The 118,947-nt window shown below is 38.9% G+C and overlaps 8 protein-coding genes across 10 annotated transcripts in view; 4 read left to right on the forward strand and 4 right to left on the reverse strand.

Moving 5' to 3' along the window:
* The first annotated feature begins 2,678 nt into the window (after positions 1 to 2,678).
* On the forward strand, positions 2,679 to 37,829 carry pcsk6 (proprotein convertase subtilisin/kexin type 6). Its single transcript, XM_042415301.1, has 23 exons — positions 2,679 to 2,746; positions 2,870 to 2,931; positions 5,766 to 6,125; positions 8,229 to 8,333; positions 11,074 to 11,184; positions 11,389 to 11,532; positions 11,802 to 11,878; positions 14,691 to 14,779; positions 17,112 to 17,284; positions 17,362 to 17,574; positions 18,985 to 19,085; positions 20,838 to 20,941; positions 21,150 to 21,267; positions 21,902 to 22,090; positions 28,504 to 28,640; positions 28,733 to 28,900; positions 29,415 to 29,517; positions 32,853 to 33,049; positions 34,908 to 34,995; positions 35,083 to 35,186; positions 35,483 to 35,612; positions 37,058 to 37,170; positions 37,600 to 37,829. Exons 3-23 carry the CDS (start codon positions 5,961 to 5,963, stop codon positions 37,695 to 37,697), a joined length of 2,727 nt encoding a protein of 908 aa, XP_042271235.1. The 5' UTR covers positions 2,679 to 2,746; positions 2,870 to 2,931; positions 5,766 to 5,960; the 3' UTR covers positions 37,698 to 37,829.
* An 8,826-nt stretch (positions 37,830 to 46,655) lies between these two features.
* rwdd3 (RWD domain containing 3) lies at positions 46,656 to 50,143 on the reverse strand. The gene is made up of 5 exons (XM_042410608.1): positions 49,956 to 50,143; positions 48,821 to 49,053; positions 48,387 to 48,608; positions 47,916 to 48,034; positions 46,656 to 47,809 (listed from the first exon to the last, which is right to left on the reverse strand). Exons 1-5 carry the CDS (start codon positions 50,038 to 50,040, stop codon positions 47,695 to 47,697), a joined length of 774 nt encoding a protein of 257 aa, XP_042266542.1. The 5' UTR covers positions 50,041 to 50,143; the 3' UTR covers positions 46,656 to 47,694.
* A 3,062-nt stretch (positions 50,144 to 53,205) lies between these two features.
* Positions 53,206 to 78,657, forward strand: plekho2 (pleckstrin homology domain containing, family O member 2). Its single transcript, XM_042417432.1, has 7 exons — positions 53,206 to 53,814; positions 65,011 to 65,160; positions 65,484 to 65,606; positions 71,742 to 71,846; positions 71,998 to 72,096; positions 75,187 to 75,507; positions 75,613 to 78,657. Exons 1-7 carry the CDS (start codon positions 53,806 to 53,808, stop codon positions 76,963 to 76,965), a joined length of 2,160 nt encoding a protein of 719 aa, XP_042273366.1. The 5' UTR covers positions 53,206 to 53,805; the 3' UTR covers positions 76,966 to 78,657.
* Positions 78,658 to 79,152: 495 nt separating this feature from the next.
* Positions 79,153 to 92,119, forward strand: ankdd1a (ankyrin repeat and death domain containing 1A). Of its 2 annotated transcripts, none has more exons than XM_042419716.1 (15): positions 79,153 to 79,379; positions 80,027 to 80,130; positions 81,649 to 81,747; positions 84,314 to 84,412; positions 84,504 to 84,608; positions 84,787 to 84,885; positions 85,211 to 85,309; positions 85,920 to 86,018; positions 86,126 to 86,224; positions 86,983 to 87,081; positions 87,265 to 87,363; positions 87,596 to 87,691; positions 87,888 to 88,089; positions 88,295 to 88,426; positions 88,558 to 92,119. In XM_042419716.1, exons 1-15 carry the CDS (start codon positions 79,346 to 79,348, stop codon positions 88,617 to 88,619), a joined length of 1,527 nt encoding a protein of 508 aa, XP_042275650.1. In that variant the 5' UTR covers positions 79,153 to 79,345; the 3' UTR covers positions 88,620 to 92,119. The 2 variants fall into 2 exon arrangements, with proteins under 2 accessions (XP_042275650.1, XP_042275658.1); XM_042419724.1 differs by lacking the exon at positions 79,153 to 79,379 and adding an exon at positions 80,754 to 80,821 and having other exon boundaries at positions 80,046 to 80,130.
* Positions 92,120 to 93,900: 1,781 nt separating this feature from the next.
* Positions 93,901 to 98,198, forward strand: znf414 (zinc finger protein 414). Its single transcript, XM_042411599.1, has 5 exons — positions 93,901 to 94,083; positions 94,289 to 94,405; positions 95,750 to 95,855; positions 95,935 to 96,410; positions 97,289 to 98,198. Exons 1-5 carry the CDS (start codon positions 94,035 to 94,037, stop codon positions 97,456 to 97,458), a joined length of 918 nt encoding a protein of 305 aa, XP_042267533.1. The 5' UTR covers positions 93,901 to 94,034; the 3' UTR covers positions 97,459 to 98,198.
* A 681-nt stretch (positions 98,199 to 98,879) lies between these two features.
* Positions 98,880 to 109,980, reverse strand: mtch2 (mitochondrial carrier homolog 2). Its single transcript, XM_042419351.1, has 13 exons — positions 109,849 to 109,980; positions 108,916 to 109,000; positions 107,456 to 107,562; positions 105,749 to 105,775; positions 104,191 to 104,247; positions 103,582 to 103,639; positions 103,369 to 103,420; positions 103,217 to 103,276; positions 101,825 to 101,918; positions 101,254 to 101,301; positions 101,090 to 101,157; positions 100,934 to 101,009; positions 98,880 to 99,715 (listed from the first exon to the last, which is right to left on the reverse strand). The coding sequence occupies exons 1-13, from the start codon at positions 109,933 to 109,935 to the stop codon at positions 99,629 to 99,631; spliced, it is 906 nt and encodes a 301-aa protein (XP_042275285.1). The 5' UTR covers positions 109,936 to 109,980; the 3' UTR covers positions 98,880 to 99,628.
* A 1,509-nt stretch (positions 109,981 to 111,489) lies between these two features.
* On the reverse strand, positions 111,490 to 116,375 carry LOC121895764 (hatching enzyme 1.2-like). Its single transcript, XM_042409190.1, has 11 exons — positions 116,298 to 116,375; positions 115,168 to 115,251; positions 114,915 to 115,002; positions 114,321 to 114,324; positions 114,155 to 114,226; positions 113,899 to 114,054; positions 113,009 to 113,129; positions 112,751 to 112,929; positions 111,977 to 112,058; positions 111,734 to 111,858; positions 111,490 to 111,597 (listed from the first exon to the last, which is right to left on the reverse strand). Coding segments are annotated over exons 3-11 (819 nt in total). The 5' UTR covers positions 114,993 to 115,002; positions 115,168 to 115,251; positions 116,298 to 116,375; the 3' UTR covers positions 111,490 to 111,595.
* Positions 116,376 to 117,600: 1,225 nt separating this feature from the next.
* Positions 117,601 to 118,947, reverse strand: part of LOC121895748 (low choriolytic enzyme-like) — a 4,920-nt gene continuing 3,573 nt past the window's right edge. The window contains exons 8-10 of one of the 2 annotated variants that reach the window (XM_042409174.1): positions 118,438 to 118,562; positions 118,079 to 118,136; positions 117,601 to 117,846 (exon numbers count right to left, since the gene is read on the reverse strand). In XM_042409174.1, coding sequence (XP_042265108.1) covers positions 118,087 to 118,136; positions 118,438 to 118,562 — 175 coding nt within the window. In that variant the 3' untranslated portion in view covers positions 117,601 to 117,846; positions 118,079 to 118,086. Of the gene's footprint in view, positions 117,847 to 118,078; positions 118,137 to 118,433; positions 118,563 to 118,947 lie in introns of both variants that reach the window. The other variant, XM_042409180.1, reaches the window with a different exon arrangement.

The following is a 118,947-nucleotide window of genomic DNA, read 5'->3' on the forward strand; positions in this document are numbered from 1 at the left end:
CAGCTAAAAATAAATCTGATAAAGTCAGGTATAGAACAAGTCAAGAAATGTGTATGTCAGTCAGTCAGTCAGTCAATACTTCCTTTTATTTTAACAACAGTGGAGAGAGCTCTTACACACAGGAGTGGACATAGAGCACTAAACTGCTTTCACATAATTTGAGTACCTGAAGTGGCTCCATCATACCAGCTACCTGCAAGAAGCTGGGCTGCTACTATAACGCACTCCATGTACTGTATGTTTTTAAGGTTATCATATAAAGACAGCAACGAACATTGTGTTGTTTTGAATCTAATGTCTAAGATCAGATTATCTTTTCTATTTAGATCAGTTCCAACACAAATTATATGAGTGTCCACATCATCAGTAAGATGACTGAGATCATAGGCCTTGAGCTAGCTGAGGAGCTAGTGGCAGAAGTGTCCAAGTCTCCAGCCTGGGGACTTATGGTTCTCAAGACAACCGACATCTCTGTCACCAAACAGTTTGTGAGGTTCAGTTTTGGTTTCAGATTTGTTTAGTGTGAGTTACAGCACATTTTTACTCTGTTTTCTTTGTCTTCTTATACGGCATTATTCACGTCATTGTTTTATACTTCAGGTACATTGGGCCTGATGGTCAAGTGAAGACCAAGGTGCTGACCATGAGGAGTTTTCAAGCAGGGGACTCCACTATTACAGAGGCTATTCTGGAGGCCACAGCACTGCTGCCTATTGGACAGATTCACCTCTTTTGCCAGTGACATGCCTCAACAGTCATTGGTATACTTTAAGGATTCTATTTATAGAATAAATGTAAGTATATAAGAAATCAAATTTTCTACAGTGAGAATAGGTAGTTTACAGTACAGTTGAGAGGAGTTTTGTTACAGATTAATAATCTGACCTTTTAAAAAAAAAAAAAATTCTTTGAAGGTTGCAGAGCAGGAGTTGGCAAGCAACTTAAGGACCTTTACCCTGGCCTTATCATTGTTCGTTGTGTTGCCCACCACCTCAGTAAGACCCTAGCAGACTGCAAGAAGCAGAAATGTGTGCTGTACCTGGTGAAGTACGAGCAAATTGTCAATTCAACTTTCTGGTTCTATCAAGGCTGAAACAACAGGACCGCCAGCCTCATGTTTTCCAGGGAGGAAACCATACACTGTGGGAGAGCAGCAGAGAGGCCACTGATGTCATGAGGACGATCGTGCCTAATGTCCTAGCAGATTTATTGAGACAAGCAAGATCAGGGCCCACTGTGGAGAGCCTGCATAGTTCTACAATCATGAGTTTTTTCCACCAACCCTCTGCCTCATGCAAGAGGTGCATGATAAACTGCACAGGCAGTTTCAAGTATTTCAGAGGAGGAACTTATTCTTCTTTCAGGTTGTCCAGGAGATGACGAAAATGTCAAATCAGTGGAAAAAGGTGAGCAGTGCAACACAAAGACAACATTACAAATAAGATGAAGTACTTACAAATATCATATATCTCAGGTGACTGCACTGATCTCCTTGTTGAGAAACCCAGGGACACAGGCTCAGATGAAGGAGAAGTACTACTGTATCCAGTACTAATCGGTATCCTGGAGGACTTCAAGGTCCTTTCTCCTAGGAAAATCTAGAAGGGATGCTCAGATCTGAGCTACGGATAGCCAAAAATGCAGTCACTAGCTACAGTAGATCCATTCCCCAGACTAAAAGAGCAGGACTTTCTGGTTGAGTGGGAAGTGTTCCAAGATCGAGCGATGCTTTCAGACTTTAAGATTTGTCTGAGCCTTCCAGAAGAGAGGGAATGTCAGAAGGGAGATTTTATTAACCAGCACCTGAGGTGGTAGCCATTGTCACTTAAAATATCCCTCTTCATCCAGCTGCGAAAGCCTGGAGAATCTGGAGATCTGCCATGGACTACAAATTACTTTTCCTCATTTTTTTTAGTGGTGCCCTCAAGGACTGTCAAAAGGGGGTCTCCCATAACACTCCGTCTGCCATGTTGTTTTCTCATTAGCAATAGGGAGAAGCAGGCACTAAAATATCTGTATATTTGTAAGAAAACTAGTTTCATGATATGATGTTGCAATGTTGCGAGATGTGGTGCTACTGTTACGAGGCTGAATATCACACTGTGGAATCGAACACAACAGAGTATGGAGGAGGAAGCGACAAGGAAACAAGGAACCTATAAAAGGTTCCATGTTTCTGATCATGTTTTAGGTCATATTTATACAGAAATAGAGCAAATTCTAAAGGGTTCACAAACTTTCAAGCAGCACTGTATATTGATTACCAGAGCAGACTAAAGTAATTGTTCATATTAATAGTGGAGGAAATATGACCTTTTTGGCTAACCTTATGATTGGATGCTAACTAGCTATGAAGGCGAGCGATGCCAAGTTCGCACAAAATCCCTCTGAGGTAAACACAGAAACCTTGTAGCTGGTGTTTGACAACTTAGCTTAGAGACAAGAGCCTGTATCCTCAGAGAAACCTGCTGTTACTTAATGAAGTAGATAACACCAGTATGGAGACCAAAACATAGCCTAAATGTCATATTACATTTTTGACACATTACACATTTAAGACTTATTGTCAAGGTTTGTCCACATGATTTGAAATATTCTGCTAGCTATCTAAAATAATAATAATAAAATATAGAGTTCAGGTCAGTCCACCTGTCTTAACTTGTTTTTATTTATAATGCAGACCAACATGATGCACATCAGAAAGTGGTGGTTGGTGCGCTGTACTGATGGACAATTTCCACACAGAGTGAGTTTTTCTCTTTTATTAAACCATATTGTAACTACAATTTGAGTAAGTCTGCTAGTGTGCTACAATCTAGTCATTCTGATACAAGCATGTGTAATCACTTTGTTGGGTGCTGTCTTTTAGACCAGCACTGACTGACCAGCCCTCTCGTAAGAGGAAGAGGAGCAACACAGATAACGCAGACGGTAACTGTTTGCTCATCTTTGTAATGGGTGTCACATTAGTTTAGGTTATTCTTTATTGTCAGGTATGATCTAAAATGTGATTTATGTCACTTTGCCACTCAGTCACAGTTTGTAAAACAGGGCATGTACATAACACATAATTTTACACGATAATTACAAGTAATAATATGAGACTTTTGGCAAAAGGACACACAATAGACTGTACAATCCAAACAGTATTTGCTGTTTGCAAGAATATGTCTGCATTGTAACATGTCTGCTGATTCCCTCACTCGTGTTTTAAGAGCCTGCGGTCGTTAAGGACATGCACACTGCCATGCAGTATATTGAGAACAACAAGTCGACTTTCCTGAGTGGTGTGAAACAGCCGAAATTGCTCATTCTGAAGGAGGAAGACCGGCAAAGAATATTGACGTCAACCAGGGAGGAGGATCCGGAGCCCACGGAATTCCTCTTTTCCTTTGATCTACAGTAGAATATGCAGTATTTCATGAAGCTCTGCACTGATCAGCAAGGCCCTCAGCTCAGTGCAGAGTTTCTCAACTGACCACATGCACACAGAAGCTTGGATGCAGGGTACAGCAGACCTCTCCACTCACTGGTTCTCAGTGATGGCTGGTGTAGTGTCCGTGACAGATGCCCTACAATAGAAACAGAACTGAAAACCGCAAACTTTATGGTGCTTTGGTAAACCTGACTGTTTTCTCACAGAATATTATATTGGACTTTGTCAACTCTGAATTCAGTACAGCACATCGACTGTGCGTTACTTGTAACTTACACAGCTGCATTCAGTTTGAGGTCCCGGTTCCTTGTCGTCCATAGCGATAAAAGAAACAGTGTTGGATTGAAGTTTTCACTCTGTCCTCCAACAATGTTTCCCAAACCAAGCTGAAATGGAGACTGCAGACTCTGAGGTTTTTTGACTATCCACCGATGTGCTCTGGCAGCATTCTGGCTTGTGTGCAGCTAAGTTTGCAATGATCCACATAACACTAGCTCCAGAGTGCCGTTTTTTTAATGATCCTTGCACAGTGGTATAATATAATGCTGCTCACCGCTAACTATGTCTCTGCTAACCGGCCGCTCTGCTAGAAAATGAATACGCCACCTACATTCAGTAAATACACCATCAGTGGGCTTGTACGGGACTTTACACAATGCATTCTGGTTGTTGTAGGATTTTTCCCTTTAGAGTAATAGGGGAATCTACAGCATTTTTCTGAGTTTTCTCTAGTAATTTCAAAAATTATTGCACATTTCTGCTATCAAATATTTCTCGTATTTGCAGTGGTGAAATTCCTCTTTAATGTAATTAATTGCACCAGTGCTTTTCCTGCTTTGACAAGTCAAAATGTCTGCTGAAAAAAAGGTCTATATTTTGATGGTACTCCCACTACTTCCTGTGAGACGTGGAGCTCCTCTAGAGCCAAAGGGTTTTTTAAAAAATAAACCTGAGTACTGCTGGACTATTCCCTCGCTGCGTCTCTCAGTGTTTTCCTCACTAGATGTCAGTGAGGTTATGACAACCCAATGGATTTTCTGTTATCCACTGGATTTTTGTTATCCACTGAATTGTGATCCTGTCACTGAGATGTCTCAGTCATGAACTCTGAGACTTTTCTTCTTCCGTTCATTCTGTCAAATAGCTGATGGACAGAATGTGATACATTGTTTAAAATTTAACCCTATACGTCAACATCAAATCAGCTGTGGTGGTGTATGAATGGATCCATGGACAACATATTTGTTCACACTGGCCCAGCAGTCCCTCAAAACCTCTGTGTGTTTGTAGAAACAGATGATTCATTGGTCAGTGACACATACCCCACCTCAGAACTTCAAACACAACCCTGCCAGTCTGCCAGCATAACGTGGCCTCGGCCAGGGCAAAGATCTGCCAAATAGTATGTGTGTGTACAAACCTCTCAGAAATAAAATCACACACACAGAGACTACATACAAAATGAAAATAAATTTTCCCCTCTGATTTATATCTCTGAAGTATAAAGAAAAACTATTTTCAATACTTAATCAAAGTTTTTTGCAAATTCTTAAAGCAGGTGGCTGCCCTGGATGATACAGGGGACTCATGCCTGGTGCTTTTACCGCTATTTTTTTTCCTCCAAACTTTTACCACATCCAAAAGTTTATAATAATACAAGTAGAGCAAAGCTGAACCAGAATCATCAGTTCCCTAAAATTCCCAAAAAACATCATTGTTGATATGAGCCTTTAAAAACTTGGGTCAGTTGAATCCCATGATAATAACAAACTGGGACCCAAGCAATCTAAGTAGCAGTTTAGGGCCACATGGCCAGCAGGAGGCCCCAAATGACGCAAAATACAAATATGACTTTTCACCGCAGTGTTTAGTCATTTGTTGTTGTAATTTTTAAACATGCACTCAAATAGTATTTTTAGACAGTTTCTTTTCTATATTTTTTACTCAAGGAGGAAACTGTACTTCAAATTATTAAGATCCTTTTTTTTTTTTGTTTCTGTTAGTGTTTTGTGGTTAGTTGTTTGTGCATTGTGCACTTTGCAAATTGAAATCTGTGAACCAGTTGTTTTGGGGGGAATTATTCAAATTTACACCTTGGTTTAATGCTGTAATATAGTCTGAAAAAAAAACAAACAACAACAACAAAAAGCATTTATGTACATCATAGCTGAAGAGATGTTTTCAATATTCACATGTGTCATGCAAGTCATTGTTTAGGTTTTGTGAAATGAAATAAAAAGCTCTACAGTATTTGTAATGAGGTCCAGTCACTCCTGCAGTAGCATCCACTGATTTGATCCTCTGTGTCTCCTGCATGTGCGGACTCCAGCCTCTCTGCGCCACTGGCTGCTCTGAGTTCATATGGCACAGTTCCTCCGCGGCATGGATACGTGATTTTCACCGGTGGTGACGACAACATGATGGACTCATGACACAGACTTTACGCAGAGCTGCGCTACTGACTGTACCAAGGATTTCAACACTTTCCCCGTAAACTGACTGATTTTTCAACTTTGAAGACAGGATGACTTTATTTTTGCTTTTCGTTTTATTAAGTATTCAATCCAGTCGGTCGGTGGTCACAGGACAAGGGAACATTTATACAAACCACTGGGCAGTGCGGATTACAGGTGGTCCGGAACAGGCTGACAGAATCGCAGCAAAGTATGGATATTTAAACCTGGGTCAGGTAATGATCGAGCTGTTACTCCTCTTATCACTGCTGTTCATGGAGGCCTTTATGTTTACTTTGTAAGAAAGTATCATGACGTTATGTTGGTCACTGTTTGTGACTGTGCTGTTATTCCCAGTTTGAAAGATATTGTCATGAAAACAGCCTCATGAAATTTTAAAAGTATAAATATTTCCTGGAATTTTAATAGAATTCATGTAAGTAAATTAACTAGAATAAATGGCATCACATGAATTTACTGTACTTGCTTGTAGTTTTTGCTTTAGAGGCTGAACCATTAAAAAGGAAGGGTAACAATTTACTTAAGTCCCCTTATTTAGCATTTACAAGCAGTATACAAACATTTAATAAATAGTTTATAGCACACTTCAGTGTAATTATAAGCAAATGTAAGGACATTTTAACTGTTTATTAATGTACAGTATTTGTCAACAATCATACCGTCCCCTATGAAGACATATTTTATATAACAACTGTATTTTATTATATTGTCATTCATCATCTGTTTATATATCAGCTTCCTCTTATGGGTGTCCAAAGGAGGAGTTATAGTTGCTGACAAATACATTAATAAACAAATGTATCTGCTGACACCTACACTGTAGTGTGTTAAAAAACCATGTATGACATGTTTGTATACTTATAAATGCTAAAAATGGGGACTTAAAGTGTTAGAAAATAAGGTGAATTTTCTTGACACAGGGAAATGATGTTTACTATTGATATACAGCTAAACAAATGAGATATAAAAAATCACCACCACTTTCTCATATCTGAAGCCTTTAGAAATATTTTATAAATTGTAACTAATGCTAATAACTGTATGTCATTTCATAAGAATGTGTTTTTGGGTTGCCTGGTTTGTGAAAAATCCCTCTAGCTGTGTTTATCGCTTTACCGCAGAACACTTGATTTGTCCTGTTAGCTCTTCAGTTCATCTGGCTAATAGACTACTTACCCTGTGGGAAAAACCTGCTTTTGTATCTGGACATCCAGTATCTGGACCACACTCCATTTAATAACCACTTATTAAAATGTATAACTGGAGACTCCATGGCTTATTAGAGAATATAAAACCCACAATCATTCATGAATGGATTATCAAAGGGATAAAAACCAGCCAGAAGTATTTTTCACAACCTGGGAACCCCAAACTCTCTCTCACTCTTATATTGGCCTATAAATGATGACAAAAAACAGACTATATCATATTTACAGACAAAAAATAAGGAATTCCAACATTATAAAAGTGCAAAAATGTGTAACACACATGTCCTGTGTAGGCTACAGTCCTTTTTTAGGACATTTTGTGGTTTTTGTGTGCTTAGTACACTGTATGGTTTTGTATCATGTGATCTCCTAATTATAGGTAGAGCTGTCATTCTTTTTTCTGTATACATAGCATGTTGTTTTTCACATGGAAGTTTGCCAGAGTAAGACCTTGTAGATTGAAAAATTGCATCATTCAATTTTTTGGGAGCTTGCAAACATGCGCACTACTTTTCCTTGTATTCTGCTTTTGTCCTGTACCTGTAGCCTGATCTATAAAACATCAGCAAATTAATTATGAACATAAATAATGCTTTTAGTTATAACTTTAAACCCTTTATAAAGGGTGCCTTATTAGAAAGTGGTACCAAAACCTTCTTCTTTAAGGTACTAGTGTGTAAAAGAGAATCACACAAGATATGAGTGGTTGAGGGAGGTAAAGAGCAGCAAAGGGATGAAGACAGATGTAGTGAGGGATGGTTTGAGTAGACTGTAGTCTGAAGAATACCGCAGTGTGCCAGCTGTGCACATGTGCTGAGATTCCTGCTCACATTCTTGTTGCAAAGTCAAGAGAGAACATGCATATTTATTACGTGACATCATATACCATATACAGATGGCCAAAATGTGCTTTGAATGTGGAGAACTTTGTAGAAGCAGGTTTAAGTTTTCTACTTTAAAAAGTCAGACCACATCAGTGTAAAGGCCATTAAGAAAACAATGGATTAGTGGTAGACTAAACACATGTGACGAAATGCGAATTCTTTTATAGTTCAATGGAAGTCTTTTAATGTTCTTGTCTTGATGATGCTGTTGGATGTCTGTGGTCAGATAGGAAGCCTGGAGGATCATTACCATTTCCACCACAGCAGAGTGGTCCGCAGAGCTGCAAACGCTTTGAAAGGCCCCCATAGCTTCATCCATATGGATCCTCAGGTGAATCAAAATGTACAACACACACAAGATACATGGTCAGAGTAACACATTTTTCCCTCTGGGCTAAAACCTAGCAGCCAAGCAGACATAGCTTTGGAGTACCACAATGGCAACAGTTCACATATTTCTGTCATAATTGTATGTTTATACAGTGGTGTAAAAATGTTGTGCTGCTGTTTCCAGTGCTGCAAAAGTAATTTAAACAGATTTTCCAATGTTTTCTTTTCCATGGAAATCGTTAAATTTCATAATTTTGTGAGGTTATTGCAACATTCAAATAAAAATTGGCTAACAACTTTATAAGAGGAAACAGGTTAGTCTTCAGTCTTGGACTGAGTTTCAGTTGGGTGGAAAAAAATAATTGCTGTGTGGTTGTTTCCCCCAAAACACATCCACTCGACTCCGGTGCCAATTAAACAAAGTGAAAGAGACATGCCATGTGATGGTAATTTCGGCGAATATTATTTGCAGCTAACGGACCAATGTGTTTCCATGTGAAACCATCAGTAGAGCATACAGTATAACACAGCAGTGAGTGAGAAAAGGTTACATCCCAAGACCTAACATGTCACAGTAGGAAAAACACTTGAATAGAACTGAGCCATCGTTAATGTAATTAACCTGTGCTTTTCCTACTGTGACAAGTCAAAATGTCCACTGTGAGAAAGGTCTATTGGCACATGTCATGTGGTGCATAGCAAACAATCCGACAAGCAGAAATTAACAAGCAGAATCTTAAATCTCAGCACGAACTTGACCACATTATAATATTCTGTCACTTATTGGCGCCCTGCTAGTCTACCTGGTTAAGACACATGCCACATAACCACAACATCTTCTGGTTGGTTCCAGACGCAGACCTTTGTTGCATGTCATACCCCTCTTTCTACCCATATTTCCTGTCTCAGCTGTTGGATAAAGGAAAAATGCCCAACATAAATCTTTAAAAAAAGAGTTGTCTATATCAGTGGTTCTCAACCTTTTTTTGACTAGCGCCCCCCTATTCATTATCCAGGTCCCTTATTGTCCCCTTCAATTAAAATGTAGGCTAATTGTCTTCCATCAATATTAATTTTGATTATGATTCTGTGTTATATAATTAAAAAAGCATGTCAATGAAGCCAAATAATAGATTTGTTTAACTGGACAGTTGGAATATCATTATCATGAATTTCTCGGGGAGCAAAAAAGCCATGTGAATAGAAATTATATTCATGAGTGGTAAACAAATGCAACAGTTAGAAATTTGACATTCAAACTTTAATCAGGTCTTGTTATTGATCATGAACAGCAGCTAATCAGAAAGCGGTTATTTGATGCTGGTGCCAAATAAGAAGCATTCTTATTAATTGTTCCAACGGAAAACAAGAGCAGCCTACCAAGAAAAAAGTCTGAGACTACTGGACAAAAAGCACAAGGATATGTACCCCTAGCTAAGGAATTCAATTTAATACTGGCAGTAGTTTTTCTTGTTCTGTGCCATTTTGCTGATTGTTGTTGTTTTATGATGCTATCCTGTTGATTAAATAATCATACCTGCAGTGGTCAAATAAAATAACCAGGTCAAAGGTTAGGCCCACAGGGGTTGGGCGTCCTCCCCCAAGAAAATTTGATGTTATGACCAAAAAACAATGCATTTTCACATAACTTTGGATTATTATCATTACAATATTTGTTAAAAAACATGTGCCACAAAACATTGGTAAAATGGGCTTATAGTGAATGGCGGATATGGTTAAAATTTTATCTTTATCTTATCCATAGGCCTACACTTATTGGTCCGGTTCTTTATCAAAACTCTTTTTTTTCATTACTAAAGAATTATATATATATTTTTTAAATTATCTTTTTAAAAAAGAATAAATTCAGAACAGGATTAGAATAGATTTCTATTTTGAATATGACAAAATATTGTTTCTACAGCAGCAACAGTAACGTTTCCATCAACAAAGTCAATAAAGTCAAATAAATTCAATAATATCTCACTGGAAAGAAATCAAAAATGTCAATAAAATAAATAATATTCCAGACATTTAAATACTGAGTGAAGTTTAGAAAGAATGAAGAACTCAGACATCAGTCACTATCAGTCCTTCCTCCTGTCCTCCTCCCTCTGCTGTTGGTTGAGAGGATGGGCAGATTTGCGCCAGTAGCTAAGTTTACAAGAATTTGCCAAATTTTAATTTGTTACAAACTAAGCTAAACACAAACACTGACAAATAGAGTAGATGCGAGGACAGAGAAGCCAGCGCAACCATAAATGACAGCAAAACACGGGAGAGACTCAGCATAGTTTCCCCGTGTGGCAGAAAGCAGAGCACATTTAGCAGAGCAGCATCAGCGAGAGCTCCCTGTGTCTATGCAGGAGGCATTCAGCGACAGTGTTAAGTGTAGGTCACCAGCATTTTGGAAGCTCTCAGAGCCCAATACACAAATTTAACTGTATTTATGCGCTTAAAATGGAATAAAATAGACTCGACAGTGGTGTGAAAAAACATAGGAAAACCCTGAAAACTAATGGTAAAATTGTGAAAATACGCATTTGAATGTAGTACTACACTGGCATGAAAAACAGACACACACAAACGCTCCCCAAGAACACCTCAACTCCCCCCTTTCAAAAATAGTTCTTCCAGGACCCCCCCAGTATTTTTAAAGAATTTATATATAAAACAGCCTGGTTCATTTTGCACTTGAAAGTGAATCATCATGTTCTTTCTATCTTCATTTCTATCCTCAGGTGGAGTGGGCCCAGCAGCAACTGGTAAAGCCAAGAGTAAAGAGGTACACCCAAAGTGACCCAAACTTCATTCACTTCAATGACCCAAAATGGTCCAACATGTGGTACATTGTAAGTACAGTGCACTGAATTGTCTATCCTTCATGTATTATTCTGTTCACAAGAAACCAAAGCAGACAAACACATATACACATACAGTGTTGCTGCACCAGTGAAGGTCTGTCTAAGGACCGCCTGAAAGACTGAGCCTATATTGCTGCATCTCAGCTGTATCTTCAGTAGTACATGGTGTTTGTCTTTTTTTTTTCTTGTAAGCACTGCAATGATAAGAGCAGCCGCTGCCGCTCAGAGATGAACATTCTGGCAGCCTGGCAGAGGGGCTACACTGGCAAAAATGTGGTGGTCACCATATTAGATGATGGCATCGAGAGGAACCATCCTGATCTCGCTCAGAACTACGTATGTGCCACCCACCTGTTAACGTTGGAACATTGAACCGAGACTATTTAGAGATTTGATATAAAATGTAACATCACGAGTTATTGACAAAAGTTTTGTACCCCAGTATTTGGCTCCAATTTGTTGCTAGTTCTCCTACAACACAAAATGAGCAATGACATAAAAGGCACAGGAGGATGTACAGTATCTCCTTTTTATTAACTGGAGTAGATGTGAGCTGTTTTCTCTGTCCCAGTCTCTCATATTTGTTGCCTTTTTCATTCCTGCAGGACCACCTGGCAAGCTATGACGTCAACGGGAATGACCATGACCCCACACCACGTTATGACTCTCGCAATGAAAACATGTAAGAAAGAACTCCACACTGTCACATTCAACTTCAATCTAATCTGCTGTCCTTCATTGGTCCTTCTGTGCTATTAATATTGTGTCTGTATTCTTGTAGTCAAGTGCCCGCTATACAGCAAGACTCTTGATATCCATGATGAGAAGTAATTTGTTTTATTTAAGACTTATACAGACTTTGACTCATATATCATGTACAACTGTCAAGATGTGATTAATGCAATGTGCCCCCATAATGTGCTTCTTTTGCTTAACAAAATAAGTTAATCCAATATTGTAATCATGTCATGAATCATGTCATGTTTTATTTGTTTAAAGGTGCAGTGTGTAGAATTTAGTGGCATCTAGTGGAACAGACTTGGCAGAAATGGAATATAATACTCATTAATTATAAGTATTTTTTAATTGATCACCTGAAAATCAGAATCATTGTGTTTTTGTTACCTTAGAATGAGCCCTTTATATCTACATAGGGAGCAGGTCCCCTTCTATGGAGCCCACCATGTTACGCTGCCATGTATCTACAGTAGCCCAGAATGGACAAACCAAACACTGGTTCTAGAGAGGGCATTTCGCGTTTTCATGAGTTTTGCGGCCATCGTAGGTTCTCCTACACGCTTGGAAGGGGAGGGGGAGGGGTATTCAATTGGTTGCAAACTGCAACCTCACTGCTAGATGCTACTAAATCCTACATGCTGCACCTTTAATGTACATTCATCTCTTACTGTGGCATTTCTCAAGAGCGCTTCCATTTCCCATACATGCAAACATTCTTTTTTCAAAGTTTCCCCATGTGAGGAAGATAATTGTGACAGGTGACAGTTCTGAAACTGAAACTGCACTTGAGAACAACTGTCAGAGAAATCCTAACGACCTCATCACGCCCATACCACACCCATAACACACGTCGGAAGAACAGACAGAAGAAGTAGTCAAGACAGAGTAGCTGACGTGTTGAACCTCTGAGTTAATGTGTCACAATTATTGCTTTTCTGGAGAGCTAACGTGACAAGATGCTGCCGGTGTGCAGGATTTTACACAGAAAACAGTAGGTGTAGATGTTCTGATGCATGCTGTCAGCTACAATGCCTTGACAAGCATATTACTCAAATGGGCCAAACAAAGATAAAGTAAGCTCACTTTGGACAAGTTAACGTTACTGTAGCTCACTTACAGCAACAATTCAAGTAACAGCAACTGAAAACAGCTTAATTACAAACCATCAACACCAACTGATGACACAACTGACAAACTCTTCACATCTATATGAATCACAAGGGTGCCATATTTGTCATTTAAAACAGCAAATTTCACAGTAAGGCTGTGTCGGCCTTAATCAGGATCAATATCCAAAGAGATCAATTAAGGACAACGGCCCCTGGCAATGAATGACCTGGCCTTGAAGAGATAACTTAATTGCACCTGGTTTGGGGTTGGATTAAGTCTGTTAGTATTCAAGGTATTTCCCTCCTCCCACTCTGTTATTCCATGATGCTGCGCCCAAAGCCTGGCCACATATTAACTGTAGCAGTCCAACTGCACAGCATGGAGGGAAAGGTGCACTGTTCTTCTGCCATCAGGGTTGAAGATGAAGTATCACGCTTTGTAGTGTTTTTCTTACCCTGATGTTTCCTGAAGCAAACCCATTGCAGGGAGCAGAGCCCAGGCTGGCTTATATTAAACTGGTATTATAGTTCTTAATGTAAAACAGGAAGTTGACTGATTAGACATGACAGGACAGGATGACCACTCTGTTACACACATCGTATGAGCATATAGGCTACATTCTATCTTTTTATATGGTAAAACGTGTTCATCGTTTGGTATATTTCTAGTAAGGATCTGTTTGAACAAAGCATAAAAGATAATTCAACAAAGCAAAAAATAAAGTTGCTTGCGAAAAAGCTAAAGGGGACAACTGGAAGAAATACACAACATTTTAAAATGTTATGCTATTTTGAAGGACAAGGCTATAAGCTTTAAAAAAACTACAACAATCAGCTAATACCTACACTTTAGATGTGTCTTTTCTATTTCCAGCAAACGTGAGCTCTAATACCCGCAGTAAATGTCAGATTTTGATGTCGGTCTCAAGGAATCAAATGATCGAAAGCTTCTTTCTACACTTATCTTTTTTTTTACCATATGAGGAGAAATCCATAACAGGAGAAGCATAGAAACCAACTTTTCCATGAACCCACCTTTGAATGGCAGTTAAATATTTATGTTGCTTCTCTGGTTCTTATCAAATGGCATTCTGGGGAACTAAATCAAACTAAAGTGAACATAGACAGATCCTGGAACACACTGAATGTTGAAAATTGATGGCATGAGTTTCAGGACTCTCACCAGTTTCTCTTTCTTCTATACACTGGCTTTGTAGAGGGTGGTAAAATTCATTATAGTGTTGTTGCCTGAGGCTTGTGAGAGTTGAACGGCTGTAGGAAGTAAAGGCAATCAATTTTAGTTTTTGTTGTTTTCCACTATGTTTCCATTATCTGTAGGCACTGGCAGGTATCCTTAAGGAAATGATCTATTCTTGGGTGTATTAAGTTTCTATAAAAGGAGGTCTGGTAAAGAAAGGGAGCGTGTCAGCCTCTGAATAATGATTACTCTGCTGAACCTGTTAAAGCTCTCTCCATAGGTGGTGTGATGGTTGATAAATTCAACATTTTCTATGCTCAGGAGCTCTGTCACAGGTTCTTTTCTTTCAGATATTCCTCCTAGAAATTATATAGCAGTCAGCCTTTGAACTTCAAACAGAACTGGGCTAAGGTTGTTGTAATGTCTGTTTTCTTTTTGTTCACATCTAGACATGGCACTCGGTGTGCAGGTGAAGTTGCAGCTGTGGCCAATAACTCCCATTGCATGGTTGGGATTGCCTACAACGCTCACATTGGAGGTAGTGTTTTCTGTCTTATTCTCCAAACTTGCAACATGTTTTTTCCCACTCATTACTTTATTGCTTGTCACATTTGTCACATGTGATTTTTAGCCAAGCTAGCAGCCGTTGGTCGATTCATCACTTTGGTGAAAGAAACATACCAGTTTTTCAGTCTATGTATCCTAATGATTTAGGTAATCCCCTGATTTTTAATCTAGTGCCATCATCAGGTAAAAATTTCAGTTTGTCCAATAATTTGGTTTATGACCAAATACCTGTAAAACTCATGACATTCCCAAAAAAATCAGATGTAGGTGTTTGGTGCCAATCATGGATCTTATAATATTATAACCCTGAATCCTGGACCCTAGAATGGCACCCTATCATTTGAATGAAAACTGCTCACCCAACACCCAATAGTCCAAAACAGTTCGAGAGCTTCCAGGTTTGTTTCTGCATTGTGTAGCATTACATGTGCATACTATTAGCATAAAATTGCTTTGGGGATGTTTTGCAAATATGGAACCTTCATGGTTTGAAACTTCATAATGCACAGAGCAATAATTCACTTCATTTGCAGTTCCAGGTGTCCTGTCAACAGTTTTACTGACATCTGTTTTATTTTACTGGTGTATGTGGAAGATGCTTTTTGTTGCAGCGAGTGGCCACTGGGACAAATTGGCAGCAGGAGTAGCTCTTTATCCATGGTGCTAATTTGTATGTTAGCAAGTTTTAGCACACTAACATGCGAAATTAAAATGGTGAGCACAGTAAACATGACATGAGCATGGCACAAAACAGTAGTAGATGGATTTTCTTTTATTGGTTTTCTGAAGTTTCGGTTAAAATTTGCTCTGCATTTGGATGGAAACCTGACTATTGGGAGCATGTTAGTATGCTAACATTGGCATTTAGCTTAAAGCACAGCTGTGTCTAAGTATATCTCAGGGAATCAGTTTGATATGGTTACTGGTTGAGCATTGCAGCATTACAGAGCTGCCAGCATGGCTGTAGACTCTTTTTGTGTCAGCACACAATAGGATATAAGGTGCACTGGTATTTTCCTGGGGCACACTGAGGTTATTTCCTTTCCTTGCTATGTGCCTCAGTGTGAGGAGAGGTGCAGGAGAGGATGTGCTGTTACCAATCCAGCTACACACTGCAATCTTGGTGCCAGTAATGCGTCTCATGCAGTTCGTTGTCTGTCTGTTCAGAGCAGGGGCCTGTTTCACCAAAGCAATTTGCGAGTACTGCTTACACATAGATCACAAATTGTGCTAATTGCTCCATTTCACAAACAACTGTCACTAGCAAATTGCAGATACATTTAGGAGTTTTGCAGTCCTCTTGCATGCTAATGCATGGGTCACAAGTATGGTGTTTCTTTTGATAAGTTAAACCTGCAGTGTGGAACGTTTAAGTCTTTTACTTTTACTTGAATGGGGATAAAATAATTTAATTGTGCAGCTCTTCAAGACTTTCCAAAAGTTACTGAACTGAATGGATCAAATTCTGACAGTGATTTTCGTGGGGGTTGTGTGACGCTCAAAACAATTTATCCACTGTTTTACAGCTGCAACTTAGCGATGGAATAGGCTACAGCAGAGCCTATGACGTAAGCATGTGTAGACAAGTATTTTGTAATTACTCTCACTGTCAGAAGGGAGAAACAAAAGTCCCACACTCACACAAATGATCTCAAGTGGAAATTATCTCATGTAGCTCACATAGCTTGCAGGTTGCAACTTTGGCGAAACAGGTCATTGGATTACATTTACAGTGGTATACCCTGAAACAAAATATTACTATTTTAAGAATCCTAACTTATTTGTGGATTATTATGGTAAAAGTGCCAGTTTATGTCTTTTACATAAAACAGTCAAATCTAACTAAACTAGTATTCAGTAATTTAAAATTAATAATTTCACAACTTTTGTAATGTCAGTTGTTGAGGATTTTTAATCACTGAAACATTAAATTTGAGTTTTTCTCCATGTTGGCACTTTTGTTGTTTCCCCGTAGCTGAAATCAACTTTCACCAAACAGACTGTATTATTTCTGTACTGGCAGCTCAGATAACAAATAGCTGCATTATTGGATGGTTAAATTTATATAGGTTCATCATAAACAATTAATACTGTAATTATTATTGCATAGGCTTTCTAATGAAGTAAAGACCCTCAGAGCTCTTATTCTCTTGATCTGTGTACTGTAGAGGCAAGCAAGGCTAATGATAATTTGTTATTGTGTAGTTTATTTGGCATTCCCTTACATTTCATCCTTTCCATTTGAAGTGAGTTTGGTGTATTTTAGGCCACACATTCAGCTCACCGTGTTGTTTGGGACAAAGGTATTCGTATGCTGGATGGTGATGTGACTGATATAGTAGAGGCCAAGTCCTTGGGAATCAGACCTGACTACATCGACATCTACAGTGCCAGCTGGGGGCCAAAGGATGATGGCAAGACAGTGGATGGCCCGGGGCCACTAACCAAACAGGCTTTTGAGCAAGGCATCAAGAAGGTATGAAAAAACTTCCTCTGAGCTGACTGAGATCTGTAGGATTGATCTTTGAGTTCTGCATCAATTGTGTCACACAGGGTCGCAAAGGCCTGGGGTCCATTTTTGTCTGGGCATCAGGTAACGGTGGTCGGCAGGGTGATCACTGTTCATGTGATGGTTACACCAGCAGTATCTACACCATCTCCATCTCCAGCACCACAGAGAACGGAAATAAGCCCTGGTACCTGGAGGTCTGCAGTTCCATCATGGCCACAACCTACAGCAGTGGAGAGTTTAACGAGAGGAAGATTGTGAGTACTGAATACATGGCTATTTTGTCTGTTGTAGCTCTGTATTGAGAAATACTTCATAAAAGATGTGCACATAACCTTGTTTCCAGGTAGCTGTTTTCAGTATTTTAAAAAAAAGCGCCAATAAACCCACTGTACACTACCAGCCAGATCCAAAGAGCAGACAGGCACAGTTAGCCACTAGCTAGTGAACATAGTGGAGCATTTAGCAGCTAAAGAGCCAGATATTTTTCTCAGGAGTTGGTGGACACCAAAATAGAGCTAAAACAGAGCACAAGCTAGACACAGATAATACTGTGGCCTAAAATAAATAATAACTACTACTGTATTACTGTATAGGTAGGTAAAATCTTTATATCCACAGTAAACCACCAGACAAACATGTATTGATGCAGTGCTCCGCTATAGTTAACAACTAACTATGAGAAGTCGGAGCTGGGTCCTGTCTTGGCTCTGCCTCCCAGCCTTGTCTCTCTGTTCTACACTGTGATCGTCAGTGTAAATATTATGCTTTGGCTTCTGTTCAACTTATCTGAGTGATGAGAGAACCAGCCTCCCAGTGCAGTGTCTAGGGTGGAGGTTAGCTTGTGGAGACGATACCACACAGAGAGTGTTTTTAGAGAGTATTTTCTATGTGTCAGCTAAACTCTGAACACTAATATTTGTCTCTCTGATCACTCATATTGATCTACTCCTAAATTGGCTTCTTAGAGCATTATTAAGTCTTTTGAAGGAGTTGGTTGCAAACCAGGACGATAATAAATTATTCATTTAACCAGTTCAGACTGTAGTAAAAAGTTAATGTTATTCACTCTCAAAGAAGAACTTTTCCTTGCCATCTCTTTGTCTCTCTCTCTCTCTCTCTCTCTCTCTCTCTCTCTCTCTCTCTCTCTCTCACACACACACACACACACACACACTGAAAACTCCAAAGTCTTACTCTAAAATGGGAGGATGTTTCAGCTCTAATTTAACTTTCAACCCAATTTCTGAGATTCTTGATAAATATGAACTATTTCATTTCTATTTTAAGATATTAAGATTAGACACTGCTATGTCTCATGAATTTTAATCATGGATAACATAATACAAATGCAAATGTAGAGTCTTATCAAAATGTTGTCAAGTTAAGGGCTTTCTGCGGCCAATCAATATAGCATTAATCAATCATTTACAATAAGCAACTCTGTGAGACTGTACTTAAGCGACAGTGGCAGAGCCAAATGTTGAGCATGCTAACATGCTAACACTGACAATGAGGGGCAAGATATTTCAGTCTAGACCAAAGTGATGGGCAGGCTGACCGACATTGACATCCCTAGAGCCACACAGCAAGCATGGCTAAACATTAGATAAATAAACAGAGCCTCAAATTAAATCAAAACCTTGTGTATGCTCCTTACCTTGCAGGTAACCACTGACCTCCGGCATCGCTGCACTGATAGTCATACTGGCACCTCTGTCTCTGCTCCCATCGTGGCGGGGATCATAGCTCTTGCTCTGGAGGCCAAGTCAGTTGCCTTTTTATTTTTTGTCTTGTTTACTCTGTCATAATAATCTCATAACTTTTTTATCCTCTTCTCCTTCACTCTGTCTTCTATCTCTCCTTATGTCTGTTTAGGTCTTCTGCTGACATCTAACCTCTTGGCACTGTGTCAAGATACCCTTATCTAGACACTACATAAACAACCAAATACATCATTATTTCTCTAAATTAGCCTAATAAGTAAAGAGCAATGTTTGCGATGTTTCTGTTGAAAGTAAGTGTCAAAGGTAGGGTTGTTTGACAGGTATTTCTCCATTAATGAGCGTAAATGAGCAATTTAGTTCCACATTTGGAGTGTGAAATGGCACAGAAAGTTTAAATTAGATGCATTTTGTTATTTGAGACAGCAGCATATTTCCGAAATGTCTCTCTGACCTTGTATCATTTTTGTCCTGAATGTTACTTTATGTTCGTTTTATCTTTAGACACCTCTCATTAATGCCAAGCAGATATTAATCTAGTAAGCAGAGACTGTCCACAGCCAACAACATGTTCTAAAATAATAAGTAGGCTAAAATAAATAAGTAATGTATTTTGCCCTAGAACAGGCATACTTATTGCACTAGAATGACTGTAATTATGGCACTAGTATGAATGAAATTATGCACTAGAACATAATTTCACTACATTATTACCGACAGGTATGCATCACTTTATTAATAGTAAAAGTTAAAAGTGTTTTCCTGCGGGACAGGAGAAGACAAAATCAGTGCAACTCTGTTGTGCAGGCATGAATGGTCAGAATGTCTGCAGGTGTGGGTGGGAGTGGACACACACAGTGTGAGAACGGGCAGGAGTGTAACACACACATTGCAGGAGCAAGTGGTAATGGTCAGAAATCCAGCAGGAGCTGGCGGGACTAATCTCCTTTAGACAATTCTGTAAAATGGACAGATTTGAAAGTTCACCAGGTTTCACAATCTGTGCTGCTGTATCAGCGGTGTGTGAGTGTGTGTGTGTGAAGATTACATCCTGATGTGCATGTTGGCACCTTGCATGGCAGCCTCTGCCATTAGCGTATGAACGTGTGTGTGTGAATGGATGAATGTTGTCATGTATTGTAAGTAGTCGGACGACTAGAAAGGAGATATTTAAGTGCAGTCCATTTACCATTTCAGTCATCAATCCAAAACTTTGCTCCTAGATCTTAATCTGAGACTCATCTACCAACAAGAGATTTGGAACTTTGGCGACTAGAGACAGGCTGAGGCAAAATTCTGACAATGTCAGAAATTTTAAGAGAATTAAAGACAAAATGAAATGAATGCACTGGCCACTGTGATATTTCATGAGTGACATTGCTGAATAAAATTTAAAGGAAGAAACTCTTATTATGTCCATTGCGCACACAAACCAAAACAATGGAGGCAAAATGGAAAAGAAGTGTCATACTTTTTTCTATTTTTACTGAAGGGTTATGATTCACCACTCATTCAGCGCACAATCTGACAACCTCAAATTGATATTGTGCAGTCTGACACAGATTGTGACCAAGATTTTATTAGAGTTGTCTCACACAATGTGACATGCAATAAACTTACAAGATCATTGTTGTTGCACAGTCTAAAGGTGCCTGAAGTTGACCAGTAGGACAAACTGCCAAAAACTTTCCTTTTGTTGTCATAAGAATAAACTGCCAAAACAGAGATAACAAAGATAACGGTCATGTGAAGTCCGTCTGGACAAATGAGATGAGTGGTGTCTTTGTTTTCTGCAGCCTTTTGCTCACATGGAGGGATGTGCAACATCTTCTTGTGAAGACATCCAGACCGGTCCACCTGAGAGCTGATGACTGGAAGACCAATGCTGCTGGACACAGAGGCACACTGCATTCTACTTCTAATAATAACATAGTACATTGACTCTGTTTTATACTTTGTGACTATAAATGAATGTTATCAAATTGTTTTTTGCTCAGTGCACTTCAGGACATTTCAACAACAAATTTTTCTATCAAGCCTCAGCTCAATATAGATGGTTTCAGCATAATTACTGCTGTTTAGTAATGACTCTGTGTTTCTGCTCACAGTCAGCCATCTGTATGGCTTTGGCCTGGTGGATGCAGAGGCCATGGTGCTGGAGGCTACCAAGTGGAGGACTGTTCCTCCTCAGCACACCTGCGTTCAGATACCTGAGCGACGCACAAGGTAAGAGAACTGCAGGCAGGTGCAGGCAGTGTACATGTAGATGCAGAAAGTGTATTTGCTGCGACCCAATGATATAATCCTCCACTTCAAGAGAAAATCCAATAAATAAAAGAAGCTAATACATAAAAGTTGACAAAAAGACTGTGTGGACAGAAGAAACAAATTAAATCATAATAGTAACATTAATATTATATAAAGTAGAAACAGCAATGAAATGGAGTGATATTGTATGTATACCATATTTATTGTAATCACATTCAGACACATGCAAACTTTTGCTTTGCCTGGCAGATTGAATCGATGGCTATGCTTATCTCTGCCAATCCAACTGAGGAGTGGAAAATGTTTTGTCAGTGATCATGTCAGTGAAATTACTTTTGGCAGCATCAGTGTGTGTGTGTGTATGTGTAAATGTATGTTCAAATACCAGGATGCAAAATGGATGACAGATGTTTAGTCCTGGACTATACTTCTCTTTCTTTGTCTGTTGTTCAAAAATCCAGTAAATAAATTGCAAATTGCATCATTGAAAACGTCCTGAAATGGTTTCTTGAAAAGAGTGGGAATCCTGTTTTATTACATTGTGCTCATCGTGTAACTGTTGCATAATTGCTTATGTTTATGGTTCTCCCAGTTACATCCATGCTGGCCAAAGCCTGAACAGCAGCATTACCACCTCTGGGTGTTCAGAACAAGCTGAGCAGCACGTGGATTTCCTGGAACACGTGGTGGTCAAAGTCCTTATTATCCACCCGCGACGAGGAGACCTTGAGATCAACCTCATCTCTCCGTCTGGGACAAGATCACAGCTACTGGCCAAGAGGTGAGAGCTACACACACCAATGTACTGTTACAATATGTGAAACCCACATCGGGCTTTTAATGAATGGTCAATTCATCCAAATGCCTAAGTGGATTCTAGTCATGCAGATGCTGTTGTTTCGGTTTCATATGCAGAAGTTATTATTTCTCACCTTTTCTCTCTGCCCTGCTTTCCCTTTTGGTTCCTTCACGCATTTTATTGATATTTGCAGAGTGCTGTTCATTGTCATACCAGGGCCTTGTCATAATATTCTTATAAATAAAATTGTAGAAAACTACATGGACTGTTTGCTTTCTAAAGGGTCTGGGGAAACCACAAAGGCAAGCATCAGTGGATAAGAGATGATGCTCCCCTGCTTTTAATTCATAAATTAAAAGCCAGTTTGCTTCAAATGACCACTCACCACCTTGTATTTCTTTCTCAGTGTCTGCTGCAGCACTGTCTGTGACTACTTTTCTTGCATGTTTGGTAAAAAGGCTACATCCCCAATTAAGATTAACATTTTATAGGGTGATTCAGAATATAAGGAAAACAACACCTCTGTGTTAAAAAGGATTTACTATTTAAATAATTATTTCACAAACATCTCTGACACACAATTTACAGGGAATGAGTAATATTTTAAATGTTTAACATCTGTAGTAAAAACATGGAACTATTAACGTTTTGAGAATTTGCTGTTTTGAGCAGTTTTATCAGGGAAGGAAGAAGTGAAGAAGTGGTGAAATAAAAGGAGAACTGTTTTGGCCATGACTTTGTAAATGTTAATGACTTTGTTTGTGATGCAGTTGACACTGGCAATGTAGCATATATTTTGAGGAGATTTGTTAGCTTTGGAAAGTATGTGTCCACATCATTTTCTTGTAAGCACGTAAGTAGAGCTGGGACATTGCTGATAGGAAGAGCATAGAAAAAGTGGAACACCTTCAGTTTAGTGACAATACTGTCTTCCCCCATGTCACAGAATTGTCAAACATCCTTAAAAGATTGGGCAGCTCTATCTTTTGTCATGCCTTTCCAGTTCCTTGGGGTGGTAAGGCACTGACACGCAACACTAGAACTGCACTAGTAGGGTATGTTTTTACCCAGAACAAGGAAATTGTTTTCATTCCTCTCCATTTGTCTGTTAGCAGGGTTACTCAAAGGGTTCCCTACCAGATTTCATAACATGCCTAGGCAGAGGTTTATGTTCTACTGGGCATCCCTTTAATTGCTAATGGCTAATGCATATGTACATTTAACTCTCTCATCTCCTCCCCTTGCTGCTTCTGGATTCCTTTTTGCAAATCCCTTTGTATTATCTTCAATTTTCTCTTCTTGGCATTCTGTAATCATAGGGTAACCTAATGCTAATCTCCCTCTCTACAAGTGCAAATTAATCCAAGGGTTGTAAACACATTTTGAGTCTGCCAGTGGCTGAAAACACAACAACTAAGGGATCTCTGGTAGCTTAAAAACACCTTAGTTTGAAAAACCCTTAAATAACTTTTAGGGATATATAATGTTCTCCTTAATTTACACATTCATTTGCTGCTGCAACTAAAATTACATTCATTTCATATCTATTCTTTATTTCTATTGTCTGCTACACACCACATCTGCATAGCAATGCCGGCTAAATTCATTGGACAACGGACAAGTAAAAATGCTGGTAGCTGATTCAGTTATCCACCAGTTGTTACAAAGGCCTAATCATGAAATAACTCTTTGGGTACCAAATACTGTTCACTCTTACTTGTGCATGCACATTGCTTACAGATGATGAGATGTCTGCAGTGCTTGATAGATTTGCTGTGCCTAGTTGCAGTTACCAAGCAATGATTGGACAATCAATGTTTGGGGGTTTAGCAAACAGTCAAATGAGACAGGTTATGTCCATTTGCCTCATAAGCCAAGGAATCCTCTGGGTTCAAGTTATGTTGTGCATTGTTCTGATGCCTCACACAGAGTGTAATTCTATAACCCATATCCACACCTGGGTGCTGGCATGACAAATGGCTGTTTCCTCTTGCTGGTTTTTCATTTTCAGTTTCTTACAATTCTATGACCAAGTGCAGCAGAAAGAGCTAACCAAAACTAATACTTTATTGTAGCTGGTGAAAGTTATATTGTTTTTCAAAAGAGCTCAGGACCAACTTATTGTTATTGGTCACCACAACAATTCAGGGAAAGTGAAGAAGTGTGAATCTCTTTCAGACAGACCCATCATTCATCATGTTAATCTTATGGCATTTTAACATGTTAGGGTTACCAAATCAGTTTGGAAACATGGTGAAAGAGACAATTTTAAAGCATTGAGGAGATTCCTCTCATACCAGATCAGTCTATAAAAATGTCTTTCCCCTCACAGTGAGCAGAAGAGGTTAGAAAAACCCTCGTACAACTGAAGGTAATAATCAGACCAGCATGCCCCTGCCATTTTTTCAGTTTTCATTCATGCCAACTGTTAAATAAAAGGATGGGCCTATCCAATGAGATGCCTTACATATATATACACAACATGCGAGCAAATGGGACTTAAATGAGAGTCCCAACTTAACGTCCGGTCCTTCAGTAATTGTGCATTTTGGACTTATGTGTGTGGGAAAGCATCCCTCATGCTCATTATAGTTATTAATGAAACCTTCAACAGTAAAATAAGATCCCTTTCTCTCTGCTCCCTCTAGTGCACTGGATGCCAAATATCGTGCCATCATTGTTTTTTATTGGAACAATAATGTAAAAGTCTCCTCTGTCTGAAGGACAAAAAGCCATCACTTTAACAGCTTAATGAAGCCAGCAATGTTACATATTCCCTGTCTGAAAAGGGCTCCTGTTTGCGTTCCCTATTAAGTTTATAAGGAGTCTCTGGTGCATGACTGCCCTTCTCTAAAAAAGAGGCAACTCAAATGGCCAATTTCAGCTGCAATGTAAATATTAACCAAGATGTGGAAGATGGACCTTGTAAGTTTAACTATTTATATAGCTGTTGCCTGTTTAACGCACCAAATCATGTGTTGGCAACACTTTTCCAGCACATATATGACAATTAGCTAGTGGGCATCTTGAATATATCTGGGACTTTCACCATGAGTAAGCCAGGACCAATAGGGGCCATAACTGTAAAGGCAGGGTTATATTCAAATTTTTGAAACTCAGTTTCCAAAATTTTGTCAAGGAGGAGAGAACACAAGGGAAAATGGGCCAACACCCGCAACAGGCTTAGGACCAGGGCCCACCATCCTCCTGCCCAGCATTCTGCTTGCTAACGTCCAGTCATTGGAAAACAAGCTGGATGACCTCAGGGCAAGGGTCAAGTACCATCGCAACATGAGGGACTGTGACATCCCTTGGTTCATGAAGCATGGCTGACCCCTTGGTGCCAGACCAGGCTATAACACCATTTGAGTCCTTCTCAAAAACTGCATATACAGAATTGAGGAGTGGTAAAATACTGGTAATTCGAAGCCACACTGCATGATGCGCTCGTTGATGTCGACTGGAACATGTTCCAGTCAAGCTGACGTCAGTGATGATGGATGACGTCAGTGAGTTTATGGAAGTAGCTGTGAGCTTTATTGTAATGCTTCACCCAGGTCATCCACTCCACCCGCACTCATGCATACTCTGGCAGAGGAAACTAGGCCACGCCAGATTACTGTACTATTCATTGACTATAGCTCAGCTTTTAATACAGGCATACAGGCAACATACTGGCCTCCAAGATCAGGGATCTTGGTCTCAACCACTCCCTCTGCAGCTGGGTCCTGGATTTCCCGACTGGACACCCCCAGGTGGTAAAGGTGAGCAACTTCATATCAGGCAGCCTGACCCTCAACACTGGATCTCCCCAAGGCTGTGTCCTGAGCCCCCTGCTATATCCCCTTGACACATCTAGAGCACTGGCTTGGATGTCTTCATATTTATTTAATAGGATAAAATGTGTTAAAGTTTGTGACACACTGTCCAGTAACATGAAGTGCACAATGGGTGTTCCACAAGGATCAGTGTTAGGTCCACTTAGGTCCATTATTTAGCGTATATATTAATGATGTCCCTCAACAGTGTCATGATGTAGAACTGCAAATGTATGCAGATGACACTGTTGTGTACACACATGCAAAAACAGCTGAGTTAGCTGCTGCTAAGCTAACAATTGCATTGGAAAGGATCACACATTGGCTTGATCAATCATGTCTGAGTCTAAATGTAAACAAGACAAAGAGTAAGTTTTTCTCTAAAACCATGGTACAACCTCTTGATGCTGATATTCTCATCAAAGGTGAAAAGATCAACATAGTCACTGATTTTAAAAATCTTGGTGTGACATTGGATCCAAATTTGAACTTTAAGAAACATGTTTAAAAAAAAAAACGGTTAAAACCATAAAGTACAACTTAGCAAATTTTAGACATATTAGAAACTGTCTCTCTTTGGACACAGCCAAGATATTTATGCATGCTATGATTCTTTCTCATATGTCCTATTGCATCACATGTTGGGGGCAGGCTGGAGAAATAGCCATAAAACCTTTTGAGTCCTTATACAAACAAACTCTAAAAACTCTTCACATAAAGCCAATGCATTTCCATCACTGTAGGGTACTGAGCTCTGAGAATTTTAGATTATTCTCAAATTTGTGCCTAGTTTATAAAATTTTAAATGGTTTGGCCCCTCTTCCACTACGTGACTTTGTGTACACTTGCTCAGCAAGTTCTATTAAATCTCCAGAATATCCTCTAAAAAAGATTGTACCATACCATGTTGTCGCACTGCATTTGGACAGTCAGCTTTCTCTGTGAAAGCCACAACTCAGTGGAATGTCCTGTATGTGAAAAATAAAACTTTTGAAACTCATAGCTGCTGCTGGGCCGTGCAGGGATTCACTCAGGACACGGGATACTGTAGAGTCGCATAACAATAGAGGAAGTAAAAGAAGTGATTAAAAAAAAAATTAAAAACGCACTGAACATGGAGAGACATAAGCATGCTCCATGTTTTCACTGGATTATGTTCACTTGTGTTTCCGCTCTTACCAACTCAATGGCAGAGGCCACACTCGGACAGTCTATATTTAAAGTTTGCACAATTATAACTGGCAACACTGGTATGCTAGCAGCTGCGATACCAATAAACATTAATAGGCAGCTGGCCCAGTGCATTCTAGGTCATTCATTTCATATTGTATTCTGACTGCTGGGTGCATAAATGTGGGTAGCGGTAGTATTATTGTGAGATTTTGGTTTACTTTGGTCCAAACCAGCTATTGGTGGACGTGTTTTACTGCATGATATAGTCATTTCATCACATGTAAATGGCACAGTGTAAAGGGGTCTTAAGGGGTACCTTAGCCCATACACATAGAGCTCTTGGACCCTATTTTCTTGAACCCAGCAGCATGACATAGATTGCAGTGAAGTGTGCCAGACGCACCTTTGGCACACTTGGATACAGGGTGGGATCAGGGAGAATACATTATCATACATGAAGGTGGGCGTGTAAAGAGGCTGTCACAATCGTGGCCAATCATGTTTGCTAATTTCACTTTAAACATTTCAAACACACAGTCATGATACGCTGCCAGTTTGGGAATCCTGTTTAGGGTTTACCTCAGCAGAAACATATTATTGGCAGGGTCGTAAAGAATATCAAATATAAATACAGCACCTCAAATATGCTGCCAAAAGCAGATGATGTCTTTTCTGGACGCATTGATGATCCAGTAATCACTATGTTTTTCATGCATAATAGTTTACGATTTTGTTTGGCACCACAGTGATCCATATAATAACTGAAACTGTGCAAAATAATCACTCATAATCATTACCTACATCATGTGCATGTAAGTACAGAAGTTTCTGTGGTTATTTTGCAACAGTCTAGTGCTGATGGTACAAAATTTAACCAGATGTGGCATGAGTCATTGTGCCTTGATAGCGTGCAACATCGTTCCAATACAGACGGCAGATGACGCCTTCAGATGGCTGTAAAGAGGAATCTAGCTGTTGTGATGACAGATGCTGGTAAGAATCACTTGTTAATCATTATTCATAATTATTTAGTCTTGCAGGCATTAATTTCATAACCAAAAAAAAGTTAAAGGAAAGATGAGCAATACATGACCTAAAAAGTTCAGGAACTTTTTATTTGATCTCAGAAACTTTACGAGGGTGCGTTCACCAAATAAAGTGACAAAATATTATGGAATACAAGTGCGCAGAGCTTTCAACTTGCTCTGAAAAGGCTGGATTGAGATTGCCATACCCTCAATTGTGCCTCTCCTCCCTTTGTGGTGCATGACAAATCACCAAGATACCAAACCAGCTCAGTTGAGGAAAATAGAAGTTAACTGGTGCACCACTGCACTTCGCACCCCAAAATGAGGCCCTGTCACCTTTACCGGCACTCATTTCACCTCACTGTTGTGTTTACAGGTTGTTTGACAGTTCCAATGGGGGCTTCAGGAACTGGGAGTTCATGACAGTTCATTTCTGGGGTGAGAAGGCAAAGGGCACATGGACTCTGGAGATTATTGACTCACCGTCAAAGCTACGCAACCCTGAGGTGCTGGGTAAGGCTCAGCAGCACATGCACACTCAGACACACACATTTAAATTTACCATTACATTTGAAGCTGATTATTATGATCGTTACTTGGCACAGGCAACCTAAGAGAATGGACACTGATCCTTTATGGCACATCTGAGCACCCTTACCAGCCTTACAGGGGACAGCACTCCCGCTCAAGGATGTTGGAGATTGTAAATCCAGAGGAGATCCTGGAGGAGCCAGAGCTCCAGGAGGAGGAGGAGGAGGAAGACGAATACAATGGTGAGAGACTAAAAAAATTTTACACAACTTTCACATCTTAAATGAAATATAAAATATACTATGTCTTTGGGTATGTATTCTGCAAGACATCTAGAAATATACCCTGTAAGAAGCATGTTTAACTCATGTATAGATAGCTTATTTTCACAAATGTTTACAAAAACTATTGCACAATATAAAGAAGGTGGGTAAGATATGGGGGGAATATATTTCTTTTTAGGATAATAAAAGATAAGTTCAGATAAAAGCAGGAGCTAATATACATTTAAAAAATCCCTCACATTTCCACATGAAGTACAGTCAGACACAGACATTCATAAATTTAGGCGGATGTTAAATGTATAAAGAAAACTTTCCATTTAGCATTATTTAGGAGTTACCCTGTAAGTTCTTGTCCCATGTGTTAGAATAATTAATGTATAATGTTGTAGAAAGAGATTTATATGCTGTTTGCACTGTTAACAATGATGATGGTGGTGAAGTTGATCATAATAAATGTGGACTATGCATCAAGGACCATGCCACAGTGAGTGTGGAGACCAGGGCTGTGATGGACCAGATTCTGACCACTGCCTCAACTGTATCCACTTCAGCTTGGGCAACTTGAAAAGTGGCAGGTAAGAGTTGAGAACCAAAGGGGGTAAAGATGAGATTCACATTGTTTTAGGTAACAGATAGTTTGACAAACATTTCCTAAAATAGTTGAGTTTGGCCAGCCTTTAAAGTTGCACTAATCAATATCTATTGACAGAGGATCAAATGACTGTAAAACTGATTGTGAAAGGTACTGACAAACCCAAAGAAAAATATAACCCAACTCTGCAGTTCCCCCCAGCTCTATAGAGATTTTTAGCTGCTTTAAGCCAATTATTTTGGTTTTCAAGCCCTCAACTCTTCTCTCATCAGTCTTGTTTCCAGCAGCAATTGGCAGCTGTTTTCAGCATAAAAGCTTTAATAAATCCACTGTACACTACCTGGCAAGCACTAAACAGCAGACAGACAAAGGCAGTCACTAGCTAGTGAACACTGTGGAGTATTTAGCACCTAAAGCAGCAACTCTCATGAGTTGGTGGACACCAGAACAATACTAAAAGGAGTGACCCAGCCTTATATCTACATTGTATCTGCACAGGCTAAACTACAACGGCTGGTCCAACTGGCTTGATAGGCAGCTTCATCTGAATGCCATGGGCCACTCAGTTGTCCAACCACCATCACCGTATAACTGGTTCCACTAGTCTCACCACACTTTTCATGAATCATATTCCTTGACCTGTTTTACCAACAAAAAGAACATTAATTTCATTATGCAGCTGTACGTGACTTTAAGAGTGCAGGCAAGTCTACAGGGTCACCAGGTGGGCACCCTCTCAGTAACTGGTGTTTCATTGAGTTGGGTCCACCAATAAGGCTCAAGTGTCCCCGACCACCCCCTCTTTACCTGTACCCATACAGCTAATATCAGAGATGTATTTGGGCCCAGAGCTACAGAGTGATTTGTAGACAAGTAGCAAGATTTTGAAATCAATTCTCTGAGTGACTGGTAGCCAGTGTAAGGATTTTAGAACTGGTGTAATCTGGTCGTATTTCCTAGTTTTCGTCAGGACCCTGGCAGCGGCGTTCTGAATAAGTTGGAGTTGCCGAAGAGCTTTTTTTGAAAACCCTGTGAACACACCCTTGCAGTAATCCAATCTACTGGAAATAAAGGCATGGGTAAGCCTTGCTAGGTCTTGCTTGGACATTATTCCTCTGACTCTTGCAATATCTTTTAGATGGTAGTAAGCTGAAAAAGTTACCGATTTGATGTGGCTATTGAAATTTAAATCAGAGTCCAGGATAACAGCAAGATTTCTGGCTTGACTTTTAGTTATGAGAGATAGGGAGCCAAGGTGAGAGCCGACATTCTGTCTTTCTTTCTGTGCTCCAAAGACAATTATCTATTGATTATCTTATCTTTATTTAGTTGGAGAAAATTTTGCCACATCCAGTCATTGATTTGTTCGATGCAGTGACACAGAGGTTCTATAACATCGCAAGCTAACAGCATGCTATCCAACAACATGTTTGGCTAGCATGTTGTTATCACTGGAAGCATGCTGCTCAACCCACCAAGCAACAAGACAATCATCCTCAGCTACCTCACCTTAGCAAATATCAAAACATACACTCCTTTCAACAACATCACTAGCTAACATGACTAGCTAACAGCTATGAACATGTTAACTGTGCTAGCTAGCATGCTGCCATCGCTGGCATCACTCACCTTTCTTCTAACCCACAGTCATTCACTGGAAGTGGCTGCAGTGTCTGTCATGTTTTCACTATCTACTTTCAGTTCTACCCTGTTAAACTCAGTTCAGTTAATAGAGACAAAACTGATTTGCCAACAAAACCCCTACAGCCAACCAACCCCTAGGATTGGTGCAGGGCTGTGAGCATTTCTCCTGCAGACTCTGCCTCTGTTGTCTTTAGCATACATTTTGGTGTCTGGTTAGTCTTTATACTCTGTCGTAGCATTTTTCACTGCTCACTTATTACTGTATTCAGGAGCTTTGTTATTTTGTTATTTTTCTACAATATCTTACAATATCTTACTTATAAAAGAAGAATTAGCAGATAGAGCAGGGGTCTGCAACCTTCTGATGTCCCGTGCCACTTTACATTGTTAAAAAAGAAAAGAAAATCACAGACCCAAGTGCCAGTTCATTTTCATAAAGAGAATTTATCGATTGATTTATGTACCGCTGCTGCTTTTCTCCTCGTCTAGATTCCACATGCCAAAAGATATGCACTCTACACACACACACACACACACACTTCATTATTTGAGCAAATGTATGAAAATTACTATGGCACTAAAAGAAATTAAATCAATCTCACAGATTTAGTGCGAACCTTGTCCCTTTTTTCTTCACTGAGCTGCATGATCTTTGGTTCGTATTTTGAAACGACCCAAGATTGGACTTCATATGTGAGAATATCTGTTCGCACATATATGTGGATCCAAATGCTGAAATCAGTGCAAAGGCCACCTTCTTCTGACAGTCAAACTTCTCTGGCAGGTTTTCCCACAGGCCAGAATGGAGGCCACTTGATCGATATTGGCAGTTTCCAGCGTTTTGCGCAGCTTTGTGAATTTTGATGCCCACAGTGAGGGCACTGCCCTCTTGATTGATTGAGCTTTATCAGCGTTATCTTTGAAGTTTTTCCTGTGCCTTGTTTCAAAATGATGTTCTACACTTGGACACAACATCTTCGCAGCAGAGAGTGCACACAGCTCGGTCCTTTTGTGAAATAATTCCAAATTCGTTTGTCCAAGACGGCTGAAAGAGGCAAATATTAGACAACCTACTTCTGCTCATGCCATCATCAGTTGTTCTTGGAATAAAGTTAAAAAAGAAAGCTAACTAGCTATCCTACATTTTCATTACCGCTGTAGTGCTGCACTCATCAGCGGATCAGAGGGAGGGGGGAGGAGCGGTAAAATAGACCATGTCAATTGTGTGTGCTCTCTTGCTGTCAAAAACAATGGTGCATTTTGAGACTACTTAATTATTTCAGTATTGTTTTAAATTAAATTGTTTGTTTAGTTCACCATCAGGCTATATTTTATATTGAAAAAAAGTTTTTATCAAAAAAAAAGGATATTAAAAAAATATTTTTATTGAATTGCTCTGTGTGCCCATGTTAATGGCCTTGTGTGCCACAGTTGGCATGCGTGCCATAGGTTGCTGACCCCTGAGATAGAGTCTTCCAAATGAAAAGTTGAACTCATAAACAATAAAATGTACACTTGCTCAATTCGGCACACACAAGGGTTTAGATGCTACAGCTTTACTTGGTCTGGTATGACTAGTAGGTTATGAAAGCTAATGTTAATGAATGTTAGCTAACTTGAGCTAGATGTTGCTGTAATCTAACACTGTATCTTTCTGTATGTGTGTGTGTGTAGAACCTGTGTGAGCCACTGTCCACTGGGACACTATGAGGACACAGCGTCTCGTCGCTGTAGACGCTGCAGCAAAGGCTGTGAAAGATGTGATGGCCCATCAGCCAGCAATTGTCTCTCGTGTCGCAGAGGCCTTTACCTCAACACACTCAACTCCAGCTGCATCGACACCTGCCCCTCAGGTTACTTTGCTGATGAGAGTAAGTCAACACATCTACTCTATAGACAGAATATTAAATGTCTGATCTGTATATTGAGAACTGTGCGGTTCTCTTTGCAAACAGTCATGTCATTATACGTGATGTACTGTGACGTGGCTTTCTCTGCTAAGCTGATTTTTAACAGTCATGTAAGTGACAAACAAATATCATTGGTCATGATTAATAATACTTGAATTGAGGCAATATGGACTGTATAACTGATAATAGGGTCAGTTCAGCCTATTATCTGCATTTGATAGGATGTTGGACCCATTTTTTGTTCATCAGGGATGCAAAAAATAAGAATAAAGCTTGATTTTGTTTGCAATCACTTTCCATGCATCTTCATTGTCTGCACTTGTCAGTGTGGTTCTACTGGAGATAGAACATTCCAAAATTAACAATAAAAACAAATCAAAACAAGTTTTTTTTTCATATCACCAAGTAAAACGTAAGGATTAAAAAAGAACAATATGGCAGATGTTGGGTAAATTGCTGTCTATGATTGGCTGTTCCTGCTCAGAGCATACAGTACATGTAATTAATCATCTGATCACATGAGAGTTGTTCTTAAAGGAGTAGGCCTCTTGATAAATGTCTTATAGCTCACACGCACTGAAGAACTATTTTACCTCTAAGTTGGCTCTTTAGATCATTATTAAATGTAATTCTTAGAAGTTTGATAAACAGGTGCTGGTTACTGATCTGCTGCCTGCTTGTTAAACCACAAACATCTCAATTTCTGTTTCTACATGTGTTAAATAGAAAACATGCAGAGTATGGGTGTAGAGGATTTTGAGTTGTTAAAAGGAAACTTTGACAGCTGAGTAATGAAAGTAAATTAGTTAACAAGTTAACAAGTAATGTAACGCATTACTTTAGCTGCTGAGTAATGAGTGCTGTTATTATTTTACAATGAGTAATATGTAAAAGTCATTAATTGCAATTTTTAAGTAATTTGCCCAACACAGACCAACAAACACTACACTTAACCACCAACAATAATCAACAGACAGGAAAAGTTGAAATTTATAAAAGTTGGATTTAGTGTGAATATTATTATTAATATCCAAAGGTTTAGTTTCTGGCAGAACCTCCACAGATGGTTATCATGTAATATTAACAGTGTTCTTTTTGATGGTATTGATAAGACTAATATTGCATATCTGATACTGTCAAGATAAATATTAAACATCATATCCATCATCAAAGACTTTGAGAAACATGTTCCATTTATAAAAACTGTTATCAGACAGAAACCATTCAAAAATAATCTTGTGTTATGTCTCTTTTGTGTACACTAAACCTAAACTAATGTGCTTTAGATAGTCTAACTCTAATTGCTTTATATTTCTCCTCTCAGCACCTGAATGTGCTTTTTTTATTGTCATCTGACTGTGATTGTAACACGGTTTGGTTGATCCTACTCCAACTTCAACTACTGGAAACACAACACACAAGTAGGCATCTGACTATGTGCAAATACCACAAATGTGGGTATTGCGATGGATCCTGAGTGTTTGCTAGCACATTGCCCTGTTTATTGGCACGTTACTGCCACTAACTGTCTACTACAGGAATAGCATGAAAACACCAGCTGGAATGTTTATGGGGTCACCCACATGTTTGTACTTAAGATACAAACAGGAACAGGAATGGGAACCTGCTCACAAATGCATTGCTCCAAAGCACTATTACGGTACCTTTAAGTATCATTACTGGATCATAACATTGGTGATGATTAAGCCTGTCAACTGGAAATGTTTGTGCTTATTTTTTAGAGCTTTTTTTTGATTTATGACTTTTACATACTAAATATACTAAATATATTGATGCTTGTGCTTGCTGTGTATGCCAGGTCAGAGATTGTGTCTGAAGTGTCATGAGACATGTATGACATGCCTGAGGTATGCAGATAGATGCACTGCCTGCAGTGAAGGCTACAGGTACGTAAAGACAGCTAGACTACCATTATATATGAACATTTGCTTTTAAACAAGTATTGTAATGTAGCTGGATGTTTTTGTTTGTAGTCTGGCGGGGATGACTTGTGTTCCTGAATGCACTAATGGAACCTTTTTCCATCTGGAGGAGATGACGTGCAGCCCCTGCCATTCCTCTTGTAGGACTTGTACAGGTCAGTATGTTTTCCAGGTTATGTGCAGTTTATATAGTACCTTTCCATGAAGAACAAGCCTAGAAGCAGAAATTAAACAACTCAGTGATGAGTCAAATGCTGATTAAGAAACGGTAGGTAAACTTGTTGCTTAGCAGAACATGCTGAAGAGATTCAGGTACAGGTATGCCAATCCACTCATAAATATGTTTTGATCACCTTTTTTCAAAAGCACTGTGTGCTCTTGATAATGTTTCATACAATGACCTGGAGACATTGAACTTGCATGACATGGAGTTTCACATTGGTTTTCCCAGGACCAGGTAAGGAAGAATGTATCCAGTGTGCTGAGGACTACCTGCAGCAGGAGTGGAGGTGTGTGCAGACTTGTATTCCTGGATACTACTCTGGAGAGGCAGCAGGAGTCCCCCATAAGATGTGTCACAGGTGAGTAATTCTCAGGCCCACAGATATCAATAATTCATCCCTGGATCATTTAAAAATCAAAATGTTGGATCATTCTGTTATGAAGGTCAAATATGGACTCCCACAAGGGTTGATACTGGGGCTTAAACTTTTCATATTATATCTTAATGATATTTGTGAAGTATCAAACTCTTTGCAGATGATACACTTTTTTCGTTCTGGAGAGTAAATAACACTATTGGATAATATTGAAAAATTATAAATTTGAGTAAAAACATTTTATGTTATTTCATAACAATTTATGGCCTTTGCAGATTGAAAAAAGGAGGATCAAGTCACAGTATCCATAGATTGAGTTAATATTGAAATGGTATACAAAATCAAATTTATGGTTTTAATTATGGACCCTAAGCTTTTTTGGAATCCTCACACAAATACAAGTGTCCAAAAGTATTGCAATTTTGAACAAAGCAAAGTATATGTTGGATTATAAGGCACTTGAAATGTGCCTCTCACTTATTACCGCATTTTAGTTAGTGTGTAGAGTTGGTACACATGTACAACTTATTTAAATATATACTACAGAAAAGAGCAATAAGAATTATAAATGAGGTGGATTCAAGGGAACATAACAACTGACTATTTATCAAGTCAATGGTAATAAAACCGAAGGATTTAGTTAAATTCAAAACTTTATCAGTTATCTTTAAAGCCAAAAACAGGTTATTTCCTAAAGATTTACAGAAGCTGTTAGTTAAGATCAGGTGATGATGGTCACGGAAGGGAATTTCATTTTAGGATTTGGTTTGCATGTACAGTTTTACTTTAAAGCAGATGTGCATTTCAGTCTGTGGAATTCTCTGGCAATAAATATCAAATAATGAGTAATTAAAATGATAGAGACCAAATAGTTGGACAATATGAATTTCATTAGGGATGTTTATGTTTAATATTCTGTCATTGGCCATAAATTTGTTTTTACTCAAATTTACAATTTTTCAATATTATCCAATAGTGTTATTTACTCTCCAGAACAAAAAAAGTGTATCATCTGCAAAGACTTTGATACCTAACAAATATCATTAAGATATAATATGAAAAGTTTAAGCCCCAGCATCGACCCTTGTGGGACTCCATATTTGACCTTCATAACAGAACGATCCAACATTATGTATATGTTTTGATGTGTGTCTTAAAAGGTCTTTTATGTTGTAAGTGTACACCGATGTTATTGAAAAAAAAAGAATAAATGAACAACCACATTTGAATCTTACACCTGATATATTCTGGAGCAGCAACTCCAGTTCTATTTTCATTTGAAAGTAAAATTACTGACAATTTTTATAGATAGAGATAGCTGAGCGCTATCTCTATCTATAAAAAGACAGGGACAAGTAAGTGTTTGTGTAGGATTTGATGATTTCAGCACTGTTTGTTCTACTAGTTTAATCTTGCTGTGCCTCCAGGTGTGAGGAAAACTGTCTGATCTGCAGTGGCCCCGGAATGACTTGCACCAAATGCAAAGATGGCTACAGTCTGGTCAGCAGGACCTGTATTGTTAATGCATCCTGTAACAATGGTGAGTGTGAAATTATTACCTACATCAGCTTCAATCACCAGCCACACAAACTGTCTCAATGGAGGGTTTTCATGTGACGTTGTGCACCCTCCTGGTAATACTGGAGGTTCTCAACTCTAAACATACAGTACAGCTTGCTGTCTTCCTCAAAACAAAATATGCTGTTCTCTTCTGTGCTGTTTATTGATTGGAAATTGATTGTTTTCCTAATTATATAGTTTATCCATTTTATGTTCTCCAAAAAATCTAATGCAATACAAAAATAAGTAAAAAAAAAAAAAAAAAATATATATATATATATATATATATATATATAGTAAAACCAACTTCACCAATGGCACTTGAGCAGGCAGCAGACATTACAATTCTTGTGCTCAGTCTTCATGTAGTTTAGCTAATTCTCTGCTTCTATTCTCTTCTGTCTGTCAGCCGATGAGGTGTTCTGTGAGATGGTCAAGTCTAACCGTCTCTGTGAGAAGAAGCTTTACCGTCAGTTCTGCTGCCGTACCTGCCTGATGAATGGATGAGGAGCCAACCGCTAACCAACACCTCCACCTCTGTAATCAGTGTTGAAGAGAGACAATAGAAAAGAACAGAAGAGTTATTTGGTCAAACATTGTGGTCAACATTACAATGAACTAAAATGGCTCAGTTTAACAGTGGATGTCTCTGTTTGGAATGAAACTCTCTAGTTTTATTCCTGTAAGTTGCTGAAAGCAGGTGGGATTTTAGTAAAATGGGCATTTTTATAAATGTTATGCAATATATGGAGTGTGTACAAATAGTCCATTGTATTGAACGTGTATTGAACATGTACAAAACTAATGTTTAAAACCACTGCTTTCATTCAAATATAGTAATGAATGGATTTAACATTCACTAAATAGTATGTTTATTTTATTCCTGGTTTATCAAATTAGTTTTATTATCTAAACCATTTCAGGGTCTGAAAACGTTCTGAGAATCGGCCATTTCCATCACTTGTTTCAGACTTTGTTTTCAAGACTTTAGTTTTTAGTTTAGTTTAACTTTTATCTCAGTTAAAATGTAAATAATAAACCACGCTGAGCTTTATATAGTCAGAAGTGTCTCTGTCTTCTTTAAAGGGGACCTATTATACTTTTCTTTATTTTCAGACATATATATCTATATATAATGTCACAATGTCAGATATCCATGTTAAAAGTGGCTGACGTGTCAAATAATGAGGTAAATGTATGTAGAAGTAATCCCTGTGAGCAAAAGGCACTGGCTTCAGACTGCTCTGAACACCAAGTTTCCAACAGTTTTTTCTACTTTTGGCCCAAGATGATGTTGGCTTGTGATGGATTTCTTTATATGATCATCTGCTCCACACACAACACGCCAGTTCACTGCTCTGTATATTAATAATGAATATTTAATAATATAGAAAAATACTGGATTTAAAGCAAAACTATAACTTTTAAATGTACAAAAAGATTTTCTGAGCAAATAAATAATGTTTCAAACCAACCCATACTTTACTATGTTTTGGCTGCTAAATCCTTCTTTTTCTAAAGTTGCTGGGTACGACCACTTAACAGAAGCTTCAAGATGCTCAAAGACCAAAATGCAATAAGATGCCCTTGGAGCATAAGTAAAGGATAATCAACAAGTAGGTGTGCATTAAATGTTTTTAAGACACAATGCGAAGGCGAACTACCCGATGCTTTGTGTCAGGTGGTTCTTTGCCTCCACGTTGTGCCTTAAAACTGTTTAACGCACACCTACTCATTGAATATCCTGCTTATACCATGGTCATTTGCCAACAATATAAAATAAAAGCATTAGCAAATTTTTGGTGAAAGTTTTGCACTCAAAATCGAAAGGTTATGAAGCTTACTGTTGTCATGACAACTTGCCACACTGTACTCGCTGCCAGCCTGAACCAAAGCATAAATTTCACATAAGGTGTCATTAAGCATAACCACAGAGTATGTCTCCAAATCAGTGTTCTTTTGTTTTAGGTAGAAAGTCTCCCAGTATATTAACTGCCCATTTTGTTGCCTTTTTCATTTTCATAGGCCTTTCTCTTCCTTCTCTTCTTCTATCATTTTAAGCTCTTCAGGTGTCAGTTCCTTGTGCCGTTTTTCACTTGGTTTCTTTCTTTTCTTCTCCATTTCTTTTTCCTCTGCTGTGTCCCATTCTTCAAAACTTCATAACAAGTAAGCTTTGACAGCTGTGCTCTTTAATGTTGTCATGGATACAGGTTGGGTAGGTGAATTTAGAACGGTGATTAAACTTGAGCCAAACTATGTGTGCAATACATGGTTTTAATGCACACCTGCCAGCCAATCAGAAAAGAGTATTCACCCAGATCATGGCATAAAAGAGAAATAAACAGATTTGTTTGCCTAAATAAAAATAGGAGTTAACAAGCTAACCTAATTCACATCAAGCAAGTAGAAAGTTCTGTTACCATATCAAGCAGCTAAAGTAGTTAGCTACTTCTATTCTTTGTAACCTCCATAGGTAGTTGCCATTCGCTAAGGGACAGTTTTGGTAGTAAAATGATAAAAGTATCTTTTTCACATCTAACGTGTGTAAAAAATCAGCACGTTACTGGTGCGTTAAGTTCCAATGGGCTGTGATTGGCTGTTTTGACTGAACCAATCATATTGAAAGCTGCCCTCAGTCTCACTTTTAAGTCCAGTTTTTAGGGGCTTTAAGTGCCAAGTCAGAGTGTATGGATGGCTGTACTTCTACAATGAAGACTTTTCCTGTTGACTTTGTAACACATTGTACATTGTAAATTTCTCAAAGAACTTTAGCAGTATGTTACATATCACAACTCTTGACTTTGTACTTCACTGCACATTGTTAATAACTTGAGTTCAAAGCCAAGAGGTTTTGAAATGTAGCACAGCAAGCTAGTCAAGCTCTGTAAATGAAACTGCATTCCTGCACATGCGCAGTGGCATCTGTTGTACAAGGAACTACCCTCTTGAGACTGAAAAAGTTATAGCTGTTATTAGTCTTTGCAGCCATTTCTAAGCAGATTAACGGGCCCAAACTCTTTGTAGTGAAGGAACATGTCAGCCAGTGCAATGGTTGGGGTCACTGACGTGTTTTTAATAGTTTTTGGACAACAACGCAGGTCTACGGCACAGAGGGATAAAATGTACCAGGCTTTGGATACACACACAATACTTGTAAGTAGATAAATTCATTGTTGGTTTGGCTCTGACCATGATATTTGACAATAATAAAATATACAGAGCCAGCCACATTCTTTAAGGATGAGGATGGAGACACATATTACTGCCTTCAAAGATCCATGTGGTCTGAAGTGTTTTAAAGGAAAACACACAACAGCTGTAAAGTGGTGAGTGACCTGAGGTTTAAATTCTTAAGAAGACCCAGCAGAACTTGAGTGTGGTTTTTTTTTTTAATGTTCCCTTAAAGTGTATACTTTAAACTCACTCATTTAGGGCTCAGAACTGTTTTGTGTCGCCTGTGTTGACATTTTTCCTGGTAATGATGAACAGGCTCTCATTATGACACAGTGGGGTTTGCTCAGACTTCTATCAGACCTTCTTGTTAGTGTCAACTGTTCAGCTGAAGACAAATGAGCAAATGAGAACATCAAATAATTTCATAATTGTCTGGGGCTTTCCACTCAATATGTAAACATAGACAACTAATGCCATGAACAAAAGATTAAACATACACTCAAGCCTGTCAGTTCTTTGCGGCTTGACAGAATGTTTGATTCAATTGCTTGTACTTTTACTATTTCTGAGCTGAAAAATGTTCTGTTATGTCCAAAATATCCCCCATGTGCCTTTATATTCAATTACAATATCTGCTCCATAGTTGTACATAATGCTAGAGTGGTTTCTGCATCTTGCATTTCAGTTTTTGAATGAACATTTAATCGCTGAACATACAAGTCAGCTGAAACTCCAATGTGACTTTTTGATGGTTTAATATCAGTAACTACACATATACCACACTGAGGAGGGTATGAATTCAGAGTATGTGTATCAGTCTTTACATGCTTGGGTCATAGTTTACTCATCATTTAATCACTGCGTCACTGAAGAGAGACAATATTTATCAACTCCCCCTTAAATAAAATTAGATCTTTAGTATGAGTTGTCCTTCAAGAAACTGCTGCTACCCTCTGCAGGCACACTTGAAAAGTGTATTTATATCTCTGCACAGCTTATTTCTGATCCTAGTTTGACTTCTGTGATTTACAGATGGTGGACAAATTAGAGGAAAAATCATATTGGTTAATGCATTTTTGTTTTCTTCGGTCCATTGTGATTTTAACACACCTCATCCAGACTATCTGTGGTCATGCAGTAAACCATCAGACTATGTTATTCCACAGTAAACCAAAGCCTTGGAGTTTTGTTTATCACCTCACCTCAAGTCAATTAAATTTTATTTGTAAAGCCCAGTATACAAATCACAAATTTGCCTCAGGGGGCTTTACAATCTGTACAGCAATACAACATCCTCTGTCCTTAGACCCTCCATTTGAACAAGGAAAAAGTCTGACAGACATGCAATAGATGTGTGTGCAGAATACAACAAGAAAGACAAATAACAGAAACACAGCATCAGCATGGAACAGGATAACAAAATTATAATGGTAATATGGTTATAATGGTTAATGGTTATAATATATGAAGAATTTGATGAAGAGGATGCCAAGCAGCTTCTAGGTGCTGGCAGAACAGAAAAGGACCTGAACCACACAAAGTAGATTAAGCCTTGAAGGTTGATGCAAACATTTCCTACAGGTGTCCAAACTTTAGTTGATGACTTCCAAACCCTCTGTCTGTCTAAACACATGGAGGAGGAAGCAAAACCGCTACCACAGCATCCTGCAGAGCCATGCAGTCCCCTCTGGTCTAGTCTAGTTGGACAGGGGTTCATCTTACAGCAAGATAGTGATCCAAAACATACCTCCAGTCTGCCAGTCTGTCAGAACTATCTTAGACGAAAATAACAAGAAAGTAGGCTTCAAATCATGAAACCAGCACAGTCACGAATTGGACAGAAGGGTGAACGCAAAGCAACCTGCAAGTGCAACACATTTGTGGGAAATTGATTTCCGTTGTGGAAAGAATGTGTGTTTGGCTGTTATATCTGCAAAAGGTGGCTACTTTGATAAGTTAAACAAAAAGATTCCATGATTTCTTCTTCTTTTTTTTTTTATCTCAAGTTGTTTATGATTTCAATGCTTTAATTTCAGAGTAAATTGACACAGACATTAAACTATGTAAATTTTAGTAAAAACTGAAAAAAAAACAGAGGTGTTCTAAAACTTTTGTAGTGTATATATATCATATCCCAAATTCTGGATGAACCCCATATTCACATTTGTAGACAGAGATGGTTTAAGGTGGGGAACCATGGGAAGCATACTGGCATCTATGCAGAATGTTAAAGAGCATTTGTGCTGGTCAGGCTACTACTGGATCAGCTCAGTGCGGTGCATCTGTATGCTTAGGAGCTCTCTCCTACCTGCAGCAGCTGGAGGAGGATGAACTCCAGACAGCTCAGAGGCACAAAGCAGTGGTTTAGAGTGATAATATCAGGGATAGAATGGTTTTATATATGCACCTCTGGGAGTACAGAATCTATGAGAAAAGTCCTGTGTTGATTTCACACAGGTTCTGTAGATTTTAAATTAAAGACTCACTGTCCATGGAGCCCAACTGAAAACTAATGTGACTGTTACTAATCTCATTCATATATAAATATGCAGAAGTAGGGTTTCCATTCACTTCACTTTTTTATTTCTGCCTCAAAACTTCTTAACGCAATTGTTTACCAAGTAAATATATGTATGGGAATATATTAAGAAAATAAAATAGACATGTCAATAATGAAGAAATAATATAGTTTTGCAATTTATTTATATCAGTTTTGTCTGATTTTTCTGCTTCATTATAACAATGAAAACTTAGTGGGTTATGATGTGACATGTTGCAGCATGTAACCCTGCTGAACAGAGTGGAGGAGTGTTTCGTGTCTGATATTAATAACACTTACGTGACACACATCATACACACTCGTCAACTCGTCATCATACACAACAAGGTATTCACTTCGCTGTCACACTGTCATGGCTTCCTAGGACACTTATTTAGAACAGAACCATTGCTAATGTTATTAGTAACATTAGTGACCAAGCAACCAAACCAACACTGAAGTCCCAAATACTTGTTTGTAATAGCTGTCAGCAGAAATGAGAGTCTGTGCTGTAGTTGGGACACATCGCTCAGTATGTAAGAGTCTAACTCATCTGTTGACTCATTTTATCCAAACATATGCATCTAATTCCATTTGTTGATATGCGGTAGCAGACTTTTTTGTGAATGGGTCAAACACCTGCTGTTGTGCTAGTCTTAATAGATATCCAAAATATTTTTTGAAATCATCCACTTCTTTATTATCAACACACAAATTCTGTGTAGCAATGTAGAAGAGCGACTTTGTGTCGTATGGCAAAATCTAAAATAAAATTTTTATGAATAACACACTGTTCAGGTCATGTCTTTCATTAGGCACTTGTCTAAATTTGCCTTTTTTCTTGTCTGTGAAATACATAACAGTAGTTAGCACCGGGCCAGTCTTCTTTGTGATCTTGCATGGACCATGCCACTTAGCAAGGACACCGCTGTCAGATGCTGGTAACAGTATGAGAACTTTCATACTTTCTCATTCCTAAAGTCTTGTCATAGCTCTGCTTCTGTTGCTGCTGTGCTTGGGCGAGGTTGTTATTGGCGAGCTCTTGAAACTGGTCCAGTGTGTCATCATTTTCAGGATATATGAGAGTTCACAGCACTGTTGCTGTGGCATGGGACCCTCCCAGGCCTTCTTCAAGACATCCATCGGACCACTCACTGAATGTCCAGACAAAAGCTGGAAAGGTGAAAAGCTGGTTGATGCTTGTGGGACTTCTCTGTGTGCAAACATGCAAACAACAGGAAGCCACTGGTCCTAGTCTGACCCTGAATCATTTACAAACTTCCTCAGCATGGACATGAAGGGCTTGTTGAAACACTTGATGAGGCCCTCAGGGACTGGTCTTCACTTCTGGAATTCCAGCATGCTGTACACCTCCTTCAGCAGGCTTGAGGTGAAGTTGGTGCCTTAATCTGCTCCAACCTGGATGGGCCATCCTCCCGTCTTCTGCTAGCTCCTGTCTCTTAAGTCATACATTTTGGGATGGCCTGGCATTTTGGGTGTTGTTTGTTTTTTTTGTATGACTGAGAGCTGAGAGCTCCAGAAAGAGACTCAACTAAGAAGCAGAAGACTGCAAGGATGCCTAAGCCAAAAGCCAAGCCATGCCATTTGACATTTGAATATTCTATTATTTTTGTAATCTCCTATTTTTATTGTGTAGTTAAACTTATTAAAGACTTTTCCAAGGACACTTCTGATTAGAGCTCCATGCATCCAACTCTGCAGCCTCCCACTGAATAAACTGAAACTGGGACACCTCCCTGTGTGTGTGTGTCCACTACACAGCCTCAGCAGACTGGATTCATCCTCCGGAGAAGCAGTGAACCAAAGCAGTTTCACTGAACCTACTGCAACAGTTCTCATCTGGCTGTCACTCTGCTGACCCGAGTATAATCGAGTCTGCTTCCCCTTGCTTGGTGTGTTCCAGGAAGCTCCTCATCATCAGCCCTTCATCATCAAGGAAACAGTGGGAAAACCATCTACAATGCTTCTGTAGTGAAACCACTGAAGAGATAAGATCTAATTTGGTCCACTTGAAGGTCCACCATTGAGTGTCCCTGTGGAAACAGTTTGCAAGCCAGTGGGGGGGCCTGCAGGAAACTGGGGAGTCAGAACAATGGAAGCACCAGCAGCAGGCAGAGAGGTCGGAGCAGTGGAGTGGCCAGGTTCAGGGAGAAGGACGATACATTGTCCTATGTCATATACTGAATAATCCTAAACAGAAAGGTTGGCCACAAAACTGACCACAAAACGTAAAGTGAAATACTTCAGACAGAAAATACTGTTAAAAAAAAAAAAGTTTGCTTTTCAGTGTATTCATGTCTTTGTGTTAACTTCATTGTTACATTGTAATACACACATACTAAACCAAGCAGGGCCTGTAAGTGTTTTAGAGTGGTGTAAGACCTCTCCAGAAACCCCTATACACTCTAATGGAATTCAATACAACAGTCCTTCAATTAATACTAAGTTTATGATTTATTGATTTAAGATTATAATGTTCAGTTTCTGTTGACACAGAGAGGTGTTAATCAAACTCTGGCCAATTTTAAATCTATAATAAATCACTTTGTTTATTTTAGAATAAAAATGACAAAATGCAGATACTGTTTGTTGTCCAGACTAGCACAAAAGTTCTTTTAAAAATCAGGGGAAGAGCAGTATGACACCCATAGATACACAGGATGTCAGTTAGTTGAAAATGATTTATTGCAAAAAGGTTGTTATTCCATTCTATAAAATGATATACAACAATAATAAAATAAAAAAAAAAATTCTTTGAGTCTTTGCATTGAAGTTCTTCCATAACATCTCTGCCAGGAGCCTGTTTTAACAAGCAGGTGTACTGAGTTATCTGGATAACTTTGTGAAATCCAGAACAGGTGTTTTTACATTAGTCTATGTTCAATATTTGATGACCTCCTACATATCCAGCAGCCCTGAGACATCAAAGATCAGGTATTTAAGACGAAGATCACATTGGGCGGGTTAAAAGCACTGGTATCACTTTCTGATAAGGGACTATTAATTAAGGGTTTATAATCTGTAATGATTGACTTTACTAATGGTTATAAGTCATTTACTTATGGTTTATTTTATTTTTTTTCAGTTTCTCTTCTACATATTTAGTGACCAACTGTTGCTGGTAACACTTTTTTTCAGACAGGACAAATGTCACAGGTTTTGCTTTCAATCCAGTAACAATATACAGTCCACCACACATTCTTGATGCTACCACTAGATGACACCAAAGTAAAGAATTTAAAAATCTTAAGTATTTTCACTTTCACCAAATGGACATATCCATGTATCATTGCTGAAACCTGGGGCCTGAACTATGAAGCAAGTTCAGCTGAGTCTGGCTCTTATTGGACGAGCTGGCTTCACTGAGCCTAACATTGGCTGTCCTGGATAACCTGTATCATAAAGAAGAAAAGCAGTGTAATCGCTTATGACCACCAATACTCAACAAAACTCAGTGAATCAGCAGGTCAGCTGAAAATGTTTGCACATAAATTGAAATCTGTATGTAAGCAACAAGAAATGCATTCAGTATAGCGTTGTGAGAAAATGAACTGTGAATTTGAGAATTTCACCGTTTTGAGAATCATGATTTTCATTCGACGATTCTGCAAAAGCAACTGAAAGAAAATACAAATATCATCTGTAAAAGACAAAGACCTTTAACCCCTTCTTTAAGACAAAGTGAATATATCAGATGTGTGATTGTGTGTGATTGTGAATAAGAGAGGATGTCTTTTGGCAGTGATTTAATAGTTAAAGTACATGAGAGTGGTTTCTTAAGTTCAGCAGATTTCCATGAAAGATGCAGATTAATAAACAGTAAATTCCACTTAGATGAAACTCTCTCTCAGAAGTCTGGACTTATGAATGTAAATTGTCTTCATTTATAAAAGTGCACAAATACTTTTGTTTATATAAATAGTTTCTATTATATTAGTTCACTGGTAATATCTGCTTAACTGATCTGTTTAACAGTGATGAAAGTGTGGAAACAGTAATAACTGCAGAATAACTGCAGTATAAATGCAGGAACACACATAAAATTAGATTTATGTCCATAAATCTATTGCACCATTGCATGCTGGGAGGGTTCCAAGCAAACCCACCTCATGTAACTGCAAGATCAGCACTCAGCCAATCGTGTGAATGCTGATAATGTTTTCAACTCTCTACTCATTTTGCCTTTTGTTATTCAAGATAACTTCATCAAGGTTTGACAAATCAACCACAAACTGCCTCCAATGAACCAAATTAGCTAGATAAGAATTAACAGGATTATTTTAGCCTGATAACATCATGTTATCCTGAATTATTTAAACCACATTGAAGAACAGGGCCCAGGTCCTCAAACGTGGCTTAACTAATCCAGGCTCTTGGAGAGCAGATGAGAGGATTGATTTGTTAATCTTGAATGAGTTCTTGTGAATAACAGTGCGCTCTTATTGCATTTACATAGGTGTGTTGGGAAGCTTCCCAGCACGCACTGGGGCAACAGATTCATGTGTCATTTTATGTTGCTGGTGTTGTCTTTTTTGTTGTGAAATCATATTTTTTTTCTGTTTTCAGATATCAGATTCCCTTTGTGTCTGTTGCTGAGCTGATACTACAGCAGTGCTTGTGCTGTACACTCATCTTCCTCTTCAGATCACTATCAGAGTCAGGTTTTGAGAGATGTACATTTATTTTGGATTTCTGGGCAGTCCTTGCTTCAGTCTGGATCTTGTCAAGGATGTCTCAGTTTAAGTTCAGTCACCATGATAACATGTGCTGTCAGTCACTCAATGACGGCAGTATCTGCTGGTAAAGCTCCATCATGTTGATTTCCTGGAAGACTGCAGTCAGCTCTGGTGACGACTGATAGCTCTTCACTACAAAACCCTGGAGACTGACAGAAAGACACAGACATAGAGAGAGTAAGCCCACTGTGATCTTGCTCACATTACATGTTTCTGACACACTGTTAGGATCTGTGTTGTGTCTGTGATCCACACCCATGTTCACAGGAGGAAGACGAGGGGGTTTCAATGAGAACCTTCATCATCCTCTCTTTGCATTTCTTGCCTGAAGAATCAACGTCCACCTTCACCGTCTTCAAGAGGCGACAGAACTCCTGAACACATGTCACATCAATCAGAGTACATAGCAGAAAGAAGAGTTATAAAATGTCAGAAAATGGTGAAAAATGTCAATCACTGTTTCTCAAAGTCCAAAATGCAACCTAAAACGTCAGGTTTTGTCTGGCCAACAGTCCACAGCCCAAATATATTCAGTTTATTATCACAGAGGACTTAAGAAACCAGAAAATCTTCACATTTAAGAATCTGGAACCAGAGAATTTAAGTAGTTTTCCTTAAAAACGTACTCAGTTGGCTATTGGTAGTTGGCTATTAATTTTTAATCGATCGACTTATCAATTAAAGACGTAGACACATAGTATGGCCAGTATAAGTGTGAGTTGGTACCTTGATGTTGGGTCTGGCTCCCTGCAGGATGACTAGTATACTTCGTCCCAGTAATAACCTCCCAGTCAGCTGCAGCTGCTGGCTCCAGCGCTCCAGCAGTCCAATGTAACGATTTCGAGATCGGATGTGGTCCAGCGACAGCACTGCAGTCCACTCCTCCTCTTTATCGCTCTCTTTGACCTCCTCCTCACCTCCTCTGCAGTCCTCCATCACCTCCTCACCCTGCCATTTTTAACACAGCACATATTTGGTATGTCATCTATAGTGATTATTTGAGGTCCTCCACAGATTTGTCTGCATTGTTATAATAATTTTTAAGACACTTTTTTTTTGGTGGAACTTTCCTTTAATGTAAAAATGTTGTCCCATTACATGTTAGCAGCTAAATTCCCATGTGCTCCATGGTAAAATTAGCCAGTAAGTCAGTTGTTTACCTGTAACCACTCTACCAGCTGATGAACCATTGGTTCTGGTGGTAAGGCTGCAGCCTGATCCAGCAGCTTCTGTCTGATGTTGTGACACTGACTTCTTGAGAGACTAGTGGAAGAGACGGAGATGTCGGGGGGACAGGAAGGGTAGCGTGGGTGCAAATGGAACAACAGACTCACATCCAGCCCTCTCTCTCCTCCAACAGTGCTGTTGATTTGGACCATGAGTCCATCCTGAGCTAGATGGCAGACAGAGAAACAGACAGTCAATACATGTAGAACATTACAGATTCAGCTTATTTGGATTTTTTACATCCAGTGTTTATATTTTGGAATTGTATTGAACTTAATGACAAGTGCCACAGTTGTAAATAATGCATTTGCCTAATTATTAGCATTATGTATCTCATGCTGTCTGCGTAAAGTCCTTGGATTTACCTTAACATCCCCTCCAGACATGCAGAGACCCCCCTACACTGAAAATGTGTTTTCTTCTTGTTCCTTCAGTTGGATGTTTGAGCTTCACTGTGCAGAATGATGGATGTGGACATGTCATCTGCTGAAGGAGGAAAGTTTCTCTGTGCTCACTGAAAATTTAGAGTTTAGCATGATTTGTGACATCACAACTACTTTGGAGCCAATCATTGTCAAGTATGCAACTTACACAAGTATGATGTGAAAACTTGAAGCCTCCAATGCACAGTGAAACATGAGACATCTCGTGTCCACTTTGGATATTCATAGGTTCTGGATTTAATAAGTTGAAAACTGGACAACGATTGGCTTCCAAACTATATGTGATGCTACAAGTCCTGCTCACATGTACATGTGTCACACTCAGGTTTAAGGAGAGCACAGAGAAACTCTCCTCCTTCAGCAGATGAATGTGAAAACAAACATACATCACTGTGCACAGTGAAGCTCAAACATCCAGCTGAGGGAAGAAGAAGAACAGGAACATATTTTTGAGTGGAGGAGGACTTAAAACATCGGCACAGATGACTGTATCAGCACCGAAACTTTACACAATCACTTTCACATCTCTTTCCATCAGTTGCTTCAGGTTACACGTTGACATCATGGGTGCATTATAAGAGCTTGACATGCTCGCTCTTGTGCAGCAGTGTTGTGAATGTCTCACCAGACTGCTGCAGGAGCTGGAACTCTCCTTCTCCGCAATAAATGGACGATAAAACGGAAACTTCCTCTAAAGCAGCTTCGGACATTATTTATGAATCAGGCATGTCTTCTTTTTTTTTTAACTCATATTTTGCTGAATTCAGTGGATATGATGCATACACCCGTGATGTGATGTTGTTACACGTCCGCACCTACTTTTCGTTCGGGTAGTTTTTCGTGCTGAGTTCGTCAGTTCCGCTTCACACGTTCCTCCTCTGCAGCGAGCAGGAAGAGGTGACGTTTACTGACTGACACAGCTCAGACTCACAGTGGTCAACACATATATGAACACTGAAAGAGGTTTTCCTCGCTGTAATCATTCCTCTAGTTCAGACTGGCCATTAAAAGATCCCCTTCAAATGCACGCTCAGTATTAATAATCTAATGACGTCATATATAATAATATATCAGTCAGAGGGATCAAACCAGTACTTTTACTGCAATACTTTAACTACATCAAGCTCATAATACTTTTACTGTAGTAGGACTTTTCATACAGGCTTGTATTACTGTGTATACATCGCATGGTACTTTTAATTATTTAAAGGATCTGAATGCTTCTTCCAGCACTACTGGTTTGCTTCAATTTGTTTTGTTTGGCTTTTTCTTGATTTTATTACTTTCGTTCTTCTTGTTTTATTAATAAGCTTCCCTGTTTCTTCTACTGTATCTCCCTCTTTCTCTTTTTGTTTTGAAAATTGCTAAATAAAGAAAGTTTGACTGCTTGCTTACTAGCATCTCGCTAACATTAAGATAGACTTAAAACCTCATGGTTAGGATACCCTAGTGACACAATGGTTAAGGTGCATACCACATAACCACAGCGTGGTGACATGTCATATCCCTCTCCCTCTCTTCCCCTATGTTTCCTGTCTCTACACTGTCTGTCAAATAAAGGCAAATAGCCCAAAACTAAAATCTTGAAAAATCCCCTCATGGTTTAAAAATTCATAACATGATATTTTATATGATTGTTATAAGTGATCTTGTTTGCACTTGGAGGTGTCCTGTCAGTGGTCTTAATGGTGTCCTATCGATGGCTGGATAAAGGGAGACTAGAGGGCACAGATGTCGAGCCAAAAATAAAAATGAGGTTTAGATCTCATCAAAACTAATTTGTAGATGAGACATGAACAAGTGAAATATTAGAGGAGTAAATCTTGATCAACAGATTAATACCCACTTCAATTTATTTTGTCTGCTTAATAGTTTTATGACCTTTATCGGCAGCCATTACTGTTGCCCAGTCTATGTCTATGTCTTGCTGTTTGTGGTTTCTAATTATGGCTGTGTGATTCTTTCACTTTCTTCTATTCTCTGTGCAGTCCTGTTAGTGGGACTGTGCTGTGACATACTGAGCCAAACTGCACTAGCTTAGCTGTGTGCTCATTAAAGTGAAGTGAACTGAGTTGTAAATTAAGCTTCCATATAATCATAACAGCAAAAAATAAGTTTGTCCTCTAATCCTTTTAGGCTAAAATTGATTGCAAGTGTCCTGTCTAAACTTGAAGTGTTGACAAATGCTCAAAAATAGCTCAAAAATGGGAATGTGTACTGAAAACTTGTTTTGCATCAACAGTGCAAACCTGTCCTTGCATGTTCTGAAATCATGACTTGCTTACAGACTGTTTATATATTGAACTGGTTTAGCAATATCTCAAACCGAGAGTGCACAAGCGTAAAGACAGCAAGTGAAGGAAGCTGTACTGATCTGGTGATACAATTCCTTTTGCAGCATCGAAACACTGATAAAGGTCACAGTACTGACTGTTCACAAAACTTCACAACACAGTGGTAAATGTTGTTAACCAGAGCCCCCTTCACTCCCTTGAAAACAGTTTCTTTGACATCAATTTATGACAAATCAAAGGGTCCTCATGATTGGTTGAAAAGACCAAAGGGAAAAGATGTACCTACTACACTGTCTCAGACCTTTTCTTTTAGTATAATATGATATCATTTATCATCATCAGTTCCACTTAGTTTTAGGATAAATTTTAAGATTATTGTACAAAGGGATGAATGTCTACAAGACTTTTATCTAGTTAAATACAGCAAAATGAAAATGCTACACACTGCACTATAACTTGCATATTACATTTATATTTATTATTTTTATCATTTTTTATTTCTTCTTTAGTGCTACTTTTATATATGTTGTTCTATTGTATTGGCAAATTGATTGTTCTATTCTATTATCATTTAAATTCATTTTAATATTTGTTATGCATTGTCTGTGTGTGTAGGGTGGGGCAGGCTACAATCAGATTTCATTGTACCATCCTGTGTTGTATAGTGACAATTTACATGAATCTTGAACCTGACTTGCAGTGAAGCTGCTTTCTGTAGTTTTGGACACAAACTGTGGAATTCACTGTCACTGACACATCAGCTGAGATATTAAATCACTGGTCGAATCTCAGCATCTTACTTTACTTTACTGATGTTTCTTGATTATGAACATTTCTGTTCAATCTCATTGGATTACAGTTATTAAAAAGATGATAGTGGAAGTGTTTATGGAAATGATAATTACTGATGTTATCATTGTTATGGTTATTTCTGTTATTTATTTTTAGTTTAGATCATTTTAGCTAAATAAATCAAGTGCTACTGTTATCACAGCTAATATTATTATAATCTGTGCTCAATTGTTTTGTTGTTGAGGCACTCTAAGATTAACCGCTGCTGTATCCCTTTGTATTAGTTGTAATTTTATGGCTTCATCAGTAGTTAACAAGCCATTTACTGATGCTTTACAGCTCACTTACAAGCCATAAATAAAAACTGATTGGACTGTTATCCTCTGAGCAAACACCTATTAACAACTTATTCAGCATTTATCATCAGATTAACATGTATTACTGCATTATTACCATAAAGAAAAGAAAAACAACAGCAAAAGGGATTTTTTACAATCTTAGATTCCAAAATGTATTCTTAATAATGGCTTGTTAGTGATCTATTGAACATAGTTACAACATATAAACCTTTTATGAAGGGTGCCTTATTAGAAGCACAATCACTTTTACTGTGATTTTGTAATAAAGGTTTGTCTTTGTGACCTTATTTCAAGTTTTCAACATCCCCTCTGTCACCAGAAGGCCCAGCGGCGGCCACACCTACCAGGAAGTGTTGGGTGCAGCAATACCAGGGGCCACAGCACCGTAATACTCATCAATCTGTATGACCCTCATAAAGGCAAATAAGGTGGCTAAAAATAAGTAAAGGCTGTGAAAAGTTCTAGTAAAATTACAACGTGTCGCCCTGAAACACACTTCCTGGTGATTGGTGAAATGTTATTTCCACAGTAATGTTTGGAGGAGAGGAGCACACTGTGACTCTGCGGAGGATGCTGCAGCTGCAACAGATCGCAGCCTGCTGTGTTGCATTTAGTCGATCATCACTGAAAAAAGTCACGTCTCGATGCATGCACAGCAGCTAAACTTGAGTCTATACGTTAGCCCTACGGCTCTGGTGCTGAGTTTGAATTAGGATGCCTCAGATGATGCACACTGACTCAGGCTCCTCCTCGACAGATTGAAGAGAGTAAAGGGACTTAGTTAAACCGGAAACCAAACTTTTTTCTTCGAACTTTTTTTTTTTTCCTCTGAGGCAAAAGAGGAAAAAGAGACGACCCTTGGTGTCATAAAACTACACAGTTCCTTATTCTCCTCAGTGAAGCGTGCTGTTGGAAATGTGTCAGTTGCCGACCATCAGGGGACAAGTAAACAGTTTCTGGCGAGGATAAGGGCGACGTCGAGAGATTTTAGGCTCGTGAGCTCTCACATAACGGATTCTGCTCCTTTATCATGGAAGATGTGAGTAGTCAGTCACACTGTGTGGCGCCTGGTTTTTTATCTACAGTATAAAATAGCAGTTGAGGTATTTCCGTGAAAGTGAATGTTTCAGCAGGCATTCAGTATGTGATGTTATAAACTAACGTTACAGAAGTTTAAGCACTCTGCACGGGCGCGACCAACTTATCAGAGCAAAGTTTGGGCCCATAGAGAAGGTGGCAGTGTGGACTGGAACCCATATTTTCGTGATACTTACAAATATGAGAGAAAGAAGTTAGTGTGTTTTTTTTACAGCGATAACGAGCTGTCTGCTGCAGTCATCTTCACTCGACATTATTTGGCACAAGCACCTGCCCACCTGTCAACGTGTTGCATCAACTTGTTGGTCAGATTCCACAATGTTAGGAGGTCGGTGCTACGAGCTCCGTTTAAAAATCATTCAATTTATTATTTGGCTAAGTGTGGCTGTGAGTGCATAACGTTTAAACGTAGTGTGAGACCTAATATAAGTCATATTAGTGCTCTGGTATGTTCGGCATCATCTGAGCCCACATTTAACACCTATATGAGTCACTATTCCGCGTTGAGTATTATGTCAGTTTCTCTGTAACGGGTGGGAGAGGACACAAATACACAAATTGTCATTCCGCAAATCAAAGATACTTTGGATTTCACCTTTGACGAATTCAAAGCGGTGTCAGAAAAAGTGTTAAGATACGTAACTTAATAACGTTTCATATTTTGATAACATTCAAGGATTTTTTTTTTTGATTTGACGTATGTATGAACGTTGTTCAGAGAGATTATAACTCATCACAAAACAGACTATAGATGCACAGTTTGATTTGTGGCATCTGTTAAAAAGAACTTATTTGATGCTTTAAAACCAGAAAAGGCCTCGTACACAGTCAAAACGTACAGTTATTTAAGACTTGGTGGACTGTAAGCCTTAAGGATTTTGAGGAAGCCAATTTACTAGAAAAAAGGAAGTCATGTAGAGTCATACTACCTACAGCATGTGGGGAAGTTGTTGCGAACATTAAGCCTGCAGTACCCCGCCCAGTGATTGTAACAGATCAAAACTGTTAGGCCTATTTGGTTGCCATATGTTCTATTCTCCAGAATCTCACAATCTGGCAATCAAACCCAGCTTTACTTTTCTTTTTAAAATATTTTTCCTAGTATCACACGTGAGTCACTCTTCAGTCCAGACTATGTAGGCTATAAACCATCAAATAGCTACAACCCACATTTAAACTATTAGTTCCACCATAAACACAGTGAGTTGGCGTAGAATGATGCAAAGTGAGCCAACTGTACCAGACGTCATCAAAATTAAATGTTGCTGGATGGAATATGTTGAGGTATGACTATATATATTAGCCTCTACCATATAGGTAGAGCTTAAGTTATAAATAGAGGCGTAGTGGATGTCAGGAATACACATTAAGCAATACACCAGTCACATGCCCACATTTGTAAGTGATTGATGAGAATTTCTCTTTAAACTGGAACAACGAAACTATGAGGTCACTGTTATTGCATTTATCAGTGTTGTGTATGGGCTTGGAGGATGTTTTTGTGTCAAAATCAGAATTCGAGTAGATGTTTGCGACAGATAGTGACGAGAGTCGAGTCCTGCATCGCATTTGCTTTTCAACTCAGCATCACCCGTCAGCCCTCAGATCAAATGGACACACAGCATTGACATTTTAAACTGTTGACATCATTGTAACATATAATATTGGCAACCTGAGCTTTTTGATTTTCCTGTGGAACGTTCAAATCATAGAAAACAGCTCAGTCTGTTAGAAAAAGTCTCTCTCCCTCTCACTACACTTTGCACATGGTGAATTGACATATATGTAACATCAAATGCAGTACCGGTGATATTTGAATAAAACAGATTTTTAGTGCATTTCCTTTTAACCTAAACCTGAATAATTTACCAGTTTGTGTGGGGATTCCCGGAAAGCGGATGGTTGAGGGCCAAGGGGACTGAAACTGCCTGAAAAGGATCCAGCAGATGAGAGAGAGAGATGTGAGAGTATGTCAGTACTCAACATTGCTGTCTGGAGCAGAGCTACAAAGATTAGTCAATGAATTGATTAGTTGCCAACTATTAAATTAATCACCAATTATTTTGATAATTGATTAATTGTTCTTGAGTATTTTTTTAAAGAAAGGAATGTCCAAAAACTGAATATCTTTTGGTTGTGGACAAAATGAAACGTTTGAGGATGTCATCTTGGGCTGTGGGTGATCAGCATGTTTCACCATTTTCTGACATTTTATGGCCCAAACAACTAATTGATTCATCGAGAAAATAATCAACAGTTTCATCGATAATCAAAATAATCATTAGTTGCAGTCTTAGTCTGGCGTCTGTGAGGCAACATGAATTTTTAAGTCAAACTGAAATTAAAATAGTTTTTTTTTTAAAGAAATCAGTATATACTGTATATCTGTGGTGTTTGTTTGGACTTGGACAAATTACCAAAAAGAAGAGATTTAAGTGTGATGTATTTCTCTTCAGTGATAGTGCCCTCAACAGTAGTGTTCTCCAGGAGGCATGAATTTATGGTTCTGACAGACAGTGTCAGTACTGGTCATTTGATTGGTAGTTTGTAATATTATTTCAATTCCAACGGAACGTGGAGGACGTGACATTGTTAGCCGTAGCATAGTCCCATCTCTGATTTGATGGTCCTTTTGTTTCTCCGTATCATGATTCAAATCACAAAATGGGATACAAAGTTCTGAGGTTACTGGACAACCCATAGCTGTGAAATATGACAGTCTGGTTGTTTGCCATCACCACAGCTGGACCCATGAAAGAGAAACGGCTAACGCTATAGCTAGCCCCCTTCTTTTCTATAACGCAGGATGAACATAACATTGAGTGTGACTCAGCAGGTGTTGAAATGACACAAACAAAAAGTAACATGTAACTAAAGTTAGCAAGCTAGGCTAACTAGCTTACATTTTCTGAGTGAAATACAAACTTTATAGCATGATGGGTCCTCCCTAACGTTAAGTGTTAACCTAGCTTAACCAGCTCTGTGTGGGCTTGTTGAACCAGGTTATACAGGGCTGTGACGCACCAGTCAGTAATTCACCAAATAAGTAATAGTAATTAAATTGAGATGCTGTTTCCACCAAAAATGGTTTCATCTTCTTTTGAAAATGGAAAAAATGTGCACAATAGTTGCAGTGTTATTATAGTTTTTATTTGCTTACACAAAGTATAAGGAGAAATTGAATACTTTAATAATGTTGAAACTATTTTTGTTTGGATAGAGTGCTCTAATATCTAAACTGAACTGACACTAGTGCTCGGAAGTGTTTATAACTGAAAGGTGTGTTAGTATATGAACACTCATTTTTTGGCTGCCTGCCTACTGACAGCTGTTTGGCTTAAATCTTTTAATTTTGTTATGTGGTTTGGCTCTGCTTCACATTCAGCCTTATCTTCTTTATCTTTTGTCCCCAAAACCACTGAGGCCCTTCCACGATTGTCATTTGTCTCAGCTCTGTGAGTCGTCCTTTAATCGCCACCCCACTGACCTACAGTGCGTAGTGTGACGTGTCTGCCTGACCCGTTCAGTGAAGAGGAAACAGACTGCCACATTATGTGTCGGGCAGAAAACAATTAACCCTCTCTCATAATCGTCCTGCTATCCAGGCTGCCACATAATAGATGTGTGTGTGCATCATCTTACTGGGGCACCACTGGCAATTTCTGGGAAAGTGCCTTTTTGAAAAAGTCCTCAACAGAGTCCTCAATAGTGAATGCGTGTGTGTGTGTTCTGGAATTTGTGTCCTTATTGGGGCAAAAAGTCTTCAAAAGATTGAAAGATGCGGAAAATATTCTCCAGGAGGATATTTTCATAACTTCTACTTACTGCTAAAGAATTTAGTTTAGGATTAGGACTTTGATCATAGGCTTTTCTTACTTATGTCCTTAATTCCTCTCCATCTTTCTCACTTTTTTCTCTTCTTAATATCAGTGTTTGTATCTATCCATCGGTTCCTAAACACAATGTTAAGTGTTATTTCTTTCCTTCGTTCTGCAACTTTCCTCCTTCTCTAACAGGAACCCATGAAACTGATTAACATGAATTGATATTTTTATATTGACAGGTGATCAAGTAACTAAGTGGGATGTCAAATGTCCTGCTCATAGTGAGAAACCACAGAGAATTATCACCAGCACTGTAGTTCCCCTCAGCTCTGCAGAGCATTTCAGCCTCTTTCAGATCATTGTTTTGGTTTTACATCCCATAACTTTACTGTTGTGGTTCAGTTTCACAGCTCTCATCAACCTGGTTTCTAGCAGCGGTAGGCAGCTGTTTTCAGGGAAAAAATCTCTGATTCTGATAAACCCACCTTACACTGCCTGCTCAGCACCAAACAGCAGACAGATAAAGTACGCTGGTAACATAGTGGAGCATTCAGCAGCTAAAGAGACATATTTTTCTCTGCAGTTGGTCAAGTCGAAACTAAAGAAAGAGCAAATATTGGACTTAGATTATTCAGGTGGACACAAACATGAATCCAAATGAGTTTTGTGTCTTCTGCATGTGTAAAATATAGGGATGCAACTAATGATTATTTTCATGATCAATCTGCTGATTATTTTCTCAATTGATTAATTGCTTTGTCTGTAAAATGTCCATTAATAGTGAAAAACGTCCTTCATAATTTCCCAAAGTCAAAGATGACATCATCATATATCTTACTTTGTCTGGCCAACAGCCCAAAACCCAACGATAATCAGTTTACTATCCTGTATGACAAAGAAAAACATTAAATCATCACATAAAAACTAAAACAATGATTTGATTATCAAAATAGTTGATTCATTTTCTTTTGATTGACTAATGGATCAATGTTAATCATACATCATGGTTAAGTGTTGACTAACACATTCACTATGTGTCAATGTGGTGTTTATAGCTTGTGCTCATTGACGGCTGCTTACCCAGTTGAAGAGACAATCGACGTGACGTACTCCTAGCAACCTCTACAGCAGCTTCTGTGTCAAAGGGAAGATGAGCAAGGATACTGACTGATTCAGTCTTTATCTAGGAATTTGGGGCTTTTCAGCAGAATCTTCATACTCCACGTTGTTTGGCTGTGACACACAAATAAATTGTGGTGACCAAGGCAAAATACAGGAAGTGAGTCATGATCAGGCATTGCTTTTCCCGATCTTCTCTTGGTGTATTCATTTTGTCTGTTACGAAACTGCTTCTTTATACGCTGGACCTGGTGTTTTGTTCTGCCTGGGGCAGCTATGGAAAGTAGAGCTGAATCAGTTAATCAATGAATCAGTTAGTAAATAGACAGAAACAATTTGGATAATTGATTCATATTTAAGTCATATTTCAAGAAAAAAAATGCCAAATATTCTCTATATATTCTCTATTTATATCTGACACTGACTAATTGTATTCAGTGACACCAGACTATGTAGTGAGACTTTGCAATGACAGAAATAAAATGGGTGTAAATGTGCAACATATGCATAAATGTTCTCACATGGCCATGACAGCATTGTAAAAATAGATTTCCTCCCTGTGCATGAAAAAAAAACACCAGCGCTACCTTCTTGCACCTAACTTGTTAACCCTTTACCACATTGACAATGTTTTCTCACTTCTGTATGTGAAGAAGAGTCCAAGACTTAGTCAGGTCACTTAAGCCCAGAAAATAAGTTAAGATTTAGGATGGAGTCAAATAGATACAGGTATTGTGTTTATTCATGCTTCACCACAGTGAAAGGAAGCTTTGGGGTGTCTGCTGGGTGATGTTGGTTCAGTCAAATGAGTTTTCAGTGGTGTGATGTATAAAGCAGAAACCTTATCATATGCACATTGATAGAGGTTTTGTTCTTTAGTACAACATGTCTGCTCTGTGTTTCTCTGTTGAGCTGCAGTGGAGGGATAGTAACAGAAAGAAGGAATTATGCACTAAAAAGGCTGCAACTTTGGAAGATATCCACTTGATATGACGAACTCAGACAGCTGAAGTTTCAAATTAGCTTCAGATAAACTTTTCAATACATTTTTGCACAAAATGAGGACTGTGGACTTTGTCCCCCAAGCACATTTGAAAGTGATCTGTTAATGTCTAATGTGAACAGGATGAATGATTACAAGAAAAAACTGTTTCAATGTGCATTTGGGCTCCTGACAGTTGTTTAAGAGAGACTGGGAAAAATTATGAACGTACCCTTTAAAAATCACAACGCAATGTTGAGTAATGAATACGCCTGTATCTGTTTCTGATAGGGGTGTAGGAGGGAGAGGGTGTGGACAGTTTTATCATCCCTGTAGTTCTGTCTGGAACACTCTCGTCATTTATTGCAGAACATTTGGCCGTGACAACATTGACAGTAAAGGCACAAAACAGGAAGTGGAATCCCCACAATGGAGTGAAGCATTTTTTAAATTTGAGCATTCTCAAGCCAGAAATTCACATTCAGAACTTTTTTCTTTTGCAGATTTTATAGACTTTTTTTGTGTAGCTTTTGCCAGGCAGATGTTGTAGACATTACTGATTGGCTTCTATTATATATTTTATTTAAAGCCAATAGCAGGCCGTTAATACCAGCAAAACAATATATTGGTCCATCCACACTGTCTTCTCCCAGCTTTAGCAGAAAGGGGTTAGTGGGGGTAAAATGTGCTCCAGTAAGGCTTGTGGTGAGTTCAAGCTGGGCAGGTCAGCGTGAAAATCAATGAATGCCAGATGCTCCCTGACCTAAAACTTCATCAGAAACACATGTCTGCTAAGGTGTGCCTCTTCCACAAAACCCTCTGCTTTTTTTCTCCTTGTCTTTTAAGACCCAGCTTGCAGAGAGATACCGTAGCTTCATTGCGTAATCATTTTATAACTGCTTTAACAAACCCATTTGTCTGTGCATGTTACTTTAATTTGCACAATGGCTGATGACGTTTGGCCTGTTTCAGCGTTCACCACAACACCGCAAGTAAGACAGTTAATAGATCACACAAACGTCTGTGGGCAGTTTTGGGTAAAGCGTATGGTTAGGTCTGTGCTTCAGTGCAGAGTATACTTCCTGTGTGAGTCCAAAATTGGAGCCCCTGAAGCTACTAGTTGATATCACAGTGCAGAGCTATAGTCGTCAGCTGAGCCCTGTGTAATGGAAACCTCTCCCTGCCACTCTGTTGTAAGGGTTTGGTCAGAGCTACACTGTACTGAAGTGTCCCACCTAACCCTAACAATTTTTTTCCATGTGCAACCATGTCAGAATATGACAAGGCCAACTTTATGGCCAAGGGTGAACGTCTGGGCTGCACAGTGAGGCTGCTTTGTCTTTCTGTGGAGAAGTTGCATTATCACATTATTTTGAAGTGGTTTTGTAAAGTACGGTAGCTTTTTTATTTTTGCCCTTCTCGCTTTCTGTCTGGAAAGTCTTCCCTCCCTGCTTGGCTTTCCTCTCTTTGCAGCTGCACTGCTGTTTACCGAGCTGAGACACACTTGCAGTTACAGTGAAAGTGGAAAAACAGTTAGGTGACCTCCCACCTAATCCCAAAAAAGAAAAAAAGATATCCTGTGGAAGTTCCTCCAACAGAAACAAAGGCTGTGAATTTTGCAGACACCTGCACTTAGTATTTTAGTCCCCATGAAAAAGGAGTATCTGGGTTTACACAGAGCTAATGCCATTAGTCTATATACTGTATGTAGTTCCAAGTCTATATTTTGCAGAGGTTGGCAGCTGTTGTCTAGTCAACTTGGATTCATAGCAGGTTACAATAGTTTGCAAAGGTGACTCAGTTCTGGATAAAAATATTAATGTCCACAGAAACTTCTTAAACCACTCCTATGTTAGCCAAAGTGGATAAAATACACAGTAATATTAGTGAGGAGCTAACTAATACTAAAATAGTTATCTTTTCATATTTTGCGATCACAGTTACATTAGTATGCCCACACTAATGTAAATGTGAACCTTGCTTTTGGCCATATTTTGTCAAAAACATTTTTATAATATATATATTTGTAATAAAATGTTTTAAGAATATGGATAGGATACGGATAAGGATGAGCAGAAGTGGGTTGTGTTACCCACCAGGTAAATCTAGCAAGACCAGCTAATGACCAGCTAAGGTTTGAAGCTGGTTCTAGCTTTTTTACAGCAGGGTAGAGAGTGGTTTGGAGAGTTACAGGTATTTTTTATGCATAAGTGACATTGGAAAATATCTTTACAGTTCTCCTTGATAATTCAATGAACTTCCAAAATCAATGTGTTTTTAAAAAAATGAAAATTCAAACCTTCTGTCATAAGGGCATAGCTAGCTTAGCTTGCAGCAACATTAGCTTATGTTGCTTGCTAATATAAGAAGCTATTCATGCTAGTGTAAGCCTAGCATTAGACATATTTTGGCTAAAGTAAAAATGTTCTGAGCATATTGATAATCATAAGTGGAAGTGGATTATGCTAGAGAGTGGCTTGAGATGTTAATGTTTTTCCTGAAAACTGCTAACGTTATATCTGATTATACTGTAAAATGTGTTCACAGATCTTTACAACAGATTAGAGAATTTTTCGTTACTATGTATGGGTAAAATAAGTGCCAAATTCAGTCTGTGGAAATGCATGAAGAATTGTGTTTCTTTTGTGTTTCATGAGAATTTGAACTTTGCTGTCACTAGTGTATTTAGCTTCACGTTTGTTATTTACAAGTACATTAGCTTAGGCTGGTTGCTAACGTACACAGCTAGCCCTTCTAGTGTCAAATGTCAGCCTTGTATTTAGCGATGTTTTGGCAAAAAAAAGTGTCAGAAACAGTACATACAGACAGTGTAGAAGTGGTATAAAGTGGAGGAGTGGTTTTAGAAGTTTGGATGTTTTAATCTCTTTTCCGTAAAGTTGGAATAGTGTAGGCCTAACTGTTGTCAACATTTTCTTTTCATTCCCAAATCACACTGACGTAGTTTCGAAAGTATGTATAGAATGTACTGGTGGAACTTTGTTGCAGTCTGCACATTTTCAATATGAATGTTAAGTGTTTCAGTTCTCTTTATTTTTATTTGATGAATTCTTATAAATTGCACAAGTGGTTGTGTTGCCTTGAAACTGCTGCTGTCATGCTCTGTAGTTTATGCCCTGATATTGCCATTTTTGGGCTGCTTTGTAAACAACAGTGACATGCTATCACTCACTATCCATCTGTGGGGAAAAACAAAACATGAGCAAAGCACAACGGTGATACAGTCTGAGATGAGCACAGAATGTGTCAGAAGCTGCGGGTGTTTTCAGAAAAGAGGGCAGAAATGAAAAGGTCTGATAAAATGAAATATGCTGTTGAGACGATGTCTCAGACCAAGTTCTCTTAACAGTAAACAAGTTTTGCAATTACACCATACTGTAAGCAGAACTTGAGCTTTTCTCGCTTTCTGCACAGCGTCAGTATAGGTGCATTTCCTTAGTCACTTACAGTAGAACATGTAGAATCAGGATAGGTATGAAGAAGCTTTTTTTGTGAATAAAGAGCAACTTCCGCTTAAAATTGAGGAAATGATTGATCACACTTCCCCAGACCACAGGGATACTCATTTTTAAACATGAAAGTATTCAGTTGTTTATTGTATGGGAATAACTTATGAAAACAGGAAGAAGTCATGGTTATTTATAGACTGATTTCCTTCAGATAAGTAATTTAAATTATAATACTTTGTCACACATACTTACTCACCCGTAACATTATTTGTGTAGTGCAACAATTAATGTGACATCAGTCAACACTGTCAGTGTAAAGTGCAACACACACCGCCACATAAAACATCTGTTGTCTTCTATGTAAGCTGCATGGCTGGATAAACAAAATTGCCCACTACCAGGCCCCTGGATAACTATTTTAAGTTATATTGGACTCAGATGGTGTATGTTCCTAGATAAAATTCAGGGGTTCATTAGGGGCCCAACAGCAAATGTTTGCCCTGAGGCGCTCTGACAGGTTCATTTGGCCAGTCGACACACTGATGTCATATTTCCATCATGTTTTCTACATTGTTTTTCACTGTTTGAGCTTTGACTGGCACTCTTAATTACGTCATCTTGTTGTGCCCTCTTCGTCTGCAGTGGTTTAATGGCACCGACTGGAGAATTAGAGCCACCAGGTGTTTATCTTGATGAACCATTTCCTAATATTCACATAACGGTAGTGGGTTCACGTTAATTCACATTCTCTCTGGCCAATATTATGTTATTTTGGTTCAACTTTGAAAGGAAACCTGGCTAAAGTCTGTAATAAAAATAAATGCCTTTTAGCTGTTAATGAATTTGGAATACTGTATTTCCTCAAATAAAAGATGGTAGTCAGTTAAAAGCCGGATCTCTGATAATGTCCGGGGGTGTTGACAACATGAACAAATAAAGGCCGGCCTCAAAACAGGCCGGGGAAAAAACAACTGTGGATAAACTCCTGGTGCCTGTTACATAATGTGTGCATGCCTGTTAAGCATAAATAGTAGTTACCTGGATGTAAGTCCAGTTCTTTGAGTACATGTGTAGCCCTCTAGCTGACTGTCAAAGAGAAGGGAGGGGGACCTAGGAGACACAGTATAATTTAAATACGGGGATAACAGCACATATTTTAATAATAATGATGGCAGCGACACTACGTGAGCATGGATAACCAGGGTAACCAGGGTAACTTGGCTAAGCCGGCAAGCACACATCCATAAGCATGCTACCTGCATGCTACAGCTAAGTGTTGCACTGCCAAAACGATCTGGGTGGAACTCAAGCACTACAATTATTGTTCTGCACGTTGGAGTAAGTGGATTACCTGTAATGCAGTAACAAACATTTAACAGAACTAACAGAAGCAGATCGAGAAAAAAAAGAAGGCTTCGTACTAAAATATGAGCAAATATACTTATAAACAGAGGGGATTAGAAATAAAGGCCTCTCTCTAAGCCTGCTACCAAAAAAGGCCTTGTACCCTCTGCAGCTGAGGTAAATAAAGGCCACTATTTGAGGGAATACGGTATACATAATAAAAAAGCACAGATTTCATAATATGCTGGTATCAAACTTTGAGTACCTTGCGTCTTTTCTCGTACAGGCACACTGTGCAGTACCAATTAGTAACAATGGCGAAGTGAAAGTGATAACACACAGTCTGCTTGCACTCTGACATGTGTTTTAAAGTGTGATTTCCTTCCTCTGTATTATTGCAGGGTGCGAAAGAGGACCCAGCCCAGTGTAAAGTGCCAAAGTTTCTGGGTAAGGCTGGCTGGGTGAAGAAGGCCCCCCCTAGGCTGTTGGCGAGCTATAAGGACCGCTACATCCATGTGGAGAAGACAGAAATTGTGGTATATGAAAATGAGGTACAACATTTCTGCTGTTAATCATGTCCTCCTACAAATTCGGCACTCATTAATTTGCAGTGTCGGCTGTTGTAATGTTATTTCCTATTGTGGTTTCAAAAATCAGAGAGAGCTCTACAGAGAGATAATAGTCACAGAATTGTTTCAGAATAAATAACTATCAGACTGTGACTACATAGACACTACAGCTCTGATCAGTAGGTTATCGGTTTTGCTCTCCTTGTGGGATTTGTTGATGTTAATAAAAAGCTAAATGATGTCAGCTTTATTCTTTAATTGGAATTACAAATTAACAGATAATGTAACTGTTCTTTGTGTTGCAGGACCTGCAGAAATGCTTAGAGAGGTTTAACCTGGAAAACTATGATAAATGTCATGAACTGAAGAGCCCCTTCAGTAAGAAACACAGACTGATACTGATTCGATCACCCAAGTCTGGAAATAAGGTGAGCTGAGAGATGTTTTTGGTCAAAGGGGAACTTTGTGTAAATGTAAAGTGCAACATGATAAAGGTTTGGAAAAAATTGACGACTCCTGTCAGGGTGAAAATATGTGTTTAGCAAGTAGAGGATGAGGGTAAGCAGAGCTAGCCAAACACTGACTGAAGGTGTGCAGAGGATTTAAATCAGGCTGGTGAAAGCTGATTGGAGTGTGAAGCTCATAGAGAAATCACTGCAATGCCACTGCAACAAAAAGTGTGACTAAAGGTTCTTTAGAAATTTAGCGGGATTTATCTACCCTTTTTGTGATGCTAATGCTAGCATGGGGTAACATATACTCACAAAAATTGTCTTCTGCTGTTTTTGTCCTACCCTTTAGTAAATAAAAAAACCCACAGAGAATTATCACCCAGCTCTGCAGTTCCCCTTAGCTCTGGGGTTTGGTGTCAGCACATTTATCCTTGTTTTGGTTTTATAACCTGTAACTTAACTATTTTGGTTCAGTCTCCCAGCTCTCATCAACCTCATTTCCCACCACAGCAGCAGGCAGTTGTTTTCAGTGAAAAAGCTTTGATAAACACACTGTACACTAACTGCCCAGCACCAGACAGCAGCCAGACACAGTTAGCACCTTGCTGGTGAACATAGTAGAGCATTTAACAGCTTAAGTACCAGATATTTTCTCAAGAGTTGGTGGAGACCAAAACAGAGCTAAAAGAGTAGATGTCAGACATTCATCAAGTGGCCAGAAACATGACTCTAAATGAATGCTAATGTTAATCTGTGTCTGCTGGATGTATAAATAAGCAATAGTGTGTTAACATGTTCACCATATTGACTTTATGAGGTGACAATATGTCAATGTTGTATTTACCTTTAAGCAAGACTACGTACTTCTGAAAAGGAAATAACACATTCCTAATCTTTCAAATAAAAATTTGACTTAACAAGCAAACACTTGAAGCCCCATGCGGCAGTGAACGGGGTCCAAGCACAAAGGGCAGTGTTCCACTTAGTATGACCTTCAGAGGAATTTCAAAACATGCCACATGCATAAATTGTCACATGGTTGGCAAGTTTAATTGGCCACATATGGATTCAAACCCTGGACCTTTGGAGCTCCAGAGAAGGTGACTCACTGACAGCACCCCTGAGTCATGGCTTTCCACAGCCCTTCTCACAAGTTGAGGCAATGACATCATACATGCAAAACTGGAGTATTTTTGTCTGGTTAAATGCTTACTACAGTCAAAATGTTGGTGAGAAAATTCTGAAAAAAATTCTCCTGGTTTTGGGTGTATTATCAAATATTTTAGTGAAATTTAAAAAAAAAAATTGATGAAATAGAAAATGTTGTGCATACAGTACAAATTACAGCAAGACATTGAATATCACTGCCAACTCACCATTCAATCAATCTGAACACCATTTGAAAGACAATTTTATTTTTCTGAGTAGTGGGTGAGATTTCCAACCTATCTGCCAAGTTTGGGAGCTGTAGCTATTACGGTTTGTGAGACCCAGATACCTTTAGGGCACAATAATGATAATAATAATAATAATCCTAACAGATACAATAGGGTTCTAGCAGCTTCTCTGCTTGGACCCTTAAATATAGTCGCAAGCGGCAATGAACAGGGTCCAAGCACAAAGGGCAGTCTTTGCCAAATTGATGTGCCAAATTTGATGCTGATTGCTCAACATTTTTAGGAGGAATAGTGCAAAAACAGATTTGGACAAAATTGTAAATGGTGGAAAATATATCTAGGTGCAAATGGGCGTGGCTTATGTGGATACATTTGTCTGCACCCAAAGAATCCAGGAAAAGAGTTGTTTGTGAGACTTAGGGTTCAGAAGTTATAGGCCAAAAGTTCATTGTTACAGTGCCACTATCTGGCTAATCAGTATATTTTTTGTCTCAGTAGTGGGTGAGATTTCCAACCTATCTGCCAAGTTTGAGAACTGTAGCTCTTATGGTTTCTGAGACTGAGATACTTTTAGGGCACAAGAATAAGAATAATAATAATCTTAACAGATACAATAGCTGCTTGGACCCCTAATAAAACACTCTTTTACTCAATTAACTACACTCAGGGGTTTTCCTGTTACAGTAGTACTTTGTATGTTTATGCTTATGGTAGCTAATTGTTGCAAGCTTTACATAGATTGCATCAGTTTTTTTTTTATTCCAAAGGTTACATAAGCTTGCTTAAAAGGATGTGTGGTATTTAGTAATCTTTATCTGCAGATCTCTGCCATCATTCAGATGTCTGCTCTTACAGCAGCCATCTGCTGTAGGTTAGCACATCAGTCTTGTCATAATTTAGATTGTGGACATATGGACATACTGAAATATGAGATGGCTGGTCTGTTTTCTCAGTACTTCTCACTATAACACCTTCAGCACAGTTTCAGTCATGCTGTGAGCTGTTGTAAGTGGGGCTGACTTCCTCATTGTGGTTAGCATTAATATTTTTGCACTGGCTCTAACAAATGAAGTGAATATTTCCTAAATAAAAAGGATTTACCCAGGTTAAGTAATAAGCACAAATGTTTTTTTCAGTAACACCCTCATACAACAGCTACTGCAGGAAAGCCTGCCACAGTTTTACCTGCTGGCAGCTCCACTAGAGCTGTTGGGAGTTAAGTGCCTTGCACAAGGGCATCTTAACACATTTCAAGACCTATATTTAACCTGCTAGAGTGAACTCTCAAGTTATACCACAAGCCTTTCCTACCTTCACACCCCTTCTATTCCCACGCAGTGTTGCAGTACTGATGACATTTGCTAAAGGGATTAGATGATAGAATACTCTTTGGTATCAATACCAGTAGTTATTAAACCTCAACAGCTTTGTATTAAGATTTGGTACAGTATGGAAAAGCATCAAATATCAAGAGTTGTCTTTGGATGCTTGGACACATTTGTTGGCTTTTTTGCTTATTCTGTGATCACATTTTTCCTGATTATATCAGAAAAAACATGACCATTGCACATTGTATGTGCAATTCTACAATGTGGTCAGGTGTATTCCAGAGAGCGGGTTTAGTGGTTTAGTGAACACTCTCAGTTGAGGGAAACTCTGAGTTTTCAGTTCCAGAAAGAGAAGTAACTTAAACTCTGAACATAACCTGTACACTGGCAGGTTTTCTTCAACAAACCCTGAGTTTCTCTCTCTCTCCTCTTACCGAGCCAGACGCACTGTTTCATTTCCTCATTCATTCAGTCCGTATCAAAGTGTGCATCAAAGCACATTAATTAGCGGAGGTTTACTGTCTGTCAGAATCAAAATCCTGGTTAGTGTAGTTTAATTAACTGGTTTGTTACTCAAGGAATGTCCAAAGTTACTGCTTTTAAGTGCTATCAGTTGTTTCTTTGAACAGCGTTTTTTTTTCTCATATTGAAATACTGCACAGCGTGAGCTCAGAATAAAACCTCTGCATGTCTTGTTTTGTGAGTGGAGGTTCTTTTTATATATATATATATATATATATATATACACTGTGACTCTGTGCACAAGACAGCTGTCAGTTTGTTACAGCAGCTCTTGCACTGAAATGTTTATTGCACATAATGTGTAATCTCAGTTTAAATTTTCAAAGTCGGTATGAAGCTTTAAACATGTGGGATCGATGAATAATTATCTCTGTCACTCATGATGTGATTGTTCGCACTGATGGAACATCATTCCTATAATATTGGAGATTATATGTTAATTTTTCTGACTGAGCAGGATTGTGATGCAGAATGTAGTTTTAAAGTGATTTTTTTTTAACTATGGTGCATAATCTGAATGTGTTTTAACAGCATTTCAGTGACAATGTTTAAATTTTTTTAGCTTAAATAAAGTCACTAAATGCTGTTGAGCTGAGATACAAACCGATGTCTAAAAATGTAAAATCTATTGCATTTTAACCTTGACACCTTTTCAAGTGCGAATCATCAAACACATTATTACTGGATCAGACTGTTAGCTTACAGTCATGTTTCTATGTCTTTGATCTATATATTTTTTATATCTGTAATTATATTTTTCATTTTGTCCCAGTCAGATTAAAGCTGAACAAATATATTTAAAATGTAATGTAGCTACAGCCTGATACAGTCAGATTCCACTTTATTATTATTAAGGAAATGTAATTCTGGTGAAAATGAATTAATAGACAACACTGAATAAAACTGTATTGTGTTAACTTATTGACAGTTTTCCTCACTGACTCAGGCTCTTTCTTTTAAGTTTAATGTGTACAGTCTGCATACACATACATTCATATCCCTACATCCACTGGATTAAAATAGAGGCTCTGCCTTTTATTTACTTGTTGCCATGGTGAATCATAGTATCAGAGCTCCATTGATGATGACTTTTTTCATTCATCATGCACATGCTTAACTCAGAGTTGATTGAACTGATTCTGATCAGCTGTTCTGGAACCAAAAACTCTGAGTTTCCCATCTCAGGGTTCATCAGCTCAGAGTTAGGGTTAGACTCAGAGTTTGTTAAACCTGCTTTCTGGAATAGATCCCAGCTCAGTTGTGTGTGTGTGTGTGTGTGAGTGAGTGGGAGGTATACATACTTTTTCATAAACATACAGCATTGCACATCACATATTAATCTTCCCCCAGTCTGCAGTGACCAGGCTGAGAAATGAGTCAAACACCAGTGTGCACAAATGTCACTGAGTCTGCAACCTTCAGTGTCTTGCACTCTGTCTAGACACACTGGTGTTTTTACTGATTAGAAAAACTACAAAGTTCAGGTACTCTCTGGTTTTGGCTAAAGAACCTGAAATGTGTTTTTGATACATAGTGACAGCATGATATAAAGGTGAGATAATACTGATAGAGATACCAATAACCCTAATAAAGACATTAATAAAAGGCCATACAAATTTGGTAGTCACTGAGATGACGTGTATGTAAGTGTTTGATCCTCCACACGCAGCATGTGCAGTCTTAATGAATCAGTGGAGAATTTTTTTTTGGCCTTCATATTGTTTTTATTGGCAGCCTTATGAAAGCTGAGGCTAAACCAAGTGTTTTATGTATGCCTTTCCTTTGTAACCTACTGAATAAAGGGAAGTAATTATGAAAAAATGGGAAATGTAGCGACAAATGATTATTTTGCAAGAGAGCACGAGATACCATCATTTAGCGTTTAAAACAATCCGCTATTTGTTAAACTCTGAGCTCCTGAATCTGTTGGTAGTTTCTACTCTATTGTGGTTGTTGAGTGTGAATGAAGTGAGTGGGCCTGACCAGGATGTGAAGAGCTACTTGGCTGCCTCTTGGTTTCTCCGGGGTAACCCTGTTCAGCTCTGTCCCTGCATGGCTGAATGATGCAAAAAAGACAAAAAGATTTTCTTTAAGCAGCACTGCAGCAGCAGCAGTGTGTCCCACAACCAACCATTTGTGGCTGCTTTACCCCAGTTCAGATACTCAGAAATGTTTAGTTTGAAGACGCAGAATGTTAGAGAGGGAAAATTAGTGTTGTTGTAGTTTTAATTAGTAATATTACATAAAGTACAGTGTTAAAGGCCCTTATAGGAGAATACATAGAAGACTTTACTGAAATACCAGGAAAAGTTTCTTCAGATTCTGTCGTTTTTCTTACTGTGACATGACAATATGTCTTCTGTAAAAAAGGTTACTGGAGAAATGTTTTCAGTGGCTTACTGCACATTGAATAAGACTGTATTTTCAGTTTCTGTTCATTTCAGTCCATCAGTAGCTTGTTTTCAGCCATGCTGGCAGCATTGCTCTAGGGATGGCAGTGTCAGTCAGTTGGTTGGCCACTGTGGCCCAAATTGACTCAACAACTGCTGGATGGATTGCCATGAAACTTTGTACAGACACTCAGGGTCCCCAGAGAATGAGCCCTGATCACTTTGGTGATCCACTGACTTTAGCTCTAGTGCCACCATGAGGTTGACATTTTTGGCAATTAGTTCAACTAAATGCCATAACAATGGATTGTCTTTTTAAGAAAACCCAAAACATTTAAAAGAAATGGGTGTAAAAAAGAGTGCTTGGTTTGGTAAAATCATAGGATTGGATCATGAGATTAACCTATTTTAAAATAAGTAGTATGTATTTAGGACTTAATAACAAGTTATTTCTCTGCTTTATGTAACTAACAGGTCCATGATGTGAAGTTCCAAGCTCAGACTGCAGAGGAGAAGGAGGCTTGGATTAAAGCCGTGAGTGATGGCATCAATCGAGCAAAGAACAAAATCTTTGATGAGGTACTGTAAACATCAGTGTTACTCACGCAGAATCATGGGTATCTTCATTTCAGCCAGTGACATCTTTATTTAGTATTATACATGCTTAACTTTTAAAAGCTTCAAATGGACTCAGTGAAAAGGTGAATGAATGAGCTCAATGTTTTCACAGGTGAAGGTTGATGAAAGCAGTAATTTAGAGCATGTTACTCGAACAAGGCCCAAAGGGAACCGTAACCGCCGGCCGCCGACCAGGATACACATGAAAGAGGTTTGTGTGTGTGTGCATGTGAGAATCCATTCATCTGTGTGTAAGTTACTTTGTGGTTAGCTTTAGCCCTAAAAGTTCTATTGAGGTCTAGATTTGAATCTCAACTCTGTTGAGTTTTCTTGGTCATCCCATGTTTGGATGGGTTTCTTATTGGTTCACACAGTAGGTGTGACTGTGACTGTGTGCAACCCCTCTCTACTCACTTATTGTAAGTCATTCTTGATAAGAGTGTCTGTTAAATGACTAAACTTAAATAAATCATTCCTGTTGATGATTTCAGAATTTCAAAGCTCAAGATGCCTTAAATTCTCAAATAGTTGCTGGGGCCTTTATTTACCTGAACTACAGAGAAAACCAGGCCTTTATTTGAAAGAGGCTTTTATTAGAGACAGGCCTTTATGCCACTACAGTATACATATCTGCTCTGTACTTGTCCTGTGTTCTCCTTTTAGAAAAAATCAGAAACCAAAAGGGAGAAATTTCTATTTTCTATATTTTTTGCCCCCTAGTTTTGATTTGACAGAATACCGTTAGTTATTAGTTATCCATCTACATAGATGGAAAACTTGTTTGCATACAGCAAATCAAATCTTGCATAAAGCCATAATGTCAATGTCATCTTCCATCATGCTAGAGCAGACGGTCACACTAAGCCTGACAGCATCCTGCTACACAACACAAGCAACAACCCACATTAGCTTTCCTGCTAAAGTCTCCCTCTTATCTAACTTACAACATTAACACACGTCTTTTGCTGCACCTTAGCTTGTTGAACAAGCCACCAAACAAACATTCACTGGGGAAAAGTGCACTGCTGACATCAGTTTGCACTCTTGATAGCTAATTAGCTGCTCAGCTGCAGCACATTGAACAGCATGTTAGCATACCTGCAAATACTTGCTGTTAGATGCTGGTGTGGTCCTTACTCTTTAACGCTCCTGCTAACAACACACTGTCTGCCCACCATACCATACCATGCCTACCATACACTAGAAGACTTTGAAAAGATGTGTAGAAGACTTAAGACAATGTGTCATAAGTCACTGAGTTCTTAGTCACAGACTTTAAGATTTTGCAAAGCTTGGGGATCTTGCAGGGTCACTGTTTGCAACACTACAACTAGATTCCTTTTGAAATTATTTCCCATCCTGCTCCTGGTGGAAATTTACGAGAAGAAAAACTGTTGAACAATGGAGCAGAAACAGAAGTCGTTTTTGGCCACAGCTGCCCTTGTGTGTGCAGTGGTTTGTTCTGAAAAACCAGCCATAAAATAAAATGTAAATTCATTCATTCATTCATTCATACACGCAGACACTACACGCTGATTGTTCCTGTTCCGTTCTCATTTAAAAACCTTTTTTTTTACAAATAAAATTTTGGGGGGCTTAATATTTCTTGGATCATATCAGCTCACATTTCAAAAGGTGTTGTCCTGAACTTGAAAAAAAATCTTAAATTTCCAGGTTTTTCAGGATGCATGGGAAAACAAGGTATTTTTACAACTTAAAAACATTACACAGTTTATACAGCTGCTCACAGAAACCACTTTCAACCATTAACTATCTGGACACAGCACTTTCAGCTACTAGATGTTGGAGTATTTCTGTTTGGAAACCCTGCAAACTGCATGAAATACTGTAGAAACAGCAGCAGCCCGGATAATTATACAAAGGCAGAAAATCACAGGTTTCACTCCTCCAACTTGCCTAGAAATCATGTGTGAAAAACTAGTAAATACACTGCGGACACACAGCTACTGACAGAAAGAAGAGGTCATATTATACAGAGAAAACTTTTTCTGGGAGAATAAATGTTAATGTGACTTATAAAAAGGGGCAACGAGAATGCTGAGCTTTCAAGTTTCATCAGGAGCCATTAATAAAACCATCAAGCACATCATGTTAGGAAAGTACTTTAAAAATACGCACACAAAGAGCAACCATTTACTACATACTACTGTTAGAAACTGAGTACAATCATCCACCGTCAGTAATCAATCACACATTATTAGGCTGTAAACCATTAATCAAACCAATAACTTACAGCAGTCCAGTAAATTCAGCATCAATATTTTTGTACAAACTTTACATCTTGGATTTTGTTGCCTCAACTCGCTACCAGCCTCTGTTGGTTAGCTGTGCTATTTTAGTGGGAGAAAATTGTGGGAATGAGAGGTGAACCGTTGCAAAAATTACGATTTCTCACTAAAATGTGTGCTGGTTGGTGGGTCAGATAAACGCCAAATTAAACACAGACTCATAACACTGTTAATTCACCGTCTATCATGTGTGTATGGGATGGCATTTGAGTTTGATTTGAGTTTTTTCAGCCATAACAATAACTACTCGGTTTGCTGCTTCCTGTTTGGTGCTGGAGAGAGAGCACCTGTTGCTTGTTGACAATGTTCACGTCATTGAACTTCACTATTTGCATGAGCCAAGACTTAAGACCGGAGGGAGGCTACAGCACAAGTTTGTTTACTTTGTCTATCGCTGACACTGCCAGCTGCTGTCAGTCAAACAATTTAATTATTAAAAAAAACACATTGACATTTGACTGCAAAGAGGGAAGACTAAATGTTACTTCAGAAGTATTAATCAGAAGTATTTTTGTTTTTCACTACTTAATTCCAGTTGCTTCTACAAGGCCATTTTTAGTCACTGTGAGGCTATGAATAATGAAACTTGGCACATCCATTATACTTTTCCTTCCTGATAGGCTTTTAATGTGAAATATCTTAACAGTGTTGAGTTATATTGACATTAGCTGAACAGTGAACGAAAAAACTGCAATGTAGAAACGACTGAAATGAATTAATGAATGAAAACAGTATTTCTGTTAAAAAGAGAAACTCAGAACAGCAGAATGGTTAGTATGACTGGATTATGTTGTTAAAATGATGGAATTAGTGTTGTGGAAACATTATCCTGTGTTTACTATGTTAGACATTATAGTGTAGTTAATTCCAAGCCCCGTCAGTAATTGTTTTACCTTGGCCTTTATTAGTAACCAGCCATGTTTGTATAACAGCTTTTACTGAAAATTTATAGTGTACCAGATTTTAATTCTATTAAATGTCTTGCCCTCTAGGTAGCTGATGTGTCATCTGATGGTATCCTGCGTTTGGATCTTGATCTTGAGGATGCCACAATGCCTAATGGGACCCATAAGGCCACTGTTGATGGCACTGAGACCCCCAAAGAGGCCAAAAAAGTACTCATGCCTCCGTCCAATGCCAGGGAAGTTGCAGACAAACATGTGGAACCAAGTGCTGAGGAGGAGGCTCAGACTGAGTCAGAGGTCAGTCCACAGAAAAAGGTCATCAAACCTCCCATGCCTCCTATCAAAGAGGCTAAACCCGTTTCAACACCTGAGGAGGAACCTGAGAAGGACAATAGCTCAGAGAAGAAGGTCTGTATAATACTGTATATGCCTTATCATAAAAGGCAGGAATATTTGTTTATGTCTTTCTGTTTGGATAACATGGCATATAAAACATGATTTCATGTTTTTAAGGTTCTGAAGCCGCCTATGCCCCCATGTAAAGAAGCCAAGCCCTGTGCGTCTCCTGTTGAAGAGGCTACAGAAGGGGCTAAAACTGAGAAGATGTCTGAAAAGAGTCCTGAAGCCAAGAAGAAGACAGAGCCACCACCAACCCCTCCCAACAAGCCCATGAGCAATTCCACAAATGATCCTGAAGAGGCCTCGCAGTCCAGGCCAAACTCCCACCCTCCTACCCCTCCATCCAAGGGGAAGAAACCCTCCCTTCCTACTGTGGAGCCAAACCAGGAGGTTCAAGTCACAACCGATGAGAATAAGGAGAAGGAAGGAGACAATAAGAAGGAGACGACTGTAACACCTATGGAAATAGATGAACCTCTACCCAGTGTCAGAGATGATAAAACTCCAAGCACAGAAGAACAGGTTTGTGAAGAAGAATCAGGGGAAACAATAAGCAGTGGCATAAACAAGGCATCCAACAATGAGCCACAAATGCCTGTTTCACTTATATCAGTGTCCACAGAGCTGCCTAGAAAGAGCCCTCTAACCCCCAAGAAAAAGCCCTCAGAATTGCATGAACCCAACACGCACACAGAAGACAACACAACTGGAACTCATGAAGGAGAAGACCCTACTTCATGTCTGCAAACAGCCTCAGATACCTCTCTCCAAGCAGAAGAGGCACTACCTAAGAGTGAAGTCCCCACAGTGGTGGTCTCTCTGAATGACCCTGTGGCAGACAGCCTCAGTCTGAGTCCACTGCTCTCCCATTTGCCTGGGGAGAAGAAAAAGAAGGCAGAGGAGAAATCTGTAGATAGCGGCCAGCACTCAGACGACGACAGTGAAGGCTCTGGGAGTGAAGACACACTGGCGGCTTCCACAGCTGCATTGAGAGGAAGCCACGCTGGTTTGGATGTGTTGGATGCCAGCGAGGAGGAGATTAGTTTAAAGCCAGCACAAGTTGCACCCAAGCCTGAAGTTAGACCAAAGGTCTCTCCCTTTCGGCACTCAGAGCCCATTACTCCTCTCAAACCCTCAATTAAAGCCAAGTCGGCCTCCATTGGAGATCTGCTGTCTAACTCTTCAGTCAGTACTCAGGTGGGACAGCATACCAGAACTGTTGCTGGAAGTGACGGAGCACCTGGTGATGACGTCATGAAACTTGAGACTGAGGTGGCTCTGGAGATGAAAAACACGAGTGAGCTCCTGAGCAAAGTGTCCGAGTCCCAGGAGAGAGCAGGTGGGGAGGACATGCCGGAGGATCTGCTGGCCAAGGCCATGGAGAAGTTGAAGATGGCTGATCATGTCCTCAAGGAGGTCAAGAAACTGACACTTGCAAAGAACTCAAACAACAGGAATAGCTGGTGAATGTCAGTCACAGCAGATTGACTGAAAATTGATCGTTTGTTAAACCCCTCCACTGAACAGCGATTGTCTAATCATAGCTTAGCAATTGTAACTAGGCACAGCAGGCCTGTCAAGCTTTGGATTTCTCCACAGGGGGTGCATGAGGCTGTGGTACGTAAATGTGATACTCTGTATACAGAGTTTGGATGGTCAAATATTTTTTTAGCTTTTCCAAAATCAAAGGCAAAAATTCAAAACTAAATGAAAGTGGGTGTTTATCTGCTCCAATGTAAGCTGCAGCTGTTAGCACGTCTGGCTAACTAGCATACGACCTGCAGTAGTAACCAAGCAGAGTGACATTAATTTGTGGGGTTACAGGTTACAAAAAAAGCTACCTTCACAACTAGTACATAACTATCTATTATTTACCCACTGTGTGGAAGGTGGTTCTGTATGCTACTAGACTTTAGGGTAACATTAGCCACTCTGTCCTGATCTTACTTTGATTGGGTAAATTTACGCTCCAGCAACTTTACCTGAGATTGCATCGCTTTTGCTGAACACACTGGTTAGTCCTCATCCTAAAAGCCTATCTAGCTAGGTAGCTACAGCTGATAAAATCTGTCATCAAAAGTTATCATTTCAGCTGCAAAATTGACGGTTCCTGGCTAGAAATTTAAAGCTGCATTTGTCTACCTCTGCCTGAAATCAAAGACCCACTGTTTCAAAAAATAATGAAGAATATTGAGTGGTATATCTGCCACAGACATAATTGTAAATGGCATTATGTCCTGTGTGAGAACTAAAAAGCTTGACAGGTGTAGCAATGATAAGTAAGGAGCACAGGACTTCGCAAATAGTCAATTGATGGACTGAGGCACAATGACAGAGGTCTCTCATTTTTGAAGGTTATGCAGCATGTGCAACTGTTCGCTCATAATTAACTAAGTGCAATTATTTTTAGTTTAACTTTCTTGCAGCTGAAGGTCATGCTTAATGTTCTACTGTGTGTTGTTTTTTTTGTTTTGTTTTCTGAAATATCAGACATTTTCAAGAATAATAACTTTTAAGCTAATTTGAGAATTAATAATATAATGACCAAGCAATACTAAAAGTGTTAATACCAAATTACAGAGCTGTTTTAATAGTTTACTTAACTTCATAGTTCTTAGAGGATTTTTTCTCCTATTTTCAGATAGCATGTTTTTGCTGGCATGGTTTATATGAGGGAATTCATACTGTACATATTTAATATTTTTACTGTTAATTGTTGATAAGGAAAATGTACCAACATAGCTCAGGACTTTTCTGAAATGAATCTTTTCAGACTAATCATGTGATTCAAGCAAATGTTATTATCCTTTGATACAAGGATTACAGTTTTGTTATTAATTAAAAAGTCTGAATGATATTGTACATAGCACGGAACAAAGTCATCTTAGCTGTCCTCTTAGCTCTCACTAAACCCTTTTACAAGGATTTGATTACAAATCAGTTTTATTAAGAGATACATGCTCTGAATCATGAATTCTGAACAATTTGTCATTTTTACAGGGGGTGCTTTGTGAAAAGATTGATGATGGTTCTAAAGAATATTTTCAAAATGCCATGCAAATTAGAGTTTGTAAGATTTTCTAACATTAGGTATCATTTTGTACTTATTGATCAAATTTGCTATTGCCCAAATAAACAAAGGGAAACTGTCTGCCTATGTTTAATGTTCAATGTCTTTTGTGTGGTAGTACCTCTGTATAAAGCATCTCAAAGATTTATTAACATTAACATACTTAGTTGTTTTTTCAGACCTGGCTGAAACCTGCCCACTTTATTTCAGCTTGCCCACTATAACTTCATTTGATTCATTTTAGTGCTGAAATAATTAGTTAATTAATTACTCGACAGAAAATGAATTGACTATTTTGATAAAAGTATAAAGGGGCACTCCACAGATTTTACACATGTAGATTAGTTTACTCGTCGTGAGGAGTACTTACTCCTCAACCTGTGAAAATAGCTGTAAGTCTTCTGTGGCTTTGAATGGAGCTTTCTAAATCTGACACAGTATTGGGGTTTTGAACAGGTTTTGAAAAAGCAACATGATAATGTCACCTTTAGGAAGCGCTATTTGTATTTTACAGATAACAGTAAATGCACAGTTCGACAGATAGTGAAAATAATTGTTGCACAAACAATGTTTCAACCTAACTCAGAAGTTCATACAAGCGTTTTATTCTGAAGGTCATGACAGGAAGTACGTCGTTGTGTTTTATGTGACTTGACAGAAATAACTGTCAAACAGCGTCCAGCCTCCATGTAGTATCTGCTGGAAAATATGTGAACCTGGAGCAGAATGAGAGCGATGAAAGCAAAGAGTCAGAGGCGCCTTTAAAAGCCCGCAAAGATGGAGGACGAGCTGGTGTCAGAGGATGATTTCTGTGAGTATATCTGTGGTCTGTCAGCAGCAGGATGTCCGCGTTGCCAAGACGGAACAACGATATTCTCTTATTACTGTTAACTGTCGTACACGATGTTAATATGGAAGCAGTAACGTTACATCCTGTACAGGCTAATATTTTACATTCTCTCCACTTTATGCAAACCTCCAAAAACGACACACTGTCCTTCTGCCAAATTTGCTCCTACAACTAAAGGATATTGTCACAACTTATTATTTCCACATTTTAAGTGGGGTTTCTCTCCATATGAAAGATTAGAAAGCCTTTTAACAGGAAACGTCGATACATTAAAGGACGATTCCATCGGTTTTCAACCATATCTATGTACCTGTCACGTGTATGAACTCATGGTGGGTGGAAGATTTTGGGAAGTGTGAAATCCTGTTATGAAGAGCTTGTTAAGTTTCTAGCCTGATATGACTCGTATAATACTGTAGCCACTATGTGTGTATTCATTCTCCAGGTACAGCATACCAATGCTCAGTTCTTAACACTATTCCAATAATGTTTAGGTTTCACACGTCTTAGACATAGAATACAATGCAATTCAACTTTTGTTGTTGCTTTTCACTGTTTCCCAGTTTTTTCTACACTTAAAGTCCCTCCTTGTTCTTAATCCCTGACAGTGCTCTGTTCAGAGAAAGAGTTCCACGATGCTGCGAAGAGGAACGACACAGCGAAAATGCAGGAACTGATCAAGAAGGGTGTGGACGTTAAGGCCAAAAATAAAGTGAGCCAGCTGAAGTATAAATATGTACACTCTTCAAGGCCTTGCTTGTCCTTGCTTTGCTACAGAAGTTATTTTCAGCTGATAACAATAGGTCCTCTTTTCAAAGCGGACACTTTGACCTGTCATAGCAGGAAAAGCACAGGTGGAACTAACAGGGTTAATCATGGCTCACTTCCATTCAAATGCACAATGGCAGGGCTCTGGGAGAGATACACCTAGATTGAATGCTGTTGTTGATTTTATTAGTTACACCTATGCTGGTGCCACTTTGACACTTAAAATGTCTGCTGTGAAAAAGGTGTACTGCTCTGAAATATTCCCACAATGGAACCAAAAAAGTAGTAGAAATGGACTTGCAGCTCTGCTAACAATCCCACAATGCAATTCATCATTTTACAGAGTTACAGTTTGTAATTTTTAAGTGTCCAAACTCTTAATTTCCTGCCAACTACAGAGTAAACTATTGAGTGTCTGTTATATGATTTTGGACACAGCCTAAATGTTTTTTAAAAAGTGTTAAGTTTGTATGAACTTAAAGGGTCTTTAAAACAATCCACTCCAACCATTTTCCAATGCAGACTATAGACTGTTAGACTGTGTGCAGTTTTTTTTTTATCATTCAGATGAAGTGACTGCTTCAGGATTCAGTGACTGGGAACCATTGCTGCATTTTCCACAGAAGCTGTGAATGGTAGTTCATTTTTTAATGTGTTCATAGATTTTTATAAGCTCTATAATACAGCAGGATTGACAGTTTTCTATCTGTAGCGTGCTTCTCATTAAAATACAAGCACTTCCCCCAGAACATCTTATACCATCGTAGGGCCTTGATGCATAAATAAACATCTGTGCTAAAGGAAAGAAAGAGAAACAAAAAGAAATGCAAGAGTTAAACATTATAAATAAACTTGTATGTTAACATGGAGCTTTACATGGTAGTTAATCTCTACATCTGCAGTCTGTTTTAAGATGTTGCACTGACCGCTGTATGTGGACTTCCTTTATTTTAGGTGTTGCATGTTGCATTGATGTCACCAACACATCACTTATTAAACACAAACAAATTTGACAACACGCACTTGGAGGAAGGAAGTAATGTAAATTAATGTATAATTTAAGATAAGTTGTTCATACAGGTTTAGTCACGCACCAGTGAACTGTTCTTGAAAGCAAGCTTGGTTCCTCTTTTAGGGTACAATGTTTTATAGCAGCATTGAGGTGACGCCTCCAGTTAACCATTAGGCCTTTTTCTCATGGCTGCATTGCAATGTCACTTCCAGGTCACTGATATTGTGCATTAATGTTCACTGATGCGCTCAATGGAACAGAGCCATCATTAATGTTAATAGTAACACTTGTGCTTTTCCTGCTACAACAAGTCTAACAGTCTGGTGGTGTCATTGAACTGGTGCTGTCAACTTATCATAGGCTCAAGTGTTTAATCAAATATCATGATTTATTTTTTATTTTTTTTAAACTGACAAAGTACAGTATTCATGTCTCTCTATCTCTGTACAGATAGAGCGCAAAGCACTGCACTGGGCAGCTGGAGCTGGGAATGAACAGGCTTTACGTCTCCTACTGGACCATGACACCGAAGTCGATGAGAGGGACACTGTATGTACACTACTTGAAGAGCTGCCATTAAATAAATTCCTTAATACTACAGTAATAATTCTCTGTGACTGAGAGATATAACTGAATGAATACTGATCCAACCTACCTACAGAAGGATGGGATGGGTTGCACCAACCGTTCTTTACTAAGCCTGGTCCTAACCGCTAAGTCAGTCTTTGTTAAGACCAGTCTTTAGAATGGACTTTACACCGGTTGCACCAACCAAACTTAAGCCTAGTCTGAACTGCGCCCGGTCTTAGTGATGTGTGTCCATGTGAATGCCCATGTGACTATGGCTATTGCCTAGCAGCGTGCGTTGCTAGGATACATTGTTAACAATCTCCCGCTGTCTTGCTTATTGTAACTAATCATTTCTAATTTGCGGCAATGTTATGGAGGATCAGAGAAAAAGAAAAGGCAATTTCACTGCCTCTTTCATATTTAGAATTAACATGAGGTGATGATTTAAAAGGAAAACAAGTGATTGGATTAAAGTCCTAAAATTGACGCAGATCTGCTTTGTGTGGTGACGTGTCCTGATCAGTGTGTCAGCACCATGGATAGTCATTTTCTATCTCCCTCTCCCCCCTTCGGCCCATGACGCTATCCATGGTGCTGACACATTGATTAGGACAGATCACCACACAGAGCAGAGCTGACCAAGATATGCGCCAATTTTAGGACTTTAATCCATTCACTTTTTTTTGTTTACTTTACTTGTAACCTTCTTTTTCACTTGATTGAATGACCTTTATCTGTCAACTTTATTTAGCTTAATCCTGCATTTTCCAAGTTATGTAGCCCATATGTCTCTGTGTTTACACATTTGTTCAGTTAGTCAGCATAATTTTCAGACAGTTTTATGCATGAAATGAATAATTCAGAGTAATGACAGCATAAAGGAAATTATTGAAGCTTAAGTGTGAGTAATGGAAGAAATAGACTAATTATACTTACTGTGCAAGCTATATTTTTTGTTAGCAGCAGGTGACAACGTTGCGTTGTGGTCTGACACAAACTGTAGGTCTGGTGGCAGCTCGTCAATAAGTTCAAACAGATCTCTCCTGCAGAATCCAACCTCTCAATCAGCTCCTCATTACTTTCTGTAGATGTCCAATGGATAATAACTCTCTCCTGTCTGAAATACACCACACACCACGCCATGTCTGTGCCTGGTATATTTCAACTGTTAAACCTAGATGGTGCAACCGGTGTAACTATTAGGTTGGACTTAAAGCGCCAAGTTATGACCAACTTAGCTTAAGGTATAAGCCATGTTGGTGTAGATCATTCCCATAAAAATATGGAGAATCAAAGGCTGGCCTTACCTGTTAATTATTCTGATACACTGTGCAGGTTTGGGCTGTGTCAGACAAAAGCTGACAATTGTGATGACAACATGGTAAAATCTTAGGTCCTATAACGTCTGTCCATCACTGACTCACTGACTGACAAAACTAAGTATCCCAGAATGCATTTTGCACCAACCGACAGCAATGGCGATTAAGCTTTTGTAATCTACTGTAGGATTGTTTAATATGTCACTTTATGAAGTTTTAATATTTATCAGGTGATCAATTTATCCAAATAAGGCCTTTTTGAGAAGAGAGGATCTGTACGTGGTTGCCAGTGTAACTTCCTGTCAATGTCTGCACGTTACATGCGTCTAGTGTCTTTTCAAAATGAAGCACTTAAGTGTTCATGGTAAATAAAATAAAAGCAATTTAACAAATATATTTATGAATGCAAACTTTACACACATGAAACACCCTGTATTGGGTCATTTACACGTAGCATTAATGATTAACTTGATAGTTACTGCATTAAAAATATCTTTCAGGTTGTGAATAAGTGAAATAATATATGAAACATATAAAAAAAAGCCTAAATCTTAACTCAACCCTTCTTACAAGAGCAGCATATAGTCCACACCCAAAATCTGGTGCGATGTATTTTACGTATATATATTTAAAGTTTTTGTTATGTGTACAGCACCTTGAGTTACATCTACTGTATGAAAAGTGCTATACAATTAAATGAACTTAGATTTACATATAAACAATCACCATAAAAATGCTGATGATGTCCATGTCTGATGGTAACCAGACGACATACAAACTAAAAGCCCTCTAGTGTGTCATACACGGTCCAGCCGTATACTGGCTTTTGACCTAGTGTTGTTCAGTTATGCATTAGTACTCCCCAAACACACGGAAACACGCTGATGTGGAAAATCGATTGAGTTTCCCTTTGAGAGCTTGATCTCTCTGTGTTGTGAAGCACTTTGGATCAAGTCTGTTGTAGAATATAAAAAAGGTTTAGTTAAGCCTTAAGATAATAGCTATTCACTATGAGAGCTACTATTCACCATACATTCAACACATTGTATCATACAGTCTGCAACCAAACTTTACTGAACTCAGCCCTCAGGGTATGATGCCATAAGCCTGTTGTTGCTGTTTATCTTCTGCCTTTGTCTCTCCTTGTCCCCTAGGGAAACATTGCCTTGTACTATCAGAGCTTCACTGTCATATAACATAATACAGTTCTAAATGCTGTTCCGCAGTTTGGCATGAATGCTCTGCTTCTGGCGTCCTGGTTCGGTCACCTGAAAATCCTGCAGATCCTGGTGTCCTGCGGGGCAAAACTCAACTGTGAGAACAAAGTAAGAGCTGCTTCCTTTCAGTGTCACTACAGACAGAAGGAAACCGTGCGTGTCAACAGTGTGTGTTTGTGTGTGTGTGTGTGTGTGTTAGGATGGTCTGAGGATGCTGCACTGTGCTGCCCAGCGAGGCCACATCAGAGTGTTGGAGTTCATCATGGAGGACCTGGAAGACATCTCTCTGGACAGAGTGGACAAGGTGACTGTTTGCCTGACGCTCCTTTCTTTTCCATGTCTTTACTTTAACAAACATGCTCTTGCTGTCAACAGTGGGACAATAAAGGAAGAGACATGAACATGAATGCAACAGGGTGCTATTATCTGAACATAGTGTAGAATAGAGTATATGTGTAACCTGAGGATGTCTCTCTGACCAGTCAGGGAAGACAGCTCTTCACCTGGCTGCTGAACATGGACAATTTGAAGTGGTGGACTTTCTGATTGGAATGGGGTGCACTCATGGTTTGAAGGACAAGGTAGTGACACACAACACATTAACAAACATATTAAAGTAGTAACAATAAGTAATAAGCATGTCAGGGGCTGTTGTGCATGACTGAAAGACTATAGGAAGTTGTTTTGAATTTCTACTTAAGCAGCTAAAATGTAAGACTGCAATGACCACTCCTTGACTAAGCTAATGTGAGCTGGAAGACATCCATCAGTCCTGTGTTTTGAAGTCAACTTTTGACCAGAAAACAAGCTAGGTGTCAGAGGCCCCTCTTGGCATGTTGAGATGGATATACTGCATGTAGAGGAAGCTGTCTCCAGTTGTAATTTGTTGTTATGTCTGGACTACAGGAAGAGAACACAGCCATGCATCTAGCAGCACAGCACGGGCACACAGAGGTCCTGCAGAAGATCATGGAGACCGGAGTAGATGTGGATGAGCGAAACATAGTGAGTGAACCGGACCAGACCGTATACTTAATTAGAGGGACTGTGGTACATAACTGGCAGCCTGTTTGCACTTTCTCCACTTTTTGATTTCACACAGAAAGTTTTTTTAGTGGTGCAAGAAGACTTTGTTTACTGTAAAACTGCAGTAAACAGTGTTTTCTTTCTTTTTTTGACTGTGTGGAGATGTAAAATTTAGGTCAAAATATGGGTAACTCACTTTTGAAATAGAATAGAATAGAATAGAATAGAATAGAATACCAGTGTCTGTCTATTTTGAACAGTATATAGGTGTTTTTGTGACTTTTGGAAACATTTATATTTAATATTCTTTTTTTAGTTTATTTAAGTAATGGTTTGTTCTGAATGTGACTATGTTTGTTTACACTGGTGGAATATCTGTTTCTACTCAGAACAGAAAGTTAGTGACAATTCTGATAATCACTTCATTGTTTACATAAAAAATAACCAAGTAAAAATACCAAACATTGTCAAATGTTAAGATGTCACTCTGGGTTCTGGCATCCTGTGATGAGCAACTGTCATGTTACAGACAGATAACATGCTCAGCGTGCAGTGTTCCCTGACTGTAACGTGCCTGTTGTGTTTTTAGGATGGTCTTACAGCATTGCACCTGGCAGCTGATGGAGGTCACTGTGAATGTGTCAGACTGCTGCTGGAGTCTGGCTGTAATGTCAACGCACAAACGAATGTATGGTTTACTCATTTTTAAGTAATGTATCATTTTCCGTAGACACAAGGGATTACAATGTAGACTATCTGTTGACCGTGATGTTGAACCCTTCCTGTTGTTTGCAGAGGAATATGAATGCTCTCCATTACGTGGCCCAGCATGGCTTTGACAGAGAGGCCAGCCTGCTGGTGGAGGCACGAATCAACATAGATGCTTCAGACAATGTAAGTAATGTCAGCTATCATGTGCTTCGTATTAAGCATGAATAAAGTCTTCCGACTGAGACAGTTTAGCCAAAACGGCAAAAATGGAAGAATCTGTTTTTGTTGTAATTTTATACTTTAAACATTCTAAATCTCATATGGAAGAAAAAACGTCACACTGACGTCTTTGTTCAGTGGTTCAATATTGATGCAGTTCTGATCACATGGAACATCGCACAAAGATTTGGACAGGTGTGGTTTGTTGTACTTGTGAACACACCCACCACTTCTACAGCGCTGTACAACAGTACATTGTTTAGTGCTGGACTGCACAGTCTGGAGACAGAGCACGCAGCAACAGCAGAATTATTAGAATTATTATTATTAGCCTGGTGGTAATTATGTCTAAAGGAATAGTTCTTTGTTTTTTGGGTTTTTTTTTTTAATATACTTGATGACATCATCTGTTTTTTTTGAGACTCAACAAAGCTGCAGAGCCACAGAAGAAGAAGATTACACCACAGACACAGAGTATTAATCTAAATGACTACTAAATAGACCTTTTATGTGTAAAATCAGTGGAGAGTATTCACAGTAAACATGACTATTAATGGATATACTATATTCCTAACGACCCATAGATTTTAGTAAATGTATCTACTATATTATTGAACTGTTCCAAAAACAAACTTGGAGGTCACTGAGGCTCCTTTGTACTGGTATTATTCACATACCAGATAAAAAGTAGTTCATGTCTTCTTTCTCTGTGTTTGAAACAGCAACAGAACACACCTCTCCACCTGGCCGTGTTCAACAATCACACAGAGGTTGCACGGCTACTGATAGATGCTGACTGTGACCTGGATATTGCTGATAATGTGAGTACAAGCCTGTACAACAGCAGTGGTACACATTAGAGAACCTTGGTGTGACGATCTAAGAATGCCATGTTGCATGTTACTCAAGCATGCATGTGATGCGGTTATGGATCTCGTAATCAGTGACACAAAGGCTACAGTGCAATCACGTAATTTAACAGATTGTGGTCATGTGGTTCACAGAGACAACAGACTGCTTTGCATATAGCAGCGGAGCATGGCTGGCAGGACATGGCTGAGATGATGCTAGTTTCTGGTGTTAACCTCAATCTGACTGACAAGGTAACACATAGAACAGACTTTCACCAAAACAGAATCAGGATTTATTGATTTTGTCCTTCCTAAAATGATTACATACCCTGATATTTGCAGAATATGAATATTAGTTTAATCATGTTAATTAAAATGTTTTATGGCAAGTAAAACTGCTGTGTTCTAATTTTAAATTTTAAGTTACTAATCACATAGAAGCATGAAGTATGAGTGTTCTGAACTGGCTGTGTGACACATACAGCAGGGGAAAACCTGTCTGGAGGTGGCAGCAAGAGGAAACCATGTCATCCTGGTTGACATGATCATCAAAGCCGACCGTTTTTATAAATGGGAGAAGGTGAGTTTATCTTTATTTCAGCGTCTGGGTAGCTAGCAGCGAAATATCTTAGTAGGAGGTGTGTGTTTGGTTTTCAGCTATGTTAAGATACCTGGAAATACATCACATGACCATTTCACTGTGACTTTAAGACAACGCTTGCTCCTACATTATGTATGAAGAAGTGCTTTCCCTGCTGATTTCCTGTTGGATTCAGGATCACATGGGCAGTGAGCAGGATTCCTGGGTGGGGAGGCACCTGAGCTTCAAGCAGGACCACCAGCCAGAGACACAACATCTCCGCTCTGTCCTGTGGAGCCTGGCCACCAAGCACCTCTGCCGCGGGGAATGGAAGATTCTGGCGCAACACTGGGAGTTCAGCGACGCACATATACGAGCTATAGAACAACAGTGGACGGGTGAGCTATGCTAACCATTCAAAAATGGTTGAAAACACAAAGATGGTTCTATCAACTTGTCTGCCTGCCTGTTTTCCCTCATGCTAGTTTTGCCTCATTCACTCCTCTCACAGCAAAAGAAGGGATTGTTGTCGTTTCTCTCAGGTTTCAGTCAACTTATCTCAAACTTTTGATGTATTATAATTCTATAATTATAATATTTCAGGTACAAAAAGCTTCAAGGAGCACGGTCACCGAATGCTGTTAATCTGGCTTCATGGAGTGGTGATGGCGGGGGAGAACCCGACCAAAGGCCTCTACGAGGGGCTGGTGGAAATCTCCCGGACAGACTTGGCAGGTGAGCCCATCAAACTGCACTGTGCTATTGTTTTAGACTGCAGTAACTGTTCATGTGTTATCACTGATCCGCTACCATGGTGTTGACCAGTGCATAATGACTTGCTTCCTTGTTGTCTTTTAATCATCCAGAGTGCATCCGGCAGAAGGCGAACGCAGAAACCAGCTCTCCCAAAATGTGCTCAGCTATGTGATCAACACCATGGACACAACAAATCCAAGGTGTCAGTTCACATCTGAACTCTATTTAACTACATATGTCCAGAGCTGAACCAATGATAGAACAGCTTTGTAATGTCCATGGCATGACCTGTTTACATATTCACACATTCAACATACTGTGATTGTTCTGGGTTTGGTTCACAGAGCGTATTTTCTTTCAGAGTTATGAAAATGATGGTTGTAGAATATTTATTCATGCATGCTGTGAACACATGCTGACTATGTAGAAAAAGCCCTTATACTTACTCATATTGTATACTCAGGGCTTCTTACACACTGTCTAAACAGTAGTGAAAGCAGCGTGTGAGCAGAGCAGCAGCTTCAGTCCTCTGCTTGTGTCTACACAGGATGTGTTCAGGAACAGTATTGACTGTAGGTCACCCACATTTTGGCAACACTAAGAGCCCAACAAACAGTTACTGGAGCTACAAGTGTAAAAGGGAAGAAATAGACCTAAAACTTAAAATATGCTTATGTGCTCAAAGTGTGAGTGAAATGCGAGCCTGTGCAGACAGCTGTATGGATTAAGAAAGAAGCATATCTGTTCCGTCAGATGCACGTGAGACGTACGACTGCAAAGCGTGACTGAAACATATCCCGTGTAGAAACACTACATTTGAGCATATTATTTTTATTTTTTGTTTTTGGGCATTTTTGTATTGACAGCTGATAGTGGAGAAGCAGACAGGACACAAGGGGGACAGAGAGGGACATGACATGCAACAAAGGTCCCCATGCTCCTAGCATATTATGATTACTTGTCATTCAGTCTAATATACTGTACTTTAAAAGATGTAGTAACGCTAAATGTCATTGTTATGAATAATAATGAAGACACCTGGTATTAAATGCAACTCGGAATCCTGGTGCAATTTACCCAATTAACATTTGAATGTCTTAATCAAAAATGTGTCCTCTTCATTAAAAGAGTACTCCACTATTTTAGCATTGCACTTCTATAACATTGTCAGACTCATGATGGACAGTTAAAGAAAAGTATTAAAATCAATATATTAAGGAGAACTAGATAGCCGTTAATGGAGCCCCAACCATTCCTGTGAAAGTTGCTCAGTGCTGCATTTTCTGCAGGATTCCTCAACTTTCCCTGTAGAGTTCACTAGAGTCCTTCTCCAGCTGGGCGGTTTAGAGTATGCACATCCGTGACTTTTACTGGCCGAGTTGGCTTCCCGTTGGCTCCCTGACCACATGAATTGGATAAAATAATTTCATGATATGGCTCCTCTAGACTTTCCAGATATTATTGGACTGAATGGATCAAATTCTGAAAATAAAAGGACTCATTTCGGGGGTTTGTGATTGTTGTTTTACCGTTTTACTGCTGCTCCTTTTCCAGTGATTGTGTATGGGGAAAAAATGTTTTGGACCAGCATGCATCATGTGATTAAAACTGAAGTTGTAATTACCTGATTTGGCCACTATATGTGTTCCTGGGATCTTGGTCGAAACCTGGCAACCACATTACCTACAATGCAACTCTACAATGACAGCATTTGAGGCAATTTATCAGATTTCAATAAGCTCCCTCTGGAGCTGCAGAAGGAGTTCACCTTTAAAGCTGCATTGAGTAATGTTTGACCACTAGGGGGCAGAAAGGATCTAAAACAAACTCAGAAACAAGTTGGCAACAACAGGTGCCCACTTAGCTTGGCTGTAGCTAGGTAGCAACCATCTTCTCCTCATGTGGTGCTGTCTAGAGAGAATTTGCATTCACATCCACTCATGTTTTTACATTGACTTTGTGGCTAATCTTTCAATTTACTGCACGGTCAGACTCTCAGCTACATTACTGAGATACTACAGCCCTGTATACTGTAACTAGCCAGTGGTCCCTCTCTTAAAGCAAACTCAGCTCAGCAACTTACTCAGCTCAAGACCCCCCTGTGTAGACTAGCTTTTGTTTCATTTTTCCATCACTCTATTGTGTCTCTGTCTGTCCCACTTGTTTTTTACTGTGAGTCACTCTGTGATGTTTGCTGTAGAACGGTGCTTTACACTGTAAATAAACCAACCTCGCACTGCAGCAGCTCTCACAGACAGAAAATATGCTGTAGATGTTTGAATCATATAACCACAGAAGCACATGGACATTTAGAGATAAACCTACCAGCATCTTTATCATTGTTCTTATTGTATTGTCAGGTTTAATACTGTTGTGGTTACACAGCGAAAGCCTTCTCTGTCTTCCTGGGGGCAGGATTTGATGACCTTGCACCTTCTGTCTTTGTGGCCTTAAAGATAAATTCTTCTTTTTATAACCTGGGTATTGCATTCAGTTTTGATAGTTATTGTTGGTAGAGATAGAGCGTAATGACTGGTCTGTTCCATTAGGACCAGCAACATGAGCAGTCTGACTCGTTTAAAACAAGTCCTCAGTTTAACAGTTAATTACTGGATAATCTCATGTTATTCCGATTTAAGAGGAATCCCCCTGTTTGGTTAATCTGAACATATGCAACCACTGATGATGGATCACAAGTAGACTTAGTAGATAGTTTGATTTTAAGGGGTCACAAGCCAAAAAGTTGTGAACCACTGTTGTAGATAACTGAGTTAAACTGGGTGAATTTGTTGCTTTCCCTAATGCTCTCAGCCGTAAAGCTGAGTCTAACAGCATCCATTCACCGGTGCAGAAATGTTACAACCAATAGGAATGATGACCTAAACTACAAAAATAAAACCCAGCTTGTAAAAAACAGAACTTAAGGAATTATATGTGTGCATGTTTGCATTTTTGTTTATGCTTTGTTCATGTTTATGAATCCACTGGATTTATGCACTAAACAGAGTCGTACATTTTTAACAATTTCCACTGGAATCAAACCTCACTATCAAATGTACACTCTTTGGTCTCTTGTAGAGAAATACTGCATCCTGAATTAGATGTTTTCATATGCATTCTTGTTTCCTCAGCTCAACTCTGCCATGATCAAGATGAAACTAAATGCCATTTTTAGTTCAGTTGTGTTATTGACCAGTTTTGGGGCACTAAAGATGCATTTTAATGCCAGGTGTAAATTAATGGTCTGTGAAATAAATTGCTATTTTTGCATGGAGTAAATACATATTATATCTTCATGGGTAGTTTCACAAAGTGATGACACTAGTTTTTTGTAATGATTTGCATGACAAATCTAATGGTTTTGTAGTACTTTACTGTACCGTGATATGCAAATGTCCTGCTGAATTTAAATATGAATGCTTGTTGAATGATGATTACTGGTTTACAGAAATGATGTAGAACATCTGGCTAGTCCGATCTAGAGAGCCCGACTCGTCCTTGAAGCCCTCATGAAATTAATTATTGTATAAAGATGACTTTTTTCAAAAACAATGCAATCACTGGATTTTTCCTTTGTACAATTAGTGTATGAACATACAATGCAATAACTGTGTGTATGTATATTTAATTTACACTATGTTCGTAAGACCAATAAACACTCCAAGTTGTCCATGTCGCAGTTTTCTCCTACAAATCTGGAAATGAAGCTAGAAACTCTCTAACAACACACAGCATTTAAGTGCATGATAGAAGACTCAAGGATCTACTTTTTTCCAGCCTTTGATTATACACAACAGACACATTTATTATATTCCTTTGTTCACCTGGTTGAAGGAAATTTAAGGAAGGAAAAAATAATATTGTGTACAAGCTTCTTCTTGTACTCTTTTGTTTACTTGAAGTTGAAACAGTTATGCAGGCACACGTACGGCTAAAAATTACACACTCATATTACATCAAGCCACAGCCAAACTAACCTGGTAGGTGGCCCCAGGGCAAAAGTTGCTGTTGGCCCCCTACTTATGCTGAAATAACCTGGCTGCAGGTTCTCTGTGCATCATTTCAGTCATGGTAATTTGATTAAATACTATTTTATTTAGGAATATGAACCATTTGATCACTATATGATTTAAAATAATAAGCTCTTAAAATTATATTTTGACAAAGGGCCCCTCTACATGACATGACCATATGTTGAAGTCACAGTGGAAACCCATCATAGTAGATATTGTACCTAAAGTTGTGCAAATTCTTTAAACAAATATATGTGTTTTTATTGCACTGCCCAGTATTCCAGATAGCTTACAATGGAAAGACTTGGTTTTCTCCAAACTATTATATTCAAATTTATTATAACAATAGAAATGGAAGAAAAAATCAAAGCTTATTTATGGAGAGAAAAAAGACAAGAACGGTAAAGAAACAAAGAACAAAGTAAAACGTTTAAAAAATGGCTTCATCCAAAAAGAAAAATGCTGCAAACCAGTATATAATGACTCACTTTTATACTTACTTACAGATATTTACTGATGACTCAAAAGACCAGAAAGATCATGTAGGAAGTTATCAGTTTATACAGCTGAGATGATGGAGGTGATTATTGTTCTGCAGTGGGTAGAAGAAGTAAGACCTGACAGGGTGGTCCTGTATATTGTCTCTGCTGCAGTTCTTCTGAGCTTACAAAGCTTAAAATCAATCAGGGAAGATTTATTGTTTGAAATTTTGCAATGTTTATTTAGAATTCAGACAATGGTAATAGTAGTAGAATTTTGTTGGGTATCTGCACGTATGGGATTAAAGGGTAATGAATTTGCAGATAGGACAACAAAAAGAGCAGTAAATATGAGACATATAACGGACATTCTGTTTGGAAAAAGACAATTAAAAATAAATTATCGGAACTTTGGCAGAAAAAGTGGGATGAGGACGGTAAGGTCAGAACATACTATAGGATACAAAAACAGTTTAACACAGAGTGTTAAAGGAAGAAATAGAAGAGAGGAAGTAGTGCTATTCAGACTGAGATGCGATCACACTGATTTAAATAAGACACTATTTTTATTGAGAAAAGTAAATTCACAAGCATGTGCGCATTGTAATATGACATTGTAATATGAAAATGCTCAACAAATATTAATGCACTGTGTCAAATATAATGAAGGAAGAGTTAGGGTTACAACAAAGGGTGAGAGAGGCCAAACGGGGATGGGATTTGGAAGAGATACTAGGAACTAGTGGTGATAAGGTGAGGGAAGTTGAATGCTTAGTAAACACCGGATTGTTTAACAGGATATAGTACAGTATATATTCATGGATATAGTACAGTTTTTTTTTTGAGTAGGCTATTGTAAACTGGATCCCGTACATACTCCGGTACAGTAAGTGGCGGTATGCACCTATAAATTGGTACTGCAATCCGCCATAAAACGCAAAGAGGAAGAAGAAGACTTAAACCGAAGAGAAAAGGAAAAAAAACGCAGAAAACCCTTGTACGCATGCGCTATATTTTTTGCATTGCATTCTGGTTCTTGTAGTCCATTTTTGGTTCATTGTTGTCTCTGCAGGTCCCTGGTACTCTGCCACTACGATGTCTTCAGGCGGCACAGCCGTGCAAGCAGCAGAAAATGGAAATGGAGGTTTGTAATTTAGATTAAATATTGCAGACAGGTGTCTAATGCGCGACGTTTCTACGCCACTGTGTATAATAACACCAGCTGTGTGCAGCTAGCCAGCCGACTAGCAAGCATGCTAACCAGCTTGAGTTCATTCGTGAAATACTTACACTGTTGCTGTCACATAACTAGCTATATTATGGACATTTTATAAAGTCCTGTTTGTCAGTTTCAGGAAACCAGAGGATACCGTGTCCGTTATACGGATGTAAGCGGGTCTACACCGACAGGACTAGTCTGGAGAGACACGTCAAAGACCATGAGATGCCAGCTCAGTCCCTTCCTGGTGAGTCCTGCAGACGGAAAGTTAAATATATCTTCGTAATGTAATGCTATTTTAATGGCATCGAGAGGATCGATTTTTATGCTTAAATAGGTCACTTTCCCTAAAGAGGTTATGATGCAGTTACAGATAAACGGCTTGCAATATGCGTTCAAGGTAGAAGAGCAACATCTTACCTTTCTTTAAAGCCAGTGTATGTGCACGGTAGTTCACTCTGATAGCTTCATCTCCCACCTGACACAACGAGCTACTTATTTATAAGCACGTTTATAATAGTGATACTCCATGTTGATGGATACAGTATTTCCCACCTGACAGAATGAGCCAACTCATCCTTAATTTCATCAGTGAATCATCGTGAGGGCAGCTCAGACTATCATGACACTTGCTTCATGTTCCTCAGACAGCAAGAAGAAGCATTCTGAGTTTGATCAGATGAACTCATACCATAACCCAGCTGATCCTGACAGCTCTGCTCAGCCTGACTCTGATGTGTCTCTTATCCTCCTGGCGATTTTTAAAGGAGAAGTTTGAATCTGTCTTCATACAACATGCACATGCCATAGGCTACATACATTGAAGAGTTCAAAGCTAATATTCAGTATGAGTATTGTAAGAAAGACTCGCAAAAATCTGAGCTCATCTTTTTAATGTTTGAGAAGTGTCATCAGAGATATGTGTATGTGATGTGCTGTTGTGTGTAGCTTTGTATTTTATATTTTATATGGTGTGTTCTGTGTGTTTTTTGCCTTGTAATGTTTGTTGTTGTGCTGTTGTATGTTTTGATTGTGGGGGACTGTGGATGCAAATTAGCTCTGAGCTAACTCTGGTGCAGTGCATCTTTAATGTTTAAAAACTGCACACTGTCCCAATCAATCAATAAATCAAATCAAATATTATGACATGCCATAAGAGTTCAATCAATATATCAATCGACAGAGAATTAATTGGCAACAAGCTGGACAATCAGTTGATTTAAGTTATTTATTAAGCCAGAATGTCAAACTTAAGCTGATTCCAGTTCTCTAATTGAAGGTTTTCCTGCTTCTATTTTTAAAAAATCGTCATTATTGTTGCAGTTTTATATCATTTCAGTTTCAATATTCCGGTGTTTTGGATTGTTAGTTTGACAAAATAAGCTTTCTGAAGATATCACATTTAGCTCTGGGAGGTTTTCATCACTTATCACTTCCTTATATAACATCATTTTGTCCTTTTGGTTGTAAAAATTTATCTCTTGATCACCAAACAATCTCTTTGTTTGGTGAACATTGATCTCCATGTTTTGTTTGGTGAGACGTGGGTTTAGAGGGAGATGTTATGATGATATTTCTGTCCTCTCCTCAGGAAAAGTCTTGCTCTGCTCCACTGTCGGCTGCAGTGGTTCATTCCCCAACATGCAGAAACTGATGGAACATATGAGGCATCATCACAAACCCAACATATTCTTCCTGTGAGTTGCACTCATATTTAAGATGCTCTTTGTTTATTTATATATTGTATGTAATGTAACACTGGTCCTCTGTCTGAAGGTGTGAGAGCTGTCGCACAAAGCTGCGATCCTACCGCGGCCTCCTGACTCACCTGCACACCTGTTCCAAAGTGCCACGGGGAAAAACAAAGGCTGAACTGACATCCCCTCAACCTGCTGCGGGGACAAACCCAAACATGACCCCCATGGCCATGGAGGTGAACCCTGCACAGCCGGATGCAGTGTCTACACAGCAGCAACTACCCTCTCAGACCACACACCCAGATGGTTCCTTCCCTGCTGCTGTTCCTCAGCCAGACTCTGCTGCTCCCCCCAGCTTGTTTAAACAGGAGGCCTCCTCTCCACAGCTCACAGAGGCAGCTCAGCCTGACAGACCAACAGCAGCTCCCGGGCCCCCTGATTCCCCGGCTCAGCACCAGCCACAAACCAGGTCTCCTGAGCCCCCCCCTCCTCCTCCTCCAGCATCAGCCTCTCACTCTCCACCAGGGTCTGCAGCTATGTGGAAGAAGAATCAAGGTGAGGGTCTCCTCATACTAAAGCACACCACTGTACCCTGCCAGAAGGGCCGCACATTTACTTACAGAGCGCTTTTTATCATGCAGCCATCAAAGGTGCAAATCACTCAGGAGCACAACAGATTCATGTTTTCACTGTTCTTTGTGCACTTCACTTCACAAAGCATCTGTAGTTTTATCTATGCCTTGTAGTAAGCTAGGAATCAAATCAGTGTCAAGATTAAGAGTCACAGCCATGCTAGCAGCTCTTTGAAGCTGTACTTAAACACAGCTGTGCTAATGACATGTTGATGCGGTGAATTAATAAGCGGATGCAAACAAGGTACAATATTTACCATATTAGTGTAGCTTGTTAGAATGCTAACATGCTAATGCTAATTAGTTATAAACACAAAGTAGAGCTGAGAGAAGATATTTGGGTATAAACCACAGTAACGGACAACTTGAAAATTTGACTTGCTAGTGGAGTTACTGAGATACATTTAGAGTTGTGTTTGTGTCCATCAGATGAATACAAGTCCAATATTTACTCTCTTTAGCTCTGTTTTGGTCTCTTTAGCTGCCAAATGCTCTACTATGTTCACCAGATACCAAACAATGTACTAGTATTGATTCATTGTTAATATAAAAATATTGATCAGTGCAGCTCTAAGGGAACACTCTCAAATAAAACACAAATGGTGAAGTGAGGCAGAAATAAAACTGTCTCACTGTGAACTGACCTGCTTCATGATAATTTGATATATTTCTGGGTTAAAAGTACAACACAAAGTCTACATGAATGTCTTGAAGTTTGTAATTTGCACCAAAATGCATGCTAAAAATATAGCGTTAGAATTAGAAATAGTCATTAATTAGTCTGTTTGTTTGACTCATCAGGTATGGCCTGCAACAGACGCATCCTTTGGGAGCACACTAAAGGCCGCTACACTTGTGTACAGTGCGGCTACACAGCAACCAACCGCAAGGACATGACTCAACATATCAACACTCAACACAACAGTAACAAACCTGCAGAAGACACCAGGAGCTCTGTTACCAACACATAGCGAGGAGCAGAAGTTTTGGAAGCAAATGTCTCATCTTCTGTTGATAGATGTTTCAGACAAACACTGACTGAAGGTTTGTGTGTAATACACATTTATATTGAGTCTGCAGCAATGGGTAATACTCTATACATTTCCCCAAAGCTTTTAATAAATAAGGTTTTGGATGCTGCTCCCTTGGCACATCTCCAACTTTCCATCAGAGATCAGACTGCTGGCTCACTCACTGCCTCCACACTGTCCTTTTCTCACCTTTAGGATAGTCCATTACTGCTACCACTATTCTTTTAATGGCTTGTTGTACTGTAGAAGAATTGATGTCATTCATTCAAGCTTGATGCTGCAGATGGGCATTGATGCAGGATGCAGTCACTGATGTGAAGGGAATACTTCGGTCTGAAACTGGTCAAATTTAGAGGATCATCCCAGGATAACTGCTGAAAGCTACAGGATAACTGCTGAAAGCTGCAGGATAACTGCTGAAAGCTACAGTCTGGCATGAAAATCTTATAATGTAATTGCTTTAAAATAAAACAAACTACTTTAACTTTTTGTTCAGGTTGGAAACAGTCACTGCTTTGATCGCTGTTGGTTTCGTAGAGAAGATTCAGAATTGAACAGTACTGTTGTTATGCATGAGATGGACGGTAAATTTCTATTGCATTGGATTGTGTAAGTGTTCTTTTAGATGTTCAGTGTCCCTTCAAACGCTCTACTTGAATAAAATGTGTCTTCATGTTTCAGCTTTTGCATGTCAATTATATCAGACTGGCATTATTTCATATGTTTACAAATGACATAAGAAGGCCAAAACCAACAATACATTAATCTCTGACATCTCTACCCTGTCTGCATTTAGCATCAGCCCCACTGGTTCCTACTGACGATGTAAATCTAAAGAAAACAAAAAAGGATCACAAATATATAGCTTCATTTTTAAATGGCTCAATAATGTCCTGAAACAGCTGGTCACTGTAGTTTATCACACATTACTCCAACAGGAGGAAATAGTGTATTTGTTGGGGACTATTTTAATTGGCAGATTAAGACACATTTATTATTATTTCTGACAGCAGGATGGTGTGTGTGTGTGTGTGTGGGATTGAGTCAAGTAAACTACAGTGTGTGTTCATGGTAATGAAGGAACATATCATCAGTGCAATAATGTGGCTCAATGATGTGTTTAATAGTTTTTAGACAATAACAGAGCTCTATGACACAGAGGAATAAGATGATTCCACACACTTCATTGTTGTTTTTTTGGAGTGACACAATAAGAAAAACTTTGCTAACAGCCTTATTTTGAAACTCTGTATCTTAGTATGCTTGTGTGCAGGATCCTTTAATGTTTGATGGTGTTCCTAAGTGCAACGTATCAGTTCACATACTTCTCTAATTCTACACAAACACCTTTACAAGAAAGACAAGGTCAAAAAAGCAAGTTTTTATTTGGGTCAGTCAGAATGAGTTGATACAAGCCTTTTTGACTATTCAGAGTGCCAGAGAGAGTGTGGTCAGCTCAGGCTACTCTGCATGCCTCTGTACACTCATACATGCTCCTACACAACCCCCACAGTCTCTCCCCCCTCCTGTTCATTAGCATTACGCGCACGCCCAGCAGTGAGCTTTACAATAATTAAACACACCAAGACAATACCACATGACGAGAGGTCCCACTGGATCATTAACGTGAATTATTAGACGTTACCACATGCAGACTGAAGTGCTGTTTTCAAACAAACGAATCCCATCACGTGGATGAAGGGAAATCATTGTCAATTGATAATCTATAGAAAAAAAAAAAACATGGGGTAGGGGAGCACTTACACATCGGTCTGTCCTTACATTATGCAGACTGGTTTGACAGCATGATCCGTTCTTCAGTAGTTTTTGTACATGTGGGTTTTAAAAAGGAGAAAAGCCGTTACGCTCCAACTCATTGTAAATTTCTGTTAATAAAACAAAGCCTGCTTGAAATTAACTGGAAACTAATGCGTTTTTTAATTTACATGGTGACAGGTTAAGAAAAAAAAAAAAAAACTCATAGTAAACAAGTGCATACAAAAAAAAAATATTCAAGTGCAGACTGTTCCAACCCCCAGATCAGGCAATGTTGATTTTTTTTCCTTTTTTTTATTATCACAACTATGTTCAGCTCAGTTCTCTTGAGGCTTTAAAAAAATCTCTTCTGGTCGATCGCGTATGTCTTTCCTGCTGGAAGCTTCCGGAAAAATAAACTGTTGCCTCTGCTCATGTTGCCCTGAAATGAAGAGGAGAGAGAGACAGTAGGTCAGTTGAGATTCATCAGTTCGCTCTCACTGAAGACGTCATGCGAAGTTTGATTCATCGCTGTTGCAAAGCTGCGTGATCCCCCGTGACGATGAAGTGTCATGTTGTGAGGACAGTAGCTTCTGTAGAGACAGCATGTGTTCAGTCTGTTCTTCTTTTTTTGGTCAAAACAAGCTTTCGTAAAACATCTCTCCTCAAGAAATATCTCTGTCTGAACTCCATCTGCTGGTTGCAACTTTCAAAAATGAATAAACTTGATAAAATACTTTTAGTAGGACCAAAAATGTATTAGTATGTAAAAGTTTTGGCCAGTTAGGAGTGATTTCCTGCTATGAGAAGCTTGATAAACACGGGCTACGGTCACCATCGTTCAGTGCATCTTGGAATTGTTCTGTAACTGGTGTGAAAACTAATAAAACTTGATTTGACTTATTCCCAAGATTCCCACAAGCACTTCAAAACACTCCAAAGTCCCTCCACTAATGCTACATGCTTCTTCAAACCACAAGCATCACCTATTAAATCCTCCAAAAATCAAGTTGACATTGTCTGAAGTGCTGCACAGAAATAGTTCATGTAATTACAGTGAAGTGCTGCCACTGATGACACTGTTCAAGCTGTAGATCTGATGAATGAAACTAATGAAGTAGAGAGATTTTAACGAGTGACAGTTTGTTTTAGAGAGGAAAAAGGTTTCCATCTGTCCAGTCTGCACACGTTGATAGACTGTTAATGTCAGATGTAACTCCAACTTTACTCAAACTAGATTTCTGGTTCACACTTTTGTCTTTATTTTAAATCCAGTTTAATCCAGGGTCAAGTCTCATTTAGTGCTGTTGTGTGTGAGATTTTAAGAAAGTGTGATAGCATGAACACACACTGTGTCTTATGTCGCTAAGTGAAAACATGAGAAGTTTCTGTTTGCTAATAATACACAGTTGGTTGATCGTGCTAGTGGCTCTCTCCATATTAAAATGAATGAATTCTTAATTTTATCATTACATCAAAGCAATAAATGCTGCACACTTGCACTGATGGACATAAAAGCTCACGTGGTTACTGATGAAAATGTAACTCATACGTCTGTCAGATGTGAATCAGGAATATATAAATCTTCTTTGAACGCTAACTAGCCATACAGCTGTTAGAAAGAAGTCTTCAAGTGGAGTCAGACGTGTGATGTATTTACCTCTCTGCTTAGATGCCTCCAGCAGTCCACCCAGGTGGGATATACTGATGCATAGGGCGGCAGGCCTCCAGCGAGCCTGGGGAGCGATCAAGAGAAATATGAGTGTGCTTGATATGACGTGAAGATTTTGCAACAGTAAATTACCTGCCAACTCACCCGCAGTTATTGACAGCCATGAGGTTTGACACCAAAACAAAAGGGTATGTGAGCATACTGGCGAAGAACTGGAGGAGAGAGCAGAGGAAGAACGTGACGTGAGCAATAAGCTACAGACAAGACGGACAGATTGTGGTGTAAGTGATGCAGACTGTCACACTCACCCCCGTCACAGCCTGAGAGCAGTTCTTGATTTCTCCTGTGTGACTCATCTGTGCACAAGAAGACATGACTGTGTTAATGCTGTTCACTTCTCTGAGGCAAAACACAACAATACCCCAAATATTCATACGTGTCACCTCATGTACGCTAACAGACTAAATGTTTTTATTAGCTGAATGTATGATTTATGAAACACTGATATTCCTGTCCATGCATAATGATCTAACTACAGTAACTTATGGTACAGTTAAATGTATTGTCATTGTTACTATGTTTCTATATGTTTCTAGATTTTTCCCTGTTCCAATAAAGTGGTCATGACAGTATTTTGCATGACTGAAACTGAATGGGAGTCCAGTGTTGGAGCATTTAACAGGTGTAAAGAATGTGTAAATGTTTGTGGGTTGGTGTGTAAATACTATTTCAGAATTTGAGAGATGTGTTTACTCTCCTCTACAGCCTTGTACACAAGCTGCCTCACACGAGTATTTCAGAGCACCTAAGTCCTTAAACCAAACTAAACAGATAACAGAACCCTTAACTGGACATAGGGGCATAAAAGAAGAAGCATACCGAGTCATCGATGGCGTATGTATTGATGACGTGAGCCAGCAGGTTACAAATCCACAGAGACAGGACGTCACCGAGCAGGCGAGGGATCAAACCACTGGAAAGAAGAAGACAATATCATTTCTGATTAAAACATCTTGAATATGAGGAAGACAAATAATCAGCATATAGACCGCAGCATCATACAAAAGTAACACTCTACTCATCATGCTGTCAATCAGCACTAAACCTCTTCTCATCATTAGACTTTGTATATTTAATTAGTGAAACTCTCTCTCTCTATCCATGCACTCAACGTTTGTTTGTTTATGGCCTCTTAGAGCTTTCCCACTTTCTCCAAACAGTGGACAATTTATTACAAGCACCTTTAATGGTGCAGACCCACCAGAGTCCAGCTGGGATGCATCTGGACGCAGCGGACCACTGAACTCTCTGGCTGGTGGGCGACGTACTGTGAGTTGGGCAGTGTTTGGTTTTCGCTCTACTGTTTTCAACATGGCGGCCGAGTTGCGTATAATCTCGTTTTACAGCTAAACAGTACATTAAAGTATGTTTTGAGGTGAGAAATGAGCTGGCTGTGTTGAGCTCATTTGCATTAAGTTGAAGCTGAGTCGTAATTATGTAAATTCAGATATGACGGTCGGTCCGTCAACTCGCTGTGCTGTATCCATCATGCACTGCATGGATAGATCTCCTGCTCTACATAAAACATGAACAGGATCCGTCGGCTTGATATCCATCAACGGATTTGGTGTGTCTGCACTTTAAGTTTGATGCAATCCAATATTACACATACAAACTACTTTTCGCCCACGTTTGTGGCTTTAAGGACCAGTGTGTAAGATTTAGTGCCATCTAGTGGTGAGGTTGCAGATTGCAGACACCTTTCAAGTGTGTAGGAGAACCTACAGTGGCCAAGGAAACTCATGAAAATGTGAAAGGCCCTCTCTAGAGTCAGTGTTTGGTTTGTTTGTTCTGGGCTACTGTAGAAACATGGCGGTGCAACATGACGGGCTCCGTGGAAGAGGACCCGCTCCCTCATTCATTCATAATGAAAACACAACAATTCTTATTTTCATGGGATTATACTCTAATTAACACATACCTATGAATATTATATTCCATTCCTGCCAAGTCCGTCCTGCTAGATATCACTAAATTCTACACACTGCACCTTTAAAATACATCAGTACTAGTCAAAAGTCTAGACACTTTCTCATTTAAGGGAATGGGAAGGTGGTGCTGTACATCAGTACAATGTATCTATAATAACCAAATCATACTGCACTCTTAAACTGATCGTGCTGAAACCAAAATTATTAAAAGTTGACCATCAAGGCAATACACCAAAAACCTGAGAGAGAGAGAGTGAAAAAAAAGAAGAGTTAAACTTACGCAAAGAAGCCCAGTATGCCTTCTTCTCTGTAGACGGTGACGATGGAGTCAAAGACCCCACTGACAACAACAGAAAAGGATTTTTTTTTAAAGTTTTACAATTCTCATGTTTATTATCATTGACATTTATGACTAAGACATTAAAACTTTACCCATATTTTGCTTCTCTCCCAATAAATTGGACCATACATCGCAAAGTAATCACTGAAAAACAAGTCAGAGAAAACATACTTGCAGACTAGTATCACAAAGATCCAAAACATTCAAACCATTTGAAACCTCTGGTACGACCTCTGGAGGTATCACATGCTAGCTAGAGTTAAAGCTATCAAAGGTTTGAGCAGCTGCAGACATCGATGACGTACCATGAAAGGGATGTGTGACGATGGTGGCACAGGAACGAGCAATCATCTCTTTGGTTGTCTGTGGAGACAGAAAACGATCAACTGTATGAAACATCATAGAAGAGTATAGATACCAGCATATCTCTGATATCATAGATTTGAGTGGACATACCCATTACATATATTCAATTCAAATTCAAATTTTGCTTTATTGGCACTGACTGCAATGTTCTTGGCCAATTCAGATTCCGATTTTTGCAAAGTCTGACCTGCTGATTCCAATTTTCTTTCTTTAAAAGAATTGAATAAGAAAGAAAGATTTGTTTTCTTTCTTTATACATTTCCTTTATTTCTAAGAACTATAATTGACAGCATACACAAACATTGTTGTAACTATTATTTAATGGAATATTGAAATTCAACTGTACGTTCATTAACTATTTAAATAACATTATTCCTCTTGGACTCGGGCATGTTCACCACAGTGATGGTTTTTCTTTGGACTTGAAGTTATAATAAATTGTGAGCTTTCCACACTGTACTGTCTGGGCTGCACATATGCACAATATGTTCAAGAGTAATTAAAAAGTGACAAATATCACTGTTTTCTGGCCTCTGGCAGTGTCTTACCTCGTTAACAACGTGCTGTAGGGAGCCCTCCACAGCCTTCTGCTGGCCGCCCAGTACCTGGACAGACCAGACAAACCTCACAATTATCCATCATTTTCACCAAATCGCTGCATTCCTGTTTGTTTCATCACATCTGAAGAACCGCTAACATCAGGTAAATGTCATTTACTGTCGTGAGACATGAAGAGAATGGCGTGACTTGAATAAAGGTTGGAAATAAGATGTAGGTTGGTGGAAAGGGAGACTGAAGCAGCTGACTCACGGGGGATTACTGTCTCCAAAACCTCAATGTTTTACTACATATTGAAACAATTAACAATTAAGTTTTGTCTCTGGCATACAATGAACCCACTCCATCTTTAGTCTAACTACTTAGACAGCAGACTACATAGTTTAAACTAGAGCTGCAATGATTTAATGATACGTTGTCAACTATTAACTTAATCAACAACTATTCTGATAATCAATTGATATTTTGAGTCCAGATTCTCTGATTCCAGCCTCTCAAATGTGAACATTTTCTGTTTCTTTAGTCTTCTATGACAGTAAACTGAATATCTTTGGGTTCTTAAAGATGTCATCTTGGGCTCTGAGAAACCATGATTAATATTTTTCACGATTTTCACCCATTTTATAGACCAAAAAACTAATCCATTAAATTAATCAATAATGAAAATAATGATTAGTTGTAGCTAAGGCTGGGCGATATGGACAAAATCAAATATCACAATGTTTGACCACATAGTCTGTAAGTGCAGGAAATGTTCATCCCAACATGAAAAAATGGTGCCTGTTTGCAATTTAAATGAATGCAGTAAACACACATTCAGGAGCAGGAAGAAGAGCCACAGCCCAGGAAACAAAACTGAAACTAAGTTCCTGTGGTTTAGTGCTGGAATGTTCTTGAGTTCCTATAACAGTTCCTAGTTTCCTAGAAAAGTGCCTGCTGATGCAAAGGGCCTCTGGGAAAAGAACAGTAGTGTATGAGTCACCTTTGACAGTCGGTGGGCTGGCCACCAACTTCTCTAAGCTGCTTTTACATTCCTGAATATGTTTCAGTCTTACACAACTCCCAGCCACCAACAACTGGCAACAACAAACAAACATTTCCAAAATGAAAACACACTGAATGACAACTGCTGGTGTCTGTATCACACCTCAGCTCATATACATGTAAAGCTGCGTCACAGCCTACAAAATATCCTCTACTGTGTGTTCCACTAGGAAGGCCTTCACACAGCCTACAGCAGGCTGCACAAAGATTATTCAAATATTGACTTGATGTTTCAGAGTCTGTTTGCTGATAGTTAAGATCATACTTTAACTTGTTTTTCCTGATTCAGTGTTGCAAAGATGTGTTTCAACCATTGCACACTGATGTGACTTTTTACATCAAATTAGCCTTCAGCAGTCTGTGAAAGCTTTTAGCTGTATGTGACTTGCTGAGTGTATTTTCTGTGTTTTCGGTGAGCATCAAAAGTCAGAAACAAATGTACTGTATTAATGTACATCACAACATCCTGATGATATCTAATTTATAATATATCCAAACTCTTACCTGAGGTGTGCCTTGTTCCTGACATTTCTGTAAGAAAGTAAAGGTAAACATTACAAAACTGCACATGTTCATAAAAGACTTGTTAGGTTCAGTGACATGAAGTCAAGACCAATGTGTATAACCCATTCACACCAGACATTAATATGCATTTCTTATCATATGTGTGTGTGTGTGTGTGTGTGTTTCTTCAGTTGGATGTTGGAGCTTCACTGTGCAGAATGATGTTTGTTTTCATATTCATCTGCTGCAGATGGAAAATTTCTCTGTCTGAAAATCTAATTTTAAAGGGTGGGTCTATGAGCAGGATTTGTGACATCACAACTAGTCACAACATCCTCTTCCCCCTCCCAACCCTCTCAGTCCCTCAGATCCACCACAACAGCAGTTAAACTTGTGAGATGAGATATGTTTGTATATTCATAGATTCTAGAATTGTTAATGAGGGAGAAGGAACAGATGTCCTTTTAAATATTTTTACATGGTAATTATACTTTTTTGTGGAAAAACCATATGAGACACACATTACTGTGTATGTCTGGGTGGGCTCATATAAATCTAGATTTAAAAGGCGCCCAAGCCAGCTGTATCCAGCAGGTTGTGAACAGTGAACATAGAGCAACGTACAAGCAAGTCACAACTCTCTGGTGACACTGTTTCTAAATAAACAAAAAACATATCTTTAGTATTTCTGTGCAGCAAAGTCTTGTTATGTATTGGTCCACATATGAGCCAATAGTCAGTCAATAATACTGGTCAGCAGAGAATACAATGCAGTTATGACAAATCTACTGACTATGTGCACACAGGTTGCATATTAGAGGCACGTGGAAAGTGTGAACTTTCACAAGTCAGAAATTTGCTCTCATGACATCTTTTGCTGTGTGTGCAAAACAGGGTAAGAATTCTGTCAGTACTAGTAAGTGGTTACACATACACTGTTGCCAGACTTGTTCAAGGTTTTCATATTGAATCTTTTTGTTGTGGAGGAGAAACTGATTGTCGCTGTTGTAAGACAATATTGATACTATCTGAGTACAATTCCTCTGCCATGTACACAACAGCTGATAGTGAAACAGCATGTGTACATAATAAGTTCAGCTTCTTAACAGTCTAGACCTGCATTTTTTCCAGCACCGAGTAGAGAGTGTAACTATGGCCTTGTTCAGACTGTCAGCCTAAATCTGTTTTTTTTTTTTGTATATCCAGATTGAATCCAGATTGATTTTAGAAAGTCTACAGATGCGTCTCAGTCTGGACGCTCTGTTGTGTCGCTCACAACGAGACACACGACGGCGTAGTGCGTCAGAGCAGCTAAGCAGAGTCAGTCAACGAAGGAGTTCTGCACCACAACTTGACACAACGACTGTTTGGAGGGTTAGATGACAGATCTCTATTTCTCATACTTCTGCATTGGAAAGCCGCGTCACTAGTGTGCGTAGTTACTGACACCTACGTCGTTACCACAGCAACCCATGCAGATAGGTCGGTGATGTTAATTTACGACCATGAAAAGCAAGCAGGCTAAGACACCGAACAAACTGACGTGTTCTGTCCTTCTGCTCAGTACTATTAACGGCACAGCCCAAGCATACAACTATGCAAATAGCCTAAATTTATACTGGCTATTTTTCTATATATACATAAAGCTTAGACACAAAAATCCTCATGGCGCTGGGCCCCAGGTGCACTAAGTCTATCCAGACTTACCTGCACAACTTTGCTGTGCACGACAGTCCCGATGGTGCCGGCACACAGCCTTGGACCAAGCCCTTTGAAGAGACCCGCTTTCCCATCAATCTTGATGATGTGTTTTGCTGAGACATTTAACAAAAAAAAAAAGAAACAACAGATGGCAGAATAAGTCATACGGGACATTTTAAAAACAGGCATGATGCTTATAAAATAAAAAAGATGTCTTAAGAAACCACAGTTATGTCATTTTCAAAAAAACAAACATCCTTTAATATTTGAGATCTCACACTATTGCAAACTCAAGTAAAAACTTTAATTTACTATCCATGATCTCATCATAATAACTTTCAGATTTTGTCACTTTTCAAAGCCTTAGAAAAATGCAAAAAAAATGGCCTCAGAGTTTCTTTGATTCCTTAACATAACTATAACTCAAGAGACTTAACTGGACTTTCTCTTGTTCTTCCTACAGTTGGATGTTTGAGCTTCACTGTGCAGAATGATGTATGTGCACAATTTTTTTTAAGGGGCAGCATCACAACTAGTTTGGAGTCAATCATGGTCCAATATTCAACTTATAAAAGTGTGATGTGGACTCTTGAAGCCTCCAGAGCACATAGACTAATAATGGACTTTACAGCAGTGTTTTTCAATCCTGGTCCTGGGGCAGCCCTGCTATGCATGTTTTAGATGTTTCCTTGCTCCAACACAACTGGTTCGAATGAATGGGTGGTTATCAGGTGTCTGCAGCGCTTGATGTGTGTCAGGTGTGTTGGAGCAGGGAAACATCTAAAACATGCAGGGCAGGGGTGAAAACATTGCTTTACAGTGAAGTAGGAGGCATCTTGTTTCCAGCAATTAAACTTTTGAATTTAAATACATTTGCATATTCATAGGTTCTAGAATTTTTAATGAGGGAGAATAAATAGATGCAATTTTAAGGATTTTAAAGTGATAATTATACACATGTGTTGAGGTGATCTTTAAGTACAAATATTTAGTCTTTGGAGCCACAGATTCCTCCTGACAAGCAGTGAGGGAGCTGACACATTTTCACAAACATCACAAATTTGAGTCTGCTTGAGGGAAAAGCAAAACTGCATCTGACTCCGTAAAAGGTGGGATGTAGTCAGCTGACAGCCCTTAGTTCTACATAACGCAACTAAAGCCCCTTTCAGACATGCACCTCATTTCCTAAATGTGCGATCTCACGTTTGAACAAACAAAGTCACTTTTGTTGTAAAAGTCAGAGCAGAATCCAAACATAGAAATATTTCCACAACACTTATAACACAGTTCAAGTCTCAATTGAATGTTGTCACATTAATGTAAAAAAAACAAACAAAAAAAACACAGCAGCACAAAACTACTGGGAGATATTAAATTAACATCTTTCCCTGCCCTCTTATGAGCACTCAAATCAATGTTCTGGATGTCATTTGTGAAAAAGGCTCAGTCTGGAGAGACACACTCACCATAAGCAAACAGTCCCGGCAGCTGGTAGACTTGTCTGCCAAACAGGTTTCTACCCAGTGAGGGAGGCAGTGGCTCATGTCCTACCTGTCAACACACACACGAATAATAAAGTGATAAACATCTTTTACTGCTTTTCGTGGGCACTTTAATTATGTCTCAGAAACTCTCACACACTTCCTCTTATCTTTTTGACACAGTCAGTCAACTTGTTGTCATTTTGGCTTCACTCTTTCATGTAATGTGTCAACTGTTCTCATTTTATCGTCTTCATACGGTGCAAAATCATCTCTGTGCTCAACTTAAATTTGTTTACAAAAACAACTTTAAAGCTAAGACAAGTTGACGGGGTAAATAATTAACATTGACATCAGCTAGTTAGCAAACCGGTAGTGTAGCTTCCAAGCTGTTTAGAGGGCCAAAGGGCGCCGGTGTTGTGTCGAAGTCTGTTCCCCCGTTGATATGTGTTTCCACTAACCTTAACCTGACCCAACCTTATCCCTAACCCTGAGCAGTGGTCCTCTGAGGTGCTTAACCTGATCCCAAGCTTACCTAAACCCTACACAGTTATCTCTGCTACGCCTAACTACAACCATAACCTATAAGTCCTAACCCCAGCCGCTTGTTTTGGCAGCAGAAGGTCACAGGGACAACAGACGGACACATCATGTAATTGATACTGTTATCGGGAACAGTTGCTGCTATGTTAATTAGATGCATACCGAATGAAATAGTCCGTGCTAATGATTCATGACAGTCCCGAAGTCATGTTCTGCACCGCACGTCCATTTACAGATAAGCGAAGCAACATTTAACTGCGTTATTTTCAACGGAGTTTGGCAGCTCCCTTCTCATTGTGTAGCTAACTGACAGTCAGTGCAGCAGTTCCTGGTCCTAAACCTTCACGGCGTCTCCACCAGCACTTCCCGTCTTACCTGAACCAGGACTTTGATGTACATCAAAGGGTGGGAGAGGACGGTGAGCCCTGATCCCAGTAACACTTGACCACACGTGTCCGCCATTTTTGGTAAGACAGGACAGACAGGAAGTTCTTCTCTAGTTCTTCTTCCCTTCTTCTTTCTGAGGGCTCGATAAGCGTTCATATTTGATCTCGTTACAACAGTGGCGCCATCTAGCGAGGGGAAGTTTTTCACTCAAGCCATAAGACTACTAAATAACATACATACACACACGCGCACACATACACACACGCGCACGCGCAGACGCACGCACACACGCGCACACACACGAAATGCAATCTAACCTCTGCAATATTCTGACCAATGATAGTACGTGCAACCTTACATTGTTTAAAAATGTAGGCCTATATATTTTTCAAAATATATATACAGTATTTATATATTTTTATTGCTTTTTATATTTTGTTAATATATTATATGTCTTTTTTATACATATTTATTTACTGTTTTTACTGTAATGGAGCCTCCAAGCCAAAGTATTTCACATAATTGTACTTGTATAACTGGAGTGACAATAAACTTCTTGAAACTTTAATCTAGTGTTTACACACTTAAACTCTACTTGACCTGCCTATCCAACTGTTTCTCCCCATTTATTGAGAGAATTCAAAGTAGCCTAAGACAGTTACAACAGTAACAGAACATAAAAGTGTGGGGATAGTTAGGAAATTAATAATAACAAGTAAATGGAAATATATAAGTCAATAAAATAATAATATTAAAATAAAAAAATAATAAAATAATTGACTGAGTTCTATAACTGCATTAAACAGTGAAACACAATATAAAATAGGAAACTAGAGAAACCATTATATATATATATATATACACATTATTTAAAGGAATTAAAGAAAGCTGCCAAAAGGTACCAGAAGCAGTTTTCATTGTGGCTTGGTTTAAATGATTCATGGCTAATGAATGTGAAACTTTCCAAGAAAGCATAGACATCTATTGTATATATGAATTATTGCATGTGCTATCCAGAATATTTTTATTTTCAATTATAAGGTTTTAGTCACCATTTAGAAAAGTTGTAAGAGAAGTTCCTTTATTAAGTGAACTACATTATGAGACGTGCTTTTTTATGATCACTCATTGTCCCTTTCTGAGATGCTACATAGACTGATGATTTCTTGTTAAATTTCACCTTGGTAAAAAAAACAAAAAACTTAAATGATTTTGAAAAAGTCTTTTCTGGTTGGTAACCAACCCTTGATACCCGCTGGCTACATGTCCCACCGTTTGCCATATTGTCTTTTATCACTGGACCTGTTTTCACTTGCTTCCCTAACAGAATCCTACAAGTCCACCCAGTGTGGGTTACTTTATTATTATGACTGTGATCAAGAAGAACACAGCCAATTCCTGCATAGGACCTTCTAATTTAAAGTTAATCTAAGTTCCTATTAATATTTAGTCTAAAACTGTGGGACATTATAATGTCACCATTACATATGACATTATACTAGAAAAGCAAACTGCTGTTTGTTCTGAATAAATGCATAAATGAATGCTAAGTTTAGTTAACTTGGAAGAAAAACACACAAAAAGGATCCAATGACAGAATGTAGTCAAAGTAAGTTTATTGTATGACGATTGAGTGTTGTGCTGGTGAGTTCAGGTCTGCAGCTTCTGTTGTGCAGCGAGGATGAGGAGACAATCTTCTCTCTGATCTTTCTGTCAGCATGTGTGAACAAGTTTCCTCTGTAACAGTGAACAGCACAGTGTTGGGATCAGGTTAAAACTGAGCTTAATGGCAAAGAATGAAATACATACTATAGACAATCAGTGTGTATATGCCTGTGTGTTATATTCTTAATGTGCTCAGGTGGACACTCACAGCACTTGTAGAGCGTGTTGAGTCTGGCGATGTCATTTTTGCTCATCTCCTTAGCGTTACCAAAGTTCACGTTGGAGTTAGGGATGGGGACCATGGTGGGCTGGTTGTTCTTGGAGAAAGCGTACCTATGGCACAACACACAGCAGTTAGGCTGTACCACAACACATCCTGCACACACAACACACAGAGAGTGAACATGTGTGTGTGTGCTGGATATTCATGGTTAAACCCAGTTGTTCTCACCTGTGGTACTGCATGACAGAGTTGTAATCGTAGGAAGTGCCCTGGTTGAGGGTGGCAATCTTCCTGAAGTTGTGCTCCATTCCTAAGAGAAACACACAAGTTCATCTGTGTTTCGTTTGAATTCAGTCAAACCCCTTTACAAGTTGTATTTCCCCATTCATTATGCTGTTCAGGATCTATTTGTCCACTAGGAGGCACCAGGAAGTCACCATACTTACAGACTTACAGCTTCTTTTTTTTTTAACCATGAGTATATTTTGTGGAGATGAGAGAAAGTACTTGAGGAACTTGGTCTTGTCAAACATCTTTCCACACTAGTTTGAACCATTTCATTTCTTCTGGTTTTTTGGTTTTTTGTCTCAAATCAGACAGGGTTGCATCACACCACAAAACCACAGTGTAAAAAAATCCATTGAGTAAAAGTTCTGCATTCAACATTTTGCTTAAGTAAATGTGTGGATATGTTAGCAAAAGACGGTTTACCATGTTCACCATCTTAGTTTAGCATGTAAGCATGTTAACACTTACTAATTAGAAAGAGTTGACACTAAATGTAATTTCGGGTTTTTCAGGATTGTCCAATATTTTTAAATAAAATAAATAAACAATAAAACAAACAAACATTTAAATAAAAAAAAGTTCTCACAAAACATAATTTGGGGTTTTTCAGAATTGTCCAATATCAACGTTCTTGTATGACTAAAGGGTTGCATTATCAGTGTATATGTGGCCTTTTTGTGAAAATGAATCTATTTGAGTGTAGAGCTCCATTACCAGACTGGACGTTTTGCAGCAGGACTCTGATGTGGTTGTCCCTGTCAGTGCGGGTCTGTTCATGGTTGAATCCCAGAGCGTGGAGCAGCTCGTGTTGGACGGTGCCATGGTAAAGGCATCCACTACGGGCCAGAGACACCACTTGCTTACCACCACGACGGCCAACGTAGGAGTAGCAGCTGGACAGGATCAGAGAAAAGTTGAAGAGCACTGGCAAAAGCTTTCAACTCAAACTGTTCATTGGTGTCGGTTTCCTACCCGTTCTGGGACTCAATGCTCAGCCAGTCACGGTCAGTGCTTCTGCTGGGCCTGAAGCGGATGCAGGAGAAGGAAGAGAAGGACTCCAGTCCACGGGTGATGATGGCCTTCTCACGAGAGGCTGGCAGGATGACACCACACATCATTTAGCTTTTTGCTGTCTCACAGCACAAGAAAAACAGAGTACTGTACCATACTGTCCCCAGTATATGACAGTATTTCTATTCCAGAAATTACATTAATACATTTGTATTATATTCAAGACAATTACATATTCACAACAGCAGATATTCTTTTTGAATGGAGAGAGTACTGGTGTAACAGCAGCCCCTACAGAGAGTGTTGCATTACACTACACTCTTACACTTACACATTACACTCTGTTTGTAGCCTCATTGTTGCTAGGCTAGTAAGTTTCTGGTTTCTAGTGTTTTAGAGTTAGTCATCCCTCAGACTGTTTAGTGAGTCCAGTTTAACTTACAGGAGTTTCAGATGGTTCATGTGTTTTGCTGCCACAGAGGAAATAAATTCCTGATCAGTGAAAACGAATAGAAGCATCTCCTGACATCATCTGTTAAAGCAAGGCTAAATGACTTTTGCTAAACAATGACCACTGTGGCCACAAATAACAACTACTGGATAATGGTAAATGGTAAAACATAGTGTTACAACAGAACACGAGAGAGAGGAGTTATAAAATCAGGAAATTGTCGGGTTTTTTGCTAACATTAGCCAACATAATCTACTGTATGACCAGTCGACCAAGTAAAGCTAAACCTCATGATGAGGACCTGAAAAAGAAAGTCTGAAAAATGCTAACAGCCAGAGAAAGTCATTACAGAATGCTTTAAGAGTCTGAGTATATATTTGATACTATATCTGACACTTACAGAAGTGATTGGTGATGTAATAAGGAATGTAGACCTTCCCATCAGTAAACTTGCCCCACATGCAGCCTCGGCTGGTGCAGGGGTCGGCGTTCCTTTCGGCCTCGCTGTCGATGGCAATGTCTCCTCCAGTCAGGATGGGTTCATCTTGGGAACGGACTGAAACACATCAAACAGCCAGTTTAAAACCTGTTGAGCTGCTACTGATAATATTTAGAAGAAGAAGAAGAGCATTGGGACTGCAGCAGCTCACACTCACTCAGATTACTGTTGGCTCTTTCCAGAAGTTCAGAGACAGAAAACTTTACTGAGTTCTCCTCTGCAAGGTCCTCTGCTCAGTGACATCAACAACACCATTTCACTTTGATACATTAGTTACAATACTGGACAATACAATATTAATACAATTAGAATAGATTACATACCTGCCTGCAGGTTCAGGGTGGGATTAGAGAAGAAAAAAACAAACATGTATTAGAAATTAATAGAAACACGTGACATGAAATAACAGCTAAAAGCTAATAAAACTCTTCGGCCAAAGAACCAAATACTGAGTCTTAAAGTGACACATTAAAACTGTCTGAGTTATAAAGCAAACAAGCTGAGATACATGTTTTAGCTTATACAGTATCATGTAAACACAGAAATATATCCACATGGTCAAATCACCAACTGTGAGGAAAACTTCCTGCAGTTGCTGGTGAAAAAGCCTCCGTCCTTCTGTACATGCATATGTAAATCTGGTTTGTGCCACAAAAATGAACTATTTTTATTCATTGGTAAGCAAAAACTCAATTGAGGTGTGAATAAATGCTTAAATGAATTTCCTAGAATTGTGAATATGGAGCAAATGATAGACTTCATACATGATATGACATGGGGAGCATCTCATGTTTGTGACTGTGACAAAGGTTAAACATGCAATTTATAACATCTAGAAGTATGATACAGTATGACAAAGGACCAAATATCACACTGTGTTGTCATTGTCAGTTGTTCCTCTTACAGTATGATCCTACCTGATTGTCAGCCCAACAGCAGGCAGACAGCAGCAGCAGAGCCAGAGCTGAGAACCTGAACACAGACATACGAGCCATCCTAACAGACCTACGAGACACTGACAGGAATCAGCTACAGCTTCCACTCAGAGGAAAGAAACAGGGCAATGAACAATATTTGAACCAAAAAACATACAGCTAAATCTAAATACACTGAGGGAAAGTGCACACGTTTCTGTTACATTCTGCTGCAGACATTTGCAGCTGACCTCACCTTGAATCTGATATGTGCAGCTGAGGTTTGGCTCCAGGTTTTTATACATGTTCAACTGTGTGGGAAAGCCCAAATATGGTTTATCTGAGTACAGAGAAACCCAAAGAATCAGCTGAACTCACAGGCTTATCAGTCACATGATGTAAAGAAACACCTCCATTCTGTTATTGGTGGGAAAAGGACACTTGTTCCACTTTCCATCATACTATACAGAACACACGGATTTCATATGTTAAAAACATGTTCTATTTCCATGGTTTGCATTCAAGATTGAAAAGTTTAACAAATTGTAATTTACATACACCATTAATTTGACCTCTGGTGTTTTATATATTAATTAATTCTATATTAAATCATATGTCTGTGCTTTAATAATAATAATGAGCTTAGAGTAAAACACCTGCACAGGTGAACAAAATAAAAGCAACACCTGTCCACTTCATAGAAAAAGACAATGGAAAACATAGAGGAGCATTTTTTTTATTCTAATGCAGTCTATTACAAAACCACTACAATTTGCTACAGTTGTTAGAGTTGAATAGCTTTTCTTTACACAAATGTATTAGTCCATTTATTGCACAGCTATTGTAGAGGATAGTATATTTTATAAGTGTTTTTTTTTATTTTATCTGCACCTATACCTTTTCAGAATAAGAACGTTCCTGGAGTCCCAAGGGGTTCAATATTATTTTAAAAAGCTTATTACAAATACATAATTACACAAAAACCTTTTTGAAATATATAAATTGAACACTAATTTGTAAAAAATATTATTTCATCATTATTTTCATGATAACAGTTTTATAGGAGTGATTTTCATTTTCTTTGAAGTTCTTTTTAAAGTAAAAAAATGCCCTTTTTCAAAAGTTTGTATTTTGTAGCCTAATGATGTTTTTTCTGCAATTCGTGTCATTTTTTCAGGACTGTGACTTATCACTTCCCCCTCACCTTTCAGCCTTCTTCTTAAGATAGAAAGCTTAACAACTCCAGCCAGATCCAGCCATCTAGCTCCTGTTAGCTTGCGCAACAACCATGTCAACGTAATTCTGAGTCAACAGTCTAGCTGCTGCTACACAGATACAGAAACTCAACATTGACTTTAGCTTAACGAGGATGCACATGCTACCTACCTAGCTGGCAAACTAGCAAGGTGATTGATTAATTTAGAATGACCTCAGCAGCATTTTGATTCCAAAGACACACAACACTATGAGGAGGTTGCTTTGGTTGCTCTAGCCAACAGGAGTTAATTAACACTGCTATGATATCAGATTCACATGTTTTTACCAATTTATTGTTTTTTTCATGTCTTTTTTAATTCCATATGTCCCACATGTGTGTTAGTAGACATATTCAGCGTACTGAGTCTGACCAGAAAAAAAGGGTTATCAAGTACAGTATATGCTACAGTGTTAACACCTGTGTGTGTTTATCCAACAGCTTCACTGCAGCCTGTCCAAGGCCAACAAATCACTAAAAATGTGAACACTGCTGATAACCTGCATAGGTTATATAACAAATCTGAATTCAGCTTTTATCACTGTTTATGTTTCACTGCAATAACGTTCGGCTGCACATCATTTTCATTCATTTTGAATGTTGTGTTAACACTACTCTTTTTAAACTGCATTCTCTTCACAGCCTAATGTCATGTGACTTCTATGATCAAAATGTAAAGATTCAGTCACAACATGGGTGCTGAAAACTAAACACCCAGCCGGTTTTGTTCATTGACAATTCCAACCAAGTTTTATTCTAACAAGATGGCTGCGTCCTCAATGTTGACAAAAAAAGAGAAAACCAGTGTGACTTTGCGCAATTTTACTTTGAACTGAAAGCAAGAAGGAAAATATGGAGTAGCAGCTGACTGGAAGATGTGGATAACATGATGGTCTGTTTTATTTCTGCTTCAGTAATATTAAAATCATGTTGATTACAGTCTATCGAAGGTCTTTTGACAGCAGTCATGTGGGAAATCAGATAGAGGAACTGTTCAAACTGCAAGACCAAAATTTCTGACCCGAGGAAATCTAATTAAATAAGGTATCTTGACCCCCCTCAAACTAGCAGCAGATCTGGGGAAGATTCATCCTTATTCTTTAATTAGTTGGGGGCGACCAATTTGGGGTTCAAATCAGGTTAAATCTGTAGTGTCTGGCCAGCATTACTGATGTAACAGATGTTATACGCCAACAATTAATATGAAGGAATGAATTCAATATCTGTTGCCGCCTCAGTACTAAAACACAGCTGCTAGCAGTGCTGCTTCTACATTACATTAAATAACTTTGCATTGTATCATGTACATATTAGATTTAATGTTATAGTCCTATCTTCACCTGTTAATTAACAATGTACATTTTTTTTGTCGAATCTTTACAGGTAAGTATCTCATTTGGATCAAACAGAAACAGGCTGACATGATATGCGATATCTGAAAATGCATTTTTATTCATTATTAATATTCCATCAAGTGCACAAGCAGTTATACACATACAGTATATGTAAAACTTGTGTTGTTGTCTCTGGACAACTGCGTTGCCAATACTTTTGAAGCTAATGAAATCAATATCATATTTTGCTAAATTAAATCAAATCTGAATTTTATTAAGCACATTCATGAAGCAGAAGATGCATTACTGGTGGTGCTTATAGGTGAGAAGCTGCATGATTTGCCTCCTGTTGAAAAAACAATTGAAGATGTTCAAAATAACGATAACATGCATATGTGCGCACACTCTGGCGTATACATACAGTAAAACCAGTAAAACATTAAAGTCCTTTGGCTACAGTTCTATGATTTCATAATAAAACAAAGTACAGTAAATAGTAAAGATGAAAACCTCCATCTGACCACAAAATAATATGTTTACTTTATATCTCATTGATGATGGTGTGCACAGATACTTACTTTCTTTTCTAGAGGAATTCATTTCTTTCCAAAGGTTCCACGTTAGGCCTGGTTGAATCTGAAATTGATTTTAAAAAGACAGCAAAATCTGAAAAAGTTGCTTCATTTCTTAAAAGTACTGCTGCAAAGTGAACATGCATATGTCTATTCACTAGTCTGTCCATTTTGGCAGTAGGGAGATAGATACAGTAGTATGATGAGAGTACAGTTGGTAGGTGGGTAGGCTAGTGGGTTAGTAGGTAGGAAGGTGAGGATGAGTAGAAAGGTGAGAAGGTCTGTAGTTCAGAGGGAATATACAGAGGGAACACAGATAGAAAACTAAGTAGTAACAGGCTAAAAATTGGGCAAAAGTTACCTACTGCAGCGATAAAGACGGTTCACCCGTAGGATGTCAACACGACTCATCTGGACAGCCCTGCCAATGGCTACATTGCTGTTGGGGATGGGAACAATGGTTGGCTCCCTGTTCCTAGAGAAGGCATACCTGTGGTGCAAACAGACAGTAGTGAAGATGAGTTTAAAATGCAAACCTATAACAATTTTCTGTTTTCATAACTGCTCAAATCTTGTTCAATAGGAACCACCAGTTCATTCCTGTAGAGCTGAGTGACTACTGATGTACAGTATGGGAGGTGCATTCAGAATCTTTTCACCACTTGGGGGCAGAAAACTCAACAACAAGCTGAAAACATAATAATATAAAGTTGGTCTGACAAACATGTCTATACACACATCTAGCAGACATAGAGCACTATTAGCATTCATTTGGTTAAGTGCTGTGTCTACTTGATTAATGTAAGCTCTTCATCAGCTAGTCTAGCTGGTGAACATTGAACATATTTAGCTGTTGAAGAGCAGGATGCAATATT

Source organism: Thunnus maccoyii, chromosome 1 (genome assembly GCF_910596095.1).
Source record: "Thunnus maccoyii chromosome 1, fThuMac1.1, whole genome shotgun sequence".
In the NCBI taxonomy this organism is placed as follows: Eukaryota; Metazoa; Chordata; class Actinopteri; order Scombriformes; family Scombridae; genus Thunnus; species Thunnus maccoyii.

Excerpts from the sequence above, each read along its gene's own strand:
- pcsk6 (XM_042415301.1), top strand. The coding sequence starts at position 5,961 with ATGACTTTATTTTTGCTTTTCGTTTTATTAAGTATTCAATCCAGTCGG. Across the intron at positions 17,285-17,361 it reads TTGAGCAAGGCATCAAGAAG|GGTCGCAAAGGCCTGGGGTC; the intron begins GTATGAAAAAAC and ends TGTGTCACACAG. Across the intron at positions 28,901-29,414 it reads GGAGGAAGACGAATACAATG|GACCATGCCACAGTGAGTGT; the intron begins GTGAGAGACTAA and ends CTATGCATCAAG.
- rwdd3 (XM_042410608.1), bottom strand. The coding sequence starts at position 50,040 with ATGTCCGAAGCTGCTTTAGAGGAAGTTTCCGTTTTATCGTCCATTTAT. Across the intron at positions 49,054-49,955 it reads CCAGCTCCTGCAGCAGTCTG|CTCAGGATGGACTCATGGTC; the intron begins GTGAGACATTCA and ends TCTGCCATCTAG. Across the intron at positions 48,609-48,820 it reads AGCTGGTAGAGTGGTTACAG|GGTGAGGAGGTGATGGAGGA; the intron begins GTAAACAACTGA and ends TAAAAATGGCAG.
- plekho2 (XM_042417432.1), top strand. Across the intron at positions 71,847-71,997 it reads AGAACAAAATCTTTGATGAG|GTGAAGGTTGATGAAAGCAG; the intron begins GTACTGTAAACA and ends ATGTTTTCACAG. Across the intron at positions 72,097-75,186 it reads CCAGGATACACATGAAAGAG|GTAGCTGATGTGTCATCTGA; the intron begins GTTTGTGTGTGT and ends CTTGCCCTCTAG.
- ankdd1a (XM_042419716.1), top strand. The coding sequence starts at position 79,346 with ATGGAGGACGAGCTGGTGTCAGAGGATGATTTCT. Across the intron at positions 87,364-87,595 it reads ACCTCAATCTGACTGACAAG|CAGGGGAAAACCTGTCTGGA; the intron begins GTAACACATAGA and ends TGACACATACAG. Across the intron at positions 88,090-88,294 it reads TATAGAACAACAGTGGACGG|GTACAAAAAGCTTCAAGGAG; the intron begins GTGAGCTATGCT and ends ATAATATTTCAG.
- znf414 (XM_042411599.1), top strand. The coding sequence starts at position 94,035 with ATGTCTTCAGGCGGCACAGCCGTGCAAGCAGCAGAAAATGGAAATGGA. Across the intron at positions 94,406-95,749 it reads GCCAGCTCAGTCCCTTCCTG|GAAAAGTCTTGCTCTGCTCC; the intron begins GTGAGTCCTGCA and ends TCCTCTCCTCAG. Across the intron at positions 95,856-95,934 it reads AAACCCAACATATTCTTCCT|GTGTGAGAGCTGTCGCACAA; the intron begins GTGAGTTGCACT and ends CTCTGTCTGAAG.
- mtch2 (XM_042419351.1), bottom strand. The coding sequence starts at position 109,935 with ATGGCGGACACGTGTGGTCAAGTGTTACTGGGATCAGGGCTCACCGTC. Across the intron at positions 103,277-103,368 it reads GGGAGAGAAGCAAAATATGG|TGGGGTCTTTGACTCCATCG; the intron begins GTAAAGTTTTAA and ends TGTTGTTGTCAG. Across the intron at positions 101,010-101,089 it reads ATGGCTGTCAATAACTGCGG|GCTCGCTGGAGGCCTGCCGC; the intron begins GTGAGTTGGCAG and ends ATCGCTCCCCAG.
- LOC121895764 (XM_042409190.1), bottom strand. The coding sequence starts at position 114,992 with ATGGCTCGTATGTCTGTGTTCAGGTTCTCAGCTCTGGCTCTGCTGCTG. Across the intron at positions 113,130-113,898 it reads TTACATCACCAATCACTTCT|CCTCTCGTGAGAAGGCCATC; the intron begins GTAAGTGTCAGA and ends TCATCCTGCCAG. Across the intron at positions 112,930-113,008 it reads AGCATTGAGTCCCAGAACGG|CTGCTACTCCTACGTTGGCC; the intron begins GTAGGAAACCGA and ends GATCCTGTCCAG.